The following is a 144179-nucleotide window of genomic DNA, read 5'->3' as shown; positions in this document are numbered from 1 at the left end:
AATGTTGGACTGGTTTTCCCCCGCCTTTACTTTTGCCATGGTGTCTATTGATAAAATACAAGATGCCCTAGGGACTAGATTGTCAAGTATATAATTACTTATATTTAGTTGTTCCGTGTTGTTGATTGGCTCGGTGACAACGCTGTTGTTGTGTATGTCAAAGCTGAGACAAAAAATGATTTCTTTCTGCTTCATGGAATAACAGGTATGTTTAGTTCTGGGTGAGGGTTTGATATGCTCGCTGTAATGACGTCATCTGATACATTATTTAATATCTACCGTGATATCATGTCATCTTTCAGAAAAAGAAACTTTACGAACTTGAAAATTGAAATGACATAACATATAATATGGAAAAAATACTTTTGCTTGATGCGATATAAAAAGTCAAATGTTAATGAAAAGCAGATATAATAATTCGACCATACCGTCTATTTGACCCTGAGCCGATACTACGGTATAGCTTATAATCTTTCCACCGCTATCAAATTAATCGAAGAGGCAAAGCATCCTGTGAACGAGGTTTTTTGTACTCGATTTACTTGTGTTTATACAGGTTCTTGGTCATACAGACAGATCTGTCATCTTTTTGATTACAAGACTGCTTTGCGTGGCCTCCGTGCATTGGTTGCAGGTCTTCTCGCAGTCTATATGACCCAACAAGCTCCAGCATTGTCTCGCTCACCAGAAGAATTTTTTGAAGGTGAAGTTAATCAAGCAAAATGGGACGCGTTCATGAAGGAGTTACTGGAAGATGAAACAAATTATGAAATGCACGCGTTGAAGGTAAGTTTTTGTCTGCCGTGAGAATAACCAACGTTTCCGCAAAAAAATTGTTAACAGTAGATATTACCAAGGTTTAATTTAATATACGTCATAATTTATTCTTTTTTCCTCCATTTTTTCACAACTTTGACAAAAACATCTATAAATACCATATTTCCACAGTTTACATAAAAAACGCATCTAATTTTATCAAAAAACATGAACTTTACTATTTTCTCCTATTTTTTTTGTAGAAAATTTTGCGCATAAAACAATAATCAAAATTAGTACGGATAAGGCCACCTCGTCCGCAGGGATTTTGCCTTTTCATAATGACAGATGAAGACGGTAAATCTAGATATGGTACATCGTCCATTTTTCGAACATGAGTAGGGAGAGTTTTTAAATGAACGAATGTTTGAATTTCGCCACGAAAGTATGAGGATAAGATCTTTAAGATGTTAAATAATTTTCGCGAAGATGAATTTTAAAATCTCGACCTTGTAGGCCAAGAATATTTTATCTCAATGATTTATTTTTGAGAAGAAAAGAAATCCGAAACTTTTTCTGCTTTACGTTTTGTCCCAGCAGCCTCACACATATATATAAATATATATAAAATATTCAAATCAGTTAGGACTCCATTTACGTTTATAGAGGCAAACCAATGCACATAAGCTGCTTGTGTCATATAAAGTTCTAGATACAAAAAGCATTCTAGTTCTAGATAAAAAAAAACATTTGAGTTAAGGAGAGTTTCGAGTTATAAGGGTTCGAGTTATAGAGAGTCTACTGCATTTGTTTTTCAAAAGTCCGCACATAATAATTTCGGAAATTAAGCCATTTCTTGTAATTTCGTGAGGACAAAGTGTCACGAATATGGATAAAATTCGCTAAATTCACGAAAATTAGGATTGCTACTGAAATGAAACTATACTGGAGGATTAAATTATTAGATTATTGTTTACACGTTGATAAGTTTTACGAGTTTTCATGACTTTTAGTTGCGCAAACATAACCTTTCGAAAAAATTTGTAATATTCGCGTATATTTTGACTTTATCACGACTTTTAGTTGCGCAAACATTACCTTTTGTTTTTATTTTTGCGATATTCACGTATATTTAGATGTTTTCATGACTTTTAGTTGCGCGAACATTAACGTTTGACTAAAAATTGCGATATTTTCGTATATTTAGACGTTATCACTCACTTGTTACAGTTATTGCGACTTTTCTCTCTTAGGTGATACAATGTTGTTACGAATTTTGGTTGAAGCGTCCAGAAATGGGGAATTATTACTACGCAGCAGCTGTTATTGCGAAACGTTATTTTTTCTCCTTTGGGGACGAGGTGACATTTCCGAATAATGATTTATCAGCCTAATGTTTCCACCATCACTTTCTGCACCTGCGTAGGAGAGTAAAATGGTTATTGCTCTTTATCATGGTGATTTGGCTACTGGTTATTCTATATGCAGTACATCATCGATGATCGCTCCAACATCTTCGTCTCCGTTTACGGTTTTTCTTTGCGACTTGTAACTCCTTCCTGTTCATGTTTTATACATTTACGTTTTTTGTTATGACTTTTCTATTTTTTGTTAGGTTTTTTACGTTTCCTAATTAGTGGAAATTATCTACATATCTACTTCGACAACTTTTTTGTCTGGAAGATGTAAAAAGTTTTACTTCTGCTACTAAATATATTTTATTTGCCCCTCTAACACGAATTTTTATAAATAAAGTTTTATTTTTTCTGACCTAATTATACTTGCTCTTAAAATTGTGAAAGCGCTGTTGTGTTTTCATGTCAAATCACTTCTATCATTTTAGTTATTATGTCCAGCTTTATGGTCATAGAGCATTTGTTTTGTGCCCAATTTATAGTTGTAGTCAATTTACGATCAACTCTCCTAAGAAATTACTTCGTCATGCGAAAATTAGACAAACCGTGAACAAAATCAAGCAGGTATGAATGTTGCTACTCTTGCACTTCATACCTGGTGGAGTGTCGTTGCGCTCCGCCACAGTGAAATAATCCAAGTCGGGGAATAAGTTGGTCTTGAAATTTGACATAAAAGGTCCCGCTGATACAATCTGCTGTGAATACTGACAAGGAAACAGTGACAAGTTCAAAATGCGCGACTATAATGTAGACATAACCTATGAAACCACTTGTGACGAGAAACTTTGAAATTAACTATCTTTTCTTCAACATATCTTGACCAGGAATGTAGAACGCAAAAATAATTTATAGTGCAAGTAACGCAAGACTTTTTTCTCTTTTTCTATAAAAGACTTTACAGTGAGAAAATAATTTATTTGTGTTCAAATTTGCGCAGGGTTTTTGCCAGCCTAATCCTTGCAATACATCGACTTCATAAGATCATTTATAAACCCTGACGTACACGACGTAGAAACTTCATCATATTTCACACCTCTTGCTTCTGTTACCGTCTTGATTGCATGATTAGCTATCACGACTTTGGCGTTTCCCCCACCTTCTTTATTTGATATTTCTTCCATTCTTGATCACACGATGAACTTGGTGTCACCCAACCTTTTGGCAGCCGCGAACCTCCTACACCAGGCTGGCATAAATACATATCCCATAGCCTTCTACAATAAAAAATGATTTAAAACTGAAAGTATCTCTTACGTTAATGACACTCACAGAATTGTTCTCAACACTGTGTGTAGAAGTGGCTTTTTCAACTTTGACTAAAATCACTGCTGAAAATGCCTTTGTTTGGTTAAACACAACAGAAAAAAAGAATTTTGAGTTAAAAAATGCACCCTCAACTTTGCGCCGTGATAATTTCCCTCAAAAATTTTTTTCTTACCGGAAGAAATGTCAAAATGCTATTAGATCTCCATCTCTTTGCTTTATTTTTTCATAGTAACGCTCCGTTTAAAAAATATGACAGAATCCTTCTCAAGTCTACTAAAACGTTACTGTTATTTTTTTGAATAAAACAAATTGAAGTTACCCCGCCCCATCTATAGCCAGGCGAAGAGGGAATCTAGTTGGTGCTTACTCATTCTTTTCAGTAACCGTTCGATGTAGGATTTTTTAACCATTGAAGATTTCAGCAAAAGCAATCTGACTGCAGCTAAGCCGCCATATTGGTTGATCTCCACAACACAAAACACGTTACAAAGACAACAACGAGCATGTCGATATGAAGAAGGCAACATACCTTATATGTATAAGAGCAGCGATGCTATCCTCTCCTTGCAACCAGTACATACGATATGATGCGAGTGGATCCACAAGATTTAAATGTTGTTGACCTATGAGAAATTAGGTTCAAGTACATATAAATTAGGTTTGTGAATTACATTTATTTTACTGTTACGATACACGTTGTTTTTTTCGAGATTTTGTTTGGCTTAGCGACAGTGTTGTTAGAAATTTGATGATTTCAAATTTTGGTGAGTTGAGAAATTTATGAAGTTTGGTTTTCAATATATTTCGTAAATGTTGCACACTAGTTGCTCTGCACATTCTTTACCATAACATACTTTGTGCAACATCTTTTGCATCGCTTTATTGTGCACATGTTCCATTAAAACCGGAACCGTGACTATCTCGCAACAATTTCAAAGTTATTGAAAAACCGATGACAGAAGAGGGCTAGGAATTAGATTTTCTTTAAAGAGAGATCCACTTTATCCGAAAAGATTTTCCCGCAGCAAAAAAGCTACTTCGCGCGTATTTATTCTCGTGCGAATGCAAATCTTAAATAAAAAGGGAAAAAAAACAAAATATAGAAGCGTTTTTTCAGTGTAGACTGCAGAAATATCCTGTTGTGAAGCGGCATTGTCCTGTCAGATATGGTCCTTCTAAAAAATTATTTATGTAAGTATGTTATCTTTTGAACGAAACCAATTAAAAACGTTCTTCAACTTTTGATATCGTGTGATGTTATATGATTTAAAAGATGCAACAAAAGCTCGATTTCATAAGGATAACGACGATTTTCCAAAATCCACATAGATCAGAAAATAGATACGTATAGCATTGCTCCAACTTGCTTGCTTACCACAAAAACTGCTTAATTGTCAGTAGATGGCACAAGATGGGCTGACAACACTACATTTAAAGTACGCCGGAGTGGAGACTCGAACCTGAAACCATATGACTACAAGCCGAATGCGCAACCACTACACATCGACTACACATTTACCAAGGTTTTCATGATTGACTTTTGTGATTACACAACTTTCACTTAACATTGCGAAACTTTTTCCTGCAAATAAAAACTTTGCGGATCTTAATTTTCCTAAAATTCCCCTAAAAGAAATATCAAATATTCGTGAAATTTGTAGGACTTAGCAGAAGGAATTTCTGATTTCCCTGTAACAACTTTCTAAAAAAAGAAAAAAAAAATCACGTACGATTTTGCTTTTGTTTCTTTCGCTTCTCATCTTCCACTCGTTTCAACTGCTCCGCTTCTTCTTCACGCAAAACTCGCAAAGCTTTTTCCTCTGCTTCGTATGTTTGTTTTTGATCGGATAACAGTTTGATGACCTCAGCAATTTTTGAATTAAACTCTTCGTCATCTTTTTCAATGACTAAAATACCTGTAAAATATAAAAAAGATGAAAGTATAAAAAATGGAAAAATAAAATGAGAGGACTGGAAACTAATGCGGCGTATATTTCCAGAAGTCCTTCTTTTGCAGAACCAACCAACTCAGCTATCAAATAAGTGAATCTTTAACGAGAGAAATGATTCGGAACCAAGTGTATTTCTAGAACTCTTTATCTCGTCAAAAATTAAAAACTTTCAGTCCGAGCAAAGACGTATCAATATCAACGAGAGTAACTGTTTAGAAGTTTAATATTTGCAACATTTTTTCGCAAAAGTTACATTTACGCTAAAGATTCACAAAATACTCATTTGTAAAAATTAGTCTTCGCGAAATTTCTCATTAAGTCTCATTAAGGTAAACAACCACGTGTTTTATACTTAAGTAACAATGATCTCTTGAAAAAAAAATTGAAGATTATTATGCTGCTAAGAAAATGGATTGCTAACAATTGGGAATATGAATTCTCACAAGAATTTAGATTAAGGGAAATAACTTATTTTTGCTAAGTAAGAGTCCTAGTATTCCGGGAGAAATAACGAATTTGACACCTTTTTCTTCATTTATATCGTTTTCAGGGGTGGGAGGGCGGGTTTACTGTAGAAGATTAAAAATAGAGACAACTAAAAATGAAATCTACATCACTTACTACAAGTGCTATGTAAAACGAAAAGAGAAAAAAATATTTTAAACGGTTTTCAAAAAAAAAAAAAAAAAACCTTAAAGTTAGGTCTTTTAGGGTTACATACTGGTTAAGTGTTTAACGGATATAAATTAATCCTACATAAACATTAGCTGGTTCTATTTTATTTATTTATTATGACTCTATTAAACGCTAGGTAAGGAAGTCTGCATTATGATAAAAAAAATTCTGAAAACTTCTATTGTGATCTTATCTCACGAATTTACCGTCAACTTTCTGCGGATTTCTCGACTTAAGGCTACTACTAGTAGCTACGAAAAATCTAAACATGGTAACGCTAGACACACACCGTAACCGCCCCACAGTGGCGGGCGCATGCAAGTGTCAACATACCTTTGTATATGGCGGTTTCTTTCCGTATATCTCGGAGTTTCTGTAAATTCTTTACGACATCAATAAATTCGTTTGCTTCGGTTTGTTTGCGTTTTACTTCAACTAAAGACTCTCCTGCTTCGTTTTTTAATGTCTCCTCCTGTAAGAAAAAGCAGAGGATTCGAAAAAAGGCACTGCGGTGGTGGTACACGATGATATACAAGCCAAATTTGCAAAAAGGCGGGAAATTTAATTCATCAAATAATTCTTTTTTGTCATCCATAAAATCGAATTTACGAAACATCCAAACTACGTTTTGATTCTTTTTATATATACATTTCATATTACGAATATTTAGCAATAAGCATATCCGCAAAATTAAATCCCTGAATAGAAGAGTATTAAAAAAAATCTGTATAAAACACTCCATTATCGGAACAGATTTACTGTTTTCGCGTCTTTTTAACCAAATCGCGGAATTAAATGACGCAAAATATCAGGCTTTTTAAAAAATGCGAATTTTTACCTTTTTTAACACGAACTGTGAGAAGGGAAAGCATAGAACTTCGTCACAAAGTCCACCTCTATTTCAAATGTCTATTTCATGATAAATATTAATAAGAAATTTAAACTGTCTTCAAACATTAACTCCTGTAATATTTATTACCTTTTGTCACACGTAGCGAAAAACGAGAAAATGTCGCGTTTTTTAAACCGTAAACCTATCTGACAACATAGTGGCTGCTTGCAAACATTTTGCGATTGAATACTTTTTTATGGTTTTGCTTAGAAAGTGAAGCCACCTCAAATATAGGTCTTACCATTCTTTCCATCATGATTTTAGTGCGTTCTTTATGTTGCCACTCGTCAATCTGTTCGTTCAATTTGATACGATTACTAAGTGAAGCGATGTAGTCAGCTTTACTCTTCTCTTTTCTCCGTTTGATACGAACCTAAAAAAAGGTTTATAAAGGATTTTTATTTCATTTTAATTTTTTTTTTGTATTGTATGTATATATTTGTACATTGTGTGGCACAGAATAAACGCGACTCTGTGCATTAACGATATTAATTTTCGCGAGGGGATTTTCTCTTCATTAGCGCGAAATAGCGCAGATGCGTAATGCAACAAGTTTTTCGCGGATGTTAATTTTCGCGAATTACATACCACAAGAATAATTGTTGAAAGAACTAATAGTACATACAGTAGTTCGATAGATCAAAAACATTACGCGGGTAGTGAATTATTTTTTCGCAGAATTATTTTTTATCAGGATGTTGCCTCTTGCCATTTCTCGCGAAGATGACGGCGAAAAACAATAGAAATTACCTTTAAACAAATCATGACAACAATAAAACACACAAATCATTTGAATCACAAATACACAGACAATAAAAAACAATACCCTTTTTTTCTTTCTCAGGTTGACAAGTGTGGAGATGTACTTCATTTGTTCATCGTTGAACAATGTCGTCTGCATTTTCAACACATCATTCTGACAAAGAAAGTAAAAATAATATAAAATGAGATCTATGATATTATGACCTCAATGTGGCCTCATTGTATTGAGACATTTAACTTTTTTGGTTGAGGTTTACAAAGATATTCTAGGGCCGTAACGAAACAGAAAAAGCAAGATTTGGAGCTATTTTTAAGCAAGGTATTTTTTTTAAAAAAAAATGAAACATAATGGAGGCACTTTGGGGAGGTTTGATGAAAACAAGAAATGGGCATTTTTAAAGTTAGGGCTGACCTGCAGTTACTAAATTGACAGTTTTTAAACAAGTGTACTCAAGAGACTTTTCATAAGAAAATTTTTCATAAGAGACTAAAGATTTGTCACATAAAAAAAATTCAAATGTTTCTTTGTTGAAAGGATACAACTAAAACCAAATCCTTTCCGTACTTGTCGGTGAACCAAGGATGTATTTAATTGTCAGCTAGAAAGAAGAGACTCAGACGGTCAGTACTAAAAAATCTCAAACTGTCAAATCTCAAAATTTTGAAAAATGTAAGCCATGATTAATTCCAAAATTTTATTAACCCTATTCGGTCCGGGGTTTTTCGAACATACTATGACCGGGGGGGGGGGGGGGGGGGGGGGGGGCGGATTCCGCCCCCCCTCAATAACTTTTCATAGGATTGTTCAAATTGAATCTAACTTGGCACACTTATAGTACGTCATAAAAGGAACAAAATGGCGCCAAAAAACTTTTGCTTGCGTCAGCACATTTTCTGTGACGTCATCAGAAGCTTGAAAATTGTCAAAAATGCCACTATCTGCTTAAAATATAATTACTTTCGTTCTAGAACGAATTTTTACATTCTGTTTGAAGTTTCTGAAAGCTAAATAAAAGTTATTTAACATATCTTCCGGTTTTTACATGGATCGGATAAAAATTTGCCAAAAATTGCCCAAAAATCCATTTTTTTCCGATTTTCGGGTGAAATCCGACAAAATCGGGAAATCGGATTAGTCACGTGTTCAAATTATTCAAAATGATTCTTCTTGATGAAATAAAGCTGTGTTGCAAGTTTCAAGTTCTAAGGATAATCCTAACAGGAGTTATTATATTTTCCCCATTATAAGGATTTCATAGAGATTTTTAGGGGTAGTTTCGAGTAATGGCCAATATCAAAGCCTCTGAAAGGTATGGGACCTAAAAAATTAGCATGCAGGTGTCTAATAGATAAATGTTAAAACTCAGTAAGTGTCATAGCCATATAACAAAGCAATCAGGAGTTATTAAAAAAAAACCGTCAGGGGGGGCGGAATCCGCCCCCCCCGGACCGAATAGGGTTAAAGCACAACTAACTAAAATAAATAAATTAGTCTCATTAAAATCTAAAGGTCTGTTTATGTAATAATGGTGATATTTTTCACCAGATACACAACTCCTAACTTTCCCGACACGCTAATGACAGTTTATCTCATCATTTCTCACTAGCAAGAGTAACAACATAGTGTGCACCTGAAAACTTTATCATTAATAATAAATTCTTTAACCATTTTTATTTGATACCTGTTGGTTACAATATCTTGTGTGTAAAATTGCCATGGCAGGACTCAAAGAGAGCAATAAATGTCCTGTTTTTTCCTAGTCAGAAGTCTGAGGGAAAAAAGCCTTGCGATTCAAAAAAACTAAATTCAAAAAAAGAGTTTGACAAAGCAAAGTGAAAATTGCAGAAATTATTTATTCCGTTGTGTAAAATTCGAGTTTCCATAACTTAATTGAATCCATATTAACATTCGCAGAAATTAATTTCACAATTAATTATATATGGTCAAGATCCTGCCTGAATTTGACAAAAAGTGACTTGTAAATGAGCAAATTATTTGACAGTAAAAGCGCTAGATATTAGAATTGTTATTCCATCAGTTTTGACACACCATTTGGCAAACACATACCATTACAGACATTGTTTTGAATTAAAAATTCACGTACCCTGGTCGTAGCAACATTCTCCATCAGTGATTTCCATCTTTGATCATCTGCTTTCATATGTTCAGCAAGTTGATCGTTTAAACCTCGTAATTTTTCAATAGTTTGCACGTATCTTCGCATTGTTTTTTGATATTCACCGATCTATAAAAAAAGCATAAATTTTTAGCAAGGTCCCTAAAGTTAATTACAGATTTAATTTTCGCGAATCAGTCGGAATATTATGAGAAAAGCATTAGATAAAAAAAGGAAAACGCCCAAAAATTTCGCGAAGAAATATTTTGGCGTGTAAGTCATTTTCCGTAATTTCGCAAAATAACCTTTCTGCGAATTTTTGCAAATTTGCATATAAATTTGCGAAATCCGCAAAAACTAATCTTTGCAAAGTTAATCAACTTAAAGTACTTTTTATGGTATATTTTAAATTGCATGTTAACAGTCCTGAATTTTTTATTAACTTTGTTGGACTTTTTGCCAAATTTTAAAACAAATGTTTTAAATATTTTCAACATTAACGTTAGTGAGTCCAATTACATTCGAATACAAGCAGTGAGACAATTAACCCTTGAGATTTTTCTGCCTTTATAAATAAATTACATTTTAAAGAAAAATAACTTAATTTTCTGCAAATTGCTTTTGACTAATGAACGCAAATAAGACTAAAAGATTATAAAAACTAAAAAATCTGGCATATGATACCATTATTAAATGTTTTATGTTTCAATCATAATATGCACAGAATTTCCGAAATGGTGTAAACAGCTTGTGTATAATAGTAAATATGAAAACGTAAAAATGTGAAAAAGTATATCATAAACCTGTTATTAATAGCATGGCCTCCTTTAAAGCCTCAATTTCAACTCATGAAAGGAGAGTAAGTACGCAAATCACAGATTGCTTAACTCACTTTAGTGTAATAAAAAAAAATATGACATATAGGTAAAACATGAAATTTTTGATGAAAAGTAGTTACATTAGCTAGATATGCTTAAGAGAAACTCCACAGGCTCGTGAATGTCTTTTTGAGAAAACAGAGGCTGGGTATGCTAATAAACGTTGTGCTTATAAAAAAACATCTTTATCAATCACTTTATTATTACACTTTCCACAAACTAAAAATTACCTTCAACAGCGAAGACGACTTATCCTTCGGTTTAAACAAAATACGTTTGTCTTGAATCCACTTGCTTACAAGGCCTTTCATTAACTCTCTATGTTCTTCCCTTTCATCCCTTTCTACGGGTGCAACAATGTTTTGAGTAACAGGCTTCATATTAAATGGTTGCTGTGGAAATCCTGGGTTATTTAGAAAAACAGGTGGACTGATATTGTTTGGGACTGGGGGAAACCGTGGAAAGAAATTCGGTGGAGGGCGTGTGAAATCTGGTACTGGTATATTACTGGGTGGCAACATATTAGGTGAGATATTCGGTTGAAAATTCATTCCTGGCGGGAAATTCAAATTAGGCAGGAACATGGGTGAATTTGGGAAAGCACCCTGCTGGATTGGTGAGAATCTCGAAGGTGCGATATTGGGTGATTGTGGAAAGTTTGGTTTTCCTGGTAGAAGATTAAATTCAAGTCTTGGGGAAGCTTGTTGAAAGTTTTGATGTGTATTTTGTTGATGCTCACCAAACTGTGGAACATTCTGTCGAGGCTGATATTGTGGCTGATTAGGATTATTTCCTTCAGTAGGATAATATGGCGGCTGCGAAAACCTTCTACTCATTTTGATACTATAATACAGCTAAAAAATAAAATGAACTAAACATATAGTTTGCTATACAATGGTATACAATGAAAACTATATCAAAGTATGTAAACAATTCTGCAGCTAATTTAAATACTTCCTATAACCTTCAAAGTGTCCTATGAAAGTTAAAGGAGAGAGATAACAGTAGTCCTACAAAAAGCCAGGGCTTCCTTAAAAATCCAAAGAGAAACTTAAATGGAACACAACCGACAAGCAAAATAATAACTGAGTTTTCATAAGATTTTCCCTGGAAACAAACTAATCTCACAACAAGCAATTACAGAAATTTCCATGTTTCTGGACAACCTGTGTGTAACAGTTTTCAAGGTACCATTACAAAAATACATGTGACAGAATAAACACAAACAAATGAGTCAAAGGAAACCGAACTAAAATTTCTTTTGTTGCAATAAACATAAATCGTTTAAAGTCTTTTACATGTGGATGTTAAACTGAGCAGTATTTTCAATTCAGTCTAATGCAGAGTATACATGCTACAAACAGCAAGCTGTGAGAACAAGTATGAACAAGTCATTATTCCATAATGGATAATAAACCAGCACCATGTTTTTCATTGCTTTAGTATGTTTCTTTGTACATCACCTGTACAAATTCACAAAACTAATGGCACTTAATTCATTGGTGAGATCAATCAGGATTACTTTCCACAAACGCTTCAAACAGTTTCAATAGAAGGTTTGTCTTGAAAAATGAGAGGAATGCTGAATTGTCAATCTCCTTCGTCATCAGAGCTGGAAGGATAATCTGCTAAACAAAGAACAGGCTTTTTATTCTTTATCTCAGCATTGCCTTCTCTTTCCTTTACATCACCTGAGAAACAATAAAAATAAGCTCACATGCTCGTTATAAAGATTTTTTTAAAAAAAAAAATTTAAAATTTTTGCAGGACTTGAAAAAGAACAAAGGTTTACTTTTAACTTTACTTTTAGGTACCTAAGTTCATGAAGATTCATAAAGGAATTTTTATTTTTTTTTGGCCAGATTAATTTTCCTGATTCTTAACAGTAAAATCGATGTTTAAGAAAATTACAGAAAGGAAATTAGTAGGATATCTTAAAAATGTCACCAGGTGAAAAGTTAATTATACTTTTTATTTTAGAGATTTTTTTGTGTGAATGGTGCAATTTGTCATTTTTTCGTAAAGGCTTATTTTTAAAAAATTAAAAAGGTTAATAGATTCACAAGTATTTGTGTAAAGACAGTAAAGACAGGTACTCCACATACTAAAAGCCTTTTCATCCTTTTTCTTTTTATTATCACCTTGATCATCAGGTTGTTGTTTCAATTTATTTGGATCAGTTGGTTCATTGTCCTTTGAAATCTTCCTGTACCATAAATAATATTACAGTTAATATTCATAATAATTAATTTCTTCGGTTTCAAGACTAATCTTAAGACATAGTCAGCACACTTTAAGCGCCTATTAGAGCCAATAATTTTATATATAGACTCGCTGTAATTCATTCCCGTATTTGATAATTTCCAAAGAGAAAATTCACTCCACTTAGCAAAAGATAAAAAATAACACGTGGTAGCAAAATAGCAGCTAACAACATTGCAAAGTAATTGTTAACTAAAATTTTATTTTAATTAAAAAACAAAGCAAATTTTTTTTACACTGAAATAGAAAGCTATATCGTACAGTTCATGAAACAGATATTAGAGACCCCTTCAACTGTGGTAATAAAACATATATCACCTTTTCCTGACAACCAATGAAGAAAGAAGTGAAGCTTGACTTTTCCCTTTAGCAACAAAATCTGCCGAAATTTTTTGTTTCTTTGTATTTGTTGACAGGTTCTTTCCTTCATTTGCAACACTTTCACGTGCAGTATAACAACAAAAACAGTTAAAGATATAAATTTTTAAAAAAGTTCTCAGTGTTTAGGGTTCAAAAATCAGGGATAAGATTTCGTGAAAAATGCATATCATAAAATAGTTCTCAGGCGAACGGTATGCTAATTTTTTTTGCAACACAGGTCATAATTGACAAGCCTACATGATTACATGACTTCTACTGAGAACTACATGTGAAGCATCTTAATTTTACGACTATAAAATTATAACTGTTTTATCTTGTACTAAGGATGCTGTGCAATAGCAAACAATTTAACCTTTTTTTACTATTGTATATCACAAACAATGCATTTAGTTAATACTTATTGGAGGAAAGAGGCATTATAAAGTGGAGATTAAAAGTCCTCTGAATGAATTTAAAAAACTATAGCTCTTTTTGGTTTTGTAAATTTATATTTCAAACGTTATGCAGATGAAATCCAGTTTGAACCAAATAAATATTTTACCTTAAGTTTTTTTTTTGAAATTAAGAAGTAAAAATAGAGCAAACAGTATTCCTGATCAATAAATTACACTCTAAGAATTAAAAAGATACTCTGAATTCCTGTAATTCTTCAGATTCGTTATCGAATCGTTTTGCGTCAAGTTCGGCTTGTTTTTTGGCAACTGTACTTAAGAATGATGCATCTTCTTCATTTAGACCTTTGTAAATCATATTTTCTAAAAAATATCCACAGATATACACACACTAAACATATAGTTGTGAGACAAGAACATAAGTCTTAAACCTTGTTGGAGTACCACATGAGCTACAATTTAGGACACTTTATTTTCCACTTTCTTTGTCACAGCAAAGAAAGTTTTACTTCCAAACCATTGACAAAAGAATAAAATTTCAAACTGGTCTGAAAAAAGTTGTGGTACAACAAAGAGGGTAACAAAGAAAATAACAAACAATTATTTTCCCTCAGAAAACGGCTTTTATACATTACTGAACTAAGCACATACTAAATTTGAGTTGGTCTTCAAATTCCTCTTGTTTTTTATCCTTTTGTTCCTTTAACCGCTCATACAAAGGACGAAAATCTTGAGGTTCTTCATTTGCTACAAAAAAAATCTGGTGTTCATACAAATAACAATTTTAAAATTTGTTTGCTTGAACAGTGGGATCACAAAACAAATTCTACAAAAGAAAATGAATATGGAAGAAGCCTAAAATTGACTTGATTAGTAGAAACAACAAAGTGTGAAATTAAAAGTTTAATATGCACAAACAAATAAGTGACACCAATAAATGGCATCATTAATGATGCAAGGGTTATTTTAAAGCACAAGAAATCAAATTAATCAAAGTTTCAACACAAATGTTTGTGTAGATATCAAAACATGATATTTAATTTTTTACAAGCAACTTTAAATGCTTGTGGTCCTACTAAAGTGGGATTTCCAATGTTGATATACGCCCTCACCATTATGGGAATCAGTTGATCTGCTTGGCAATGTCTTAATTTGATTGTTACAGGAATTATTTTATTGTTGTGAACTAGAAATTATCTACTAAAAACAATTTACAAAGTTTCTTCAATTATATATTTTAATTCTTTTATTGTAAAAAACATTATATATTTGTTATTAAAAATAGTATGACATATGTGTAGGTGTGAGAAATGTTGTGTTCATACATACAGAATTAACAACTTTCTATGTAGAAACTTACGTAGTTCACGACCAGCAGCTCGTGCTTTTTCCCATTCTTCTGCTCTTTTCTTTTTTGTCTCCTCTACCTCAGCTTCAGTTACAAACCTATTCATTTTCACTGAAATCAAACCGACATTAGAATAAAAAATGCTTCATAACTAATAGCCTGTAATTTACAAGTAAATTTCCCTCAAAACACCTATCAATTACAGAGAAACAACAAGACCCAATAAACTTCATATAAATACAGACTGGCAGCTTTGTTGTAGAGTCTTGGGTTAAAAACCCAGGCCGAGCTAGAGATTATAAGTGTGAATCTACTTTTTCTGCTTAGCACTCAGCCTAAGAATAGGATTTATATCTTAGGCGGTTGTCTAGTTGAGCTATTACTGTGCTTGCACGACTTTCGTAGCCTAAATGGGAGCTTTAAATATGCTAGGACCTCTGCAGGACCCTAGTTGATAACAATAGGAACTGAAGAGGCTATCCTGGGTAAAAAAATTCAATAATAATAATAATCATATGATGTAGCAAGATAATGATTGTTTTGGTAAGGGTTTGACGTTAATATCAAGTTAGTTTTAATTTTGACTATGTTTGAAATTTTGTCTTAAAAGAAAATCAACTTAAATAATTACAACTTAAATAATTGAAATTGACAGTAATATCCCATATATTTGTACTGGAAGTACTGGAATCAGGACAGCTAACATTGTGGATCGCATATCAAGCGCGTCACGTACAATTCATAATGTTGTCGCTATAGTAAAATTTTTTTAGCATTGTGAAAGTCGCGTTCCATCATTGGGTCGACTTTCACGATGCATCATGACTTTCGCGATCCATATCGTGATCGTCATGATACATCTTTAACCTTATTCCTTCCAGGGGTTTTTCAAACATACTATGACCGGGGGAGCGGAATCCGCCCCGCTCCCCCCGGACCAAAAAGGGTTAAACAATATAAAAATCACCTAATTAATGTCATGAGAGAATAACGCAATTAAATATGAATAATTGTTCTTTGTTTGTTTTTAGATCAAAAATATTTTCGTTGTCATAAAATTTTTTCTTGTTTAGACTCTAATTTATTTAGGTGTTCTTTGGGCCCACCCGACCCTAACTTTCACAATAAAAAAGGTAATAAAAATATCAACAAACAATCATTTTCCTATCCCATCTCGTAAAAAAAAGATTATGTATGTCGTAACACCCTTCTTCGTTATAATTAATATATGTTTTAAAATTACGCTGCTTGCTAAAATCCTAAATTTCTTGATATCCATTAGGAAAAATAGTTAATATCATTAAATCTTTTTCAATGATATTAGAAAAATAATTAAAACAATGTAAAATACGCATGTCGTAACACCCTCCTCCGGTATGAATAAAAATAATTTTAATGTTACGAAACAACTTTAAATATTGTCAAGTAAACTATTTCCGTGAAACGTTTTTACACTTAAATTTTAATTTTCTTATAAGACTGCGCAAAAAACATTAAAGGGAACCCGAGGTATAAAATGATGTTGGACTTATATTATAGAGCTTAAAAAGTTAGCTAACAAGTCTTTTTAAATTTTTTAAAAAGCTCTTTTTGTTCTAAGATATTCACATTTAAAGAATTTCAGATTTAATTATGCTGGATGAATTATGATGTCATATTTCAGTAATAGCAAATTTGGACATTTCCTTTCATCGGTAAATTTAGACCGGTAAGGGGTGTGCATTCAAACTTTATCAATGCATAGATATTATAAAGGATAATTGATTAACATAATTTTCTTGCCAAAATGACATTCGCTTGCTCGTCCCATGCCTCTTAATTTTTTGCTGACGAACTCATAACTAACTTGGGATCTGTATGTCGGTTTGCAATCAAATTTTGTGAGTAAACATATAGGGCTTATAGCTACAAGCTTTTAATAAGCAAAAAAAACAAGTGCATGAAATTTTTTTAACAACAATAGCTTTATGCACGATTTCTTTTGCGTAATGTTTTGTTGAATAAAACAGCGTAAAATGAAATGTTAGGAATTATATTTTTTAAAAGGTCATTAGTTAGCTAAGCACCTAAATATACACCAGATATATATGCACTTTCAGATATATTTACTGCTTGGCCATTCAGCCTGAAGTTTAAATTCTTTGTAATAATTGGTGGCTTTTTTAAACACACACACAATTCAAGTGTCAAAGTAATATTTTGTTTTCCCAAATATACACTAAACTAGACAGCGAAGCTAAAAATTTCAGGCTAGACTATGAACTAGCTGGCCACGTCAGAATACTTTCAACTTCACCAACCATATTATGATTCACATTCAAAATACTTTCTGAAAACTAGCTATTACTACACCATGCACCATGCACCCATTCCACCATTATTAGCGCCATTATGATTTTAAAGCAGAAATGCTGGCGATCAGCACTTTTTTAAATGTTGTTTTTAGAAGATGGCCTCAATCTGGCGCAACGGGAGTGGAACTTTTTTAAAACCAAGATGGGTCAACAAGCTCAAGTGTGCTTTCTCTTGTTCATATCGCCTAGGCGGACTATCCTGTGACCGTGCGGAATATGTCGTGACGGTCAAAAAAAGGAGCAGGTAATGGTAATCTCCACATGACCAACAAAAAAGCGTCAAATCAAAAAACAGCATCAAAAAGCGAAACAGACATTTGCTTAAGAAAACATTTCATTATAGTTAAAAATGAAAATGAAAGGAAAAATTTGGGTATGGAAATATACGGAGACCAATTAAAAAACGGTGAATTTATAATGTTGCTACGACATATTCAGTTTCACGATTTCAAATACTTCTTTCGTTATTTCCGTATTCATCCGCACGTCTAAAGTGCTTTAGTGTATAAAGTCCTCATATAACTAAAAAACAAAAATGAAGAAACCTATTGTCCACAGGAAAGTAGGGAATTACGTTGCGATGTCTTGTGACTGATGTTTTACAAGCTACTAGCGCCATAAAATGAGCCCAGCAACCGTCAATAACATTATCAATGAAACATGTAGTGTAATTTGGAACCTTTTACCTCAAAAGGAATGTATTAAACCACAGTTAACAGTAAGGGAATAGAAGAAGACGCACTTAAGTTTGAACTAAGTTAAAATTTTCCAAATTTTACTTGACGTAGAAAGCACCGCATTGTTTCTAATATTTTTTTTCAAATTACAAAAAGACTTTTAGTATCGTTTTATTAGTACAAATTAAATAAGCCGCTCAACTTAAAGAGGCTGTAACCGTACGTGTTTGTTGGTGATGATACTTTGGGCGTAAAAACCTACACGATAAAGCCCTTCCCCTTTCTAAAATTTACCACTTGATTGCTTTCATTGCGGAGTAAATGGTTGTTAATACCAAAGCACGAGTTTAGCAAATATATCCATCTCTATATTTATAATAGCCGTGTTCTGCCTCTGCACAAGAAGAAAATCGTGCTGCGAAAACACGAAATGCGACATATAAAATGGCTGTGGATAACATGACTGCATCTTTATCTAGGCCTTACTTACGGTAAGAGTATTCATTTCTTCATGTTGACAGGCGAATGAGGATGCACGAAATATCGATGCGCAAAATATGTACTAGGGCTAACTCTGGTAGGTTTTTCCACAGATTATCGACTAGTTTCTATAATAATACCGATTTTCTGTATCTGTGCGGTTATGATATTATGCTACAATATATAAAGGGCGGGAAAATTCGTCTTATTTTTTTAACCACTTTAGTGTTACAAACACTTTTATACATGTAGGTCCTGTGTTAAGGCACTTGCTAAAGATGTCTGCGCTGTGGATTGAACCATGGAACACGTGATGACAAAGCAAACTCCATAACCACCAAGTCATGATAAACTAAACCGGTGCATGGGTACTACCGATTAGTATCCTTAATAATAGCCGTATTCTGTCTGTTTGTCCCAAAGAAAAAAAACGTTGTGCTTCAGACACACGAAATAGCGTGTAATTTTAAAGAAAAACCGTCGATTTGCCTAAATAATAATAATACGTGGCTTTTAGGCCGTAGGAAACTTATATAGCTGTGAGTACGCAACTAAGTTTCTTGAACTTTTTCAAAATTTATAAAAAATAAATTTGCTTATCTGGCTGGCTCTTTTACCTGGACGGTTTGTCACATTGGTGTTTTTAAAATTTCCTAATAACAAACTTACAAAAAAATAGCCATATAAATTATAGGGTATACTCAATAACACTTTAAGTAGCTTTATTAGGAAATAAAAAATGATGGACTGACCTAGATTTGCTTTTGCAAATTTGGTCAAGTATTTTTACATTGATATTTCATAGCACCCTGTTGACGATGTGCAAATTATCAAGAAAGTTCGGCCATTTTGTCGAAATATATAGTGGTCTACGTTGGTCTACTTTGGTCTTTCTTGGTCTACTTTGGTCTACGTCTAGAAAATACGGGTAAAAGCTGTTGTGATAAAATACTTCCGTAACAATAACGCACTTAATGTCAAAAATTTAAATTTGTAAATTTTGGGAAAATAGTTTCTAGTTTTAGGACTAATTTCATCACTATCCAGTTATCTGAGCATTTTTTTCTACCTTTATGCCAACCATTAACCTTATATTTTAAACCTTTTGAGGGAAACTGGATAACAAAATCCGTTATGAGCTCTTGGAGCGTTACAGATCAGTAGGAAGCAAAATCGTTTCGAACTAAACAACGGCCTAAAGTATCAATCCTATTCTCATACTAAACGCTAAGCAGTAAGGATAGATTCACACTTTTATAGCTTCTGGCATGACTTGGCCGTTGTTTAAACCCAAGACCTCCCGAAGCAAACACTCTACCACTAGGCTACCAGTTGGCTGCTTACCAGTTATTGGAAAGCAATCTTTGAAAATTGTATTGACATTATCACTTTTTTCTAATAGGAATAATGTTGCAAGGAAATATTATAGCTCAACAAGTCCCTTTTTTAACTATTAATAATGACTCTCAAGATATAAACTTTCACAGAAGAGCGAAAATTCCTGTCCTTAAAGCTTCTCTTCTTTATTATACAGCAAAAAATACGCAAATGAAAGCTAGGGAAGTTCGCAAGAGTGCGAAGAATAGACTTGGGTGACTTATGTTGCAATCCCAAGAAGTTTGCGTAGAATCTTCAGTTGCAGCCCCAGTTGTTTGGGTTTGCGTTTATTATGCTACCAAAGTTGTAAGATCGATAAAATTGTTCCCTGCGTTCTACAAATCACGTTTTTAACAATGGTTAAATCCAAAGTGTCAGAGAAAAATCCGGTTTGCGCTACACTATTTTGACATGGCTTTTCGTCACGTGATTGGAGTTTCTTGCTAGCTGGGATTAGCTAAAAACACAATCGTTGCACAGCTCTCTGCCAACTTATCTATAACCTTTGAAATTAAAATTGCATTAAACGTAAGAAAAGAAATGGTACAACTTCATCCCCAGACCTCGATTTAAAAACGTGCATAAGCCAGGTCAAGACGACAGACGATAGTTTGTTTAGGATGTGTTTGAATAATTATTTGCATATTTGATCTGAATAAACTGTTTGAAACAATATGCAAGTGTTATTAGGCAAACAATAATATCTTATTTGTACAAATGTTTAGTCATTTTAGAAAAGAAAACATCTCGAACTTTAAATGTGCGACATCTGCAATTTGTAAACAAATAAATATCACACGTAAAGTTTTGTTTACTAACAACTTCAGTTTCAGCTTTCCTCTGCTTGCTAGGTTAGGGTTTTCTCTAGTAGATTAGGGAGTAAGGTGTTTAAAGATTTCCCTGAAACTCAAGATAGAGTAATTCTTAAAAATTTTCAATCGCGCACAACTTTCAGCCATATAACTCCATAAGAATTACATGCAGCTAAAATAAAAGCTTTTATAGATATTACAATAAATTCGGCCATTTGTTTTAATTTATTCGTTTAATTATTCACTCATTCAATAAGAATAAAAGCAGAAATTTTGTTTGGTCTAGTTTTATTTATTTATTTCTTCTTTAAAATATTTTTTAAGAACAAAATTTCTTTATTATGAACCAGGAACCTAACAAGCCGTTGCCACATAAAATGTGGATCAATTTTTTCTTTTCCTCCAGAACTTTACATTAAGATTTCACATTAAGATTTCTCTTTAGTATGCGACTATCGATTAAGTACTAAAAAAGAAAGAAAGAAGCGTTCAAGGCATTCATTTGGGTTCAAAAGGCATTTCAGTTTTTTAGACACAAATTACCATTCATTTGCGTAGACTATGTCTCTTCTTCGTAGAGGTAAACAGTCCGAAATGCATGTATAGGCTTCTCAAAACAAGCACGAAGAAGTTGTGGATTATTGCCTCCGTCAAAATGTTCCACCATCATGTCTTTCAACATAGCATCCAGGCCTTGAAACGCGTACGAATTTCGTTCTGACTTTACAGTCAGCTTACCCATAATGCAGCATGATCTAAACAGATTGTAGGTAAATCAGGATGAAAACCTTAAAAATATATACCAAATACTGAAAATAAAGAAACAAAACATGAGGAAAATATACGAGGGGAATATTCATACATTGCCGAAATATTCGAGTGCAAACATAAAATTTCGCGTCAACATAAATCAACAATAACAACTTCAATCTTACTAGAAACAGCGTTAACTAAATAGGGATGACAAAAAGCATCTCCCTCGTATTCGGATTGGTAAACTTTTCCCGAGTGCTTGCTTGTGTAAACTCACCCTAAGTGCTTGTATTTAGGATTACAGATTATTCAGCATTAACTCTCACACACGCGCGCGATGTTTAGTATTGAACTAAAAAAGGGAGGGAGCATATGTTTTGATGATTTCATTTCTGAATTGCATTTCCTGTAGCTAGCTTTTTATTTACCGTCATGAAGTATGTCATTACCTCCCAACTGATTTTTGTGGCAAGTTTTATAACTGTTTTGGTTAACGAAGTTGAAAGTGCCACAAACACATCAGGTAAGTTAAACTGTTTAAACAAATAAAATATGTTGATATAACAGAAAATATTTCTTATATTGTTATGTAACATGCTCTTCAAGAGACATCTTTACCCGATAAGTGTATTTCAACAAGTGATTTCTTACCAATATCGACTTTTGGGACTCTTTTTGCTAAACTAATTTCAGCGAACAATGCAGCTCAAACAAGCAGAAAAACCTAATTCACTCGTTTGTAGAATTTAAGGCCATCGTCAAGATACAAAATGTAAATTTTATCTACATGAGTTAACTATAGAGGAAAAGCGTCAGGTTAGTGGTAGCAGCCCATGTGGCAAAAAAAAAAAAAATGTAATTTTTGAAATCCTCACATGAAATTTGATAAAATGTGATATCTTCAGATTCATACAGCAAACAAACAAACTTTAAACAGTTTTTTTAATTTTATACTAATTCACCTCTGCCTGAAACCAAAGCATATTAGTACAAATCGAAAATTAAGAAGATCTTCATAACATTAACACCACCAAACACATTCTCACACGTCAGATAAAGTTAAAAATTTTTACACCCACCAATTCAATGATGATGAATATGATCTTAAAGTCAAAACATCAAAAAATCTCAAATTTTAAGAAACATGCAATTCCAGAAACGAGTATCCTAATGCCGTAGTAGACAACAATCACTCATCCAAGCAATATATTTTGTCGAGTGCAACGCAATGTGGAACTACTGATTAAAAAATAAGAAAATTAAGACCACCGAAAAATTAAGGGGGCTACAAAAGGAAATTTCCCTTAACCCAAAAAAGGAAATAAATCCTTGCAAACATTAATTTAAATTCTAAATATTTTTCGCACAATTTGATCAATAACAGGATTAGTCTTCCATTTTCTAAATAAGTAACCAAATTTCGACAACAGATAAGGGCTCAAGGCATTATTGGTCAAAAAACGTTTGGGCGACAAGACTACCGAAGTTTTTACTAAAATATACAATGCGACAAAAAAAATTTACTTGGCCCGCGCTTCTTGTTTGGATATATATTGTTAAATCAACAAACAGTTATCGAATTAAGTTTGGCTTATAATTATCTATTTTCAACTTTATGTGATTATTTTGTGTGAATCTTTTTACTTTTTATACTAAAATATTATTTTTTTCGGCCGTTTTGTTATTTTGCAAGCATAAAATGTTTTCGAAATTCATCTATAGCAGCAATTTTGTTAGTAGGACTTGTTTACTGTTTATGTTCGGCAAACTAAAACCAAACTGTCGAACTGAAAACTTTAGAAGTCTTTCGAGATTCTATTTTAATGGCTGGCTCTTCCTCCCCTCTCTACTGTGACTTTGTTACTTTACCGCCGGAGATACGTATAGCATTGCTCTAAATTGTTAGATTGCCCCACAAGCCATTAAATGCGGTGACAACACTACACCTAAAGTGTGTTGGAGGACCCGAACATAAAACCTTATGATTACACGCCGAATAGCTATCTCACGAACTAACATTAAGTTGATTCTAATTAGTACAGTTGTAAATCTTTATAGGGTAGAGTTAAGAGAGACATCTAGCCTATTTGTCTTGCTTAACCTGTTTCGGCGCGTTCTTTTTATCAAAAACTGTGGTCAAATGGCTATTAGGGTGTCACGAGTCCACTTGCATTGTATAGCTAGGAGAAACATAGCCTAAAGGGTTGAAAAAATAATCAAAGCACATGTTAGAAATCCTGTAAGCCGTCCTGCCAGGAATTTATTTTTTGTAACATGTAATTACGACTTAGAAGAACCTATCGTCTTTGAGTTAAACGTGAAAGTATACCTGTGTCATGCTCTTTTTTGTTTTGTTTCATCGCCATGTTAGCCCACGTGTAGCAACTATGGGTGATGTTAAATAAATAAATTAGTCAAAAGATAAACATAACAATTATTGTCACGATTTTCTGCCGTGGTGTAACATGGAATCGCAAATATATTTATAGCTGAGTTTACACTAGCAACACTTAGTTCAATGAAACAATAAATACAGTATCCTAAGAATTTTATTTTTAGAATACATCCATGAACTATGGCTTTTGGGACAGGTCATTTTGACGACAAAATTAGGACCTTATATTCGGTTTAATCGATAAATGTTGAAATAAACTTTCAAAGGAACCCAAAATTGTCATTTACCAGAACAGAGAAAACACCTTTATCAGTAGGACACTTTTCTCCGTTAAAGCTCAAAAAAGGAATGTGTGCTGTTTTGAAATAACTCTTTGACTAGGCAAAATTATTCCGATTTAGCCAGTAAGGTTTTCATTGACAAAAAAATGTCAAAATTAATCTGTGTAAAACAGCCCTACAAGAAATTAGCGTTTATTAATGTTACCTTGGCAACCATGTTTGTTATTTAGCCCAATATGTAAACGCTTTTTAATGCGTGTGTAAATTTTTTTTCAGCAAATTAAACAAATTTAACAAAAAACAAATAAAAAAAATAAAATGTAGAAAAAATAATAAACTCATAAAAGAAAAGAGAATATCTGTGAAAAATAGTTTAAATTTTCAAAGTTAACAAAATAAAAAAAGTAGCGGAGTGAATATATTTTAAAGATGGGTTTGAAAGTCATCTTTATAGATTTCATCTTTATTATTTTGCTTCACCATGGATATTCGCAGTTAGGTAAGCTTTAATTTTTACTCACTGGTGCTATTTGCGTCTGTAGTTCTAAAATCCAAGCAACAGAGGTATTTGCGTCACGTTACTGTACTGTCATCGAATCTGAGTAGAAAGCTGTTCAATAAAAACTTTAAATTTAGAATTTTATATCTCTTGACCAATTTTGTATCTTTTGATTTATATATCTTAAGCTGTTTCAATTCGGCTAGTCTTATTCAAATGTCTTTTTAAACAACAATCACAAATTACTTTCGGAGTTAATAACGAACTACGCATTGTTTTCTTTTGTTGCAATGCGCTCTTCATTTAAACAAACATTTAGAAACTAAAATTTCGATCTGATAGATTTATTTTTCACCTAAAGCATATTTCGTGTAAGCCACTAAAATCTAAAAACTTACTTCTTTTAATGAATATAATCCGCCATTGTACTTTACCTGTGTCCTTATTTGTTAATGTTATGTGTTTCTTCAACGACAAATTTTATCTACCTTGAGCAACAAACAAAAAATAGGAAATTTTAAGCATAAAAATAAAAAAACATTCCCCTCTTAATTGCTTGAGATCTTTTTTTCTTAGCTAATTCTAAAATTAATTTAATTGGTGAAAGTTATAATTTAGTGGCTCTAAAAGCTGTACTTAGCACAACTAACATGCACAAAAAGTAACAAAAGTATATTAGTCCTTAGCCCTTAGGAAAAACACAGGTTCTTTCGTCTTACATATTTCGGTCCTCACATTATCACCCGTCGTACATATTCAAGGCAAGATTGTTTCGTGTTTATTTAGCACAAAGTAGTGATTTGTCAAACATTTTGAAATTCAGGTATTATTAAAGGAGACGGTTCTGTTGTTTATACACTTGTCATCATTTCCCCAAAAGGACAACGAAATGATAAAAAAATGGTTTGTAACCATTAAAATTGTACTACAACATCGCCTTGTAGTAATTTAAAACTGAAAATATGTTTATGTAACTAGGTTTATCAACTATATATATTTACTTAAATAAACAATTTCAGTTCTCGTGATGTTTGCACAAGCGAGAGAGCATTTACTTTCTTAGGTATCAACTCGTTCTAAAAAAACTTAAATTAGTGACTGTGGAATCATAGTTTGTATGAGCGAGAAAAGAGAAAACGCGTAGGCAACACCATTTCAGTGACTTTTTATTGGTTCAGGGAGTGGTCTAAGGCGAGTTAAATGGATCCCTAACGCAGTTACAGAATAGTTATTTTCTTAACAAATTTGTGTGTAAATTGTCATTGGTGAGTCACCTCAGTGGCAAGCCTTTCTTGCATGACATTCTTCTTTAATATTTTATACAAACTGTTTGACAATTTATTAGCAACAATATGCCAAAATATTGGCAAATTATTGACAATATTTTATTCACTACAACTTTGAAGAGGCAAAAATTCTAAATAAAACCGGCAAAAAAAAGTTTGAAAGATTATTGTCCGCTAAATTAGAACTGTTCAGAATAATTTTTTTTGTCATGAAAATTATAATCTTTAAAAATCTAAATATTTCATATTAAAAATTATTCAGCATTTTATTATTAACGTATCGGGAATGTTCTGTATAATTCAAAATCCGTGGGAGTCCGTGGGAAGAAATATTCGTACAAATCATTTGGATGATTTCGAAATACTGCGTACAATACAATCAACATGGATGATGTCAATAAAACGTCATTTAAAACATTCAGACGGTAACAATCTTTAATAGTAATAGCTGTATTTAAAAAAAAAAAAAAAAATGATAATGATGATCGACCAACCGTAGATAAGGGTTAGGCTGACACAAGGCTTATTGTATTTTCAATTTGCGAGAGACCAACAAGTACTAATGTATTATCATACGCGCCACCACTGTACTCCGTTTCACTTAACGCATTAGTTAAGCACTTGCATTACGACTTATTAGTGCATCAAAGAATCCACGAGAATTCTCCCGTCGCTTCTTGCAGCTACAATTTTTGGCTTGAGTAGAACAATATAGATTCTTTAAGTCCTAAAACTTAATTTTTATGCATTATGTAAGCATGCAATTTTCCAAATATCGCCTCAATGTACAGCATCAAAGCGTGTTGGGACCAAGGTTGATATGTTATCAAACACAGTGTATTTAATTGTGGCTTTACTCAGTCTTGCCTAAACAGCTCTTTGAGATATTTTCTACCTTGAAAACGAACAACACCCAAGAAACACGCCAAAAATTCGAGTCGGTCCCTCACAACTAATTACGGACACCACTTCTATATAAGGCTTACACATTTTAAACTTTTTAATTTTAATTTGTAAATATTTGCATCGGACATAAGACTTTAAGTTTGTTGGCTAGATCTAAACCATAATATTTATATGAGCCAGACTGGACAGAAAAAAATGAAGCATCTAAACTGTCTCTAAGTATGACACTTTCTTTTAAGTTAAAACAAGACCACTAAAGAATAGCAGCCTTATTTGTGCCAACTTTCGCCCAGCTCAAACAAAACTTTCCCACGTGTGCTAACTTTTGCGTTTGTTTAAATACCCCATGAATAGGAAAGTAAATATACCCGGCCAAAAATATTTAGTCGGTTAAAAATTACGAATTCTTCTCTAGGTGACGAAAGTTATTAACGACGGTTTTACCGACGAAATTAAAGAGTGACGGATTTTTTAATAATAACGTATGTCTGTGAGAACGTTTAACAAACCAAGTTAAAGAAATTAAAAAAGTTTAAAGTTTTTTAATGCAATTTTTGAACCCTAGTATATTTTGGAAGGACATTTTACTCATTCCACTTTAATAGCTTAGAAACCTTCTCAATTTCAGTCCAAACAACATATTATATTTTTAGGACTAGATGTTGTAAATTTGAAGTGATGCTATTTTGTCAAAAATTTTAACAAACCTGTCTGTATTGAAATGCTTTATAAGCTTCTGAAGTCTTCGGAAAGCAGGCAGAATTTTTTATGACTTACCCCCAGTGTTAGAAGGCCACAAAAGACAAGTTAAATAGTCCACCCCACGATGTTTTTAGGAGTCGAAGACCTTGTAGTGTGCTGGTAAAACCCTATTTTCATTTTTTACGTTTATATTAATAAAAATATTATTTAAAATGAAATACATAGTAAATAAACACAACTAGAACATTAGTTCAATAAAAAAGAACTTATTAAACTTATCCAGCACGATTTCAAAATCTATGTTATAATACCTGTATACGTCTGTCTGTCTGTCTGTCACGCAAAATGGTAGCTTAGCTGCGCAATAGCGAGAAGCACGCAATGCTGTATAAAAAGGACGGGCGAACCCGTGGATTTTCCACGGGCTAACGACTAGTGTATTATTAATTCGTCACATGGCAGAAACGTATAAAACGCGTATAAGACGTATTTTACGACACATAGGATGCACAATAAGTAGGATACACACATACTTAGCTAACCTTAGGACCTAAACATTGTTACCAATTCTACAACAAACTTCAACTTCATCCATAATCCTGTCTTGCTGGAATTGAAAAAAAATGAAAAAAAGGTTCACAGTAAAGTCACTTAGATGGGTTATATAGAAGCTATTCAAATTTCTTCGCAAGCAAATTGACGACATACTATACTATACTATACGACTCGCTAAAAAGGTTCTAAAACTGAAGAACTAATTAGCAGAGGCTTAATACTAACCGCAATACAGTAAGTAAATAACGGTTATACCTATTGTACGCTTTAAGGTTTAGATCTATTGTGTTTAAAAAGTTTGCAGACTTTTAAAAAAAGACTAGTTGTTAGCTCAAGTCCACCCGCTCATCTGTTGTACAAATTCCAGTTCCCAGAGTATTGCTTTCCGTACATAATCTGACATCTTCAGCACAAGTAGCGTTTCAGCTACCATTTTTAACGGAAAACAGATATTAAAATAGTAAACTAGTCGCTATTCCTTGGAAGAATTCACAATTCCGTCGGTCCTTGGATTTTCGCTTGTCTTACATTTTACCTGCATTAGTATTTCGGACATCCTTATTGGCCTGTTAGCATGAAGTATATTATAGTGACTATGCTTAAGCGTGAAATGCTAAGTTAAGGTCTAAGTACAGATTAACCTTGCCTGAAATCCGGGTAGAGCGCTCTACAGGTATACTTTACGTTGAACATCTGTTATTTTTAAAAAGAAAACAGTCACAAAGCAACTTTATTTTTTGAAGAATAAGTTTTCATGAAAGTTCAAAATTGACTTCTGTTAAAATAAAATAAAGAGTTTGTGGCAAATTGAGTGGAGCGTTTAAAACAATACAAATTTGTTGTGCTGAATTAGCATTGCATTTCCGCGCCTTCGACCGGAATAAAAGCACATGCTGTTAAGCGAAAACAGCCACCCAGCAATTATGTTTTGGGGAGATGTAAAAGTTGATGTAAAAGTTGATGTAAAAGTTCGAAAACTGATCGTCAGTTTTAATAAAACCTATCGATGAACTTATAAAAATATATCATTGTCCTTTTGTTAATTTAAACAACCACCAGGAAGCGAAAGTTGTTGTGAAATTTCCCAAGTTAAGCCTCAGTTTCAACTTAAACACAACTTAAGCCTGCTGTTTGTTACAAAATCAATTGTAAGCAAAAAAACCCAATAATTTAACACAAAAATAAACAATTGTTAACTGGCATAAAATAAATTATCAAATGGAATAATAACTTCAACAGAAAATCATATTGGTTTCTTTAAATTTTGTACATGTCTTAAACACGTGGTGAATTAATAATTAAAATATTAGTAAACTATCAACATCCACCTGCACTTTTTAAACATGTCTTTGCCGTCGCTATCATACAAAAAGTGTGAGAGACTCGGACAATGAAAACGACGCCCAAAAACGTTGATTTTAAATATATATTTCAGCCTGTTGATTGGTTAATTTACCACACCGTGATTTTTTAACAAAGTTTCGACCAAAATTGGCGATAATCACCATTGTGTTTTAGGCGCTTGATTGGAGTTAGCGTACAAAAAATGCCAGGCTATGAACCTTGTTATGGAGTATAAAGACGCTCGTTTTCGACTTTTTTCTAGTCATTATAGACTTTGAAGCTTCAAACAGACAAAGCACGGGCGTTATTAATATAGATATGCTTTACCAGCAGTAAAATCTTCCTAATCATTAAAGTTAACGCAGACAAATTTTAAATCCCGAAGTTTAAATTTTTATCAGAATACAGAGGCGTACGATTTTTTTTGGACCTTCATGTATGAAGGAGGCGCCAACAATCATGGAAATCTTTAAGCTTATTTTCTGGAAATTCTTATCTTGCTTTTAGATTGCGGTTTAAATAACCAATGTACAGAAAGAATTTGTACAGGGCTAACACGGAAAATAACATGCAAGAGCGGCGGTATGTATGATTAAGTGTTTATCTTCAGCATGTTTAACTTCATCCCTTTATTCAACATAATCAATCAAACAGCTCGGTCATTGCTATTTTCACACTTAGTATTCGTACAGTCCACTTATTTATGACAGTTTGTGTGGTGACGTTTATTAGGAACTTGTAAATGTTTTAAACAACATTCACCAATTGGTATGTAATTTTTGTGGAAAATCATAGAAAATGATGTGATTTATAAAAATATAAGAACAATGCAGAAATGAGAATAATGATCAGCCTGGTTAGAATTTTGGAATTCTTATTAAGGGAAAGATATTTAATTTAAACTTATAACACGAGTTTCCTTCTTAAAAGAATCTGCTACATATACATTTAGGCTGAGATTTGCCCCAAAACTAAGAACACCTTAAAAATATTTCGAACCTCGAATAATTTTTCAATCGCGGAAATTCTACGTAAAGGTAAAAGCTAAGTTTTTTTTTCTTTTTTGAACACAAGGCTCGTAAAACAATAAAATATTTGACAGTTCTTGTAAATTCATTTCATCAACAAATTGTTGGACTTCGAGCACGTCGTACTTTTGTGTTGTTCTTTCGTTTAGAACCACACTTCGCTTTATGTTGAACATTAAATCTAAAATTACACAGGTATCCGAAGAACTCCACAAATTCACGAACAAACAAACAAACACCCAGCGTCAGACAAAAAAGAACTTATTTTAAAAAAACGTGTACGCAACTGCTAAACCATACGTCACATATGAAGTACACTAACCCACAATTTTTCTTTTGTAGGAGTTTTAAGTATAACCGGTGCCTTTTTTGGAAGAACAAGTACAATAGATTGTAAAAACCCGAGTGGTACTATAACTGACTGCGTACCAAATGCAACATTGGCAGAATCTCAATTGGATAATGCAAAAAGACTTTGTGACAACGAAACAGAGTGTACGCTAAAAGCATGTAAGATAATTAATTTTAAGTTGCTGTACCTATATTTTAAACCATATAGCTTGGATATACACTAGGGTATTAGTGCTTTTGAAGCACTTAGGACTGGCTAAATATTTCCGTTGTTTTGATAGAGATGTTACTTGTAGCATGGATGTTTCAAGACATAATTTTTTAGACGATTACAAAAAAAAATAAATTAATGTGCCAAAATTGTTCCATGTCCCCGTGGCTTAAAGGCAGGGATCTTCTTTAAAATAGGGAAAGAATAGGGAATAGAAAATATTTAAAATTGGTGTTTAAAACGTCAGGATGCACGGTGTAATTTTAAAATACAGCTAGCTGTTGCATAAAAATAAAAGTTTATATGCGAAATCTAAATCACTCATACTGATGAGACAATGATTTTTAAATGTACTTTTTTTAAAGAAAGGAAAATTTATAGTATACTTTTGACTTTCCTTGTAAGTCAAGGTCGCTTTCAATCTCAACTACATAGCTCCTCTACACCTAAAATAAGCTGATAAGAAAGGTTCAGGTTTTTCTTTTGAATTTTTTTTTTTTAAAAACTGATCCAAAAATCTCTGGAAATATGGTTTGTATCTTATATTCTAACATTGAGAGGAATAAATTATTGTAATTCGTTTTTTAAGCTGTTATTAGAAAAAATTCCATCTTTTACATTCTTTTCTAGCGTTTAATTTCCAAGATGAATGTAAAGTTGATGTTTGGGGAGATCCATGTCCATCCAAAAGCAAATACATCGTAGTTAATTTCACTTGTATAAGCACAGGTGAGAATTTCCTTTAAAATACAATTAGATTGTTTAGTATCGGCTAGGAGGATGGATCCATCTTCCTGGGTATCAGCGTAAAAAGATCTCTTGCATCTTTACACTTCAATTGCAATTCTGAATTTTTTTAATAAACATATAATGAACTATTTGCAGAACTGATTCAATTGGATTTTTAATATTCATGCCAAGATAGGCTTCAAGAAGTTCAACATACAACTCCATGTTCAAACTGTCCTGAATTTGACTAATGTGGATAAACAGCTGTATAATAAAGCAGACATCCTCCAGTGTGCAAGAATACAACTCTTGGATTCTCTTTTTTATCAGACAAAAATAGATAGTCAGCCAATAATATTCTAATGACTATTCAAGTTAATTTCTTCATTCTTGTTTTTTAGGTGCTCTGAATTTTTGGACAGAATGGTCTAATTGGGGTGCATGCTCTAAATCATGTGATGCAGGAGTTAGGACAAGAACTCGAAATTGTGTGGATCCGCCTAAGAAAAGTTGCACAAAGAGTACATGTAAAGGAAGGTCATACCCTGACGTGGAAACAGCTACACAGTCATGCAACTTAGGTGTTTGTCCAGGTAACATGAATTGTAAACAGTTTATAAACTAAGTGTGAATTGAACATAGTGTACCGAATCAGAGTGGGGGTAATTGCAATTAAAGATGCCAAAATCTACACTATTTGGATTGCTTTCAGAGGCTCGCAGTTATTTTTGTAGTCGTCAAAATCTATATTTTTACGTATGAAGGAAAGTAAAGGATGAATGAAAGAAACTATGTCACTATTTCCGCTATTAAGATATATTAGGACAAGAGACTGTGAATTTATATGGGTATTTTTTATTCCATGTGTGTTTCCAAAATAGCCAAATAAAAAAATTAAAGACAACTTGCAACCAAACATTGTCAAATTATGTTATCAATCTTTCGTTTGTGACTCCATCTCTCTAAAAGTCCAGTTTCTATATTTTTATTTTAGCATCGTCAAGTAAGTCTCCTCCTAGCACTTCAATAGAAACTAGCTCATCAACGTCGAGAATTCCACCTTCAACATCAAGTACTTCATACTCCACATTAACTTCGACATCTACAGCTTCAAGCACCCTATTACCAGCGTCAAGTTCTTTCTCTCCAACACCGGTTATACCGACAACGTCAAGTTATTCGCCTTCAGCATCAAATTCTGCGCCCTCAGAAACAGGTATTTTTTCAGCAACGATTGTTATGTCAAGCATTCCAGCTTCGACGTTAAGCATTTCATCCATTTCATCTCCAAGACAATCAGCAACAGCAAGCCCTCCTTCTCCAACTAGTTTAATAGCAGCAAGTGCATCATTTATGGCATCATCGACTTCAAAAACCTCACTCCCATCAGCGTCATCAGGTATGTCATCTGCAAGCACATCTTCAATAACATTAGAAACATCGGCTGTATCATCTTTAACAATATCAACAACAATAATCACGTCACCTCTGGAAACTCTGGCACCATCCAGTGTTCTGTCAATGTCAACATCAAGAACTCTGCTCATGTCGTTATTAACAACTATAACAAGTTCAAGCGCACAATCCGTAGAAAACACGTTAATATTTCCAAGGTCGTCAGAAAGTACATCATCATCAATTTCATCAACATCAACAGCAACCTTATCTCCACCTTTATCTTTGACATCCGTCATAACTGGATCTGAATCAACCACTTCATTTCAATCGGGTATTAATGACTTATAATATCCGCACATAATTTTTTTTGTCATGCACAACTTAACTGCGAAATATTTTTACCGTATTTAAAATTTTTATCTATCAACGTTTTCAAGAGCTTAAAAATGCATTAACCTCTTCTGAAATCTTAAGAAAGCGAAATGTTTTACAAAAAAATATTTAAAAATTATTTAAATTTACATTCTTCCGTATTTTAATTATTTTTCACATTTCAGATTGAGAATTTTTTTTTCGCACTAATAATCATTTTGAATTTATTTTTGCCACCTAACAATAAAATAATACTTCGTTACTCTAAAATTTATAAGGGGTTTTATTATTGTTAAAAAGGTTACATCCTACTATTTCAGAGTAAGTATCTTCATTACATTTTTACACAAAAACCATACGTCTTTCAATATCACTTGCACAGGCATCCCTTTAGACGCATCTATATAAATAAGAAAAATAATTAGCTGTCAATAACACGTATTTCGTTCTTCACACAGTTTTGGTAAGTAGCAACAGTAAAGTTGGAACAAGATCTACTTCAATGGAACCATCAAGTCCAATTCTTAAAGGAAGCTCCATGGAGACAAAAACAACAGCGCATTCCTCTTTCATTAGTATGTAATCATTTTTTCGCACTGCACGTTTGATTGTCCAGCACAGCAATTTGCTTACACCATAATATATTTTCAGTCAAATGCACAACACACCCAAACCGTACAAAAAGGCAGCATACATGGCAACGAATGTACTAATTGCATCCCATTCTTTTCAGTATCCGCATATTTTTAAATTCATTAGGCCCACAGGTAAAAGTAATAAACCGCAAATTTTTAGATTCTATAGACCTCGCATATTATAACACTATTAATTCCTTTTTAACATAGCAGAATTCTCTTCTAGTTACAACAATCTGTATATGTGGTAATCGATTGTTTAACTTAACAGTACCAGCATACCAGCATAAAGCATGATATCTTTTGTTAAGTGTCAAATAGCACGGATTGAGTTACGTTAATTTAATTGCTACTTGATGAGATGGGTCTGGGTTTTGAATCATCACAACTAATAAGCTTGATTTTCTATGTCTTTATGACAATAAAAAGGCGCGAGATTGGTTGCAGGTCTTGATTTGAATATCTACAAAAATGTTTTGATGACTGAGGTCTACTGAACTGGTTTGGAAATGAATAAAAAACGTTGAAAGAATGGTGGGAGCTATTACTTATCTAACTAACCACGCATCCAGCTACAGATACATCAAATCCAACTGCTACCGTAGTATCATTATAAAATTTAATGTCATATACATAAATTTCATCTGATCCATCAAACCAAACAGCAGTATGCAGTAATTTATTCATACATGTTTCGTTCCCACAAGCACACTCGCTCAACACTAATTTTTTTTTTTTTTTTTCAATTTACTTCGTAGATTCTCTACCAGAAATAAATAAGACTTTTGCATCACTCTTTGCGTTAAGTGGTCACTATCTATTTGCGTGTGCTATGGAACAATTGTTTTTATTATAAAGTCGTCTGTCGTAAACATTCTAGGTATTATTATTTAAATGATCTACCACAGTCTTTACAAAACATTGAATTTATCATTTCCTTGTCTGTGATCATATTTTAGGCTAGTATCTTTCCAAAACGCATCATAAACTATTGACGAAAAGCTCAAAATAGCTACATAATTGATTGCGTAACCTTATTTACTAACTACAGCAACTCAAGTTACCATTGTACTGCAAAATACCTAGAGCTTCTGAAACTGCTAATTACAAGAAGATGACATTCACCAATAAGTAAGAAAAAAGTTGCATTAAAAAAGCAAAAAATAAATGTTTAAAGTACTATTTGTACATTTAGCTATCCATCCAACCACAGACACATTAAACGCAACCCCTTCTTTGATGTCCTTAAAGCTTTCGACATCCTCATCATTAATTTCATCTGATGCACCAAGTCAAACGTCGGCCTACAGTAATGTTATTTCTTTTAACAAACACCACATATAATTTTCCCATTCACACTGACACATTTTTTTGACTTTTCAAGAAAATAGGGTGCCCAAATTGTCACAAATAACCATAAACATCTTCTGTACAGTTTTGTTAGTTTATCTTAAATTTTAGGTACCATAAACCATTTTTGAGTTAAACATTTAAAACCGTTTTTTAAGTTACATCAAATGCCTTAGAATTTCTTCAACAACTGAGCTACTATTCAAATATTGCCTTCATCTTGCACAGTGCATTGTAGTTTTTTCGAGTTTTTGAAATGGCTTCACTGTTTTATAACCTGAGCGCATATAGTATATATATATATTAGCTAGTTACTAGCCCTTTGAAAATTAAGATTTTTTTATATCCTGGGAAAAGCTATTTGGTGCATCATTAGCAGGAGAAATTCTGCTACCATTTTTAACAAAATAAGGGTATCATTAATACAGGAATGCATTTAATGATACCCGTAATTATAGAGATTATTTTTCAAACAGTGAAGGTTAAACAAACTATAGGTGAGATTAAACGCCACTTCCCTTTTTTCTTTTAATAAGCAACAATTTCTCAGAAAAAATCTTTTTTTTTAAATCAGTAACAAATTTGCCAAAAAAAAATACAATCCCAGTATTTATACAAAAAGCGAGTACTATCTTACATTTACCAACATTACAATATTACAAAACATTACCTAATATTTAGCCCTTTCCACAGTTAAAAGTAACAGCAAAGCATTAACAAGCTATATTTCAATGGAAATGTACACCACAGTTATTACAAGAAGCTCCATGGATGCAACATCAACGATGCATTCTGCAAGCTCTAGTACGTAGACATTATATTGGCACTGCACGCTAGATTATCTGCACAGGAAATTGTTATGCAAGACTGCGTAACACCGCACAACACTCTTTGCTACTATATAAACACTATGTAACTGCCGCATAAGACTGCATAACTGCACATAACATACCATACAATTTATGCCCTTTAATACCGTACACTACTCTTAGTCATCAAAATATCTGACAGCACAACACTGTATTACTGCTACACCAGATTGCATAGCTACACATAATATATCATACAATTTACGCGCATAAATTCACAGCACAGTGCAATATTGTATTAGTAACAAATCATTGCATTACACAACCATGCATACGTTGTTCGTTGTTTCATTATCGCCTTTGTATAGGGGTTCCCGCTAAAAATGTTTCAATGTTTTAATTTTTTTAATTTATCGCACGCACTATCGCACTATTTTCTCTGTTCAGTGTTCCATTATCATTCAAAGCTTATCATTTCTTGAACATGATAGCTGACCTACTTGTGCAAATTTGTAAAATGGAGTTAGGGAAAATCTCACACGTGTAATATATGTTAGTGCACCTAGGTCATATGCCGAAGGCTTTTCCAATAAAGTATATATAGAAGAATATTATTTGTGTATTTAGCTACCTATTCATCCACAGATACAAGAATACCATCTGCTACATTACTATCCTTGAAACCTTCAATATCATATTTACCTTCAATTTCATCTGACCTAACAAATCAGACATCAGCATACTGTAATTTACCATTTTAGATACGTGTATTCTCTGTCTTTGTCGCCCATTGCACTCTTAAAATGCACGAATAACTGAAATTATTGCACCCTATCATATTTTGTTAAGCTTTTTGGTCCAGATTTTCTAAACAAAAGGGTTAGTTAACATAGAAATATTCTTCATCAGCTCTCTATTACCACAACATTGAATGTGATAATAGATAATCTATTTTACACTTTAGCAATGAACACAACACGGTAAAAGAAAACGTTATTAAAACGTTAAATTATTTTTGTTAAGTTATTAAAACATTAAAAAAGAAAACGTTAAACGTTAAACGCACACCCTTCTGCAAGAACATTGTTATCACCCTAAGAGAATGTGTTTTTGATATGCAAAATACGCTAGACATCATTGAAAGAAAATACTAATCCGATTCTACCTTTTAGTTTCATCAAGTTCCTCCTTACCAATAATATCTTCACAAGTGGAGGAAAAAGTTTCCACTTCTATAAAAATCGCGCCAACAACAAGACGAGAATCTGTATCAACTAGTGCTACAATTAAGACTAGATTATTCACGCCTTCAATTGAAGTCAGCATGGTTCTTAGTTCTTCTAACAGCCCTCAAAGAAGCATATCAACTTCAAAGATAAAATCGATGTCCCTTATATCCATTAGCGACAGTATGGTAGTTACATCTTCAACTACAGAGCCAATAGCCACCTTACTTCTCTCGTCTACTGAAGTTCAAACATCACCAACAATTGAAGTCACTCTAAGCACATCAAGAAGTACACCAGCACTGAAAAGTTCTTCTTATCAGATAGGATCGTCTGCAAGCACAATCCTTAGTAAGTTTCAAAGATGTTAAGTTTTGTTTTATATTAGTACTGTTATTCAACATATTGTTGAAACAAGTTTTACCCGTATGTGATATCATTTGATCACTTCGAAATGTTAAGTTATGTGTGTAGTACAACAGAAGAACGCGTGTTTATTTAATATCAAATCAAATCTAATCGGATTAAAAGTATTTCAACCAAGTTAGATTCTAATAAATGGTTTTTTAAATACCCTACTTTGAAATTGTTCATTTTTATAGGTGTGACTGAAGTTTTGCCGCCTTTAAGTACGTCACTGTCGGTGACAAGATCATCAACATCGGCGACAAAATCATCAACATCGGCGTCAAAATCATCAACATCGGCGTCAAAGTCATTAACTAGTATTGAAGCAACTCCAACTAAAAGTAGCACCAGCTCGTCCAGTACTAAATCAGAAACTCAGTCATCTACAACGCCAACAAAGTCCATAGAACCGAGTCCTTCAACATCAACTGTAATGTCCTCCTCTGTAGCAGTTCTTCCACCTACCAAAGAACCAACAGAGAAGCCTAAAACTACAACACAATCAAACACTACATCAAAACCAACAGATAGTCCAATAACAAATGCTACAACGGAAGGTCTTAACACAAATGCTACGACAAAGAAACCTACAGATACACCCTTAACAATCACCAGCCTACCGACAACGAAAGAACCGACAATCGCCACTACAGAACGCCTGTACACAACAGATGCTCCTGACAAACCAGATTTCTACGGCAACGTGACGTTTACAATGCTATGGAAAGACTTTTGTAAATATTCCCCAGAATTTAGAGAAGGACTTGCTAAAGTTTTGTCAAAAAATGTGGAGAAAAGTACAGGCGCGGATCAAGTGATTGTAATGAACTTAGGAAATTGTAAAAGCAGCCCTGATGAAGCAGCTGTTGTAAAATTTTACATCAGCTACAAGTCCAGTAAGGAGCCAAATAAAGATTTGACAAATGCTGCAGTAGTAGAACTTTTGAAGTTATTACAAGGAGGTGATACAGCAGAGATAGGAAAACATTTTGGCAACGGAACGGTAAATGTTTCTATAAACCTAGCTTTCACTTAACGCTTTCCATTATTGGAAATAATTAAACAAGCGCCCTTTGCAAAATAAGCAGTCCTGCTGCATAACTCTCTTATTTTAAAAGAAAATACAAACATGCGCTTCAACTGAATAAGCACATCTGCCGTCGGTTATTAGGCGCTTTTCGTAATGTTTTTTTAAAGTATGTTTTTTTTATTTTCCAATTCCTAACTCAAATTAATAAGAACGCCTGAAGCGCCTACAATGAGCATTCAATGATTTACTGTATTCCTATCAAGTAAAAGACGTGCCTCCATGTGATTTTTTAAGGGTTGTGTTACGCGACTTGTTTTATGATGTTTCTTTGACGTTTATACGACTTGTTTTATGCGACGTGTTTTATACGTCGTGTCTCATGACACGTGTTTTATGCGACGTCTTTTATACGACAGCTTTATACGACATGTTTTATCCGACGTGTTTGAACCGACGTGTTTGAACCGACGTGTTTGAACCGACGTGTTTTATACCACGTGTTTTACACGATGTATTTTTATTTAGTTTACTCATGTCGTGTTTGTTGTTCATGACGATCATGATGAAGATGACTGGCCTATTTGGCTGATTATCTTAATTATTGTAGCATCCCTTATATTCTTATTATGGCTGTGCTGTTGTTGCTGGATTGTAAGTTCCTAAGATTTTTATGTAATTAATTGCATTTTTTATGTAATTAATTGTATTTCTTTCTCACAGTGTTGATAAAAATGCCTAAATAATAATACGACTTAACCTATTTAACAACTGTTAGTAGCCAATGTTCTTCATAAGACGAATTTATACTTGTACATCTTTGCACTGAAGACGAACGTAGTTCGAAAAGCTTCTGCTTATTTTATAATAATAATAAAATGGTTTTTTAGCATTTATTCTAATTAAGAATAGATTATCTAGGTATGTGTCTAAATATTTAAAATACTTAATGTTACTATTGTACTAGCGGCTAAAAAAGCCCGCTGCGTAAGTTCTTTTCGCGAAAATTATTTTTACTTGCGCACACGCGACATATAACAGCACAAACGAAACTGTTATAGATAGATGAAGTTAATTGACTTAAGTGTCATTACAAAAAACAACTATTCCAATTGTTACAACCACAAAACTAAAAACAAAACACAAATATTCACTTAAAAAGACATAACAAACTAGTAATTTGCTAATTTGCTGTCCACATAAACACATACACGCACTGCATCATCTGAACAACTACACACCTTACAAACATATGAAACAGAATTCCCTAATGGACAATTAAGCAAACAATTAAAAAGCAACACAATAAAACACTACAGTGTGACATTAGAACATAGAAACTAATGCTCACAAGGACACTTATGTACAAACTTATGGAAAGAAATAGACTATATGGCACAGACATACTTCGAAAAGATCTAAGCATATAACAAATGAATAATTAACACAACGCCTAAAACGATAATGTTGAATATTTATAATTTTCATATCATTGATAAGTATTAAATTATTTTAGTACTTAATTGAAGTAAAACTTACTAGGGAAATATGAAATAAGGAAATATGAGTAAATAGGGAAAATATTATCTGCTAATATACTATAAAAAAAGAAAAAAGGGTAACTGCAGCTTCACATGTCCTGTTGAAACTAAAATACAATACAAGCCCAAAAGTGTATTTCCAGAATTTTGCGATTTTCTTTTCTTAAAAAACGTACAATTGAAATTTAGCCATTCTTTGGTGATAAAACTTAGAATCGTGCAATTTTGCCTCCAAGGGATGTAATGATACGGTTAATTATATTCACTCGCTTCATATTTTTATATTTTTTATAGTTCTGTGGTAAGAAAGAGAAGGAACCAGTGAAGCGCAAGTATACATTCCAACATATAGATCCCCTGGGTATTCCTCATGTAAAAATATCTGACGAAAATGGTAACGCGAAGCCAACGTACACAAGCACTATGACTGTGACTGTTAGACCCAAATCGCCTGCAGCTACCCATTTTGATAATCCAGCTTATGAAATGAATGAATATCCTCCGACACCGTCGTTCGGCTTCCGTCCTGTTAACGTAAAATTAGTAAGAGTAGATCTTTCTTTGTCTTAAATGCAGCAAGATGTAAATAATCTGCACTCTATAGGCTAAACTGACATTAAAAATATTTCACTGCCTACAAAACCAGCATATGAAAAACTCATTTTAAAGTACACGGGAACCAGTTCTTATGGCTTTTATTTGTGCTTTTAGGTAAATTTGAAGAGTGGAGATGACTCCGACATTGAAAAGAAACCAGATTCGGGCAGTGATAGCAGTAGCGATGATGAAAAATCTCCACCATCACCAGAAACAACTAAAGTGGTTAGTAATATTATGTTGAGTTAACTCCTTACTCCATGAAGAAGTTACCCAAGTATTATCCAGTGTAAGGTCCCATGGTCGGAGTTAGCGGGCGTGACTTAGTTAACCCGTCTGGTTTGCAAGTCACGCCCTCCGTATCAGTTCAGCCATATTATGGCCATGATCAACACAAGCTTTGTCTCCGTTTCCTCCTATACAATGTTGTTACAGCCTTCAGTGTTTCATGGCGCAAAAATGCGAATTATAGACAGCTTAGGATTTTTAGATCGAACATATGGTTTTGTTATAAGAACGAACTGAATGCAGATATATGAGACAATACTCGTATTCTATGCGCATTAGTGGGAGGAACACATTATGCTAATACAGCAATTAGAGTCTTATATTGTTCCCCTTCTGCTAATCGTTGTAATATACAATCCAGTTAAAATCATTTTTGTTTTTTGTAGTACTTAGACGGAAAACTGGTACAAGAAATTCCAGTTCTGGAAAAAGCCACCGAGCTGTAAAGTCATAAAAGTTAACAAAACAACGTCGATTTGTACTTTGCAATAAAACCATACGTTGTATGAACAAGTTATGGAAAAAAAAATTGAAAGCGTATTCAAGCATTTCCATTCACTGTAAGATTGCAAAATTATAAAAACTGAATTTGTATATGTTGATACGAATAAGGTTAAAGTTTCTGTAAATTTATTAAAAGTAGGGTGTTTAGTAACTTTGTTGAACAAGAAACCACGACAAAAATTTCCTCAATCTGTTCAAGAATAAACATACACTTTCCTATTGAAATTGTGTTTTTGTAGATAAGAAAAACATTAGAGGTATTGCCATGAAAATGAGTTGAAATGACAAACTACACCGAATATGGAAAAAGTCTTTTCTTTGTTTAGTCAAGATTTTATTAAATTTTTCTAAACTAAATATTTTAACGTAAGCAACCAAAAATTCTTTAAGTAACAAAAATTTGTCTGACAAATTTTTTTTCCAAAAATGGGTTGATTCTACTGCTACAATACACAATATTGTTTAATTAATTGTGCTAACTGGTGTAAAATTATATACAAGAAGGGTATAAATATTTAATATAAAAAAAATTCGCACTTTTGTTTCGATGATGCTAATATGCGTAATCAAACTGATTTAATTTAAAAAAAAACTTGTTGGCTTTGAAGTCACAATATGATGTACGTCCATTACATCTGTACAATATCTCGTACAAGAATGAACAATTGTGTACAATTAATTATGTACAATATATTGTTGCAGTGGAAACTAGCCTTGAGGTATGTAGCTTTTGATAGTGTATGATTTTTATATCCAAACTTTGTAGATTTTGTTATTTAGTTTTGTATGTACGTAGCTGTCTGTGTATACTTTTTAAACGTATCTTTAATACCTAAACGAATTAAATTTCGAGGAATATTTTTAGGTATGTCGGACCATGGAGATAGCACAGCATAAATTCTCTCTGTCAAAGCACAACATTAGCGCAGCATGGTCACACGGTTTGAACACGATTTTGTTTGATCCTTTGTGCTTAATTATTATATCATTCTATGGAAAATCAGCCAGTTACTTCTTTGTAGCTTTTGTCGTAGAAAAGTTATAAATTTAGTTTAATTAGAACTAAATTAACATCAAGAAAAACGTTGTGCAGCGCGGTGTGGTTTTACGGTACATGGTAACTGAAATATGACATCTTCTGGCTTTCGGTTTGCAGCAAAAGGCTGCGACAAATTCAGCATTTTTACATTGAAAATTAGTATTTTTTTCTATTTTATTCAAATAAAACGTTTTTTTCAAAAATTCGATGCGAATGAATAAGCTGTTTTGATTTTCTGGTGAAAATACACTAGTGAGAACCATTCGGCACAAAATCGAACTACAATTGAACTTTACCACAATGGTACAACAAATGCTCTCAGGCAGTCATTGGGCGATCTTTTTTTACGTTATTTTTAAATTACACTCGTAGCTAAACAGGAGACGCCGCTCTTTTCCGCAACCTTTTGTGAATGTTGACGCCATATAAAGCCAGTGCAAAAAGGGTTATTTTGTCTACAACAAATTTTACTGGGACCTTGAACACCTGGTTGATTGTCAACGTATACCATAGCCTTTTACATTTGTCGGGTTTTTTGTAGTAATTTTTTTACCTAAAAAGGTTTTAGCGGAAGTTTAGCTTAGCAGTTTAGTTTAGCTTCTGGAATAATTGTTCTCAGTATGCATTTCGGTGGACGAAGTTTCTTCTATCTGCAAACTTTTTACCTGAGGATCTTTTTTACTTTCTTGTACCAAAAGTAAAAATTCAAGAAAATGGCCCTGGGAAGGAGGAAAAATAGCCACCTTTACTGGTGTGAACCAATCAAGAACCTGTATTTATGCTTTATAACTTATAATCTAAGCGGACAAAACTGTTAGGTCATTTTAATATAAATTCTCCGGTTTTCTCACATGTTTCCCTGACAAATAACAAAGAAAGTTTGTTTATTGTGTACACAAATATTGTTTATTGACAATTTTAATGTTATGTATATGTTGTTTTTCTTGATTGTACAATATTTTATCTGTAAGAAAGCCTTGTTTAAATGCCATAAGTATATATTTCGAGCAGAGCATAAAACTTTTCCAAGAAAGTTAGTTGGAGATTCAAATTGTTTTCATTCCATTTTGTTTCATACGCTTTTTGTTCATTTTGGAGAATTAATCTCTTTAACCGATTTCATACATTAATATAGATGTATTGGAATTGATTGACAGAATGGCTGGGACAGGAAAAAAGACCACTGAGAAAATGTGCCTGCATTGGCACTTGAAAGAAAACATTCTAGTATCTATGACCAACTCAACTGTATTTCAACTTAAATTTCTTCAATAAAGCTTCAGTATTGGCATATTTCAGCTATCATGCAATTGGTATTCTCTACATATCAACTTTGTTAATCCAAAAGGATTCGAGTTTCCTAGTACTAATCGAGTTCCTTTTTTAGCAATAAAAACATCTTACTTATAGTACAAAATATGCCCTCCTCTAAAAATTAAATTAAAGGCGAAATATTAAAACAAGGCGGCTGTGGTGCACAGACGAAAAATCAGGAGTTGAATATTGATATTGCCGCAGCAAAGTGATAGAGAAATGCAAATAGAACGTAGACGCAAAAGATTCTGTGTGCACACAATTTTTTAGGACAGAAAACAGAAATGTGCTTAACACACATTGGTAAAAGAAGCGGTGCTACTTGATCATGATTTTTTTTAAATGTTTTTTATGATTCCGACTAAATTTGAAAATTTGTCGATATTGGTAGGAGCTAAGCTAGAACGTGGTAACACTCAAAACGAAGCCGTAAAACACATCAGAAAGACTTTGTGTGGGACTTTGCAATGTCTTGCTGTTGGGATTCGTCTACATCAATTGGCAGTAGTTAAAGCACGAGTAGCAATTGATTGTGAAAAGAAATGGGATTTTCCGAGTGTTTTAGATAAAAATTTTGCTATTGAATGTCCTCCTAGAAGTGGTTCATTATACTTTAATTATAAAAAAATCGTTGGTTATTGCTTTTGCAGGTATAGTTAACGCTAACAATTTGAGTTTTTTAAGCAACCAAGCTTTTCAATCGTGTGTGAAGACGTTTTAAAAACAACACGGCTGAATAATCCTAAGCAGGTTTACCAAGTTGCGAATGTTCCCTTGTGTAACGTGACAGGAGCTTTGCCTGAATCCCTGTAATGTCGTGTCGCCGTTATCAAAACGTCCCCTTTTACCACTAGATACTAATGGTCTATCCATATGAATGTCTATCAGACGAAATGGTACTTGTCTCTAGCTACCTAATACTATAGTATTAGATAGCTAGACGAGCATCTGCCTACCATTTTTATGTTTGTGTATATGAAGAAAAATAAAAGTGTAGACTTACCTTTATGATATTTCTATTGTTTCCCAAAGAGCTCGGCCTTAGGTGTTTCGGAAAATCTTGAAAAAAATCCGCCGAAAGGATATTTTGAAAAAGGCGCGAACTTTCACGGTACGGGGGTATGAATGTAGAGATGTCAGCAGAAATATTATACACATTCCAAGTAACCCAAAACATAAAGAAGTACAAAAATTTCTTATAATACACCTATTTATTTATTTTGTCATTATAACTAATTCTTTAAAGACTATGATTTAATAATGTAAACTACTATCTGTGCTAACTGTGTTAACTGGTCTTACGGAGACCAAACAAAGACGTCTTTAAGACGTTTCTTTCGAACGAGATTTGACTGGTCTAACGAAGACCAAATAAAGACGTCTTTAACACGTCTTTTTCTGGTCGAAGGACGTCCGAACGAGCTGGAGACGAGAAAAGACGTCTTTAAGACGTCTTTGTGTTTACTGAGTATCAGCTTCTTTAGTGGCTTAAGTTCTTATTGTTTCAGATTGTTCTGATCATTGCTCTGAAACTAAGTTAATATTGCTGCTTGTGGTTTTAATGTTCTCACAAAAGTAACAAAATATTAAAATATTGACATGTTGGCGTCTTTGATGCTCCTACAAAATTACCCGGTTTTTGGATTGGTTCACAGTCAGACAACGAGTATTATAATAAAGAATAGTCAGTGGACCGTGGATAAGTCCACGGGGTCGCCCGTCTTTATTTACCGCATTTCGGATGTTCCTGTACTTGCGGTACCATTTTGCGCAGAGCCAGACGAACAGACGAAGGGTAATATTATAGAGATGGTAAAATGTTGGGTACAGTATTACAATTTAAGGTAACATAATAACAACTTTATAATAACTACAAAGAAGTTGTATTTAAACGCCGTACACAAATAACCTAGCAATAGTTAGAATATTGGATAATATATAAAATTATGATTTTCTATACCAACACCACCCCAATGCAAACTTCTAAAAACGGTACGGTACAGCTCAATATTAATTAAAAAAATTATTAATTAATTAACCCATTCCTTTTAATGTACAATTCAGGACATATATTATAGTTTTTCAGAGCTTTTAACCACAATCCATTAAAAAGACAGTTTCTATGTATATAACTCCCACTCTGCATTTGTCAATGATCACATCACACTTCAAACTTCAAATTATAGGTTATTTGTTTATATATAAAAATTTAAAGAGTAATAAATTTAGCCCACGTCACCAACCCTGGGTGAGCGGATTGTTCCATAATGCTGACTGTGTTGACAGTGCATCCAGTGCGTTTTTAATGCTAGTTACTCGACCTACACTGCCATAAAAGTAAATACCTTTGCAGCCTAGCGAATGCAAATTACTAGCTAATTGATGTCGTTCCGCCATTGTAAGAAATAATCAAAATCAGCAGTTTGTAAAAATATTATGTCTAGAATTAAATAAATATTTATTGAATATTAATGTCTAGTCCAGCATTTTTAAGAGCAAGTTCATGTGTGTTATGTTATTAACATACTTTACAGAACAGAAGAAATAAAATAAAAAAATAAAATTCTGAATCCTTTAATTCTATTAGTACCTTTTATAAAACATGGCCATTTCACGTCGATCCTTAACAGGTTTTTTCTTTAAATGTGACAAAGTTATATATGCAACAAAAACAACAATTAATGTCCAAATTGATCACTAAGACACCTATGCCCATCACTAATCGCATTTACGGAAAACAGTAATCGTCGTTTTCACTGAAATCTGCACCATGTATTTTTGCGACAAATTCTAAGTACGCAATTCGATCGTTCATCAGAGGAGTGTTCTCGTTCATATCTACCCATTTTAAATGCAACTTTTGAGCTTTTTCTTCCTAGAAATGAAACGTAAAAGGTAGCACAAATAGTGCATACAAGGCAGGGGAAAAACTTTAGAAATAACATTGAAAGAAGCAGAATAAAATATTCATAAACAGACTCTATTAATCAAGGAACAATTCTGTTTGTCAAAACATTAAAATTAAAATTTAAAAATAAGAACATACAGGGATAAAAAAAGCAGTAAAAGAATTGCCCCTATCATCACTCATATAGTTGTATACGGATGTTTCTATCCAAGCATTGTCAGTGTTTCTCTGGTCGTCCAAGTAACCACGAAATACCTAAAATAATTTTCTTATATTGTGCAAAATTGGATACAGAAATGGACAAACAAAAAACAAATAATTTGAGCTTATCAAATGCACCTCGATGCGATTTCTAATAACAGCATTCAGAGCTGCCATAGTACTGAAAATTCTTTTGTCGCTAACTTGATGGTCCCTCAATGTCCTTGAGTTAAACAACTCCCGTAGTATACGCGGAAGTTGATCTATAGGTTTGTTACTTTCGGTCACCATATCCTGGAGAAAAAAAAACAGAAAAAAGGTAGAATATATTCAGTTCCAGAAAAACTGATCCTTTTTAATTGTGGGTGCGGAAATAAGGATAATCAGGAAAAAAAGAGGAATTGATGAAATAAAGAGGCTAACCAAAGTTGAGACAGAGAGGAAATAAACGTAGAATGTAATAAAATACAGAGAGAAAAAATGAGTAACAGAGGAAGGATTAATATCTAAGGAAACATAAAATAGAAACAGAAAGCTTGTCAGGAAACCGTGCAAAAAGTATGAAAAAAATAAAGAAAAATAGAAGTGAAGATATGAGTACATAAAAGGACAACTTTTAAAACAGGGGAAAAACAGTTTGAAGAGAATTACGATTTCAATGAATTATTTTTATTGAAATTGTTTACATGGGATAGCCTCTTCAGTTCCTATTGGTGCTGCTAGCAACGAAGACTCTACCACAGAGCGGTCGGTGTATTGTTTAAAGATTTACAGTTAAGAGATGGGAAGGGCAAGTAGACAAATGAAATACTGGATGAGTGAGCAAGTGAAGAACACGGGGTTTAAAAAATTGCGGTATTGGTAAAAAAAAAAGAAAGAGAAAAATAAGGAAAAAAGATAATTGTGGAAATGTTGCAAAAAAGTAATAAATTCTACCGAAGGAAGATAAAATTCTTCTATGTCTCTTTCAATAACTAAAACCTCCATTTGTGGTCTGTCATTTCCTGGATCAACTGAATCTTTAAACCTACACAAAACCATTTATTTATTGTTAAATACATAAATTTGAATAGCTATAAGAAACAATGTCATTCTAAAAAAAAAATCGAATCAAATTTAGCAAATACAAATAAAACGCATATCTCGTGTTCAATCATCATTGAATAATTCGTGTAAAGCATCTCGCTCAAAGCCCACTTAATCAAAGTTGATGAATTTTATTTTATTCACCTAGGGTTTATCCTCGCCTTACTCGGTCCACATAGTTTTCTGGGCAAATTGCGAACAATCATTTGTAGCAATTCTAGTGGAAACTAACCTTGAGAAATTAAACTCACTGAGATTCCTACATTGGAAATGATAATTGATATGTTGTGGAAAATAAGAAGTTGTTTATCAAGTCCCATGAAATTTCGCTTTTAACCCTATTCGGTCCGGGGTTTTTCGAACATATTATGCCCGGGCAGGGGGGGGGGGGGCGGAATCCGCCCCACCTCAATAACTTTTCATAGGCTTGTCCAAATTGAATCAAACTTAGCACACTTATAGTACGTCACAAAAGGAATAAAATGGCAGCAATAAATTTTTGTTTGCGTCAGCAAACTTTGTTGTGACGTCATAAAAAGCTTGAAATATAATAAGGTAATATTATAACCTATATAATAAGGTAATATTATAACCTATATAATAAGATAATATTATAACCTATATAATAAGGTAATATTATAACCTATATAATAAGGTAATATTATAACCTATATAATAAGGTAATATTATAACCTATATAATAAGTTAATATTATAACCTATATAATAAGGTAATATTATAACCTATATAATAAGGTAATATTATAACCTATATAATAAGGTAATATAATAATAATATAATAAGGTGTGAGATGATAAGACTGCATAGTCTTCTACTTACTCCTGCCATTTTATTCTACGTACGTGATACAGTTATGTATATATATATGTATATATATATATCCTAATGTAGAAATTTATGCCTGTACTTATGTGTATGTAGAACTTGTATCTGTAATTTTGAAATAGTTGTATGTAAATTTCTTTTGGCGAAAAAAAAAAAAAAAAAAAAAAAAAAAAAAAAAAAAAAAAAAAAGAAATTTGTTTAAAATGCTACTATCTGCTTAAAATTCAATTACTTTTGTTCTAGATCGAATTTTTACATTCTATTTGAAGTTTCTGAAAGCTACATAAAAGTTATTTAACATATCTCCTGGTTTTTACATAGATCGGATGAAAAATTGCCAAAAATTGTCCGAAAATCCGTTTTATTCCGATTTTCGGGTGAAATCCGAAAAAATCGGACTAATCACGTGTCCAAAAAATGCAAAATGATTCTTCTTGATGAAACAAAGTTGTTTTGTAAGTTTCAAGTTCTACAGATAATCCTAACAAGAGTTATTATATTTCCCCATTACAAGGGTTTCATAGAAATTTTTAGGGGTAGTTTCGAGTAATAGCCAATATCAAAGCTTCTGAAAGGTATGGGACCCAAAAATTTCACATTCAGGTGTCTAATAGATAGTTATTGAAACTCAGTAAGTATTGCAGACATTAGCTACATTCCTACCTGTAATTAAAGCTGAGATCATTTATAAACTACAAAAGTTCACACAAAGAAGTTTTAAAATTATTTGGTATTATGTAAGTTTGCAAGATATTTCAAATCTTAATTTATGCTTAATACCTCATTACATCATCAATGATGATGTCATAAGGGCAAATATTTGAAGCTGAAAAACATATTTAATAAATTCTAAAACACTTTTTATGAAATTTTTATCCTCTTTAACATGCATAAATATCACGTCCAATGCCGGAATTCCTTTAATGGATCATTTACCTGGTAAATATAGCTTCTGTGATGTGATTTGGACCATAGCTTCTAAGCAAGCCACGCCCAGTAAGACCTGTTCTCCCTACAGGATTTCTAAAAAACAATTCTGTACTGCAACGTTCTATGAAGCTCTATAAAGCATTTATATTGACACTTTATGCAGCAATAAAAAATATATATACATGTATAAATGAAAAAAATTAGTTTATTCTAAGATTGCGACTGAAATTAAGTTTAAGCACATGTTTTTGTTTTTAAGAATAAGTTCAATTTACATTGTACATAAACCGAAAAAACATTCTTACAAAGGCAAACCAACTGCATGATCAACTTTGCTAAAAAATAAACCGGAATAATGCATTTGTTTCATAGCACAGTTATTTCAACAAAAATTTGATTTGTTGTAAATGTTTAGAAATTGGATATATCAATTAAAACTTCCAATACAATTTTTCATATCACAGACGCAAAATAACAAAACAGATTTTGCTATTTTGCGTCTTACTTACGCTTTCCTTACGATTTTTATACGGGAGCTTTTCCGTATAAAAACAAAGTTTATGTTCTTGTTTGATATATTAATAAAAATAGATATAACATCACAAACGTTACAGCGCAAATTCAAGTGGACCCATACTCAAACTCTCCGTCAACCTCTGGTAGACCGGGCAAAACGTTAGGTGCAATATACCATTGTGGTTCATAATCAAGAAGTGGTACCTAAAACATAATAAAATCATTCATCTTGTAGGTTATTAGTACACAGAATTCCCACTTTTATTGGCAACGGTTTTTATGTCGTTGTCGTTAAAAGGCCTATTGTTAGAGTTATATTTATAACATCTATTTATAAAGTTTACCCGTTAAGATAAACTATTTTGTCCAACCTTAGTAAATTAGCAAATCAGCAGCCATTTTAAACAAAATACGGGTATTATAAGAAGAGACTAGTCGTTTACCCGTAGAAAAATCCACGGGGCCATCCGTCAGCAAATTATCAACTCTGAGGAGGATGCCAAATGAAGCGGCAAGCAGCCATTTTGAATTCACAGAATACGGCTAATAATAAATAGACATACTAATGCCATCAAAGGACAAGAGAAGAAGTTACTTTAACTATTATTAACAGCATAGAAGGTTCAGCTGTATCCTAATAAAATTTATTTCAAATGGCCAAGAAAGTTGCGCAACTGCAGATACCTTCCAGCTAACGAAACGATCATCAACAGTGACACGTTTAATTTCAGAGCATGGATAACGAGAGCATCTTGACAAAACATGACATCTCTCGTTACTTTCTTCTTCATTCAAACTAGTTAGAGATTGTCGAGTAAAAATATTGTGAGAAGATTCTTCTTTTGGTGCAGACGGCGTACAAGGTGAATTCTAAAAAATCAGTGAAATATCATCGCATGCGTCAAGATATAATTGAGAAGCAAGGTTGATACGATACGATACGATACGAAACGAAACGAAATAACGATGTACATCACTTACTGGTTTATTTACGCGTTCTCCATCTGTTTGATCCATTGCCTTGGTTAGCAGTTTTTGCATTTGTTTCGTCAGCATGGCATTCGAGTTTGTTCTATCTCGATTTGAGGATAACCGCGTTACAACTTTTTTTGCAGCTAAAGGCTTGTTTTCAATGCGTTTTAAACATATATTTATAAGTTTTGTGCTGTGGATCAAGGTTTCCTTTATTGCTACAAGTTCATCTTCTGTCTTTTTAAGACGTTCTTTTCCCTTTTCAACCCTATGTATTGTTTAGGAAAATACAATACATTTATTTTACTTGCATATAACGATTCAGAAAGTAGGGATGGATTTTTGCTAGCATCCGATTTGATTATGCTAACGTGGACTTACTAATAGAACTTTACTAATTAAAGGTACCCTTCGGACAGAAAAGAAATTTATGACAGAAAGCAGGAAGAATTAAGGAGAAACTATTTTCTAAAAATAGAATCAGTTTTTTGTTGCAAAAGACGTAAATCAACGTGTTATCTCTTGACTGAGCGAAACAAAAATGCGGTTTAAAGTGAAGAAAACAGGTCATCACTCCACACTCAATGTACAATTATCTCGTTTGCCCAACATTGAAATAAAGAATAAAAGAGCCTGAGGATAACTAAATTCTCGATGTCTTTAGGGTTATTTCAGGATTTTCACCCTAAATGATTTTAATTTAAATACTAAAATTCAAATTTAAAAACTCCTCTTTTTTCTACAAATATTAAACACATTGAAATGTTACCTGGTTCTGATGTAATCAAGTTTTTCGTCTGGATTTTTAAGAATTCGTTTCTCTCTTTTCTCTAGGCAGCAAAACCTGCTCTTTGTTTCCAGTCTTAATAGTTCATAGACGCCTAAAAAGAGATTTGCAGATAGATAGGACCTTCTCTATTTGTAACTTGCAAGGGAACCGAGAAATTTGTTGGTGGAAAATTACAAGGAGCAAAAAAAGTAAAGAGGTCTATTAGGCATATTTCTATGCGAACAACACAATGGCAAACACGTTATAAACATAGAAATGTATGTTACTTTCATCTTTTCCCCCATTTTTGTATGTGTTTGATTTATTTCTATCTTTGCATTTTGATATGAGCCACATAATGAGCATTTCAAAGTGATTGATTAGGATTAATGGAATTGGAAAAGCAGGTTTCCCGTAATACTCGTCAACAAGGTAGTAACGCTGGAATCTCCAAATGCGCTCAGAATTTGTTTGAACAGTGTTGTAGGTGTTACTATGTCGAAAAAAATGGCAACAATAAAAACAAATAAGAAATAATTGTAAAAAAAGGTTATGTAACAGGCTTAATTATGTAAGCCTATTGCAAACAGGATAAGGTCTTTTGGTTCTAATTTACTTTTATTGCATTTCCTGTACCTTTATACACGTTTCCCGAATTAAATAATTTTGATGTTTTGAGGTTTTGACTTGAAAATCATATTCAGCATCATTGAATTGGTATGTGTATTATTTTCCAACTCAATCTGATATGTGAAAATGCTGTTTTGGTGGTATTAATGTTGTGGTCAAAGTCTTCTTAATTTTTGACTTGTACTCATAAGCCTCAGTTTTCAGCAAAGGTCAATTAGAACAAAAGTAGAAAACCTTTTTCAATAAGTTGTTTGTATGCTGTATAAATATAAAGATTTCACATTTCATCAAGTTTGAGGCAGGGTTTTTAAAAATCGCATTCATTTTGGTTGTCAAAGTTGAGAAATATCAGCGGTACATCAAGAGAAAACTAATTCGGGAAAGATGTAGTCTGTCGTTCTATAGTAACTTTGATGCTATAAAACTGCAAACTTACTTGAATATCGCAATCAATAGATTAAACAGCAGAATGTTCGTTAAAATTAAATAAACAGCCAAGATGAAGAGCACGATCGGTTGCGAATAAGAACTGTCCTCTCCGTAGCGTGTACCAAATAATGTCTCATTCTCTAAGGAGAAACGAAACTTTTTGAAATTGTATAATTTATTGGTTTTGTATTTGTTTTCCCACTCTTGCCCTTTTGTTTTAGTGATTTTCGGGGTATTCCCCATTGTACAGAGAATATGTATTTTTTAATCGTAAGTCTTATGTGAATTCAAACAACGATAAAACCTACGCTTTGCGGTAGTCTCGAAGAACACTTCGCTATACATTTCGAAGTATGGAATTGTGATCATATGTCGAAATGAACTCCATGAAAAATCATCTTGAGGGAGTAAAATGGCATATCGTGCAATTCCATAAGATAACAAGAATACGGAGAGTATTATCAAGAAATTCATAACATCCACAGTCTGAAATAAAAGCAAAGTGACATAAAGGGTACTTTAAGAAGTATTTTTTCAGGGAAAAACAAAAGTAGCAAAATACATTACCATTTTTTGCACCATTAAAACATATGGGCCCAATATTTTGCTGATAGCACAGATATCCAACAGGCGTACAATCCAAACCATGATGTCAAATGCGTAAACAATGTGTGCTATTTTTTTTAATGTCAAAGAAGGGGCAAAACGAAGTGCAAATGCCAAAAAGAACACGACGACTCCTACTAAGTCTGACTTGTTCCAATGCATTGACCACCATACCTTCACTTTATGCTTATAATTTATACAATTAGGAACTTGACACACCTATATATATAATACGTATATAAATCTCTATAAATTTACAAACCTTAAAAGAAAATAATAATTTAGAAAGATAAAATGTAGTGTATTTTTTGTGGAAAAAATATTTGTATGTATTAAACTATACTCTGAAATACTAAGAACTGTAAAGGCGGGAATACACGGTGAAATATTTCATTAGAAACAATAGAAATTTTCTTTCTAATTTTCTCTGTCGTAATCTTTCCCATATTCAGAAATAATTTAAATGCAAGAAAAGTTGATTTCACGTGTTGCAAAAGTTTACGATTTTTACCAACTGAACGGTTAAATATTTCTTGTCTGAAAAGAAAGATCAATGGAAACTGACGGCTGGTAAAAATTTAAGTCGCAACTAGTTCATTTCTAGGTTTTTGAGAAGGAAAATATACGAAGATGTAACGTGAAAAGAGATTTTTTACTTTTTGATAGTTTTTTAGTTTATTACCTAACATAATACTCCTTTCCTTTTTTTCACATTTTTCTGCTTGTTTAAAATTTCAATAATTATTAACAAGCAGCTACCTTGCGCTTTGACTTCATTTTTTACTTATCTCAAGCAACAGTTCTTTTTTAAAATACACACATGCAATACAAGATAAAAAATTCGAAAGAAAAATTTTAAAATATTCAAGGGAAATATTTCATCGCGTATTTCCGCATTAAAGTCTGCAAGAAAACACCAATTTATTTTCCAGCGGAACAGGTACAAAAATATAGATTCCAATTTTTATCTTACAGTCATATGTAGATTTCATTCTAGAAAAACAAAGATACAGTTGACCCACGTTTTAGCAAACATCGTTTTTAGCGAATTCCTCATTATATCGAACAAAATGTCTCGGTCCCTTGATTTTCGCTAACAAATCTCTCTTAAAGTACCTCTATTTAACGAACTCGGGTTCCTCAATATATCGAACAAAAATATCTTAACACAACGCCTGATTTACCCTCGAAATAGCAAATAGTACCACATTTTAGAAACTGAATGCTTCGAATCACCAAAATCGAATCAGCGGCATTTGAAATTCAATCTTTCATTGTTTGTTTACATATATTTTGTTTAAATCTAGTATACGATAATGTCAAGATTTGAAAAAGACAAAAAACCATTGAAAATTTCTTTCATAGACTTTGATTCTTTATGTAACTGTTCATGTAACTCTTTAAACTAAGCAGTACTAACAAATCGTGAATTTATCAGGTTTTAACCCATTTTTGAAAAGTTCGCTTTTAACGAATCCCTCATTATAGCAAACTAAATTGCTCGGTCCCCTCAGGATTCGCTAAAGCGAGGGTCAACTGTATCAACAACAATATTGCTACCTGGCGAATTTCTTCAGTTCCAAGAGATACCAAAAACACTAGCACAATCCATTCCACAGTAGATGGCCGATCTTGTAATTTTTTTGTTACAAAGTTACAAAATAGCAACAAAAAAATCAAATAACAGATCTATAAAAAATTAAAATATTGCCTGGTCACTAAACATAGGCTTTCAACCATACCACATTTTCTCTATTAAACGCCCTGATTAAAAAAACGCCCTCCCCAATAAAATAATGTCCAATGAAATAAAAGCTCCTTACATCTTTAAATAAACACTCCATGCGTTCAAAGGAAATGCGGTAGACAGAATTCACCTCATAGCGACAATTGCATGAAGGTTTCAGTCGTAACAATAATTCTAACCGAGCATAACACAGCTGAACACTTAAGTAGAATTTAAACCACAGATCCACTTTAGTAATTCACTAATGTGATGTTTTTATTTTCGTCACTTCAAAACTTTGTCAGTAAGGGCATCTTTAAATTTTGGTTATTGATTTAAAAAATGTCACAAAAGTTTATAGAATTGATGTTGATGACATTTTCAAATTGCCATACAGTCCATTCGCCTCCCCAGAGCTCTTTGAGGTGAAAACCTCGAAAGTAGCTCCGGACCTGTCTGGTCACGCCATGACAAATACCCCTCTATATGTGGGTTATATTTCTTGAATCGATTACCTGATGTTGTGCTTGTACACTAGCCGTTTTTAATTTAAATTATACTTTGTGGGCACCTAATTGGGTTTGTGATTTAGCAAAACCTAAGAAAGCGCATTTGACATAGTGGAAAATCCTGAAAAGAAATTTAATTCGATGATGTACATGTTAATCTGAAACTTACTTATCTAGCTAGTCTTTGTTTTGTAGCTTAGGTGCTAGTTTTAGCAATAGCTAGCTAGCTAAAACTAGCACTCAAAGTCTCAAACAGAAAGTCTGACTATACGCAAAAATGTAGCACACTAACCAGCTAATTATTTATCCATTATATTGATGTTTTTGTTTTCAATTATGAGCTTATATTTTTAATCATGGCCTTGACTAGGGTGGCTGATATTTTTCCAGAAATATACTTTTTGGAAAAAGACTTCTAAAAAGTTGCCATCTTTCTATCTCTGGCTATTGACATAGCTAGATATTTTTGTGATAACTGTTTTGTTGAACCTGATTATATAAAGTGGATTGACTAATTTGTGGCTTCCTACATGCTCAGCATGTTCAAATTAATCAGCTTCCATAATGGTAGATCACTGTTAAAAATTTCTTTGACATTATATAAAGGGAGTCAACTTTCTGGCTCCAGCTGTCTCGTTTTCCAACTTCGATGAGTTGATTCAGTAATCCACCAAATAAACTAATGAGTTGATACAGTGGGTGGACTCGATTTATATACAATCAATTTGGCCAGCAAATGTCAGGTTGAAAAAGGAAAAGCAAAGGCATTTGCAAGCAAAACAAAAGAGAAATAGCCATGTCATTTTTCAATTTCTTATCAGTTGTATTTTGTCAAAAAATATGTCAGTATTTTCTGTGTTAACCCTATTCGGTCCGGGTTTTTTCGAACATATTATGACCGGGGGGGGGGACGCTGATTTGCCCCCCCCCCCTCAATAACTTTTCAAAAGCTTGTTCAAATTGAAATAAACTTAGCACACTTATAGTACGTCACAAAAGGAACAAAATCGTGGCAAAAATTTTTTGCTTGCGTCTGCACATTTTCTGGGACGTCATCAAAAGCTTGAAATTTGATCAAAATCCCACCATCTGTTTAAAATTCAATTACTTTAGTTCTAGAGCGAATTTTTACATTCTGTTTGAAGTTTCTGAAAGCTACATAAAAGTTTTTAATATATCTCCCTGTTTTTAATTAGGTCGCAAGAAAAATTGCCAAAAATTACCCGAAAATCCGGCTTTTTCCGATTTTCGGGTAATATCCGAGAATTAGGGAAATCGGATAAATCACGTGTCCAAAACGATTCTTCGTGATGAAACAAAGTTGTGTTGTATGTTTTAAGTTTTGAGGATAATACTAACAGGAGTTATTATATTTTCCCCATTATAAGGGTTTCATAGAGATGTTTAGGGGTAGTTTCGAGTAATAGCCAATATCAAAGCCTCTGAAAGGCATCGGACCTAAAAATTTGGCATGCAGGTGGCTAATAGATAAATATTGAAACTCAGTAAGTACCATTGCCATACAGTATAGCGTTAGGGAGTTATTAAAAAAAATCCGTCAGGTGGGGCGGAATCCGCCCCCCAGACCAAATAGGGTTAAGTGAATTTTGCTAAAGAAAAGACAAAAACAGGAAACCTTAGATTTGAATTGCAAACCATTGGTAAACCAAATACGTTTACGTTTATTTTATTGGTTTGTTTACACCTTTGATCTGCTATTTTTTTAAAAACAAGTACATTTTTTTAACCCGAGAACAGATATATAGACCATGTCTTGGGTTGACTTTCCTCATAAAAAATTTTGTTTTTAAAACAGGTTGACCTGCCAACTGAGCCAACACTGCCTCATATAATCATACAAAATATCTGCTTTAAATTCAGTCACGACATAATCAAAGGGAGCATACTTCGTTCCTTCGTCTCTAACATCGCCAAGTTTGTTTACATTTAAATGCTAAATACAATCTTTCGCGAAAACATAGATCTCTAATAATAGGCCAATGAGAATCCATCACGTGAACAGACGTGTCCAGAACTATCTTCGAAGTTTATCTCAAAGAGCTGGGGGGTCGAGAATGCATACAGTGAATTATTAATAGAACATCAAAAACCCGTTATGTGACGTCATAATATTCTTGCCACCTTCTAAAGTACAATAACGGTGAAATTTCTTTTGAAATTATCAAAATGTTACAAATTATTCGTTAGCCAATATTTTTCAGGGCCACCTTTCTCAAAATGTTATCTATTAGGACTAAAAAAGTTTGGGTCAATTAGGTACCTAGAATTGCGCAAAAAAAGTAAATATGCATCTACTTACGAAATTAAGCCAAAATCTTGTGACAGGGGCAGCATAAAATTTCGACAGTTTAAGTTTACTTTTGTGCCACCATCTTTTTATTGCCATCATTTTATTGCCATCATTGTATTGACTAAAATGAGAAAATACGATATAATAAAGAGCGCTGAACCATTATTGCCTTTAAACTTATATGCGAGGATTACACATTATTACGCAACTACGTAAGATGTAACGAGAACGTGTTGTTGCACAAACAAATGAACAAGTGACCCATGTTCTCTCTAAAATTACTTTGCTGAAAAGAAAAATTGAGATAAAGTTTAAACTGAAAATTAAAATTTGTTTGTTCTTGGAGGAAGAAAATCAGAAAAAGAAACAACCCTTCAGATTCTATTGAAACAAAGTGTAAGGCTCTGGCAGGTGTCTGTATGGAAACTTAATTTAAACTTTGGAATAAATTATTCGTAAATTGATATTTGCAATTATGATTGATTTTGAGTAAACAGTTGCAGTATTCCTTTATTTTTTTAACGAATGTTTATACAGGATAAGCAATTCAGAAATATGTACAATCAATGTAAAAAACCTGTTATCAATATGCGTCCTGTTAAAGGAAGACTTAAACCAAAACAACAGCTGCAAGAAAGCTACCTTTTGCAAATACATAGGCCAAGTAAACAGCCTTTTAAATTGCGCTTTCATTGTATAGTTCGCAAAGCTAAAACAATGCCTAATTATCACTATTTGGGTGGTGAGATAAAGCAGCAGGACTACATCGGAAGATATCCTTGTGGCCCATGTTTTTAAAGGTATGCTCCTACTAAAACGTACCTTTTTGCTTCATTGATTTCAACATAATAAAGTATCAAAGGAAATAAGATTATTCCAAGCCATACCTATATGTGTAAAGAAATTATATAACGCGTTATCTTTCCACTTTATGAATTTTTTAAAGATATATTTACACATGCAGTGTTGCTTACTTGGAGTGTTTCATTGCTTTTAAAAAATGAAATTCCACCTCTCCATCTTTCTGACAAGACCTTTTGACATGCATAGTGAGCAATAAATTCTTCTAGTTGAGAAGCTGCTGCAAGGCTCATACAATCTTGATTCCCCCATCGTTTTAACGGATACTTTAAAAGTTTCATCGTCTTAAGTTCATCTTTCAATGCACATTCTTCAAGCAATTGAAGCGCTAGTTGACCAAAATCTCTAAAGTGAAGGCATAAATTGCAAGCAATTAATTTGATGATTCGAACTAGCTTTTGTGCAAAATTTATTTCTCGTGTAATAAAATTCGTGCAATTGCAATAATAACAACAATAAAATAAATGTGGAGCTTTGTTTGTGTAAACTGTAATATCCTGTGAAACGTTTGGCGTAATTTCTGTGCTAAAATTCAGGCAACATGACTTTTTTTGCGCGAACGTGCGAAAGTCAGTGCGTGCGTAAATTATAATGAATAAGGCTGTATCATTGTTTTAGATTCTGTTAAAATTTTGCTTTCCTTGTTTGGCTCCCCCCATTTGATTTATTGGAAAACTGGAGTACCTCAAAGTTTTTGAAATAAATTTTTTTTTCTCTTCATTTTAACTTCTTGTAGATTGTATATTTTACTTATCTCAGGTATTAACGTTTACTAAATTAAAAAAAAGATTAAAGAAAAGGCTTACTCGGCATTAGATATAAAACAATTGGCAACCTCTTCTTTCTGGTATTGGTTATACTTTGAAGCCAGACAGATAGACAACTTTCTTGCAACAAGTGCCTTTGCTAATGATTCATCATCCTGACTCCATAAATATAAAGCCAATTCGTGGAAGTTGGAACACACGGCCCATATAAATAATTCATTAAAGACCTAATATAAGACAGTATTTCTTTAAGTTCTTCATGGTTTATATCTTAATGTAACCTGGATAGAATTAAATGTATCATTATCATTATTATTTTTAATTATTATTATTACTTCCGATTAGTGGGGCAAATAAAAGTGTTAAAAATGGACTGCTGAAGAAATTCTTTTTTCTTGATTCACAAGATTATGAACCATAAAACAATAGGCTGGAAAAAATGCAAGGAAATAAAGCTGAAGCACATCATTCTAAGGTTTATTTGGGTGAAGGTACATCGTAAGCAATATTATGACAAAAAATTAACACTGCATTAGAAAAATTTCTTGAAAGATTTAAGCTGACTGTATTAAAGACGTTACCTCAAGCTCACCATTTTTTTCGTAATGCGGAACAACATCCATTTCTAATAGCTTTCGCAACCCATAATGTATATCTTTTAGTTCTAATCCTTTATCGCACTAAAAATTGAACGATGTTTTTATATAAACTAGCTTCCACGATATATAAACAGTGTTTATTAACTAATGGAAATATTGACGGTAATTTGACAGGCGTACATATTTTTACATTGTTATGTTGCGCACTGTGTTGTTTGGTGAGGGAGGAAGGTGTGGATCTAAAATAAATCTGTGGAGCAACCATTTTGAACACATAAAATACGCCTATTTTTTATAGCGTTTGTTCGTCGTTGGGCTATAAAACTCCATGGATTGCGGGTCTCCAAATTTGCACCTTCCCTACAAATTTACTACAGTTTTGCAGTATTTTGTGAAATTGTCCGCCTGTTATCATAAAGTAAATAAATTACTCTGTAAGACGTCCGAAATGAAGCTGCGCAAACTAATTTTTAGCAGATAGACGACAGGTATTATTAATACACAGAAATAGTCTTGTTATTTATTCTGTCCCAAAAAAAAGATTCTTTAAAAGCAAAATCTTTCGAGATGAAACAAGGTGGCTCCTTTTGACTTTCCCTTTCCTTTATCTCCCGATAACGTTGAGCCTTAGATGGACATTCAAAGAATGGAGAAACAATTTTTTGAATTCTAGTAAAGCAAACCACAAGGTTCTGGCAGTTGCCCGTATAAAAACCTTTGAGAAAACATTATTCTTAAATATGAACCTAATCAATTATGATTGATTTTAAAAAAACAAAAGTGTTCTCTAGTTAACTTATTTTTGAATGAACCTTTTTATTAAAGTAATTACTGTTCAAAATGAAAAAATAAATAAATAAAAATACACGAAAAAAAAAATTAAACGAGTTATTTACTATTAATTTTATTTTCTCAAAACCATTTTTTTAAAAATTTCTGCTTTATGAAGATGGTTTTGAAAAAAAAACATGTGTATACTGCAGCAAAACATCGCTTCATCGTGGGCATGTTTCTTTAAAACCAAGCATTAATATTTTGAAATTCAATTAATATTATCGTGTTTTTTCTTGACACACTTAAACACTCTAAGCACCTATCATACATTTGAAATTCTACTTTTGTGTTTAGTAGCAACGAAAGCACGTGTTCTGCAGTTTTAAAACAAAAAAAAAAAGTTTATATCTTGTTTCAAAACGACTTTATAGAAACAAAATCTTATTAATTTTGTTAAACATAGACATTAATTTTCCATGTATTATTTCGGTCTTTGGCTTGCCCTTCTTGACTTTTCACATACGTTAGGCATACTCTATCTTATTACTCGACAGTAACGAGTTAGAGTCAGATTTTTATGAAAAAAGTAAGCAATTTGGAACTTCATCAAATTTTCACAATAAACACTTGTTCGACCAAATCGCACTCTGGCCTTGTGGTTATGGCGTTATGGCGTTCGTTTTGTAATCTCAGGGTCCGTGCGGGCATGTTTAGCAAGTGTCTTTATCATAGCTACGGGTCAATCCATGCCACGCGAGGAAAATTGGGAAGGCAATGCCGAGGTATACCTAATGTATGCATTCAGAACACAGGACCCACATTGAACACAGTGTTTCCAACACTGAAGTGGCTATATCCTGTATAAATATTCGGGATCTTATCCATATTATAATACCCGTGTGCGTCTGTCTGTCACGCAAAATGGTACCGTAAGTAGCGAGACGCGCTTAAGTGATATAAAAAGGATGGGCGGACCCGTGGATTCTTCCACGGGCCATCGACTAGTATAATAAAAATAAATGTATTAAATTTTGTAAGGTTTTTATTTTCAATAGAATCAGAGCGCGAGGTGCTCGCCCGATTCTTTTTAGCGAAAAATTGATCAAGTTTTAAAAGCTTTTTTAATACGGACTTTCTTTATTCTGTAGGAATCCGGCTCTAACACATCGCTGTCGAGTTCAGTTTGTAGGGAAAATATACTGAATATATTGTGGTAAACACACAGAAAAAGTTAGCAAAGAATAAGCTTTTTTACAAACTAGAGTTTACTTTGCTAATCATATGAAAAAGTACTGATGAAAAGGGGCCAGCCAAAAGTCGAAAAAGTGTGTGGAATATTAAAGTTTATTTTATCTAAAAAAATAAGTTCCGATTGCAAAAATTGGTTTAAAAGAAAACTTTTTCTTTTTTTGCTAACAAAAGTGTGGAGCACCTGCTCAAATTGGGTATATATACTTACAACTGAACACAAATGTATAATTTCAAATGTAAAATGCATGTTTCTAGAGTAAAGTGTTTCAATAAAAGAATCCGTAACTTCAAAAAAGTAATGTTTGTTTTGGAAGAAACATGCCTTACAGTGCGGATATACGTTGCTACAGCATGCACACGTTTTTATCTGTGAAAAATTAAACTTGCGCAACAAAAAACAATAAAGTTTAAAAAAAGTAAGAAAATCACTTCATTGATAAGTTCCGTTTTTGAGAAGACGGTTTTAAGAAAGTAAGTGAAACTAAGTAGCTCCTTTAATATTTCCTATTGTATATTATTTTAATTTTTGAAAGTAATTACCTTAACAACAAACTTTTCATTCAGAAAATAATCAATCAGAGAATATTGTAATTGTTTACTCAAAATCAATCATAATTGCAGAATTCAATTTACAAATAATTTAAAATTATGGTTCTATACAAACACCTGTTTGGCCTTTAAGGTCATAAACTATCTTGTAATATTTTTAAAATTAAACGAATTCTAAGGTAGAACAATAACAATAAAAAGATACAATGAAATAATAACATTACTTACAGCATCGCTTTTCCAGTCCTTGGGATAAAATAGCTTTTTTGTAATGGTCTCTAATTTCGGAAAGGTCTAAAAGTGAATTGTTCCCAACTTCATATTAAACAAGGAAAAACAGAGAAGAACCCGTTTGCGAATAAAACAGAGAAAAAAACATACCCGGAACTATCGCGCAAGATAGATAGATATATAAAAAAGAAAATATACGTAATTTATGTGGTTTTTCATAAGAATAGTATTTTTTATTTTCAGCGACGTATTTTTAACCTTCGGCAAATATGAGCCTCACACTTTTTTTAGTACTACTTTATTATCTTTAGCATAATATAAAGTATTTAGTATTATTAAGTACTAGACTTTAGCTTGACTATGTTTTATCAGTATTCCAAAACAAGTACCATAAATTTTCTCTCTAGTTAGAGAAGACCCTTTTGCGCGCAAATAGAATTTACGAAACATCTTTGAAATGTTTGCACACTTTTTGTCATTGACTGTTCTGACAACACGTTAAACGTTTTACTTTTACCATGCAATGGTTTGCTTGCATGAGGAATGAAGAACACCTAAGTCGTAAGAGGAGTATATATGCAGTATAATAATACAGTAGACTCCCGGTTATTCAAACCTGCACTTATTCGAAATTCTACGTTATTTGAAGCGATTTTCATTCCCCTTGAATTTTCTAACTCGTTTTAGAGTAAATCTCTCTTAGTTATTCAAACTTCAGTTATTCGAAAATTCGTTTATTCGAAGTGGTTTTCTAACCCCCTTGGCTCAATATTTTCTCAGTTATTCAAAATTCTTGATTTCAAAGCCTCTGAAGGATGGCTTGATCGCTGGAAAAATAGAAATAACGTTGTACATCGTGCCATATCAGGAGAAGAATAGTCGTGCACACCTGAAATGACAGCAAGATGGGAGTAAACACATTTACCACAATCCTATCCAGGATATGAATTAAAAGATATCTACAATGCTGACGAACTTGGTTTATTCTACCAGCAGCTTCCAACAAGTACCATCCATCTTAAAGGCCAACGATGTGCAGGTGGAAAGTTCAGTAAAATTCGTTTGACGGGCCTTGCAGCGGGAAATGCCATAGGCGAAAAATTACCAATGTTATTCATCGGCAAGTCAAAAATACCAAGATGTTTTAAAGGTGTAAAAAGCTTTCCATGCCAATACAAAGCCCAGAAAAAGTCTTGGATGGACTCTGAAATCTTTACTGATTACGTACGAAAGCTTGATGGTATGTTTCATAAAGTTGTTCTCATTATTGATGACTATCCTGCACACCCAGAAGTGGAAAACCTCAAAGCTATAGAGTTGGTGTTTTTGCCACCCAACACAACGTCCAAGACTCAACCTATAGACCAAGGTGTGATTAGGACATTGAAAGCATTTTATCGCTCCAATGTTGTTAAGCGTCAGCTCAAATACATCGATGCCGGTAAGGAAGTTCCTGTTATCAACATTCTTGAAGCAATGCGAGTTTTGGTCAAATCTTGGGAAGCTGTATCCATAAATACCGTAATTAATTGCTTTAAGAAAGCAGGTAACCCTAACAAACTGCAAGTATTAATGATAAGGATGACCCATTTAAATCATTTGCACAAAACATCAACGAGCTGAAAAAGCGTGGTTAAGTAGACAGATAGATTTGATGCTGATGAATTCATCGACATAGATTTTGAGATTTCTACAAACAATAAAACAATTTTGAACGATGAAGAAATAGTTGAATCCATTGTTAATTATACTGACGGCAAGAGCGTAGAGGAGGAAGACGGAAATGATGAAGAAATCGCAGTAAACGATGTGCCTCCACAAAATCCAACATTATTGGAGATAGAGGATGCCCTGGAGTTGATCGATCGCTAGTCGCTTTTGGATAAAGATGGTGATGAAATAAGGAAAAAACTACACGCGATAACCAAAAAATGTAACCAGCACTTTACCGATTGCAAAAAGCAAACTTTTATTAAAAACTATTTCACAAACACTTCATAAGAATATAGATATGAAGAATGGTTATTGTTGATATTTGTTTTAATAAACATTATAATTGTATATTTTAACGTTTGAAACACTCGTTGCGTTTAAAACTGTAGAGTAGACACTTGATATGACTACTTTTTTATTCAAATCCCTCCAAAAAATCCGTCAGAGTGAAAATTGGACCAAAATAAGAAAATTTTCAGTTATTCGAAATTTCGGTTATTCGAAGTAAATTTCTATCCCCCGTGGAGCTTCGAATAACCAGGAGTCTACTGTATTTGCAGTAGCTTTGTGTAATTAAATTTTCTGCATCGTACAAACTGTCATATCTAGGATAAATAATTGAGCCTAAGATATTCTTTATCCTATTTTTTGACTTAATTATTATATGAATTTTAATTATAAGTTAATAAAAATGATAAACCCAGAATAAATTGCAAATTTGCATGCTGTTTATTTCATGTTACCTTATCATACAGTTCTGATAGTATTCCAGGTGTAAGGAACATTTCCATATTAAAACAGTTATCAACAAGGAGCTTTACAAACTCATGTTTGCCTTCAGTCAAGGCATCCATCATCATATCTTCAACAAATAGGTTCTAATAAAAAGATGATCATTCTGCAGTCAAACTTTTTTAAAAATGGCAATACTTCACACAACAACTACCTATTACAGTCCAACAAGCGCATTGAAGAAGCCTTCATTTGAGGAAAACGACTGAAAACTTCATGTACTTTTAGGACCTCGATGTACAGCCCTATAGAGCCACCTTGAACGCTTCTTAGGGCTGCATTAGAAACAATGACATGGTTCAGATCAATGTGTTCATCAACACATTGATTCCAAAACAGGTGTTTGCCCAGCTTCCCTAAAATAAGGCTAATTTTGGTCTCAGGTTGTTCTTAGTTTCCCATGCGGGAGATGACGTCAGTATTTTGCACCCGATTTCAAGTTATTTGGCCTCAAAGTTTTAAATGCATTACAAAGGGTTCTCGTTTGACGCAATGTACCGTTAAATAAATAAAATAATAATAATAATAATAAAAAAATGTTGTCAATAGATTGGCGATAAACAGAAAGGCAGACACAATAAAATAGCGCTTTATTAGAAATTAGTCGGTGGCCCGTGGAAAAATCCGCGGTTTCGCGCGTCCTTTGTATACCACATTGTGTGCGTCTCGCTACTTGCGGAACCATTTTGCGTTAAGACAAACAGACGTATACGGATATTATAATATAGATAATACTTACTTGACTTATTTTAATATTGTCAGCAAAGATGTATTTTTGAGCAATGTGGGCTCGATTCCAAGACATTGCTAGTTTTAGCTGAGGAATGGAAAATAAATGCTTATCTAAATATCAAAAAAGGAAGTAAGTGCCGGAATGCTTATTTTATTTTCAAACGTAAGACTAATAGCGGTAAATAGTGTGCAGTAATTTAAAAAATAAATAAATCATATTATAGTAATTTAAGTAACAATATAAAATAAAGACAATACCAAAATATGAAACCGTTGAGAATTTGTCATGTAACTCTGAATTTTTTAAAAACAATAACTTAACTAAAAAGAGTAACTGAAAGCTCTTACGTACAAGCTAGTCTACTTAATCTTTAACGTCTACTTTAAAATAAACCGGGAAATGTTATGACACGAAAGAAATTTACCTTCTTTGTGATTATTAACTTTCATCAACGCTAGCAATACAGCTTCATCAAAATCACCATCTTTATTGGGATCATATATTGTTATCTATAATTAATGCATCGAGTAGTAATATACGAATACTTTCACACTGCAACATCAGGACTGGTTAGTTACTGTTTTATTATCTGACTGCATGGGATCTAGAAATATACTCCCTTATACAAGTTAAACAACAAAAAATTTAAAATTAGGAAACAAACAAAAAATTTCAGTTGTGCTAATATTTAAAATAATTTTAAATTTTTATCTTTTGATTTGATTTGATTTTTCACCCTAAGCACGTGAGTCTAAAGAAATGACGGTACAATCAGTCCTAGATGGTAACTACTGCGTCATTTGTGCCTACGTATGGTTTTAATGTTGGGCAGGGTCGTTACTCCCAAAGCATATCCATAAGTACTCGTTATTTCAAATCGACACCGTCACCCAGGCAAATGCTAATTTGAGCATGTTATCCCATATGGCTTCATGCAAGGCTCTGATAAGGAAAGCCGTACAGCATTAAAGTAATCGGGGTTTTCATCTTAGCCTTCTTTTTGTAACACAGTCAGGTAATAAATTGTAATAAGTATTATCATATACTTTGAGTTATTCTCGCAACTGGATTGGCTAATCTGCACGAAATATATGCTGTATTTTGTTTTTCAACCGAGAAACGAGTGCAATTTTTACTTATAAAGAGTGCAAAAAGCTTATATTCTTCCTTTGATTGGTTGATTTAGCGTGCAAAATGCTTATATTTTTTCCTTGATTGGTTGAAAATTCGTACGAAAAGCCTATTATGTTCTTAAAAACGAAAACTTGTCGGTGAATTTATTTTCACAAATATACATTCTATGATTCGAAAATTTTCTTTTGTTTCAACAGTCATTAAATAGTCATTAAGCATAGAGCACGCGCTCTCCAGCGGGTATGAAAAACAATTGAATTTTATCAGTCAACTCAAAAGAATAATATAATAGCACGACGATGGAGTTCTGTGTTATTTGGCTTCACAATGATAATTGATTCTTTTAAAAATTTTAGTTTTTATTTCTATTCAAATTATTTCAAGCGTGACATGAACATAATTTGTTAAAATGATCTAAATCGCACGTGACTTCATAAATTCAAATAATTTATAAGTTCATAAATATAAATGAAATAAATTGCCTTGCAGTGATTTTATTGGCCCCCATAACAATGCTTGTTAATATCGTGAACATAATTAAGCACTGTGCAACCGATTATGTGAAATTAACATGATAAAAGACCGAGTATATGATAAACAAGTTATCGCACATGCTCTCGAAAAATATCGGCTGATATTTTTTTCGTTTTTTATGTTCTCGTATATTTCACTTACCTAAAGGCTCGTGAAATATGTAACAAGAACATAAAAACACTCAAAAATATTGCCGATATTTTTCTCGGTAGCTACTGTGCGATATCAAACATGATAATTAAAAACAAGTTAACAACTTTCTCGCAGAAACTTAAAATATCAATGATTTTACACGGACAATCTTTTGTCATTAAAATCGTATTGCAAGAAAAAAATAACTTTCTTTCATATGGGCCTAGCTATGACCTTTTTCTGCTGTGGATTTATATATATATATATATATATATATATATATATATATATATATATATATATATATATATATATATATATATATATATATATATATATATATATATATATATATATATATATATATATATATATATATATATATATATATATATATAAGAATATTTATACGCCTTTAGGGGTGTAATTAGGTAGAATTTTATAAAAGGCCTAATTTAACATAGTAAATCTATGCCTGAAGCAGTACTTACATAATCCTTCATATGCATGCACATTTTGGTGTCAGAAATTACCCTGCGTTGTTCCGAATCAGACATTCCTGGCATAAGCGTTTGTGTATATGTTTTTAAAGTTTTATCCTCTTTAGCACCTGCTCCCGTCTGTGTATCCCATTCACTCAAGTTCAGTGTGTATGCATGTGCTAAGATGTCTGCTGCTCTACCGCTCTCCTTTACAACAACGACTGGCATAATCAGGTTACTTGGATTATCTTTATGTGAATTTAAAGCTAACAGGACTTGTTTAATAGTGTTGTGGCCTCCTCCAATTACAATTTGAATAGCGGGTGCAACTAAAAAATAAGGATTAAACGACTTTCACGGAAAGAAACTTTTACGTTTAAGCTTTAGCGCAAAAGTTTTGCATTTTGCAAGAAAAAAAGCGCTTGTACAAAATAAAGGTCTTTGTGACAAAAAGCTTTTGCTCTTTTTTTCCAATTCTCCAAAATTCGCAATAGCTTCCTCTGGAAATAATTTCTTTCCTTAAATTTCTTTTCTTATTCTCCTAAAGTTTTTCTAAAAATTGAAATTCTGACTGACCAAATGAAGCTGTTCTAATTTCTTATTACATATATTGAACAAAAGTAATAAGATATACTCTCACAGTGCTTGTCACCGGTCGTTGGGCTATCTCCAGCATATACATTTGCATTTCCTTTGGTAGCTAGAATGCACGTGTTAATAATTACTAAATAAATTCTTGGTAACTTTTGTTTTATATAATTAAAAGCAATGTGATACTTAAGGTAATTTACCTGAGTCAATCTGCCATTTCATTATTTTCTGTTCCAACATAGAACGAAAAAACAATTCCTGCCTAAATTGTCTAACCTTTCCCCCATCAACAAGTATAAAATGAGTGTGGTTTTTTTCTAGTGCAATGTCTTCTGTTACAAGTTTGTGTCCTTCTGGGGGGTAGGAAGCACGACCTCCTTTGTTCACCAAGACTTCTCGACCACTTATCACTCCCCAAGTGCAGATACCTAAAAGCCTGACGTTTTCATCACTTTCATCTTTTAAAGCTGTCCCAACAAATTTCATAACACCTGCATCCGTGCCACCAGTTATAATCCATGAGCGTGTTTTTGTAGCAATCTGAATAAGAAAGAATGTAAAAAATTCAGTATTTGGTGGGGTGGGTTGTAATAGAGGTTCATAATAACATATCCTTTGTAAACATTATAATACTTTTTAATTAAAGTTGCTTTCTCGTCTCTCTATATACCTGGCCTTAGCAAAAATAAAGTTTTCCGTGGGTATATAATACATATAGGACATTATTGTAATGCAGTATTTCTTGGTTTCTTTATTTTGAAGAAAAATTGAGTGCACAGGTAACAGGCACGTGTTAGCGATGGCGGATAAGAAGCTGAGTGTTCTCCATGCATACTCCTTAGTCCTGTAGCGATGTAACATATTAGGATATTCCCTTTTCACATAACGCAATGCAATGCAAATTTCACAAGGTTGGAAACGCAAAAAAAATTTGTTTTTTTTGTTCCAACTTATCTATTGAGTTTAGCTAGCTACAGCTATGTACAAGCTGTTAAATTGGAAATATTTACCAAATTTCCAGACTGTATTATGTTTTTGTTGTTTGAAATTAACCAGTCTGTTAAACCTGCTAATATAATTTAAACAAAGGATAAAAGTTTAAAATTTAAAATGTTAATGTTGATGATGCAGAAAGACTTTAAATTACCGTTTTTAAGTTTCGGTTTCTTCGTACTATTTGCAAGGACTACCATCTTAAAGGTTTTTAATTTTTTACTTCCGTGTGTATAGGCAAAAGAGATAAAGATATTAGGCAATTTAATCTATAAACAATAAAACAAAAAAGATACACTTTTAACGGTCAGAAGTACCTTTCTCAATCCTTGTTCTAGCTCTGCATGCAAATTTGTATTTATTTGAAAAGAATTACCACCACCGATTATTGATACAATGAGATTAGGAACTTCTTGTAATTCCCAATCTGTTTTCATCATATGTAATACTTTAGAAGTATCTGTGAAGTCTCCAACACGAATATACTATAAGAATATTTTGATTAATTATATAATACAATAGTGGTTGTGTTCAAAAATAACACAGCCTTTCCTTACTTAAGTTTTACGTCTTGTTAGGTCAATCTTCAGACGAATAATCATTTACAAATAAGACTTTAATTATGCAACTGATAATTAAGTAGGTGAGATATCTTTGTAGTTTATCAAGATTTATTCGCACTTTGAAATTAGCTCAGATCTTTTTGTTCAAAAAAGATTTTTAAGAAGTGATAAAATAGCTTTTTTAGTGATTTTGAAAAAGAACATGCATGATCTAAGATTGACCAATTGGTGACCAATTGGTGACCAATTGGGGACCAATTGGTGATTAATTGGTGACAAATTGGTGACAAATTGATGACAAATTGGTGACAAATTGTGACAGTTTTGAAACATAACAACCAACAACAAGCTCTGTTAATTTATTGAGCACTCTTTATATTGTTTTAATTATACTCACACATATATAGTTTTAATATAAATCTAACTAGTCGATAAGGCCCGTGGAAAAATCCACTTAGGCAGGATAACAGAGAAAAACAACCGTCATTTAAATTTTGATGACGTCAGCAGAGACATGTCAGAACACAAAATGTTTTTTTTCAGAAATGTGTATGCCTGTTGCCTTCATCGTATAGATCTTGAAACGCTGAGCAAGAAAATGTATAGGATCATGTACTTTTGACAAACGGTTGCAGAGATATTAGGGTTTAAAGGTTTTTAATGACGTCATCAACCCGTCCATTCCGAAACGGATTCGGGGACCCAGGTTTGGGAAAATTACCCAAATTGGTCCTAGGTGGTCCCTAGTTACCCACGCGGTGAAAAATCATTGACGTCACCACCTCGTTTCCAAGTTATTTGGCCTCGAAGTTTTAGGTGCACTGTAATGGCTTCATTAATTTAATATAGGATATTGACGTTAAAGTAGTGTTATTTTCGTCGCGTCGTAACGTCAGAAAATTTAACATATTAGACATGCATTTTTCGGCAACATCAAAGGAAAATGGAGACATCCACTTTGCCTGTTACAGACACACAAACAGACACACTCTCCGTATTATTATAAGAGATACATATATATATATATAACACAATACAATAGCATGCAAAATTAAGCTATAGCATTATTAGACTGATTGCATGCTAAGCAAAAAAACAGAATTTAACCTTAAATATCGCTTTGTGGAAAATCCAATTTGTCGTCTAAATTTTTTCCTAATTTGTTAATAAGTTCTATCTGCGATTAAACTTACTTTTGGTCTACGTTGTGAGCGATTTCCAAGTTCTATGTCGCCAAAGGCATTAGTACGCATATGTCCTCTTGGAGACGTCGAGAAAGGATGCTGATGTTCATATTCCCGCAAATTACAGTTGTTGCAAAGTCTAAAAAAAAATACTTTGATGTCATAGTTATATAAATCTTGGTTCTAAAAATATAAGTGCGGTATAACTATCATGCAACTACTTTCCTGTGTACTGTCATTGTTACACATAATTCTAAGAATCTTTTTTTTAAATAAAAATAAAAACGAGAAATTCATCGTCACATTCTTCATTCAAAACCTTCGGTAGAACATCTTGTTCTCTTGATGATGCACGGAATAATTTCTTTTCTTTAATTAAAAGAACGTTTAATGATATATAGAGACAAAACTGTTCTTAACAAGAACATATCATGATCCCCTTTGTAAGTTTCAATGATCGTCTCTCTGGGAATATTGCGCACGAGCGTATGCGGATTCTGATCATTGAATCTTTTCGTGCTTTCACCATATTTGGTCAAAAGAACTTTTTTGATTTCATTACTTGATTGTAACCTTCGTATAAAATCTGTTGTAATTTATACGACTGTACATCGAAAATGGTGGAAGTTCTACCGAAAGCTTTAAATAAAGAATGTGACGATGCGTGCCGTTTTTATTTTCATTTAAAATATCTTTGCGTTTTACTTTACTTTTGTTTCTTACCTTTCTTCTCCAAACACATAATATTCACAAGATGATATCTACATAGAAAATGTCATCATTGTTATCAAAAATCAAAAAATGATGCGGTAAAAATGTCAATTTTTTTTTAAACGTTGTTGCATGAAGCTTTTCAAAATCTAATACATACATTTAAAATCCATAAGCTTGTCGAGGGGTTCAAGGGGATTCAATTCACCTACCACCTTTAGCCCACAGACAGAAATTTGAATATTACAATACTAGTCGATAAAGCCCGTGGAAAAATCCACTAAAGCAGGATAAAAATTTTGATGTTAATGAGATATTAGAATTTAAAGATTTTGCTGATGTCAGCAATGGCCCCGTCAAAACCGATAAATTTTTTTTAGAAATTTGTATACCTGTTGCCTCTATCGTATAGATATTGAAACGCTGATTAAGAAAATGTATAGGATTATGTACTTTTGACAAACGGTTGCAGAGATATTAGGGTTTAAAGGTTTTTTGATGACGTCATCAACCCACCCATTCCGAAACGGATTTGGGGACCCAGGTTTAGGAAACTTACCCAAATTGGTCCTAGGTGGTCCCTAGTTACCCACGCAGGAGATGACGTCAGTTATTTCCACCCGTTTCCAAGTTATTAAGCCTTAAATTTAAAAGTGCAATGCAATGGCTTCACTAATCTTAATATACTTTCCTTTGACGTCAATATTGCTTTAACGTCAAAGTTTGCTAATTTACAGAACAAATTTATAGGCGATGTTTTATAGACTTTATCAAAGTAATTTTATCCACTTTGCAAAAGTCACAGACAGAAGCTCCGTATTATTATAAGAGACTAGTCGATAAGGCCCGTGGAGAAATCCACTTAGGCAGATGGGCAATAGAAAAATAGGTTGTTTTGGATGTTTTGCTGACGTCAGCAGTGAAGATCCCAAAAAAGTTAAAGAAATTTATTTTATTATTTTATTGTAATGTGTAGAGGTTGAATCACGCTGATCAAAATAATGTGTAGGATGATATGTTTTCGAGGAACGCAAAAAGAGATATAAGTGTTTAAAAATTGTGCTGACGTCAGCAAAGGCCCGTGAAAACACAAAACATTTTTTTTCAGAAATTCATGTACCTGTTGCCTCCCTCGTATAGATCTTGAAACGCTGATCAAGAAAATGTATAGGATCATGTACTTTTGACCAACGGTTACGGAAATATTGTGGTTTAAAGGTTTTTTGATGACGTCATAAACCTGTTCATTCCGAAACGGATTTGGGGACCCAGGTTTGGAAAATTACCCAAATTGGTCCCAGGTGGTCCCTAGTTACCCACACGGTTAAAAAACATTGACGTCACCAACTCGTTTCCAAGTTATTTGGCCTCAAAGTTTTTGGTGCACTGTAATGACTTCACTAATCTTAATTAACTTTCCTTTGACGTCAATACTATTTTAGCGTTAAAGTTTGGTAAATTACAGAACAATTTTATAGGCGATGTTTTATAGAATTTGTTAAAGAAAATTGTGAAGAATATAATCCACTTTGCAAAAGTCACAGACAGACAGAACTGGCGTATTATTATTAGACTAGTCGATAAGGCCCGTGGAAAAATCCACTTAGGCAGGATAACAGAGAAAAACAACCATCATTTAAATTTTGCAGACATCAGCAGAGACCTGTAAAAACCCAAAAAAATTTTTTCAGAAATATGTATACCTGTTGCCTTCATCGTATAGATTTTGAAATGCTGATCAAGAAAATGTATATGATCATGTATCTTTGACAAACAGTTGCAGAGATATCAAGGTTTAAAGGTTTTTTGATGACGTCATCAAACCGTCCATTCCGAAACGGATTTGGGGACCCAGGTTTGGAAAACTTACCCAAATTGGTCCCAGGTTGTCCCTAGTTACCCACGCGGTGAAAAAACATTGACGTCACCACCTCGTTTCCAAGTTATTTGGCCTCAAAGTTTTAAGTGCATTGTAATGGCTTCAATAATTTAATATAGGATATTGACGTTAAAGTAATATTATTGACGTCGCGCCGTAACGTCAGAAAATTTAACATATTGGATATGCATTTTTCGGCAACATCAAAGGAAAATGACGATATCCACTTTGCCTGTTACAGACACACGGAACTGGCTTATTAATATATAGATAGACGACACTTTTTTATAAGAAAATCTGAATTCTAACCAGGCTGGTCGTTATTATTTCCCTTTTGTTTTAAACAATGGACCTATTGTTTTTATTCTTTAATGCCAGCCTAATATTCGTATAAAGAATATTCTTATAAAAAAAATCGGGTAGTCGTTAACCCGTGAAAATATCCACGAGGTTTGCCCATTAACAAATTAGTTACTTTGCCCTGCATTGAAAGTAAATTTGCGATGAAACTGTTTCGATGGGATTGATGGGATTAGAGATTTATGAAATTGTTAGGGTTTTTATGGAAAAAATAAAATCCTTGGAAAATCTGTAGAATAGCGTACTGTACATCTATAATTAATTTTGTATAATAAATTTGCAATTTTTAAGGCGATGTATTCTAAAAATAACTTTGACGCAAAATATTAGGAGAATCGAAATTTTGTTTTGACGCGGTAGCAACAGCAAGAAGTAGAGCTGTATCTATATCTTATAAAATGTTATATATACTGGCTTGCAGGAGGTAAAAGGTACCTGCAAACAGGATTTTTAAGTACATTGTTATTTCGACTGGCTTTATGTGCAATATTGTTGTATGCTTGTACACAAATTCGGAAAATATAGCTGGCTGTTAAACACGGACAAAAGGGTGAATTGGCCATTGCAGCATGGTAGCTACATCGCTATTTATGCGGACACGTAATTCACGAAGAAAGCGTGTAAAATTCGCTAGTGGGTTTTTTTAGCGTGCCCTCGCAACGAAAAAATGCACGACGCGACTCACAAAGGTTGCGAAATTTGGGAAATATGATAGTCCTGAGTTCATCAACAATTAGCATTGTTTTCAGAGTTTTTAATCTTAAGTTCAAACCACTACAAGCATTACAAAGTAAATTTTGCCAATTTCAAATTGCGTGAATCTAATATAAAAACAACAGAACTTACTACCTGTGTCTACGGAACTTCAAAATTACGGTTTTGTGCCAATTTCATTTGCACTAATAGCAGCTTGTTAGATAAAATTGATAATATATGCTAGCTAAATAAGCTACTTCTCGTTAACCTAGCTCATAAATTTGTATATCTTTACGTTATACTTTGTAGATTCATGTGTTTGGATTTAAATGGTACATAATATATCTTTGAAGGAAAGTACCTATTCCTAACAATTTTTTGCACGTTTTGTGATTTTATTTCTATTTATAACTACCTATTCTGCTTTCAATATGTCAAAGGCAATTACAATTCGATCAGAAGTGACGTATGCGATACACATCTATGTTAGAGTGGTAAAATGAGAAATAAAATAATGTTAAATTTCAACATTTTCTCAACCATTTCCAACGAAAATCAACTTTTGTTTTAGTACCGAAAATTAAATTATGTTAAGCTAAATAAAGTCAAATAAAATTTGTAGTCTATACCCTATTTCAGAACAAAAGGTATTGAAATTAACCTCTATGACGGTGGTACCCCGCCCACCAATTACCGCCCACCACACCCTCATACCCCTACAACCCTACACCCCGCATCCCAAATCCCACATCCGACACCACACAACACACACCCCCTCCACACCCGACACCCCCTCTACACACCCCCTCCACACACCCAAACCCACACCCGCTTCACAACCCAACACCCCCACACCCCACACCTCCACACCCCCACACCTCCCCCTCACACACCACATCCCACATCCCCACAACCCCCACAACCCCCCACCACCACACCCTTCCACATCAAATCAATTTTTGGCCACATAGGTTAGTAACTCTCAACCAAGTGGAATCCCATTTCAGAAATTAATTTATTAACTAAAAAAAATTGATTCCGACCTTTCTTTGGTGACTGGACGGAAGTTTGTTGTTATATTCAACAATGATGTCTTGTGGCACAGGATGAAGTCTTTCGATCACATTGCAGTTTTCACAAAGTCTAGAAAAAAATGTCATAAAAAAGACGAAGCTTAGTCGCAGGTAATTCTTCTAATGTTACCACCCTAGGTCGAAAGTATTTGACCTCAAAAGTATAACTTCAATGCAGTGGCTTCTTCACCTCATGACGTAACAAATTAGAATGGTAACAAATTAGACATAACGTTTTTGGATAGTTCAAAGAATAATTAACACATCCACCATCCGATACGGACAGACGCAGTTATCTTATTACTATGATAGACTAGTCGTTTACTATGATAGACTAGCTCCCTTGCGAAAAATTATTTGATGAAAGAAGGTACTCAAAAATTATCTCTGTCAAGTCAATATTTATGAGCAATGTTGAGCTTGGTGAGACAGAATTTTTTGACTTGCGAGGTATTAAACTAACAACAGACATCCCTATAACTGTGGAACTGGATAAACAGAAGGTACACAAAAAGAAAATGATGAATCATTTATAGACCCTATGTATACAAACATAAAGTTAGAAAACTCGTAAACTGAAATTATCCACGACCTTTATAAGTACATAAATAAAGCAGTTACGAGCACTAAATCTTTTCGTGGATGTCAATACTCAGAAATGTTTTGAAATTCCTTAAATCGCGAAAGTCGCATTACTTTTTTTTCGCTATAGTAAAATGTCGGACATTTTCGTGGGAAGAAATTTTCGCTATATTGAAAACCGCAGGAATTTAAAAGTTTTGAACTGATTTTATTCCGCCTAAATATAGAAAGTTTTAGCTGCAAAAATGTATTCCGCGATGTTTTGCAGGGTTTTTTTAACGTCTAATAGCAGAAAGTATTAGAATTCTTTAAGGGAAGTCGCGAAATTAAGGGAAGAGGATTGTTTAAAGTCGCAAAATCCATTGAAATTGGTGAAATTGTGGAAATTAACTTGTTTTTTTTTTACTTTCCATTATGAAAAACACAAGTATCCATATTTTTTTTATTCGAAGCAAAAGACGAAGCTTAAAAGGGCTGTTGGTTTTAGTGACTTACACGTGTTGTCTCTGTTTCCTTATCAAGAAAATATTTCGATATACTGATATTAAATATATTTTACAGAGCGTAACTTATTTTACTGGCAAAAGGAATACTAAAGATTTTTTTTTCTTTTTTTAGTTTTTTAAATGTAGCAAATGCAAATTCATCATAAAAAAATAATTATTCACAAACAGGTTGTCTAGACGTTTGGTGTAATAAAAGTGTGTATAATTTTTGCACATTGACCTTTTGAATGGTCTGTTTATTACACATCATTATTCTGAAATTGCGGGGATTAAGCTTATTGAATTGTTTCGTTGCCCTTTAAAGCCGAATTTGATAAACCGAAATTTTTGTTCATGACTTGATTTTTCACGTTTCTTAAAAGCTAATTTAAGGTTGCGTTTTATAGCTCATTTAGATTTCGATAGATTTTTATATCAGCGTTTCTACAGCCGTTGCATCTGTCAATAGCAAATATGTTTATTCGGACACCTCTATGCAATGACTAACACCCAGAACGCACCAGTAGTGCTTGTTTCCTACAAATTTGCGAAAAAAAGGTTTAAAAATATGTATATATCACCTTTCCTCACTAGGAATGTAGTTGTGACAATCTTCATAAATATCGAAGGGTGCTTGCAGAAGGTTGATCGGTTCTAGGTTTGTCTATAAACGAGTTTCTGTAAGTTAAAACCAACACAAGACATTGTTAAGTATATTGTTTTACCAAGATACCTATCATATTAACTATCCAATAAACAAACCTGATAGTACTTGCGCGAAATTCAACGACAAAACTAGGCAAAGTTTCATGCCATACCGTATTTTTTATTACATACATAAGAATTTTCACACGATTTAGTGAGCTAATATGCAAGCAACAATATAATATTGCGCCGATTGGCTGTTGAAGTTATTGCTTTTGTTCCTGAATATTTTAGTCTCTGAACTTCGTATTTTAAAGATAATGGACATTTATGTATTCTATGTTTTAGAGTAAATATTTCATTAAGTTCTTTCTAAAACGATATAAATCTTTTTGGCTCGAACAAACTACAAAAAAATATTGTACGAACAATTTGATTATTCAATTTGCGATGGAAAAACGAGATCGTATAAGACACCGGCATTTGTATATTTTTGGAATTAGACTTTCGTCTACAAACGCATATCTCTAAATGATGGAACACTAGCCAAGCCTGACTAGCATTTTTTTTTTCACTTTTTCTTCCATAGCAATAACATTACTTATTAAATAAACAAGTAACCGCAACACTTTCTGATAAGTTGTGTATAATAATAACTTATCGTGGCTGTAATTGACAACTACTTTCTTCCTCAAGACTAATGTGGAACTTTCACAGAAACTTTCCGCAAAATAAATAATATTTTAGCTTTATGATTTAACGATAGCTGTATAATCCTGACACTTAAAGACGGTAAAAACAATAAATTATAAAATACGTAATATAAACAGATGTATTTACCCCATATATTCTCGCCTCAGGTTCAACAACCAGAGGCAACCTTTCTTCATTCTTGGTACGCATTGCATCTAGCCATATACTGACAACGATGATTTAAGTGAAAGTTAAGATTTTTCTATTACAAAAAAAATGTAACAATATTATTGTTGACTGAAATTTTTTTCGTGCCCATCCACGTACTACTTGTCTTTTTATCTTTCAAATATATTTTTTATGTTTTAAGCTAGCACACTGTTAAAAAATGAAAACAAAAGCAGATATGAAGATTCATCTAAAAGAAAAACAAAACAATACAAGCGAAAAAAAAATTCAAAACCATCACATAACAGAAGGAACAAAACAAGAATTTTTTAATCACATATATATACCAGTTGTTGCAGAAGCCCTGGTTGAAAATTCAGTGAAACAGTGCATCAATGAAGAAACGGGCAAAATAATTTGGCAAGGCTCTTTGGAGTGTCTAATTAAGTAAGTTGACAACAATCTTTACAACAATCTTTATGTCAAAATATTCATCGTCATTAAATATCAGCATAAATTTAACCCTGAAAAGAACATTTTAGAGACATTACGCATTACTTGTACTAGCAAATCATTTACCAACATTTGTCTGTTTTGCACCGCTTAATAATTCTACAACTGTACATGCCTTAAGTCTTTTTATAGCGTCTGATTTACTCGCGTTGATAGACTGTCATTTAGGCAGGAAGAGCAAAAATAGTTCGTGAAAATAGTCACATGATTGGTGTCTTTATAACCAATATTGCGTCACATTCCAATTGTCTAACCACATACTCCTCTTTCACTATGTTCGATCATAAATATATCATATTGTTTTGGTTTTCAAAATTGACATTTTTTGTTATTAATGGTATCATTGTTTGAAGATTTTAATTTGTTTATCAATTTTGTTAACAATAAAACGAAAGCAAGATGTATTTAAAAATAATTAAAATGTTGCTGTAATCTAACTAATGGCATCATATGAAACAATAAATTCAAGTTTCTGATCATTTATATTTGCCTTATTTACCTGACAATGAAATTGCATAATTTGGAATATCTAGGTAGTGTGTAGCTTAATAACGAAGAGTTTATATTATCAAAAAAATGCATTTTTTCTTCTCCTAAAACAGAATGCACTTTACTAGATCAATTCTACTGTCACTATAATTTCATGCATTTGAAATAAGAATCAACAGAGCACCACAAAATGTTTAAATATTATAAAAAGCTGCACTGTCCGAAAAAAACATGACCTCCTGTTTTTTTGTAAAACTTGGCAAGCACTGAAAAATGACGTTTCAGCTTAATTAATTTTAACCACAAATATGTTTTGCAAATGCAAATGCGGATGAGAACGGCACAATAGGTTGAATACTCACTTCATGTGAATCTATAAGAATATTTATTTTCGGTTTGTTTTCACATGTTAATATGAATATATCATCATGTTTCTAACCATGTATAAATCTTCAAAAAAAATGAAAATAAATAAGATTTTCGCTACAAACATAGAATTTGAGGAAGCATGCGGCTGAAGCGAGATTGTTTGTTATAGCTACCCTAATTTATTCACATTCCTTCACAGTTTTTATTTAGTTCGGTATGAGAGCTTTTTATCCTAGCCGACATTATTTATTCTTGTGTTGGAATTGTGACTATCTAGCTAGCTTTTTAGATACCTCTGCATAAAATGTGAGTTGGTGAGCAGTTGGTGAGCAAAAATTTTTTTAATCGCCAGTGCTTTTATTTACACCGACGTTGTGATAAAGTCAGCTAGTAGAGTGCGACGTTTAAAAGTATTTACCATCGTCATCAGTATTTACCAGATGATGATGTAATATGTGGTGCTAATACAAATGTTGATGGTGTTGTGGCACAGATAATTTATTTTATTATCGTTGAATTTAAGGTACAGTTAAAACTTAAAAATTTGAGTGCATTTCGACTACACCAATTACAACAACCATAGCACACTCCATAATCCATTGAGAGGTTTCATATCACTTCGTCATAACGTTTTTGTTTTCGGGAATAGTTTTCACCCATGTTGGTTTCGAAGACCACAGAATTCAAGTATTATTAATAACGGTAGGCGGTGAGCCTATTAACAATTTACGAAAAATTCAAAACCGATTAGTCTCGGAGGCAATTTTGATGTCGATGGCATAAAAAACATACTTTTCACTGAATTAAAAGTCCTAGAACTAAGACCTATAAAAATTGAATTAACGACTTAACCTTAGTGTGGTATGGTTTTAGACCGGTTTGATAAAATGGCGCTAAAATCAATTTGACCAATTGCCATAGTTTCTGAGTTTTTGAATGTAGGCATTTTCGGTGGCACCGATAAGCCATACCAATTTTTACGAAAATTCAAGTGCACAAATCATTAAAAACATTTCTCGTAATTGAAATAAGGCAGACAGCATCTGAATCAAATATGTTCTAGGTTTGAAGCCAAATGTTTCGCCCCGTCTAGGGATATAAGATGTGCGCTTGTACTGCGCAGTGCAGAATATTAAACTTTAAAATATATAGCTAAAAATAGGGTTAATCATTACAGCTTAGTTTAACTGATGCATTTTTTAGATATTACGGTTCGCAAAAAGAGCTATCCCGTAGGGCTACATCCGGCGTGTGAGGAAAGGCTCAAGCTAGTTTGTACAATTTCTTGGATTATACTTTATTACCGTAAAATAACGAATCAGGGAAATAACAACTCAGAAGACTAACGTACATTAACGTACTAAGTATTTATTAATAAACCCCAAATAGAAAAAATATTTCAAATATAAAAATATTCTGCACAAAGATTAGAAAAAGTAACAAACTATCAAGGTGTAACTATTAACACATAAAATGTTATGAAAAACCAGCACGAATAGTTAAATTAATCTAATTAGTCATTGGTTGCTACGTGTAATGTTTTTAAAAAAAGTGGATATGTGCGTACTAGGCGAGGGCGTAAGTTTACAACAAAAAAAATTTAGGTAAAAAAAAGTAAATTATTTTAATGTTACTATCTGATTCGTTAATGAAATGCATTTTCAGAATTGAGAAATTGTAGTTTGTGCCTTAAAAAAATTGTAAATTCGAGTTTAAACAATACTTTTAGACACCTTCTGTTCTACTGTACATTTGCTGTACATTAGCAGGTTGATTACAATGAAAATAGGAATGAACCATGTTAAAATGGAAAAAAATCTTGCAGTTATTTCTTGCACTAATTTAGTGAGCTCCTAATGTAAACTCCTATTTCAAATTTAGTCATCACTATACTGCTGTTAATTCCACGTTGCCTTCTAGAATAACTTCGTGTTGTATAACATCTCCATTTTTTGTTTTAATAGCAATTGAGTGAAATGATGGCCGCTTTGAAGGAGCAGTGCAAGTACATACTGACGATGGATTGCTCACACTGTCGTTCAGTGTTCCCTGAAATTTTCAATATTGAATAAGCGAATTATAAATAAATTACACTGTCAAATCAACCTATTAAACGCACCCATTGTATGAATTATTTTAAAGTGTAACACAAAATTACCTTATCACAATCTCCTTCGCTGCATTCTTTGTGTTCTTTGGACTCCATTTTTTTACATGTTGCTTTCATTCTGTTCAGCAAGTGATTCAATTTTGCGAGTAGCTCTTTTGATTCAATTGGTTTCTTTCCGCCTGAAAGTCTTGTAACTAAACTCATTAAGTTCTTAGGTATCCTGTATCCGGCATCTTGTGCAGCCACAAGAAAAGACGGCATAAGGGTTATGGCTTTGTCGTAACTGGTCAAGTATAAAGGAATAAATGTAGAACCCATGTTTTGATGATATGCCATTCTAGCTATGAATTTCAAAAAAAATTCATATAGTCTGTGCTTTAATGAAGTGTGTTCTAAACATAGTAAAAAAGGAAAAGTTATTTTACTACGGAAATAATCAGCCTAAAACAAATTTTTTTTGTTACGCATCGTTATATGCTTGGTTTTAAACTATGACTTAAAGGATAAAAGTGTCTCACTTTACAGTGAACATTTAAAAAAAGTAATCCGCATTGAATATTTTTTAGTAGTACTACGCACATACTCGTAATAAAAAAAAAGCGAGTTAACACATTGCCATTTAAATAGTGTGTTTTTATACAAAATGAAGGAAAAATGATGTATTTTTACCTTTGTTATGTTCTGCAAAGAAAATTAGCACATAATCGCACGAGTCTATATTTTTTTCTATGTAAGACGACATTTCTTTTCCAACGTCTATTTGACCTTGTTCAAGTAGTGATAATTTTACATCTATGCCATAGGCTTTTAAAACCAACGCTAAATCTCTCAATAAGGTGTCTAGAAGCTTGCACCCGGGACGATTAAGGATCATAACTCTAGTGGCAGTATCTATAAGGAGGGTATGAGTATGAGAATAACTGAATATGGTACAAAAAACTGTTCTTACCTGCTCGTCGAGCAGAAATAATATTTTGATCGAATGCTATCATAGTTTCTTATCTTAGTGTAACAACAGTATTTAAAAGGAGAGGCGAATTGCGTTTCGGCACGACCGCTAAACAAAAGTTCACGATGTCAGTGTTCATTTTATACACCAAATCGACTGGCTGGGTATGCTTCATTAAAAAGACTTTCCTATTATTTAATTTTACATATAACAGATATCATGACAAACCCAAATTGACACCGTAATGCTTCTTTAATTTAGGAGTTCTAGCTTATATTTCGGCTATTTGCTATCCTTGCTAACTTAAAGGTAAACTTAAAGTGCACTAGACCTCGTTATGAAGACCCTCGTTTAAAGCAGTAGCAAAAGGAACTGTAGAGGCGTTGGTAAATAGTAGTAACAAAATGAAAATATTTTTTTCGCATGTTAACCTCAAAGAACTGGATTTGCATTAGCAAAAATATTTGTCATCAACTGCCTGCTTATCGCCTTCTCTAAATTCGACTAAAATTGGTACATATTTTCGTTGCCATAAGTTTCCTCCTGCCTAAATCTAAATTTTTCTTCTCTCGAACTAAGAAAAAAACTAGATATAAGGAACTCAAGGTACAAAATGTAACAGAAACTTGGTAATATTTTCAAAGTTTTATCGGTATCAATATTATGTTTTACTAACAAAACAGTTCAATGTCATCCCAATCAATAAATTCGAATCATAGAAACATTATTAGAGTATGCAGTAGAACAAACACAAATAAATTTTTGAATTTTCAGATATCATCTTGTCAATAACATTTTAATGAGCCAAATTTTATTATGGGAAACCACTGATCTCTGAGAGATAATATGCTAGGTTTATGAAGACGTTGCCCATTGTGTAATGGAATCAATAACACAAAAATGCTGCTTTGATTCAAATTTGTTGTGATTTTTGATTGTATTTGAACAGAGTTAGTTGTGGTTGAACACTTTAGGGGTTTATGGTGTTGAAATCAACACTATAAATTTTTGCAGGTTTAAAAAATACAGAATTTCAATAAATTGATTAATTAATTTTTTAAAAATATTTTTCTGTATAACAAACTCTCGATATAACGAACTTATTTTCGGTTCTCTTAACGGTTCGTTATACAGAGAGTCTATTGTACTTGTGTTTTATTTTAGCATTCAACACATACGGAACAAATGTTTAGTTACTGCAAAAAAGTTATTGACCTACTTTGTAAAACTTCGTCATACTTTCCTTCTTTCCCAAAGGCACAATCTCCTTTTTGTGATTTTCGGAGCCATTTATTTGCACTGGTGGATTTCTGTTTTAACATCCTAATTGTCTTAAAGATAACCAGAATTAGGAATATGGACAAGCCTCCTATTGCAACAAAAATGATAGATGTTTTTATTTGAGATTTCTTTGTCAACTTTTCTTCCACAGGAAAATCAAACGGCACAAGTCTACAATGCCTTTGCGTCAATTCAGATTGTTTTAAGTATCGAGTAACTTTTATGACGTCATTTGAAAAATACTTGCATACTTTTGACATGATAGATAATATTTCGGAGAAACCTAGAAATAAAATTCAGATTATTATTAATGACTAGTTGCATGGGAGTCACAAAGTGATTTAAATCGAAACAAAAGGGAATACTTAAAACACTCTGTTTGATACAGCATTAAAATTCAAATTTTAATTTTAAAATTGTCAATTGACTTTAACAGGTTCTGAAATAAAATAATCTGCTAAAAATATTCAGAAATATAAAGAAGCTCGTTCAGCAAATTAAGGTAGCTTGATTTCTGAAGCAACATCTCTTCGGAAACAGAACCTTTATCAAAATGTTACCTGGAGGGTTGCGACAATTGGAAAATGCCTTCACTGCACCTAGAATGTTTACCAACAAGGCGTCAACAAGGATTTAATATGCATGGAAATTCAAAACACGTGTGACATAGCGGCCAAAAAGAATCGACATCCAAGTAGTTTTGCCTCCTTTTGGGTAGATATGCATAGTACAGCGATTTAGTATACACATTATCGACAACAATTTAACATGTGACACAGTTGCAAACAATTATCCTCCAAGGTATGCCTCAACTGCATCCAGCTACCATCGTAGATAAAATTGTTCAGACAAGAGCCGTTCGTCGCCCTTTTCAACGCATGAAACGGATTTAAAGGTAGCCTTACTTAATGATCAAACTCCAAAATTGCAGTCGTCTTCAATACTGGAGACTAATACTGGAGGTATCAAGGAAAATATTCTGTAGAGTAACCATTACACTTATAATTAACCATGCATCTAGTATTTTAGTACTTACCAGCGAAACTAAAGGCAGCTATCTCGCATGTTGCTACAAGTTATAGAATAAAAAGAAAATGAAATTATGAATTATGATACAATTGTTTAACGATATATTAGGAGCGGTTACAAAAGTGAAATTAAATCGGCTAAGTCATTTTGGTGTACATTGCGTGTTTTCAAACATATGGCATGGCATACACATCAGATTCAGTCCACTCAAGTTAATTTCAATTAAAACTGGAATTCTTCCTCAACCAGGATAAAACCTAAAATTAGTATTATATATCCATCCACTATTTTTTACATTAAATAGACTTGCTTCTTCCATAGGAATGCACAATATCGCATATTGAAGTGCAGTACAACCACCCTGCTTAAATAAGATAGTCCAAATGCGACAATCATCTGCACAGGGAACAAAAAAAAGAACCAGTTAACTAATTAAGAAAGAAATTTTGATAGGCCGGTACTTCGAATATAAGATTTACCGCCTGTGTTAAAAAAAGTACCACTTGACTGTGCAAAGTATGATATTGTTTTACTTCTAAGGAATAAACCCTGATGTTCGGAGAATGAACCTGTCATGTCTTCTTAATAAAGCCATGTGAAATATTTCTATCAGCCTTGCCTATTTAGCCTTGAAAGAGTTGGAGTGTTTACACATTTACACCTTTTTAAGCCGTGTAGTTTTACTCAAAATTGTAATCTTGGCAGAAAGCATTTAGACGCAGAAGTTTATAAAACCAACTTTTTGAGTTAAAATAGATATTTCATTTTATAAAAACTACTAATTCTCCCTCTAAAAGAGTAACAACTTACATGGAGTTTTCTTTATGCTCAGGGATTTTGTTTTCCCAGATGGGATTTGTGTGACATTTAAAATGTATGATACTTCGTTAATCAACTTATCTTGTGCAATAAGAAAATCAGCACTGTTTATCTAAAAAATTCAAACCATTTGCTTGTATTAAGGTGGCAGTAACCTATTTAAAATGGCTTTTTTTACATAATCAGTTACGAACGGTTATTTTCATTAGGCTACACTGCACGAGCTTTAACTTTCAATAGCATTTTCGTTTTACTTTAAAATTTCAGACATGATTGGTGAACCATGCAGCCATGATATGGTGTGCGGAATTTTTTATTCGGAATATTTTTCTTTTAACACCGTCCGATGCAGCAGGGGATGCTAACAAAGAATCTTTTTTAAGAAAAAAGGCTATTGTTAAAAAAATGTCAATAAACAACACAACTCCACACAACCTTTTAACACAATAATCCAAGGTTCATTTAAAAACAGAAGCTGATGAAAAATAAAGATATTGTAAAAAGTTGAAGCTCGTGGAAGCAGATTTTTTTTCTTGTTCATAAAACATTTTTAAAGAGAAATTTTTGTTGACTCAGCAATTTTGGTGTTAAGTTGAAATCATTTTATTATGTATTAAGACCTATATGGTTAGGCAATATTAACAAAATGGTATAAACACAAAAATGACTAAATAATTCAGATATTTGGACAACTAAAAAGGGTTACTGTATAATTTATGCGAATAACATGAATGTAATTTTACGGATGGGACTAATAAGTGCTATGTCGTTCACTGAACAACCTCTATAGAAATGGCAGAACACTTAAGGGAATCACGAGGTAATTTTGCAAGTAGGACTCTGAGAGATTTGCATGGTAAATTGTAAATGATATTTTCATGTAACTCCAGATATAGCTTTTTAAATATTTATTTTCTTCTCGCTGGACCTGTTTATATTCGACCTTCTTCTTCGTTAAAAAAAATTATTCTAGTTCCAGTCTTTGTTTAGTGGCACGTGACCCTGTAACGTAATATTTATGCAGCGCTTCAAACATTACTGACTGTTATAGCTAGGCAAACGGATGCCTTCTCTCGGCAAAACAAATGTTCTCTACGAACGATTGTTTTCTTATTAAAAAAATTAAAATAATTTTGCATAAAGTTCTTTAGGAACAATTATGTTTTTTTTAGAAAAAGAAAATAATTCTGCAAATGTTCTCACATAGCTGAGCAACCAAACGAAAAATAAAATGTGCATGATTTTTATTTCAAAGGGTTTTTATTTGAGACCCAGGTTGTGAAAGTTGGTGATAATTCAACATGCCATACATTTGAGTATGATTTTTATTTCAAAAGGATATATCTTGGAAGACAAATAAAAGTTAGCCAAAGTATGTGTAACATCATAAAAAGTTATTGAATAGGGGAGGGAAAGGCGGCTGCATCAGCTCCTCCGCCCTTAATCATATTCGTGCTGAAGGTCCAGCACGAATATAATTAAGGGCAGTTACAATCTTCGTAATTTGAGACGGCACTCGGCATTTGCCTACGTGATTGGCAACATATTTTTAAAGGTATACCTTAACGTCGGCATTTATTTGTCGTGGTGAAATCACGCAGAAGAAGTCCTAGGACTTGTGCGATCAGACGTGTGAAAAAAGCTAAACATATCAACCTCGTCCCTAGGGCATCTTGTATCTTTTCTAACTTTTAAAAGGTCTTATTATGGAGGAGCAGTGTAGTTTAGAACTAAAAGGCCTGAGGACAAGGTTAGTATACTCTAGATTTAAAACTGATTACCTTACATTTTCTTATCTAAACGTCCTTAGAACGAAACCAGGAGCGTTAATATTTGCGCTACATAGTGAAAAAATATCATTTGATACAAACTTTAATTAGACAGTAATCTCTGTGTTTTCCTGTATCGTGGGATGAATTAAAAAAGTGTTCTTTTCCACTGATTTTTTATTAAAACGTATATCCATCTACTGAATAACTTAGGCAACCTCATTTGAGCATTGTACCCCGCCCAGGCCGACAGGTTATAGACGGCTAGTAAGTATATTATGTTGAATTATTGTTTTTAAAAAATTAAAAATCATTAGTACAGAGATCGATTTGGAATTTTTTTTTTAACTTTGTTGGTAAGGCGAATTAATTGTTTTTTGCCATGAAATTCATTAATTTTAGCGAATAAAAGTCATTAATTTGAGTCGTGCATAAATATGACGCAAGGGTTGCGTGCCACAAAAAAAGACTGGAACTAGTCTGAAATTTTAGCGAAGATCGAAGCGGCCGTCAAGGTGGCAAGAAAAACAAAGATTTGAAAACGATATTTGGTGTTACATGAACTTTTAACAAAAAGTAAATATGTCATTGGGAATTTCTTATGAAAATCTATCAGGTAGTCCAACTTGTAAAAGTACTTTGGGATACCTTTAATAAATACGACACTTTTCGTTTTTCATCTTTTAGAATGGTGCCCGTAAAATCGTCACAGAACTCGATTTCCAGCAAGGATTTGCTAATACTGCTTGAAAGCAATCTAGCTCTTCCTATTAACGCCACATTCCAAAATAACTTACAGCTACTCAATAAATAAATTCAGATTAACAAAAGTATTACCTCTTCTTGTGATATGTACTTGGAAAGGTGTAATCGCACACCATTGTAATGTATGTTTACTAAGTATCCCCAACAACCTACATGAAAATTGAGAAGTGCTTCAGAGGATTTACGCAGAATCCTGTAATACTTAGCTACCGTACAAGCAGTTCTTAGTGTCGTTACAAAATGTTAATGTGCTTATTTTGGAAGAGAAATACTTTAAGGCGTTTCTTTAATGACTTAATTATTCCACGTATTACATGCTGAAAAACCATATCTTAACAAAATCGTTTCTTCCAACCTGCTTCAACAGTGTACAACGTCGCGAGAAGGTACAGCTGTTCTTTGGCATTAATTGCAGATGCGACTCGTATGGAAAAACGAACATTTTGACATTTCGGGTACATGGATGCACACTCATCATGTATCGATGTTGCATCCACCAATTTAGCTAAGATGTAAGAAAACATAAAATGTGATGTTATATAACATATGAAATATTAGATATAATAGATAGATATATATAGATATATAAAGTTTTGCATAACATCTTCTGTCGCTGCAAGTTGTAATGTTGCACAAAATACCAAAGTGTGTATTAAAAGTATGGAAAAAGATTGCTTAAGACTAAGACTTATAACGTTTTTTTATTGAATCAAATAAATTTTCATCATGCAGACTAACGATCTCTTCAGTTCAAGCGAATTTGACGCTAGCAACGGAAATGGTGAGTAACATTTACCTACTTTACAACATTTGATACTCCTAGCTAATAGAGAATGCTTGCTAAAGCATGGCCCGCTATTACGAGGAATTATTGATTAGTCCATACCCGGACGGGGCTGAAAATTCTGATGACGGTAGTAATCAACTGACGATCTCGCAATTTAGCTAGTATCTACAACTTAACACCAATATCACCAATGTTATTGGATTATTAACAAAAAACCGAACATATGATAACCACAAAGTCACATGTTCAAAAAACGGAAACATGTAAGGGATTACCACGAGAATAGCGCCTTTGCTAATTTTTTTTACATTATATACAAATTGTAACCTGGTTTCGTTTCTTTAGTGACCAACAACCTTTGCATATTAATAAAGTAGACTAGCTGACTAACAAGTTGAAAAATCCAAAATATTTTACGGATCCTGAATATGATCCGTTAATATGCCAAAAAAATTCTAGATATTTAATTAGTCTTTTTTATACAAACCTTAAAATATTTATTAAAAAAAGTCATAGGATATGTTCTTTTGCTTTGACAACTTTAGGAATGCCATTGGTATCTTATGAAAAAAAAAATGCGGTCGCAAATGTTGCAACATGTTGCCTAACAAATCGTCAATAAATCAGGCCAACATGTTAGTACGGTTTGCTATACCATAATTCATAACAAGCGGCAAACATTTATATATGTTCGTTCATTTGCTGCTTTACTGTCCTTCGAGTAGAACGTGTAAAGAAGAGCCTGTTTTCAATTGGTCCCTTAATATATGACAATGCCGAAAAAAGAGGGGGTCCTACAAGAAATTAGATGCGCAAAAGAATAAGCCGAAATGGGAGCTCAATCAATAATCTCACTGGCTGAAAAATTAGTGTTTGCTATCCAATTTCCTGCTAAATGTGAAACGTATTGCTTTATTAACTTGACAATTCAGGTTTCCTGAAAAAGCAATATATCTTACATTAATGATGAGGTTACTAAAGCTACAGCAGAGTATATTAGAAAAAGTAGATCAAGTTATCATCAAGTTATCATCAAGTTTAGATAATTGGTTAAAAATAGCTGAGGCTTTCCAATCAAGATGAAACTTTCCTAATTGTTTAGGGGAAATTGATGGGAAGTATATTCAAATAAGACCCCCACCTGGCACCGGTTTTGAAAATTTTAACTGCAAAAAACCTTTTTAATAACCTTATTGGTCATAGCATGTCTCAGATTTTGGTAGCAATTGACGGATGAATTACTCTGGTGTTTGAATTAACTTAGATTTATGCAGAAAACTAAAAAAACCTGCTTGAAAATCCTAGATGCTACCTATTTACCTTATGAATATATCAACATACAGCATACTATTGTTAGGGATTAAAGCTAATCTAACATCCTAAACATGTATCCTAAAAAAGCGTCTACAACTACCGTCATAGCTGATCAAGATGAATATGAGGGAACATGTTTTGCATTTGGCAAATAGATTGCCTTCAACAAAAGGAAACGACTATGCTCCCTCTGGGTTTATCGATTCCGCGAATTCCCAAAGCAAAGTTGTGCAAGGGAGTTGGAGGTCAGTAAAAGGAAATCTCTTATGGTTTTCTCTTTATTTATTGTGTCTTAAGCAGGAAGAAAGCCTCTAAAGTGACTTTAGAAATATTCAGTAAATGTTTCATGAATGATGGAAATGTCGAATGGCAGTGGGACACTGCATAGACAAAAAAGAAGCAACCAAACATGTATTTTCGCAATTTTAAACAACTTTTTTTAGTAGAAGTACTATTATTGTTTATTTCTTATCAAATACAAGCTTTATTATTCACTTAACATTACAGTATATGTTCCTTGCTGTAGTTGTTGCTGTTGTGGAACTTGATTTTCACATTTATGGCGTGTCTGAAAAAGCTGCAAGTTAGCAAAACGATACAGATTTTGAACACTATTGTTGGAACGCATTCCTTCACCGGGTGCCCTTAAATAACCATAAGTGCCTAAAGCAAACCGCACCAAAATGCTGGCCAACATGTTGGTCCGGGAGTGTTAATTGCAATGTTAGGTACGACATAGTATAGAAACGGGTAGCGCTGAAACTTTGAAAGCGACACAACTAAACATTGCGGCTGACTAAAAAATCATAACGTCAAAGTTTGGGCATCGCAATAAATTAGCATCCAATTGATTAGGTGAACTCCCAATAATAAAAAAGCTCTGCTAAAACAGCCTACCTCCACGTAAGTTACCATGATGATACTTAGCTGGAGGGGGTTTGAAGACATAGCATATCCCAGCAATAATGTTTTAATGTTTAAGAGCACTATGATCAACACTTTGGAAAATAAAAAGGATTTTTAGAAACCTAGAATTTTCAAAAAAGAGAAGCTCTTAAAAGAAAAATAATCACCAGGATAGTTAAATATCTACATCTACCAGGAATAATCTAATTCTTAGTTCTAAAGCTTTTTAATGGCTGTATTAACTTTTCTTTAAATTTCATCACAAAACAGAAAACGGAGGAAACCTATTTGCTCTCAAATTTTGCACAGGCTGCTTCATCTTAGTATTTTAGCACTTAATGCGTACTGTTGCTCTTGAGTTTTTCTTCAAATGCTTGTTTGTTGCAAGTCTTGTTCGCACCTAAAAAGTTAGTTACTGAATTCAATATCATTGTCTATAAATAACTTAAAATTAGATTCGTTGCTTTAAATTGAATTAAAGAAATTGTTTACATTTAAGGACTACCTAGTATTGTATGATTCTTAATAACATTCCATATGAATAAAAAGCTTACCCTTTTTGCCGTTAATGGCCTAAAAACAAGAAAAACAAGATAAAATACACTTCTATAACACTATTAGCTAATTTTGGTGACCTTTTAAGTCCTTCTTACGTTAACATTTCTTTTTATCATTCTTTCAATTTTTCACCCCGACCCTATTTTGTCCTAGATATTTCGAACATAATATGACAAAAGGTGCTGATCCCGTTCACAACATTTCATAGGTTTTCCCAAACGGAACCAAACTTGGAAAACAGACAGTACTTCTTAAAAGCAACAAAATAGCAGCATTAAATTTCTCCTTATGTCAAAACAAAGTAAAGAGCAGTAAAGCATTAGAAAATAAACAAGCGATATTTTATATTTGGGAGAGCAATAGCAACATGTTAAACAACTTAATTACATAATCCAGTTATATAAACCTGTTGAAGAATTTACTCAAATTTATTGTGCATTTTATCACAACACGGTTGGTTGATAATTTCATAAAAAAGGCTAAGAAAAAATGTTTTAGATGACAACCTGTAGAGGAATCAACTCAAAAACATTTAAAATTTATGTTATGTTTCAAGATTATTCCCTTGTAACAATTTTTGAATGGTCTTGTTTTGGCAACATAACATCCAGTGTACATAATATATGTATACTCTCTACTGCATATACTAAATTATATTTAGAATATCAGAACTTGTCCGTTAACGTATCCTTAATAGGAACATTGAATTTATTCATCTGTATAAATTTGGTCATTTCAGTTCATGACGTTGACGTAGTCATAAAAGTTGTATATATACGGCTAAAATTCAACTTTGCCCTTAGAAATTTTAGAAGCTATACTAAATATTGTTAAAGTAATTTTTTAAAGTTTAAAGATTTTACCTGGATATCCACAACAGCATTTGTTAATATTAGGAGAATAATCCAAAGATACTTTACAAATACCATTCTTAAGCTCTCTGTATGCTGAAGTCATGAAGTCAATTTGCTTTTAGTTATGTCTTTTTCTCAAATTTTTTAAAAATTTTAGCACAGAAAATAATAAGATAGAAGCTATGGTGACAGCTGATTTCAATGCATGTAATTAACCTTACAGAGATTATAATTAACCTACGATTCTTCTTAAAACCGCATTGACCTGTGAGGTCATTCTTATAATACATCGTTTATTTCATCCAAATTGCTTTTTCGAATTATAGGTACATGTGTATATATATACAATTAGAAGGACTAAAAACATCACCTTAGAATGATAAAGTCATGCATACAGTGGCTCTTACTTTAAGAATTTTTATTGTCATGGCAGTATAGATAGCATTGCAGCTATGGCAGTTAAATCTATATACCACATTTGAATGTAGATTCTGTATTAATTGAAAGTGATAGATATATAGTCGTTTAAATCGAAGGAATGACAAATCTTTAAATTTGAAGAAAAATGCCTTTAACCATAAAAATGAGAAATGCATAATACTTTTTTTCCAAGTGAATCCGAATGAATCATTCGGAAACATTCCGAGAAACTTTTTAAATTAAGTTGTTGATGCAGCGATCGCTTAATGTAAAATGGCAGCCGTTTCTTTACAATATTTTTTTATGTTCTTTTTCGACATGGAATGTTGGAAAATCAGCCAGAATCCTAAAAATTCTTTAAAACAGGCCCTGATTTATATTTGACAGGCAGAACATCATTAAAAGTTTAAATATTGTTATGTCAACGTTTAACATTGATATAAATAAATGGTAAGCAATTGTTTTTTAACATTGTGTCATATGGCACATATTGGCATATTTGTTGCTAAAGAGAGGCGGTTGTTTAGGTGATAGAAAGAGGACAAAAACATCATTAATAAATATTTCATATTACAGTGGCTTAAATTATGTAGGACAGTTATCTAGTTTGATTTGATAAAATCAGACAAAAAGAGATACAAAAGGCACACACAATGCTGGTGTTTATTCCCATATTCAAATAATAGACTCCTTGTTCTCAACTTTAAAGTCCAGCCAGGATTTCTAAATCATATCCTTATAAAAAAGACAAGTAATTTAACACATATTTTCAGGATGGCAAACCCTTAGCATTATTGTTTATTTTCCTCAGTACCAATTTTAGAATTAGGATACCATTTTTAAATTTTTATCTCGGTGGGGCAAATGGGATTTTGAACCCCCATTTTCAGTAGCGAAGTCTACATGGATTATTAAAAAAAAGACGTTCATATGAGAGTTTTGCAGATTTTCTTGAGATTTTTTTACTTTTGTATGTGTCAACATCTTACTTTAAGGCTTTCTGGCCTTGAAAACCTTTAGATTAACGAAAGAAGATCGTTAAAGATCGAATGACTCTTATAAATTTGAATAACAATGTGTAAAATGTAATTATATGAAAACTCTCGTGTTTGTTGCACTTAACCTGTATTCTTAAGGGTATTAATAGACTACCGTATTGATTATAATCCGTTATATGTGTGCATTAATAGCTTTTTTTAAATACATTGTGGTCATATTTACTGTATGCCACATCTTGGTTTAATGTATTGTACTTCAAATCACATAGGTTGTGTCTCCACTGCCTAAACCGACTAGGCAATACTCACATAAACTTTCTGTCTCTAAATCTTTTCTAAGCCTGTTTTCGAAAATTGTGATATTGAAATCGTTTTCGGTTGTTGTCGTATTGTCGTATTATTGCTGTTGTTTTTGTTGTTGACTCTGGTGTTGCTGTTGTTGCTATTGTTGTGGTTTTTTGTGAATGGAGAAGTAGGCTAAATCGATTTTTACTGTGCTGGTGTATTAAAAAATGCGTATATATTAACAAGATACAAAAAATAAAAATAAAAATATTTTGAGAGTAAATGTATTTTGAACATGGGTTTTTTAATCGAAAGATATAGTCAATTTTCACTGCAGGTTTTGCTCTCTGGTGTCGTTTTTAATCATATACATCTTTCAGTCTTTCAGCACGCAAAACTCAGCGAATTCGATTTGTTGAATACCTATTTTTCTTTACTTTAACTTCACTTAATCCTATTGGGTCCGGGTGGAAGAGGGGGGGTGGGGTGCAGATTTCGCCCTCCCTGACGTTTTTTTTAATAACTCCTGCTATGGGACATGGCTACAACACTTACTGAGTTTTAATAATTATCTATTAGACAACTGCATGTCAAATTTTCAGGTTCCATACCTTTTAGGGGCTTTGATATTGGCTATTCCTCGAAACTCCCCTTAAAAATCTCTATGAAACTCTTATAATAAGGAAAATATAATAACTCTTGTTAAAACTATCTTTAGAACTTGATAACACAACTTTGTTTAATCAAGAAGAATTATTTTGCAATTTTTGAAGATGTGATTTGTCCGATTTCCCGATTTTTTCGTATTATTTCACCAGAAAATCGAAAAAAAAACGGATTTTCGGGCAATTTTTGATAATGTTTCATTCGAGCTATGTAAAAACCGAAAAATATGTTAAATAACATATCTAGCTTTCAGAAACTTCAAACATAATGTAAGAATTCGTTTTATAACTAAAGTGATTGAATTTTAAGCAGATTGTGGCATTTTTAAGAAATTTCAAGAAAGTCATAGAAAATGTTTTGACGCAAACAAGCATTAATTGGTGCCATTTTGTTTCTTTTGTGACACACAGTGTTAATAGGTTCAAATCTTCTCAATCTAGGAAAATTTTTCATCGACAGTCCAGAACAGAACGACAATAAAATCATTTTTGTTATAATGTTTTATATTCGCGTTGAACATCTAGGGGTGATATATTTGATAAAGGAGGATTAGTTTGACGAGAATCTCTACTCCTTGGATTCATTATATTGTTCTGACGCTTAAACCTATGCGTAAAAATACTAAAATTAGAAAAAATAATGCTTTGGCATTTTGATTCTTGTTTTTTTTATTTTGAACTTTAAAGTTGTACGTAAATTTTTTATTGTCGTAGTAATAGGAACTCAAAATCGTTGGCAATTTTTTTTGATTTTAAAGGTTATATTGAATTTCAAGTACAATTGAAAATCAAAATTATTATCTATTTTTTAGTTTTAATTTTCAAATTGATTTTAAAGTCAAATGACTCTACAGACTACACGGATTAAAATTTTTATATTTCACGACAATCCCCCAAAAGAGGGACTAGTTACCATAATAAAGGATACTGTATTGGGGTTTGTTGTTGTAAGAACTTTATGAGTTTATGGAACAAATCGAAGAGCACAAAAGCAAATGTAAGTATGTTAAATCATTTAAAATTAAGAAGAATTTAGGTGATGTTCCTTGATATACAAAATATGATAGAAAAAAAACAATCGATGTTGGTATCTAGGTAGACTTATGACGACCCAGAAGGGAATTAGGTATCGGTGACGAAACAGGTTATTCTGATATTTGTAAAGCAAAACTTGACAAAAGAATTGTTAAACAAAAAAATATACATAGATTCATGACGCGGCACTTCATGGTAATGAGACTTGTGAAGGCTGATTGAGTAAGGTACCGTGGCTTCGCGTTAAAAAATCAAGGCGGGAAAAAATATATGTAGTTAGAGAGTAAAATGAAACAACTTCGTAACTAGTGACAGGAGAATTGATGCAATGATGAGTGCCTACTTACTACACATTTCAGACAATAGAGGTTAAAGCTATGTGCATGAAAAGCACGAATTTACTCAACAAATCTCTACTAATTTTTACAGAACGAAAACCACAGAAATTTTAAACAAAAATTGTATTTTAAACCTCAAATGTTTGTTCATTAACATTTTTAGAATTTATTAACATGACGAATGAAGTGAAAATGTATTTACGAAGCATTATTTTCACTCCTTGTTTTAACCATTTCATCAAGAGTTTTCTTCATGGATTAAGTAACCACCAACAGATAACAATCAAACCCGTGAATGAGTGGTATGCTAAATAGAAATTAACACTTCCAATAATGGAATCTCTCTTGTTGATGTAAATCACTTAAAATCATCAATTACTGATGTTCAGCCTTTCCCACTCATTTTTAAATATTGATTTCTATCAACAGGTTTTCAATCGTGCATAGTGTGTTATATATTGTTAAGGTAATATGAATAATAAAGGCAGTACGGATACCTTGAATTATACATTCTGTTTTGTATATTGTGTATAGCGGTTTCTATCATTTGTATTTTCATATGTTATATAAAAAACCTTTTTTATAAAGTTTTGAGGAGAATTGTCAGAATCATCAAAATCAGAACCTATAATGTTCATATAACGTTGGATTTTATCAAGTACATTGATATGTTTTCTTTCACAAAAAATTGGGATTTTTCGGTAATTTTTGAACTTGTTTTCTCGAAGAAGCAATTCTGATAATACCCGGGAAAACCCAAATTGGAAAACACAAATGGGAAAATTCTATCTATCTGTTATAACCAGAAGTAAATAGTGTGTTCTTTTTTGCCTAGCAACAGGAATAATGGCTAGGTTCCAGAAAAACATAGATCTATTTTATCTCCCAATGTGTAAACCGCAGATTTACGTTACTCATGGTCTAAAGGACAAAGACATTTTAACTGACTTTAATATAAATGATACAGTGTCTAAAGAAAATCCAGTTTGACGTTGTTGGATTCATTGGAACGTTTAAAGAAGGAACAGGAAATGTTATTAACAAGAAGGTACCAGCAGTTTACTTTAAGAATTTTTTTTTCCAGTTGATGTTGTGGTGCTAATGAAAGTGTCAATCTTGTGTCATGACAAACAGAAATGTTGATTTGAAGCAATAGGCAGGGTAATCTGGTACCGCATAAACATTAGGTACTTCCCAGTGCGTTCATCATATAGAAAATCACAGAAAGAAATTTGCATTTTTTATAAAAAATAAAGATTTAGAGGATTTATATTCGACTCTAAAGATTGTTTTCAAAGATGAGCAAACGATTATTTAGCACAATGTCAATAAACCGGATAAAAGTGTACATGAAGTGTTAAACTTGCTTTTTATCTTATAAATGTTACTCCTTGCCAACAAATAAAAACATGTAATAGTTGTACAGTTGCCACATAGTGAAGTAATGCAGAAGCGTCGATATATTCTTCAGTGTTCAAACAAGATTTATAAATGAGCAAACTTCCCAATTTGCTTTAGGAGAACCAAATGAGAAGAGTTGTATAACAATGCATTGTCAAGAGGGAGAAAAGTTGTATCACTATTTGAATCTTTTCTTTCTACAGAACAAGAGAAACAATGTATTGATTATTTTAAAATGTTCACAAAAAAGTTGAAACAATCTGAATTAAAAAAAAGAATGATAACAAGTTCTGACGTGGCTACTGTTGAAAAAATGTTATTTTCTTAACTGATTTAAGTTTATTGACCGACGCCTTTCAAACAGGTTGACCCCGTTGAATTACGGAATATCCATACCTGTTAGAACTACCTGTCAACAGAATTTTTAATTGTTTAAGTTAAAAAGGCTTATTTTTCATTCGAAATAATTTAGCATGGTAGCATAGTAGCTTCTTAATATCTATTACTTTAGTGTTTTTTTTTTCAATCAAAGTTTAATTTTCTCTTAATATTTTAGTTTGATATTGTATAAAGCTTGAACTAACAGTCTTCAATTTTTTTTGGGGGGGGGATAAAATAACGACTTATTGCAACATATTTTCTTCCTTAACTTAGTCCAACTTTTTTCTGGACATGTTTCGTTCTAACTTTTTGAACAATTTGATGCTTCTTTTATACTGTTCAAATCTGAAACCATACATTTTTTTCTTTTGAGCCATTTAGCTGTTAAAAGATAACACCTAGATCCGGAAGCTCTCTATATTAATTCCTAAGGATTTGTGTCTCAAGTACATTTCGTTTATAAGAGAACGAGAAATGCTGATTTTGATTCTTTACTAGATGAACAAAATCGCGCTCTGTGTTGAATGTCAGGCTGAACGCTTAAGTTCAGGCATGGAGGTAGAAAAAAAGTAGGAGATTGAGCCCTTTTGCTTTTATTGAAATCATCTATGATGCATTTAGTTGCAAACCTATTCATATTGTATTTTTAAATTCTGGCGCGTATCAGTTTCAGCAAATTTTATCGGTCGAAAAAACAATCGATTTGGTAATAAGTCATAACATTAAGTAATTGCTTAGCGTGTAACACAACTTTTTATTTCAAAATGGCTGATATGCCAGCCTTTTGTTTGACAATGAAAAAAATGCTGGAAATTGGCTGAAAGAAAATTTTCATAACTTTTGCACAGCTCCAGAATTTTCGCGCCTTGTCTATAATGACGTTTTGTTACAAGCAAGCAAGCAATTATTTAAATTATTTAATTTATTATTTTAAACACATGCTTCAAACATGTTTTTAATTAAACAATTATAACCACAATACAGGGCTCTGTTGTGAATTTGATCTACTAGTTAGGGGTATAATAATCTTAATACAGTATTTACGTCAAAGAGCTGATTTGTTGTTTACTATAAATGACACAGATACAAGTAGACGCATTATTATAGAAGACTAGATGTCAGATATATTGCAGTCCACTGCGAAATCATTCGACATCAACGTGATAAGTGCACCACAATTGTAGCACATTCAGACGGTTGTAGAATTTTGCAAAATAAGTAGATTTAACATATCTAAACTTGCAAGTGTGCAAGTTTATCCCCATTTATACATACAAGCACCATAGCTATTAGTTGCAGAATTTTGAAACTTCAGTCGTTCCAACGTATTCAAATTTGCCATTGTCCTTTCAGATGAATTTTGAACATTATAAACATAGTATAAATATATAAAAAGGTACGGTAATCTACCGTACCTATCTGTTTTATACAGTGGCATACTATTTTATAGCTTTAGTTTGAGTTCAAGTGCTAGACAGAGATATTATCTACAATTCTATATAATGCTTACGCAGGAAATTTAAAAAAATCTCAATCAGTACATTTGTTGATAACATACTGGTAGTATCGTATATGCATATGACATCTTCTTAATGACCACCACCTTCCAGGTCTTCAAATGATGGTCAGCGACGGGACAAAGTTCAACTTAAAAATACATTAAAATTTAATCCTTCCAAAAAGCGAATTATTTACTTCTAGGAACAACCACCTAATAAAACCCTTTAAATATGATAATGTTAATGGCATTTACCAAAATGACATTTACCAAATTCTGTCCTTTACACGTCTAAAAAACCCAACACTGCCACAATTGAAAAAACACACACACAAAATCGTACGAAAAAAAATCCGCTGCAAAATTTTCTCTCCTTGAGATTTAGGTTTGATTTTGTGACTTCTCTGCGATATATATTCCTATTTTATATTCTTTACTTATTCCGAAGTTATTGTATAGGCTTAAAAGCTTGTTAGATCCATCAAAGGACAGTTTTAATACAATAAAAAACAGCACAAATACCTTCAATTGAAATATTAATCAATCAAAGAAAGTGGAATCTTATACCTTTGCTGATGAACAACAAACATGCTCGATAACTTCTTCTGGTATCATCAAGTTTTATTACCGATGTAAAATTTATATGTGGTAGTCACGCAATGAACATTACCGAAGTTTTACTTCTACAAAAAAGAGACTTCGCTTCGAAACTGATACCTAACTAAAATGATCGTTATTTTATTTATCAAAAAGCTTTAAAAAACAAATAAATATAAAAAACGTTATAGCGAAGCACATTTCTACACAACTGTAACATATGTATATACACTAAACCTTAATTTATGCCTTAACATCATTGTTAAGAAGATACAGTAACGTATGCAGAGAAGAGATGTTGCGTGGGTAAGGGATGACCTAAGAAACAAGGGTTTCATCAGACGCCTTTTTGCAACTTTTTTTCCGGGTAGTGAAATTGATTCACGATAGAATCAAATCTTCAGGCCCTGCAGATTCCCTTTTGTACAAAATCATAATCTCTAAGAACATACCCATAATTTATTTATCCTCCCAATCAACACGCAAGATTTGTCATACATAAAACGTACACCCTTATAAAATTTGGAGATCCAACACTGAGCTTATATGCAACAAAAACATGTTAGCATTAATAGATCATATATTACAACCTCTGATAAAGTCATTACTTTCTTACATAAAGGGAACCCAAAGGCTTTCTTAGAAATTGTCCTCTCCTCCTCTTCCTCCAAATACTATTTATTAACTGTTGATGTAGTATACGAACAACACCATGGCACAGGAATGGACTGTAAATGAGCACCCTCTTACTCGTGCATTTACTAAGACTACTAAAATACCGTCCGTACCAGGTCTGTAACGCTGTGGGAATGCTTCATCGATGACCCTTTCTTTATATACACGAACAAAATGTTTACTGTCAAAAACGTAAACCGAATTCTAGAACTTTAAGCAGATAGTGATTTTTTGGACAAATTCCAAGTTTCTGATAACCCCACAGAAGAATTGGTGACATAAGCATGACTTTCTTGCTGTCATTTTGTTTTTTAATGGCGTTCGTGATTGTGCTAAGTATGACAACAGAAATTCAAGTCAATACAAAGTATTTAAAATCGCCAATGCCTTTTAAAAATAAATTTTCGCATATCTTGCCATACATTGGTTGTAGACTTGTAAATGTTGATGAAAAAGCGTTTTATAGAAAATGCCGTTGTTTGTCTTACCATAAACGACATGAAAAAATTTTAGTTTTGTCTTGCCATCCTTTTTTTCTTTGCGACACATCAAATGTAAATGATTACATCAAAAGTATATTTTTGCGACGTTACAAATTGTTATTACATACAAAGGTGGCGTTTGCAACATTCAGGGTATGATGCAAAAGGATGCAAAACGTAGCTAGAGAATAGTAACAAATAAATGTAACATTAAGAGACTATTTGGGAGCAATTCTTTTAATTCCCTCATATTAGTTAGACCACATAATGAGTGATAGATAAGTAACAGATAATCTAAATGGCCCTTACTTTTGATCTCCTAATTTAAATAGCATGCCCGTTTTCCATCAAGTTCTTGATTTTCTGGTTCAGAACTACGGTAAATCATCGCCTTATAAACTCTAAGTAAACAGAAACCGGTGGAAAGTAAGATTAAGTGGTCGTGTTTTTAAGGGATGTGAAAATGCACTCCTTTGACACTTCCCATAGAATTTACCCTAAAAAACGTATACCTACAGGTATTAATTAACACTAATTAGCAGGAAATAACATTGAGATTACTTTCTTTCTAATAGAGACGTTTTTGCTTTTTATTTTGGCGCTAGTTAGAGCTAGTTACCGCAAGTTCCAAAGATTAATTTTTTTATATTTAGCTCTGGTTATCGCCATATATCAACCGGTAATTATTTTAATTGGAAATGCTTTTAGGATATAAACGGTGCAATATTTTTTAAATTCTTATAATACCTATGGTTTATAAAAAAAATTGTGGTAAAAATAAAATGACTCTTTATTAAGCAATTTATATAATTTTGTTATTGTTTTCAAAAGTGCAACAAACAAAAAAAAAGTATTTGTCGCCAAGTAATAATTTAATTCCGAATTTCTGAATAAACATGCTGCTGACACTTACAGACACAGCAAAGTAAGGCGATTTTATTTTTTGATTCAACTTTGCAAGTGAGTAATTTAGTAGCGCTAGTTTTATACTAAGTAGTGTAAATGCTCAAAATTATTTCAGCCCTAGTTATCATTATTTGTTCATTTACTAACTTAATGCTGATTAGCGCCTAGTGGGTACCGTTTGCAACTGTAACGAAATTTGAAACACGCAATGTTTTTCTATCCTAAAATTACTTGAAAGGATTATGATATGAATGACGTTAGAGAAAATTGTAGCATTGAAAAGATTCCTAGGATAATTAAAACCTTAATCACCTATATTGGTATAAGCTGTTGCTATAGTTACCGCCTTATAGTTTCTAACTTAAAAATATTAAAAAATAGAAAAGAGAGACATAAGTAAAGACTGTGCGTGATTAAAGGCTGTAGGATACAGAGAGCTTACAATGGTACTTGCAAAGTATATGTTGATTAGTTTTCTAATGTTGACCAATGCTGCGTTGGATCTCCAGGTAAAATCCTTAAATTTTTGATTTTTTTCTCTGCAATGTTTGATATAACTTTATTTCTAAGGAATAAATGAATTAAAACCTCGCTTAGAAGATGCAAACAGGAAACTTTATCTTTGTTTTACCTGAAGCAAATGTGACTTTGTGCATCGCCAACACACTGTACAGTGGTGAGAGGTGTTCGATTCATAGTCACGGGCACTTGATCTGCAAGCTGACCCACTTCACTGTGTGCAGCAAACAGGTTAACGCTCACGCAGATGCTGAAATAAATGTGTCGACGTAAATTTCAAAAGACCTAATAAAGTTTATGCCTTTCAACTTCTGGAACTTCTAAACGCTTTTAACATAACAGTAGCATAAACTTTAGGAAGTAATATATCTTAGAAGATGCGATGAATGCTAGACATTTGGTGCTGTCTGGAAATTTAACGTCCAATTTGGTGGACGAAAGTCGATTAGATGTTGTAAAGGTTAAGTATTAATAATTAAGCAAACGATATATTGAGCAGATGCGACATCTTTTTGTTATTCTTAAAAGAATGCCATCCAAAAACATTGCTTTTCATTCAACAGTTTCTACACACAAATTATCTTAGTAGCGGATGCAACTAATTTCAACAGCATTTTGTCAAATGTAATTACGTGAAGTTTATTCCGCATTCAATTATAGCATTTAATATGACAATTTGAATCAATGCTATGCTATGTTTTTAATTTGCTAAGTTTTTTGTGATTGCTTTTCTGGTTACTTTTTTGCTTATTTTTTGTTGTCGTTGTCGTTGTTGCTGTCATTGTCGTCGTTGTTCTCGTTTTGTTGTCGTAGTTATAGTCGTTGTTGTCTTAGTGACTGTCGTGGTTATTATCATTGCTTTGTCGTTGTTGTTGAATGCTTATTTATCAGGGATTAAGGTGAAAGTTTTAAATGATGCAAAGAGCAGTTGACGTAGGAAGTTTGATAAACATATATTTTATCTCATTTGTATTAGCGTGTTCCTTTATTCTTTAGGCCATTGACGTCGAGAAAGGTAAGCTCTTTGATCATATTGAAAGTTTATAAGGAACAGTAAAAAGTTAAATATCACTCAGACGTAATTGAAACATACACAATCCCTCACAAAATATTTTATTTCCTCCCAACAAATAATCATTTCTCCAAAGCTCTATCATTTAGACCTTTTTAATATTTTTACGGAGGGCTTTAGCTTACTTGGCTATATACAAACCTTGTTTAAATTGTTGTTAATATCAGCTTTAAATCTCCAGGACCTGTATCAGTACCGGTGCAATTATTCTGTAATTCCATATGCTATAAACCGGCATGTGTGAATAGCGTTTTATCGGAACTACACATCTGTAATCAATGTTTTGTCAGTTATAATGTGGTCTTAAAAGTTTTTTTTCTTCACATCCTAATACAGCACAGTAGCAAATTAAAACTACAATTTCTTTTAATACATTGTAGTAACCAATCCAATTGTTAATTCGTTACTTTGATATTGAATTCAGTATTTAATTTTTAGGTGGCAACAGAACTTGCAACAAACAAGCAATTGAAGAAATACTTAAGAACAACAGTATGTATCTTTATGATTTAAACCTTGAATATTAAAATTAAACAGCTTTTGTTACATTTGACAGCAAATACGTGTTTTCTGCTTGTTGTTTTTTGCTTGGCCGAAATTTAGCCAATTTTTCGCAGCCATTCCAACGCTTTCGAACAAAGAACTACATTTACTTTTCTGGTGATAAATTTTTTATTCGTCTGAAAGGAATTTCTAGTCACAATTTCGCCGTATTTAACAATTATCTGGTCACAAATTTTACAGTGTGTGTGGATCAGATATTGATTAGATAGTTCCAAATCCAGACTTGCTAATTTTTAGTTCTTGTAACCATGTCATTGTTGGTATATGTCATGTCTTCAAAGAAATATCACTATAAACAAACTCAAGATGCCTTTAGTCTTTCCCTATCTCCGAGATTAGAAAATTGAATAGGTGATTTTCGCTTAAGCCCAGCAAATTGGAAAATAGTGTATCCAAATTCGTGTACAAAAATTGTTGCACATTATTTGTTGGTACGCTTGGTCACATGTGTTTTGATTGTGGTCGTTGTACAACTGACGTACGAAAGTTTTCTAAAAGAATGTAATTTTAGACAACGCGTACCTTTTTTTAAAAATTTTATTTTATCATGGCGATATTTTCCACTTCTTTTGAATGGTCAGGCCAATATCGAATAAGCCTTTCTCCACCGGAGAGTTAATTGTTAAAAATGATTATAATTTCGGACGTCTACTAAAATTGGGGTCTTGTTGAAAGGGAGGTATAATGACAAGGGCTAAAATGAATACTAAAGGAAAATGTTTTTTTCAAGACTGCAACTGCAAATTATTCATAAATAAGTCCAAAGCTTTGAGGTGTGCATAATTTCTAGCATTTGATCTTTTGAGTGGTCTATTCATTACACACCGTCATTTGAAAGTGTGAGGATGGAAGGGACGTATATGACGGAGAGTGCACTTATCGATTTGTAGCTCCTTCAAGGCTACTATTTACAAGACAAAATTAATAACAGAGGAAATTAAATGTTAAAATTTTTAAAACATTATTGCATTACTGTACCAAATGGCTGTAAATAGTTATCGGCAAACCGTAATTGTAGAATATATTATTTATGTAAAACAAGTACTATAATGCAGTTAAGCATAGAATCATTTTATTTCGGAGGAAAGGGCTGTTTTGGCAGAAATGGGAGATAAATTGAGTAGGACTGTAGAATCCGGAGAAGTTAAAAATAATTTTTTTTAATTCATATGTCGTCTGTGCTGGAAACACAATAAAGCATAATCATTTAGCGGGGGAAAACCTTTCCTGACAACCTTTTTTATTTCGCGGGAAAAAAACTTTTGCGGTTCACCCAAATTGAAATATTTTGCCGAAAAAAACTATCCTGAATGAGCTTTTTTTTAAAACTTTGGGGGAAACATCTTTTGCGAAAGGGGCCAAAAACGCTAAACCAGGAACGTTTACATTAGCGGAAGTAAAGTCACCTTGAGGTTCCTAAAACAATTTTAACCGCTTGATTTCACGATGGATTATACCAACTGTATAGGTATAAAGGCTTAACACCGAATGTTTTAACTAGAAGAAAATTAAAAACCTAACAGGTAGGGTGTTTTTCCTTGGAGAATTTTTAGAATAGAGCGAATAGTGACCAAATTAAAGCAGACTCTGCAGTCTCAGTCTGTTCTCATGATGTTCACTCTGCCATTTTAACCCTATTCGGTCCGGGGTTTTTCGAACATATTATAACCGGGGGGGGGGGGGGGGGATGGATTCCGCCCGCCCGCAATAACTTTTCATAGGCTTGTTTAAATTGAATCAAACTTGACACACTAATTTTTTCCCTAGCATACGGGTTTCATAGAGATTTTTAGGCGTAGTTTCGAGTAATAGTCAATATCAAAGCCTCTGAAAGGGATGACTCAGTAAGTATCATAGCCATGCATCATAGCATTAAGGAGTTATTAAAAAAACGTCCGTGCCTCAGGACCGAATAGGGTTAAAGTACAACTTTCAACCGCCTGTGATAAAAAGACGTTCATGCAAAAATTCTGCCGCAGCAGGATTGGGACATAATTTAGCACTGTTTTGTTATCTCGAAAAGTTAAAAGATTTCACAAATAACTATACTTTTTTCTAATCTAATTTACATTATTTTTTTTCATGTGTTCCTTACATTTTAGCTAAATTGGTAGATGTAGCATCAATACGTGAAGAGTGCTTATCTATATATCAGAAATGCTTTAGGATTCCTTTTTCGATAGACGCTGTGTATGCTAATCGCCGAGTCACGAGACAAACACACCTCCTCGTAACATTGCAAAATGTTAAAACAGGTTAGGATAATCAAATTGTTTAGATGTGATTTGTCACCGTGAAATATGTTAAAGAAATGCTTGTCTAAGTATTTGACTTGGAAAAAAAAAGTGTACTTTTCTGTAACAACAGAGTAGTGTCCTTGGACGGTCACTAAGTATCACAGCAACTGTTCATTGTATTTTTCTCAGAAGTCTCTAGCACCAAATGTCGTGGAAGTCTTTGGAACTAGAACATTTTACTAGAACATTTTACTAGACCATAGGCTGATTTTAATTTTAAAACCAAACAAAACCTTATTCATTTGATCGATAATTTTACGCATACATTGTCGAAAAAAAATTTAGAGTTTACCAGATATATTTTTCTCTCGATTGTAATTTAGGTTGTTGGGGATATTTAGTAAACATATACATCAATGATGCTGAATTATACCTTTCCAAGTACAAATCACAAGAAGAGGTAATTCATTCGTATACTTCGTTGTTAAGTAACGCATAGTTGTTTTGGAACGCTGCATTATACAATTGAATTGGCCTATTTGTGCAATATTTCTTCCATTTGTGTTGGTGGGTGGAAGGGTCATCTTTTTTTCCAAACTGTTTATGTTCCTGCACTCATACCTTTTGTGACTTTTCCAACTTTAACTTAGCTTTAATTTTCTGGAAAAATTATTTGGGAAAATTCACCAAAGTGTTGCCCAAACAACCATTTCTCGATTTGAGTGAAATCTTGCAGGATTATTTTTTGAGAAAAGTACTTACAAGTTTTTATTAAGTTAGTACACAAAATTTTTAGTATATATCGCTACATTATTTTTCGTTTGCAATATTGGTGTCATTAAATGCCAACCATTTATACAAATATTTTACGAATCTCAATTTTAAGCTAATTTTATTCATTTCCGCAAAATTGATGCCATTACTAGAAAAAATGCTTACATCAGCAAATTTTGACCAAGTCGTTACTTAAGACATGGGGAACAGCTGTGGTAAGTTTTATGTCTAATGTATAACAACTTTAAAAATTACGGAGGGAAGGCTGAATATCAGCTCCCTCACCCCCCCCCCCCCCCCACCCAAGCATTAAAGAGCCCAAAAAAGACCAGCAGGAGTAGTATTGAGAGTTGTGTCATTTTCATAAGAGTGATCAGGGGCAAAAATAGCACTTATTATAAGATAAGGCAACTTTTATTAAAGCTAATCATTTTATAGGACTTTTTTATTTCCTAAAAGGTTATTTTTCAGTTTCCAATATTTTAGTTTTTGTAAGATCGGTTCAGTTTCTCTTGAGGAGAGAGGTACAATCGCTGTTCGCACAATTTTTTGCTAGTAAAATCATTTTGATACTATAATATTATTACTAATACTAGCTCTTTCCCGTGGAAGAATCCACTAATTTCTCATTTAATTCGTGTAACAGATAAAACGTCCATAAAAAGCAATACAGCAGGTGCGAAGCTTACAATTTGCCGTATTATATAAATGACTAAAAATTGAAGGTATCCAACAACTGTGTGTCATTTAAAAAGTAAATCTACTAAAATTACTTGTACTGACCTTCTAAAAATGCAAAAATTATCTGGAAAAAAGTTTACCAAAGCATTTTAAAGGGCATTTCATTCATAAAATCTAAATCAATCACAATGTCACATACAAAAAAAGCTGATCAATGTAAAAAAACTCTTTGTCAATGTATATGTTAAGATCAGCTAAGTTATTACAAATCCTGCGAAATGTTGACACAAAATGTGAAAATAAACAATAAATTGTGCCTTTGGCAGAAATTATTAATTATGTTTAAAGAAATTGATTGCAAGGATAAATTATAATGTAACAAAACTTTTTGTTATATATTGCATATATTACAATATATCTTTAGTAAACCTTAGACAAACTGTTAAAAAAAATTAAAAAAAAGGTGTTTAAACCCAAAGCTAATAAAAATCAGTCCTTTTAGCAACTAGAATGCTGTTTTACGATAAATAAACCTTGCACAAAATTTCAAATCTCACATAGTTCTCTGTCACAAATGTTCACATAGAATATATATATATATATAAGATAACAGAGTATAAAACCAAATTTTTTAGGCTAATTAATCGAATTAGAAATGCAAAAACAAAATTTGTGTCATAATTCATGTTAAAACAACAACAATCAATTTAACAGTTCATTTTATGTCAATTTTTGCACTAAATTTGCAACACAAAATACAAATTCTAAATAATTCCTATGGTTTTCCTCAAAAGTTTAATCAAAATATAAAAGGTGAGAGGTGAACGACAAATTCAAAGTTTGCAGAATTTAATTATTTTTGTATATATATATATGCCTATTGATATATGCCCTCTAAAACAATATTTCAATCCAAAATGTGAAAAAGAAAAACTGTTTGCAACAAAATCAGTTATTTTGATGATATTGCATACGCTTTTTCTCCACAAAAGTGTAAAAAAAGAATGATTGTATAGAAAATACTTCTGATTCAACTAAAATCAGTATTTTTGATATTTTGCATTTTGTACTGTAAATTTCAAAAAACTGCAATTTGGAAGGCATTAAATTTATAAATAGAGGGGGATCAGTCATTTCGGTGTTTTGTGCAGAGTCCTGCACAGTAAGAATTTATACAAAATATAAAAAAAACCTTGCAATATGCAAAATCTAATTCTCCTTCTGTATGTCTTCTGTAATATGTTAAAAGAAGTTCAAGTTATAACGTCTAAAACAACAAAAATAAGTTCTGTCAGTATATGTTATGCCATTGTCTGACAAAATGTTAACCTTAAAGTTTCATACGGCACAGCCTGTAAATTAAAAACAACCAATATCATATATGTTAGTCTATTTCGTACCATCCTGTCCCAAAGAATATACGTATATAAAATGTATAATATTGAGTAGTAAAATTGAACTTTGCAAAATTCCATTTTTTTTAAATACAATATTCTGCAACAATATTTATATAATCCAAAATGTAAAAAAGAAGAAAAAAATATTACAAAGAGTATATATAAAACCGAAATCAACAAAGTAGCCCTTTTGGTGTATTGAATATGGCCATATGCACTAAAGTTTATGTAAAAAACAGTTGTGTTTAATTATTCTAAATCGACAACATCAGCCTTTTCCCACAAACTATATATTACATGAAAATATCAAAACCATAAATTAGAAGAAATTAAATTTACGCATCTTAAAAATAAGTAATTTCTGTACTTTATTCTTAGAACTTTTTGCAGGAAAAGAACTTCGCAAACCAAAAATAGAACCAGGAAAATGTTTAAAAATTGCAGGGTTAATAACATTTTATGAACTTTGTGGCAATTTTACGCTTTGTATATATTGTCAGTTGAATTTCTCATTTGAATATAAAAACAGAAATTGCTTACAAGTTGCAAAGTCAAATTCTACAAAAATTAGTTCTTTCGCTATATTGCATGATCCTAACACATAATATTTCAAACATCACACAACAGCTTGTATATATTATATACATTATGTATATAAATGAAAGGTTACACCAGCCTTTCATGTACATTTTTTACATTTAGGGTAAAAAATGTAAAAGCTACGTAAAGTTTCCCCATGATGTCAAAAACCTCTGTCAAATAAGAATTATATAAAAAAAACAAGTTTTTTCAAAAATCTCTACACTTAAGGTACCAGAATTACCACATGTTAAATAAAAATCGTTTCGTCATATTACATGTAACCGATGTATATAAGTTTAGTTACACAAAATGTTAAAAAAAAACATTTGCTTACACAAAATGTGAAAAATACATTATTTGCTTAAAAACAGTCCTTAAACTATTCTTAAATATTATGTAAAACTTTTTTAAAAGTTATTGTGGCTTGTTAATTTAAGCTTAAAATGTCAAGTGAAATAAGCCAAATTCTTAGCAAAGACCACTAAGATAACTACGGTAGCTAGCTTACATGTAAAAAGCAACATAAAACTCACAAGTTAGCTAGGTACTTTGAGTCTTAAGTTTGAAGCTAACATAAGCTAGCTACAGCAGCTAATAGCTGGTCAGTTGAATATAACTGGAGACTTAGCGAGGAATAAAGAACATATTTTTAACATCCGAGCTAGCTAGCTATTAAATTGTTGTTGCTGTGGTTGGCTTTATGATGCTAGCTAACAAACATGTCTCACATCAATAATATCATTAAAACTAAAAAAAACATAAACAAACCTTTGAAACCTTGCTGTACTTCATTACATACCATGCCCTTTTTCAAATGTTTTTGTAAATTTATTTTGAAAATCCACTTAGCCAGAAGGAAGATGGAAAATTACGTTGTTTTACAATTTCCGCTGACGTCAGCAGAGCAGATACAGAATAAATAAATTGAGAAACTTATTTTCATGTTTTCTTCGTTGTGTAGAGCTTACACTGCTGATCAAGAAAATGTATATGATCGCGGGTTTTGATGAGCAGTTAATGAAATATAAGGGTTTAAAATTTTGCTGACCCGTCAAAACAGAATTTTTTTTTTTAGAAATTTGTATACCTATTGCCTTCATCGTGTAGATCTTAAAACGTTGATGAAGAAAATGTATAGGATCATGTACTTTTGACAAACGGTTGCATAGATATTACCGTTTTAAGGTTTTTTGATGACGTCATCAGCCCGTCCATTCCGAAACGGATTTGGGGACCTAGGTTTGGGAAACTTACCCAAATTGGTCCCAGGCGGTCCCTAGTTACACACGTTGTGAAAAATCATTGACGTCACCACCTCGTTTCCAAGTTATTTGGCCTCAAAATTTAAGTGCACTGTACTGGCTTCATTAATTTAATATAAGATATTGACGTTAAAAGATATTGACAAAAAAACTCGAAAAACTCGCGCATTTGGGTGGTAAAAAATATGGCATTTGCAAAAGTCACAAACAGAAAGACATATAGAAGCTTAGTATTTTATAGAGATTCACTTAACGAATTGTTTGATTCATATTTTCTAGATTATGGGACGTTATTTGATAGCTGATCATAAATTAGTTTACGATGTACCATACGTCATAAATGTCACACAAATTCCATCTGGCCAAACGCAAACTCTTATCATACAGAAAACCCCATGTAAGTATTTCATATCAGCATCAGATATTTATTTTTATTTAAAATGTCGCTTGCTTTTATAGAATTGTGCATTTTAATGTTTTCCATCAAGATTAAAGTTTTGTTTCGTGCAATAAAGCAACAAGCAGTATAAAGAAGTCTCCTTTTGGCCTTTTAGATAATATAGACAAGGTTGAAATAATAAAACAACATGCTATGTAGCGGGTAATTCTGGCCCATTCTTTGAACTTCAAGGTTTACCTGTTAAAGGTACAGCAAAATTATTCATCCAAGAACTGTAGACCTTATATTCGAAGTGTCGACATTCCAAATGTTTCTTATTATATAGGCAAGTAATTCTTTTTTTTTTCTTCTCAAAAACACAATTTACTTGCACGTTATATAAGTAGACTAGTTGCATTACAATACCCAACATGCGACATGCACGTGGCACACTCATAAGTAATATGCAGATTTTTCAATCACAAATCACAAATCATTAATAAATGCGCAAAAGATCCGTTTTACATTTGATTCTTTTTTATCTAGAAAAGAATGATTGTGCCCGTCGTACAAATAATTATAACTTCGTAATTTCGATTTTGTACTTTTTTTACTTGTAGCAAAATGCGAGATTGCTGCCGTAACATTCAGCAGAACTAGTAAGTCCTATAACAGTAAATCATGATTGCTCTACAGAATATTCTTCTTTATGTCTACAATTTGTGGTCAAAACAAGTCGAAGAAAGGTTGCATTATAAAGTTCATCTTTATGCGTAGTTGTATATATTATTCTTATTTGAGTCGACTCTTTTTTGTAGCTATGTGACATGTTCTTTGAATTATCGTGCATATTAAATCTTTGTTAATGCATTGTCGGTAAACATTATTCTAGATGCAGAAAAGGCATTTTCCAATTGTCTCAAGCCTCCAGGTAATATTTTGATAAAACTTAAAATTAAAAAAACTTTGATAGGTATTACTTCGGGAATCAACCTACATTAATTAGCTGAACGAGTTTTTTTTAACCTTCTGAATATCATTACCAGATTTATTTATTTCAGAACCTGTTAAAAGCTATGTCAATTTCAATATTTAAACTTTTTTTTGCTGCATCAAACGGATTGCTTTGATTTTTCCGGTTTGTTTCGATTTAAATCATTTTGTGATTGCCGTGCAATGAGTCATTGATAATAATCTTGATTTTAATTCTAGGTTTCTCCGAAATAAAAAATAGCATGTCAAAAGTATGCAAGCATTTTTCAAATGACATCATTAAAGTTACTCGATACTTAAACCAATCTAAATTGACACAAAATCATTGTAGACTTGTGCCGTTCAATTTTTCTGCTGAAGGAAAGTTGACAAAGAAATCACAAATCAAAACACACATCATCGTTGTTTCCATAGGAGGCTTATTGATAATCTTAATTCTGGTTGTCTTTAACATAGTTAGGAAGATAAAACAGAATTTCATCGGTTCACACAAATGGTCCCGAGAATCACGAAAAAAAGATTTTGGCTTTAAGGAAGAAGAAAAGCATGGTAATAGTTAATAACTTAATTATAGTTAATGAATTTCAGGCCAAATAGCTTAGGGAAGGATGAAAATAACTTACGCCCCTGTATAGTTAAATAGGAACCACGTATGTCTAAAATTAGGCTAATTTCCTAAAGCTGGGTCAACCCACCTGTTCCGAAACAAGCTAAGTAAATTTCTCACAAATATTTTTCACATGTATATGGGTCATTGCTGACGTCAGAATCGATAGATTTTTCCATCGTTCTTGTACAAGGATCGGTCCACAATCTCATATTCATTTAGTCTAATTTTCATACTTTTATTATAGACACAATTACAAGGGTAATGATCTTAAATCGTCCTGGATGCGAGCTTCTGGACACCTTAATGAGAGATTTGGCGTTAGTTTTGAAAGCCTATGGTATAGATGTAAAATTGTCACTGCTGGAACAAAGTCAAATAGATGCTGAAGGAGGAATATCGTCGTACATACAAAGAAATATCGACTCATGCGATTATGTTCTAATACTCTTTACGGAACACAACAAAGGTAAAAATGATACATTTCTTCCTTTCTTTTGTAACAAATTTTGCTTCGTAACCTTTTGCGTACTATCCATAAAAATTGTTCAGAACGTTCACACTATAATATTATCTATCGAACACTTGCTATCCCCTCCCTCGGTTGGAAAGGAATATAGCGACATTCGAAAATTCTTTTTTAAACTGATTATTTGATTATAATATAACTAGTCGTTAGCCTGTGGGAGAATCCACCTCAGAGTTTCGCCAATCGTACATATTTCCTGCAGAAAAAAATTGTGTATTTTTGGATGCCTGGTAGCACGAAGTCATTGAAATACGTTAAACGCTAAGTTGAACACTTATTGTTGGTAAACTCTTTCACAAATCCAGACTGAGCGCTTAGTACAGGTATATTTTACATTGCAAATCTGTTTAATAATTAAACAAAAGCGTTCCTGCAACATCATTTAAATAGATACTTTAACGCTGTCCTAGATCTGTCACCAGACATTCTCTTTATTTTGCGGAATAAGTTCTTTCTAGAATCAAACTTCGGTTTAAATAAAAACAAAGAATTTCACCTGGCATTACTGTAGGTCTCTCCAGGGTTTAGATTGGGTTGTTTGTAGTAAAGAAATGGTTTGATTGGTATTGATTAAGTTAAGTTACTTAATTTAACCTAAAAAAGAAATATATACAAGTTTTAGCTTTGAAAAATTTGACCAAAAATGTTTAAATATAAGTATATTAGATAATATTCTTACCAGATTGCCAAGTACCAAACTGGATGAAATTGCCAAAGTAAATTATTATTCGATAATTGATGTTGAAACGCTTAGATTGATTTTGTGTGTTACTCAGTTTTATTATATAATGTAATTACATAAATAATAGATGAACGAAAATAGTTTTAACTGAAATCCCTAATGACATTAAAAATTAACAATAGACAATTTAATAATACACAGGGGAAGATGCAACATAATAATACAGGTAGGACTTATATTATGAGACAAATAAAACATAGAAGACCGAACAAGTGTGAAAACAGAATGAATACACAATACATGACAAAAAATAGTAACATTACACATAAAATGATACATTTTAATGAATGACTTAACCATCGAATGTATGATATCAAGTTATTAACACAAGCTTCATCCAATTCAGCTAAAACACTTTTAATTTTGCGAATAAGCTTAAATAAAATTTCCGAAACTAATAATTAAAAGCATAATTTAACGAGTCGACAGGTCGCAGTTTTTCGCCTCTCATTGTATCAATAAATTTCAGACTTTCAGCAAGTTTAGAACACGGTTTGTGGTGCAACTAGATAACCTTCCGCAGCCAAACTACCTGCTTTTGTCTATTAGTGCCAACTCAGCTAAAGTAACCCAAACTTCAATGCCCCCTTAGTGATAACCAGATTGTTCAGTAAAACACAAAAACATTTATGTCAGCTAAAGATAAAACCACTTAATAATATACTGAATGAATCGTAGCTAATAAAATAGCATTAACACTGCTAATCTACGTTCGTGGCGAAAATCTTAAAATTCTTTTCTTTAAGATTTGTAAATGGCTAACATGTCAAATATTAAAGAAATAAAAAAAACTTCCAGAAGGCAAAAAAATAAAAACACAAATAGGCCTCCGAACCTCAACACCACAACATTTAAAACGACTATCATAAATAGCTTGGATCATTTCATGTTGCTTATTAATTATCCGTAAAAGTCGGACTTCGTGATTGATTTACTACGTGTGCGCAATGAGAACAAAGACGGCAATAATATATCGGATTTGTTATTCCGTGCAAACATAAACATTCTGCGTGTCCATCGCACAGCTTTTTTCTTTCCTAACGAGCAGGTACTTTAAATACCGACATAACATTCCATTTCTTACCATTTAGAACACACTTCATCAAAGCACAGACCATACGAATTCGCTTTGAAACTCATAACTGCAATGGCATATCATCAAAACAGCAGTTTTCAATTTATTCCTTTATACCTTACCAGTTACGACAAAGCAATAACCCTTATACCCTCTTTTCTATTGGCAACACAAGATGCCGGATACAGGATACCTAAGAACATAATGAGTTTAGTTACACGACTTTCAGGCGGAAAGAAACCAATTAAATCAAAAGAGATGCTACCCAAATTAAATTTCTTGTTAAACAGAATGAGAGCAACATGTAAAAAAGTGGAGTCCAAAAAACATAAAGAATGTAGCGAAGGAGATTGTGATAAGGTAATTTTGTGTTACACTTTAAAAGGATTCTAACAATGGGTGAGGTTTATAGGTTGCTTTAACATTGCAATTTATTTATAATTCATTTATCCAATCTTTTAATTTTCAGGGAACACTGTACGACAGTGTGAGCAATTTATCGTCAGTATTCGCTTCCACTGCACCTTCGAAATGGCCATCATTTCACTCAATTGCTAATTACGCAGAAGATGGAGTTTTTCTACAACATGAAGTCTTTTCGAAAAGCAACCTTGAACCAATACCAGTATAATGGTAATGATGATTCAATGTGAAACCAAGAGTAAGCAGGAAATCATAAATAATAATTTGTTGCCTGGTTGTTATTACCCTTGTGATATGACACATAAATTTTGTAATATGTACATAAGTTCTGTGATATGGCCCTTGTTTATTTGAGGGCTATCTTTAGCATGTATAAATATTTTTGAGAAAACTAATGTAGATTATTTGTAACCTAGATTTTGAAACGTATTTTTTCCGTCTTATTTTCTTAAAAAGCTTAAGGAAGAGGAGGATGCGCAGGGTCTATATCTATAAAAGGAGTTTAATAAATTGTCGAATTGTCAAATTACTCGTACGCTAACTAAAAACTACAGCGAAAAATGCAACCAAGTAAAAGCGAGACCTGGGAGCAGAATATCCAAAGCTCAGTAAAACAATTTGTATTTATGTGGATAGGGTGTAGCTGCAGCGTATTCGGCTAATAATCGTTATAGGTTCTATGTTCTACTTTGATACACTTTTTATAGTTTTATCAGCATATTTGGAGCCATAACGATTAGATCAGTGACCTGGCTTATAACGCCAGTTTAAGCGGATAAGTACATGTAAAGAGCACATAAGTCATCCAGCATATCCGGGAGAACACTTACAGCCAGTGAACCTTTTCTACCTAATATCCTCTTAAGAATTATTTTCCTTCAGCTTCTCTCTCTAAAAAAACACCTTGTCGTTACTTCTCCAGCTAACACAGCAATTTCTCTTTCTAAAATAAGTTTTTGTGAAACTTGCAAAATCGATGCGTCTGATTGCTGCCATACGTTTTAGCTACAACGCTTTTTCATCCATTTTTCAAATTTGGCAAAAAACATCAACTCTCGCAAGTCGATGGTGAGCGCAAGGGCTCTTTTTACAAAAATGTTGCTTAGGTCAGCAGCGTTTAAATTGCGCTAGTCTGCCTTATGAAATAATTCAAAAGGAACTTGAAATTTGAGAAAAAAGGCCACGACTTCAGCAATAATCAACACATTTAGAGACTTGGGATTTAACCAAATAATTTAAGATCCTAAATAATTGACTGTACCTACTACAGAAACGTCCTACATAATTACTTTTAGGATCAAACGTCGAAATTTGCCGCCTTGTCTCAATATTTTTTGCGAATGGTTGTAGCCAAAACTGTAAGTGTGATAAAATTCGAATTTATGCAGAAAAGTTGAGTAGGACAAAATGCATTATACAAAACTAAACAAAAAACTTCAGCTAGACATAGCCGGCTAGTTTCTGCATCCTTACCTCGTTCGTAGCTAAAATCTTAAAATTGTTTTTTTTTTTTTAAGATTTATTCATGAGAAAAAAATGTAGTAATACATCTATCTGCAAATGCAAAAATGCATTATGCCGTTCTAAACATAAACATACGAAACTTTAGAACGCAAAAGGTTACAAAGGGACCATGTCCAAAAATCTTCAACTTAACAAAATAACATGTCTAATGGTAGTTTACAGAACAACTTGATCATTTTAAGGAAATCCGCCAAACCGCTAAGTACTGTTAATTGATTATTTTATAAAAGCGAGCTTTGAGATTGGTTACTACGCGCGAGTGTTCAGAACATGGTCTAGCTTAAAGATTTCGTGCGTGCTTTAGCACGGCATTGAATGATGTGACAGTTACACAACATGTATTAATAATATAAAGATAACAACATCAATTGTTTTTGGTTTCTTAATCTTAAAACCATTAAATTCAATATTAACTGCTTGCTAATTATGTAAACATAAAGGATAGGATTTCAATTATTTATGTCATATTAGAACTAAAGGTATTTTCTGAACGTAACCTTATTCATACTAGGCTTTTTGAGGGTTGTAAAGAACAAAGTTGGCGGAGCTAACCGCCCTCGCCCCTACACCTCCCTCTAAAAGTGATGAAGCATGGCACAAAACTTGGCAGAACTATTCGTGAGCACTTCGAATAAGTTAGACAGAGAAAAATTTGATGACGTTACTCCAGTCAAAAATAAAGTCATCATGTATTACCAAACCCGAAAAAAAGCAGAAATAGTACCACGTATACTTTGGAATAAGAAACACTGTTTGAAATGTCTTGAACGTATCAAATTAGTTGATAAAAGCATAAAAAAGAAAAAATATGACTAATCATGTCACGAAAAAAGGCCAGTTTTTTATCGATCAGCTATAAGCCGAGGAATTATCATGGGAACAGACGTGATGTCACAATCAAAAATTTTCAATTATTCCGAAGTTGACTGAAAATGATAAAAATTACCAAACTGTAACCCCTAAAACTGTATGCTTTGGTAGCTCCCTGTCCGAATAGGGTTTAATTACTCATACTAGGAAACGTTTAAAAGACATTATTTAAAAATCTACATTTGATTTAAAATTAAGGAAAGTGAATGAAGGAAAACCCGCTCCGATTGAATATAACAACAACCAACAGAGGAAACCATTGTAACTTCCTGTCTCTTTCACACTGGTAACTTGAAAATAAAAGTAGAAATTGATTCGTAATTGCTACCATGGAAACTAGTACTTTTTGCAGTACTGAGGATTTTTTCAATATTTATTTTTAACTTTTAATTTCCATATAATTAACAGGCGTCAGGCAGTCATTTTGTAATCACTTTCAGAATCCTTGTCATAATGTCTTTTGCTTTTGAAAATGTCTGTTTTTGTTGCTTTCCATACATTACGTTTTAAATGCTGAGTCAGTTGTTATTACTAGTGTACGTTTTATCCCCTTTCCGTGAAAACATAAATTTTTGTGAACTACCAAACTCTTCTAACCGAGATATACATCATTTACTTGCTAATAATGCTTTTAAAATCATTTGTAATTAAACTTAAAACTTGAAAGTGAGTAGAAGCCTTACGTCGCATAGAACCTAAAAGCGTTTTTGAAGTTGCTCTTATATAGCTTCAAAATGGACGCACAGTTTTTTTTTTGAAATATTCAAGCGGCTGACAACCCACACCCATGTCAAAGACAGTAATTTATTTGTCGAAAAATATTGCTGAAATAGTGCTTTTGTGCACCGAAATTCTTTAATTATACTTTACATCCTTTCATGCTAACTCTGGTTTGCGTCTAGGTGTGTACAACTTTCATCGTATTCAACTTTCATCGTATTTAATTTTGGCACTCTGTGAAACTGCCAAATAACATTGAATGAAACTTCTCTGCAGCAGAAATCCTCGATACCTCAAGAAAGTGATCGTATTTTATGATTTGACTGATTCCATTCCTAAGAATAGGAAAACGAAGCGTTGCTGTAGATATGTGTACGTTTTTAAGGATGTCTACATATGGAGGCTTCATTGTGCAAAAAATATAAAAAGTCCATCGAGGCGTATTATAATTGTACTTTTTGTGTCTAGTCAAGTTGAGTTGGCGTAAATAGATAGAATATCATTCAAAATATCACAATTATTATGTCTAAGTAACTTGTCATGCGAAATAGAAAAAAAAAACAATAACAAATATATAAAGACCGAAAAGAAGAAAGATGGTTACATGCAAATAAACTGTACTTATGCATTAAAATGTCTTTATAATCACAAAAAAACATGCATCACAAATTACATTCTTAGGCTTTTAAAATGAAAAGGTATAACGATACTAAGAAGGGCAATAGCACTGCGTCAACGAAACAATGAAACATTGTTGTCAGATGGAAAATTGCACACTGCTTCCTAAATTGGAGCAATAATCAGATCTTTTTTTGTGATTGGATACGTGCTTGTCTTAAAACACTTAATCAACATGGTAAAGTTATGTTAAATGTATTTTTAATAGTTCACGGATGCGTGTTAATTAAATGCACTAAGAGTTGATATAAAATTCGGTATAAATTCTACAATCACATGAAGGGAAACAGTAAACAATAACATTTAGTGAAAGATGAAAAAACCACGTGAAACACAAACATGCAGAATGACATTAATCTTAGTTCGATTGCAGAGAACTTATTACGTTTTTTTGATGAAAAAGAGTCTTCCGCAATTTATTTTTAAACATTGTTTTTAATAACAAACTTGTTGATCTATGGATAAAATACATATTTGCACGTATAACAGCATATGGTCTTGTAAGTTTGAAAATGTCGATACTAAACCCAAAAAGACTCAACTAGACTTTGCGTACTTCACTACTTAAGAATCGAAAGCAGAAAGTTGCCAAGTTTTTTGAAGTTTTACTTAACTAACATTTACCTTTAGGCGGAGATGGTGTAGTGGTAGCGCATTCAACTTGTAATCATAAGGTTTCAGGTTCATGTCCCCACTCCGGCGCACTTTATATGTGGTGTTGTCAGCCCATTTGGTGCCATCTACTAACCGCTAATCGGTTTGTGTGGCAGGCAAGCATATTAGAGCAATGCTATACGTAAGCGGTAATGTAACATTGTAACATAGGGGCAGTCGGAGGGGAGGGCCCTTAGGACGGAATCCCCAAGGACGTTAAAACTTCCCGTTATTTACTTACTTACTTTTTACTGACTTACTTACTCACCTTTAAATTCTGACAACTGCCTACAAAATGTGTTGTAACAGTTTCCAACATTATACTTTTTTGGACTAGTGACAATTTTTACAAATGTTTACATAGATAGTGTTAACCTAGCGCATGTTGTCTCTTTTTTCTATTGGGCGGCGAGATGAACATGGCCCTGGAGAAGGCCTCGTCACGTGACCCTCAAATGCATAGTTTTTCTGGATTTATTGTTTAATGAGATTGGTCTCAATGAATCAAGTTCTGTATATCACTTTCTAGAGCTAAGGGAGCCCAGCGTTTTAAGTCACAGATTTGTGTGGTGCGCTTTTTTTCACTCCTTACACGCAGCCGTTGTCAAACTTTTATTGTACGTTTTTCTTGATTGTTGTCCAAATGTTTAAATCAATCATTTTATTTATGCTTTTGCTTACCTGAGATTTATGTAGTTTAGTGATGTGTATTTTATTGGATTGATTGGTAGCAAGCAGTCATTTCTTTGAGCTGCAACGTGTAGTTAGCTAGCTCTAATATAGAAACTTGTCGTTGGAAATTGGTACATGATTTGTCAAGTTGACTATTACACGTCATTGGGTTTCTCAGGTGCCAACTGGCTATATAATTTTCAAATTATCATGTAATTCCAGGTACCTGATTGAAGCTAGCTATGCAAAAAATTGACTTCAGACGGTCCTGCACAAGTTGTTTAATCGATTGTTTTATCCATTTTAAACGTTAGATTATGCATAAAAAAATCTAACATACGTATACGGCCAAATAATTTGATTAAAACGCTTATAAACCGTTTAGCTTGTCTATGTGGGAAAATTTGAACCGAGGTTATGAGGTAGGAACCCACCGTAGTGACTTTAGGCAAGTAATAGGCAAAAGTCTATATTTTCCGTATGCTTTTCCGTATACCTTATTACACGAAAACAACGAAGCAAGTAATTAACGGGTTCACAATTAATACGATCTAAAATTACCGCAAATTTCGAATTTTGTGGTAATTAACACAAAACAACGAATTTCAAATAATGAGATGGTACTTCATTACGCGAATTCGCGGGTAGACACTTTTTTACAGGTTCAAGCTAAGAGAATAAAAAAGAAATAATAAAATGTCATCGCACGTATTTTATCTTTTTGTCTAAAATGCTCAAAAAAAATTACTGAAAGGGTTATCTTTGATAGTGTTTTTATCGTTGTAACTGGCATTTTTCAAGTTTACCGTATACCTGCTGCTTTCCATCCTGCTTTGATTATCTTCTTCCCTTTTTGAGATTAACAGTGCCTAAAAATTTCTATTTTTATTGAGCACATCTATATATCCACGAGTTATGTTGAAGTCGTTGAAAAATTATTTTTGACAATTAAGGTTAACGGACTTTTTTTCTGCGCAACACATTAATTAACGGAGGAGATATTTACGCGATGAATAAATTAACAAAGTTTTAATTAACGCGAAGTTTCAAAATTCGCGTTATTTACTTGCTTCGTTATTTTCGTGTAATAATGTAGAAAGGTAATTATCCACGTTAATAAGCAATATATTACCCGTAAAAGTAACAAAAAAAAACATGAATGACGGGTATATGTCGCACATTCGATACCCATATAGATGCATTATCAAAAACAGTGTCAGTGTCCTAAACTAAAATTATCATTTTGTTGAAAACACTTGATATATATGTTGATGACCCTTACATTAGCCGGGCGGATTTTAAAACAAGCTATGTTTTCAATTAAACCGGTCGGACCATATGAAGCAGATAAAAAATGCGGTACTGCACGTGGAATCCGATTAACCAATTAATGGAATATCCGGAATGCAAGCAGATAATGCGACACTTCCAGCGGAATTTGATCAAAACGCAATAAGGCATATACAATGAAACACAATATTGATTAATTATTTCAACGCAATTATAAGAAGGAAAACATCTACTACTACTACTACTATAAGTTTTATAACTTGGCTGCAGCGATTCATTGCAAGTCAATAACATTCCGTCAATTCATACAATAATCTTTCGTAAGCTAATATATTATTTACTAGTGTTTTTGTATTTTTTGTATTATTTTGCAGTAAAGATACATTCTCTTGCAAATTTTGTCTTACTAGAACTATAAGATCGCCAGTAAGTTACAGTAGTATGTCTAGCAGAAAAATATTACACACAAAAAACATTGATTCATACCTCTTTCACATTGGCGAATTTTTAAAATTATATCAAATACGATGGATGTGCACAAATTAGCAGTTAATATACCAAAGGTATATTTTAAGAGGACACGAGCTTTGTTGCTACGCAACACAAGGTTTTAAGGGGAATACTATTATAAAATACTATTAGTCGATTGCTCCGTGAAGATACCGACTTTGGCGGAAGCAAAATAAAAAAATAGTAAAAATATAGCTTGTTTTAAAATGTTGATACTTTATAGTGTATCACTTTATAATCCCGTCACACTTTGTAATCCCATCGCACTTTGTTACCCATTTTGTCGCACTTTGTAATCCCGAATCTATCGCAGTTTGTTATCCTTTCATGTCGCACTTTGTAATCCCACCTTGTCACACTTTATAATTCCGTAAAAAGTGTAAGATTTTCTTTGATCGATAAATACACATTTTTAGCTTTTTTTCTAAGTTAATAAAACTTGTTAATAGCGGGTATTTCGTGCATATAAAGGGGAAATTTCTAGTCTGTTGATACGCATGTATTTTTGTGTTTCAGGTAAGAGTGATATTCTTTTTAAGTCACCGCTTTTTATTTTCAATTGTTATAAAAATTAATATGTATTACACATTACATAAACGTAGAAGTTTGTTTAGAAGAGATAATAAAGTAAAATCAGCTATGAACAAAACGAACGCAGCGTTGGTGATTTCTTGTGAACAAACTGGAGTATGCATGGTTTCTTCCTGTTAACGTTGTGTATCCATCTATATCTTCTTGTGATAAAACTTACGGAACTTACTTAGTACTAGCGACTACTAGTACGCGTTATATTATCATTAATTTGACATAATTATATAGTTGGAGAGAATAAAGAGACAGGTGTTGGGATGTATTTGACCCAATGATTTTAAGCCATCGGTTAGTTTACTTTATTTACTTAAATTAAACTTAAATTTGACAGGTCTGGAGGTTTAAAGTGCGTCATGAAAGGATTACAATTTGCAATAGATTTGGGATAACGAAGTGCTACAAAATGGGTTACAAATCGCCATGGATTACAAATTGCGACAAAATTAGATTATAAAGTGTGATGGGATTATAAAGTGCGACGGGATTAAAAATTAATGCACTACAATTCATCTCATTTTATAATAATAATAATTATTATTATTATTATTTCTATTTAAATGTGCTTATACAGGATAATTACTTCTGTTTAAAAAACTGCTATAAATGTTTGTTTTATGCCAATGTATGTGTATGGCAATAAATTGGTAAAATCTTATAAAAATTATCAACAAAATTGAAATTAAGTAGGCTATGAGACTGTGAAATTGTAAAAGAAATAATCCTTTTAAAAGTAATGAATGTAAAAATACAATTATATAAAACATTTTAAACGATGGCTACATACATGACCCAAATTCGTTTCAAACACCTCAGGAAACAAATGACATTGTATACCAGCGTGAGTGTCACTAGACGAAAAAAAGCGCTCACTTCACAAAATACGAGGCAGACGAAAAAACCAACGATCATTTAACAAGCTCCTAAATCGTTGAAAATTTTCTTTACTTTTGTGGATATGGAGTGTGAACTCATTATATAACTTTGCTCCAGTGAAATAAAAGAACTTTTTTGCTGTCGTAAGTTTCACTTTTGGTAGTTTCACAGAGTTGTCTGAGTTCTAAGTATTGATTTGATGACTCATTTTTCAAAGTAGTTTAAATAAACTTCTTTATCCGAACACTTTCTACCGGATGCATATAACTGGTTCAACATTTCCTTATGAATATTTAGGATGTTTATACCATCATCACGACTAGCACGATGAGTTAATAAATATGAATTACTAAGGTGACCATTGGTAAGGTCCAAATGAACCATTAAGCAATAGGTAAAAACAGACACAATCATTAACTGGTAGATTAATCGAGCTGCTGCTAAACTAAGGTTAAGTCAAACTCACTCTAATAGCCTAATTCTGCTGCTTATTACAACTCTGAAATATTTATGGCAATCAACATGATTAATTTGGGTGCCACTGTAATTCACAATGAAGTCAGTAACGTTCTGTTGTTTTGATATTCTTTTCGGTATTACTTCGGTTTTACCTTTTACTGTTGAAAGGTAATTGCAAGACGTATTTGCAATATTTCTTCTTTACTACAAATTGTTGTGGTGAAATACGCCTCACTCTTCGTTGGAAACAAGTTATTAAAAATATTCCAAAATTTCTCGGACTCAAATTATTCTCTTGTAGTAATTTTTTATTATATTATTCTCTGCTACGTTTGATGTTGTTGTTGTATTTGTTCCGGGAAGTTTTATACATCCTCCAATCGTACCCTTTGTTGTGTTTCCTAGCATTTCGGAGAACTTGATCTCTACGGTTCATTATATTTTTGTTTGTCGTAAGTTAACCAAGGACACAGTTTTCCTTTTAACATTTTAGTAAACTGTGGTGTGTGTTTATTTAATATCATCTATCACCGATTGTTAAGTTTTTGTAGAGGATGTTTAATAGGATTTAGAGTAATATACATTTGTTTATGAAATTTGGATAGAAATATAGAGAGATGAGTACCATAGTGTTGAGCCCAGTCGTCGTAGGTAGGATTATTGGCTAAGCTAGTGATCTTCTACTGCCTACTGAATTTCTAAATTCTACTGAAATTACTACAATATTATTCACAAAAATTATTGGAAACCATAATAACTCGCACTGACTTCAGCATGTGCTACTCTCGCGGTTTTTGGCACTTACGGTGGCTGTCACGTAATTTTTCTATAACTTGCAAAAACTGCAACTAGCGCATTTTCAATGTTCCTCCCCCCTCTTATACATTTGAGTTAAGGTTTTGCATCCTATTGGCGGCAGAGCATTTATCAGTCGATGATGTTTAGCTATTTTAAGGAATAACCGAGAAATTGCCATTTTCCAAAAAAAATAATGTGGCAAAAAAAGCTTTATTTATTATTATAGCGAACTTTCTATAAAAATTTATGTTTCACATTCATAGCGAAAGCAGTTTTAAAGTCGCAAAACACAAACAATCAAGTTCGATCAAAATTTTAAATGAAATGCAAGTTAACTTTACGCTGACGCGTTTCAACCAGAGTATTAAAAATAGAATTTAGGAATTTGTTACTTCCATTTTTTGTAACGAAAGTCAAAAATTACTATCATATTCGTTACGGACATTGTTCAAAATTGAATAGTTATGTTTGTTATAAACTAGTTCTTAAGTTGAACAAGAAAGTCTTCCTCAATCCTTCCCCACATGGATTCTTAGAACGTTGGTTCATTTTGTGCGAACGTGGAGGCTGGGGGTTGTGGTTACGCATTACTGACCGCCGTCCGTATATTCTAACACACTAGATTCTGGCGCGGTTACAAAATCTGATGTTCTAGAATAAACATGGCAGCCTCATATAGCCTCGCATTAAAATATCCAATACAATCAAGCCAACTAATGCAGTTTGGAATTGATGTGACATGATGCAATGAACGCTTAAACTGATCACTGATATTTCAGAATTGTCGCTGCTTCGAAATACATTTGTTTTTATTTACTAACGCAACATTATTGGGAGTATTGCTCGAACATCTTTATTCCATCTGGCTGACAACTAACGAAAACGCTAAACATGTTTTGGGTATCAGAAGTCCAAGCTTTACTTTAAAACCACCTACACAATTACAAACAGCCTCCAACATACAAACCAAACTATCTACAAAACACATGACTATGAATTAAAAGCAATAGTGGAAGTTTCAGGCTCTTAAAGGGATTCCAGTAGAATGTATGAGTTCACCTATTAACAGGATTTCGAAGATTAGGGATAGTTTTAATTAATTGCTTATGTTTAAAGAATGAGAGGTATGGAAACAAAAAAATATTAGGTAAGGCGGTGTCTGAAAAATTAGTACCAAATGTTGGTTAAAAACGACAAGGAGGTAGAATAGCACCCACGCCAAGGTTGCATATCATTAAAAGAAACTTAGGGAACATTACATTTCATTTTATTATAATAGTAAAAACCAATTTAATTTTCAAAACTATACCAATTAGACAACCTTATTGGAAGATAATTAAGAGCTGTCTGTTTCGTTATTGAATATGTTTGAATATACATATGAAAATATGTTTACCTCATAGCTAAACAGCTAGAGGAATAAAGAGTTGAATAACTTCAAATTTAAAAGCTAAACCATATCAAAATGTCAATTAAATTGTTTTTACATTTAACTTTAGCTGTAATGGTTTGCAACATGATTGGTGAGTGATTTATTAGTATTCATATTAGCAAGAGACTTTCTTTTTGACCAGAGTACATTGTTTTTTGCTCATGTTTAAAATTTGTTATATGCTTTATTTTGGGTTTCTTCCTTTATGTTAAGACTGATACATTTCAAGAGTGCTCAAAATTACTTTAAATTGTTATTTGCGCATTACTGTAGGCTCAAAAGAATTTGTGGTGTTCCAGGGAATGTTTTATCCCAATTGTATAAAATAAAATTCTTTTAATTTCGGTTAAATAGCATTTAGCAAAAATTTCAACTTTAGTGATCCGTATAGCATTTTTTGAGGGCCACATTTAACTGTCGTCATGGCAACTTTCCAAATGCTGTTTCCATAGAATTTGATAAAAAGTTGTTAATTAAAACAATGTTAATATTCACCAAGTTTTTGTCCTACTAGTGCAGTACAGTACTTATTGTTTATTTGTTTATTTCTTTCTTTCTTTGTTTATTTGTTCGTTTGTTTTTTCATTTGGAACAATATGTCCACACCTCTGAATGAATAGGTTTAATAGGGTATTTAAAGAAAGATAACCCAGAAATAATTTTTGATATTTAATCTGACTAATTACTATTTCGCCTCAAAAATTTTTCTTCTAATTGAACGCATATTGTCACGATGTTATGGTACCGATTAACAATAATGATGTAAAAGTGTGTCAAAAACAAAATTTTGGAGCTCGTGTATAGGTTTGTTTAACCTCCCACTAATGGATTATTTTGATGACGACATCAACGGTTTGTTATTTCGCATTATGTTTTTGTTTGTTAACCGCTTTTGGATTAGATAGAGCTTTTAAAATTGATCAAAATGGCACCATAACCTGGAGATGTAAAATTCAGTAAAATTCTTGATTTTTAGTGTTGTCACTTATAACCCGACTCTGTCATGACCATTAACAATATTTTTTTTCATATTTTGAGTCCCTTTACGTTGATACTGCCAGCTCTCAACGATGAAGATTGTCATTATAAAAAGGCGCCAAATTTGAATAAATATACATGCCCGAAACATTGATCAACAAACCGACCGCGCGATATGGTGGCTTCATCTTTATTAATGAGTCTTTACTTTCTTTATCTTTACTCGCTTATTTCTCTTTAAGTTCAGTAGTATAAAATAATAAAAAAGGTTTATCACATTTTGTTCAACATTTTTTCTATTTTGATCATTAACTTTTTCTTGTTTAATTATTTTGTGTATATTGACCCGTGACCATCACAGTAAAGAAAAATATATTCCATTGTTTTTTAATTTAGCCACCTGTTTAGTAAATGTGTAAAAAATACTCAATTATAAATAATTCAGCACTCACAAAGACGTAAACAAAATTCATTTATAGTGGGGATTCGTTACTGAGTAACAAATCCCCACAAACAACCAAGCCAGTTGGTCTGGTCTTTAAAGTCAACACTCATCATGATTTTATTCAGCCACCGTGCCGCAGCGCAGTTTCTCTCTTTTTTAAAGCAGTTGTAAACCAACAAATTTTTTTCCATTTATGGTCAAATTATAAAAATACAAATAAAAAGTCATCTCCGCAAAGATTATAGACGCGTAGTCAGAATAATTATATTATTTAAATAGAAAAATGATTTAATCGCTAAAATGTCCACCAAATTGGGATAGGCTTTCCTAAGGTTCTACTGCATCTCAATTTTTTTACTTGAGGCATTCAATATTGCTAATTCCCAAACAAAATGAACATAGGAGAACAAGTCTTGAAGTTTTTCCGACCGCAACGTAGCCTTAATATCGAATAATTCTACATCAAAGATCAATGATTATGTTCCTTTATACAAAAGTTCTTTTGTTTTTAGGTACTTCGGATGTGTACGTTTCCAAGCGCAATGGTGAAGATAATAAATTTTGTGGCACGTATCTAAACCCATGTAATACATTTGAATTTGCTGTAAAGAAGAATCCTCTTTTACCAACTACTGTGCAATTGGACGGGGGTACAGAGAAAACATATGTATATTACGTAAGTAGTTCAATAATCCTTAAATCAAGCATTACAATCACTTCCTACGGGGGTAAAAAAATTCGTCCTGTCATCAAGACGGTACACCAAGGCAAATATCAAGAGTATTTATTCCGTACATACAGTAATAAGCATATCTATTTAAAAATTGAGCACATTCATTTTATTAAAACTCCACTTCTGGATTGCAACTCATCTTTTAGTGCAATAATCGCCAACTGCAGCTTTAACAATTTAACTGAATTCATTTTTAATACTAGAAGAAACCATGTAGAATCTGTTGAAATACGTATACATCATAGTTTAATAAAACGCTCAAATCTTATTAGAAGTGTTTATGTTGGAAACTTGCTGATTGTTATAGACTCCTGCACTTTTTATGGTAACGGAGAGAAGAATAATGCATTGGTGGACAGTTGGGCAAAAAAAACAATTAAAATCAAGGTCACAAAAAGCATATTTAAATGTTCTCTTGGGATTTTAATACACTGTAATCGCCAAAATTCTGCCATCAAAATAGAAGCGTCTACGTTTCAAGCAGATAATGATCCGTATCAAAGATACATGTTTGGAGTTAAGACAGTTAAATGTTTCACAATCGTATTGAATAAACTCAAGTTTTCAGGTTTTCAAACTTCAGCTGTACGAGTATATTCAGCCTTTAGGTTGACAATTTATAATTCTTCATTTGAAAGGAATGAAGGTATTCGAGGTGGTGCCGTGTTTATTTACAATACCGACTTTTCGAATGTTCACAACTCGTTCTTTTCTTTTAATACTGCCGGCACTGGTGGCGCTATATATGTCTATAAAGGAAAAGGTGCTAGTGTTGTTAATTCATCTACATTTTTTTACAACTCAGCTAATATTACCGGCGGCAGTATTTACATCAAAACGCAAGTTACTCGTTACGATAGGGCTTTCTATTTAAATTCCGTACGCTTTATTGGCACAACTCATAGTCCTTTAACGACCGGAATAATCATTAATACTGGTGCGCAAATAAGCAACACAGATGTATCAATAATTATAGACAAGACAGTTCTAGATGCTCCAGTACTAGATGGGATACGTTTGGACGACAAATTTAGATATGGGGAAGATAATTTTGATAACCTTTCTCTGTTTTGTCCCCACAATTTTGGTATCGCTTACTTTAAGCCTACAATTGCATTCCAATGTCGCAGATGTGAAAGAAAAATGTATAGTCTGAAAGGCGATAGTGTTACATTGTCAATGGTAAACAGGACGATGTCAGAAAACAAACTTGTCGTAAAAAAGTCAGATTTCAGGTGCTTTAGATGTCCTCCTGGAGGGAAGTGTGAGTATGGGATACAGAGTAAAGGGAATTTTTGGGGATATATTGGAAAAAGCAAAGAAATAGAATTCTTACCTTGTCCCACTGCATATTGCTGCTCTGAAAAGACAAAAAAATGTGTTTCATACAACACTTGTAACAAAAAACGAACAGGAATACTTTGTGGAGCTTGTGAAAACGGACACACGTTGAATTATTTTAGTAATAGTTGTGTAAGAAAGAACAGATGCAATCAGTGGTTGTTTTGGATATTGTACGTAGCATATGCCGTATTCTACGTGGTTTTTTTAATGTACTTTAAGATTATATTTAAGACTTTGTACGAGAACTTACGCAAGCTGAAGTGTGGGAGAAAAAAGGCGGGAATTATCAATGATTTATATCAATACACGCGTTTTCAAGATAGCATGGATGAGAACATGAAAGAAACTAACATTTATGAAGAGGAAGATTGTCACTTCAGCAATGCTGCTGTATTAGAGACTGAAGGAAGACAAACAAACGTTTGCATTTTGGGGTTAAAAAATATCACATTTTTCTTTTATCAAATGCAAGCTTTGATAGAAATAAATGCACCGGAAGAAAAGGGGCATAGTTACATAATACATATTAAACACACTATATCAAATTTTTTTAATTTCCAATCAAGCCAACTTAACATATCAAATTTGTGTCCAATGAAAGATCTTGATGCGCTGTCAAAAGCATCGATAAAGCTTGGTAATGTATTTATTATCTTTCTAATTCTCCTTGCATTAGTTGCAATCATAAAAATATTTCTGCGTTATAAAAACAGAAGAAATCTTGATGTAGTGCCTTCTGGAACGACGATACACAAAATCATGAAAAACATATGCATTTGCTCAATCCAAGTTGGTTTGCTTGGCTGTACTGCAGTGAATGTATTTTGCTTTCACATGTTAAACTGTGTGTCAATAAACGATAAAAATTACTTATACATGCAGGGAGATATCGCATGCTACAACTGGTGGCAATATTGCATTTTGGTTGTAACTATATTATGGATAATACCTTTTACAATTTCTGTGCATGTTTCTGTTAATATGTTACGAAGAAATTAAATTACTCTTAACCAATTTTACCTATCTTTCGCTATTTCACCAATATCATTATATTATTACTTACGTTCTTTATGTACCAATAATACATTGGACGTCATGACTAACACGGAAGATATCGACAAGGTAACAGAGATTTTTATTGGTCCTTATATTTCCAACAAAAATGGTCAATTGAATTGGGAAGCTGTGTTGATTGGTCGACGAATAATTATAGCTGCCTTGTGTGCGTTTGTCGTGAACCCAATATCAAAATTGTTTTTTACATTGCTGGTGTTCCATGTATGTCTTCTACATCATCTGTATGTTTTACCATACCGCACGCGAATCTTGAACCACTTGGAAACAGGATCACTTTCATGTTTAATATTTCTTAATGTAGAAAATCTATTCTTTGCCTTTCTTTACATGAACGACCAATCCAGTGTACCAGCTATTAACACTATGGCAATGGTTTTTGTCTGGGTAGAGCATATAGTACTGCTATTACCATTGCTGATAATTATTTTTATAACACTACTTGCACTGTGCAAGAAACCTCATGCAAATTAAAGAATTGTTTTGATTATGTGAGTGAGTACGACGCAATATGCCTGAATTCCCTCTACCACACTACATCAAGTCTACCACTCTCCTTAACAACTACATAAATGCTGATCAGAACGCCAGCAATTAGTTTAACGTATATTGTACGTATTTTTTTATTTCTTAATTCATTTTTGCAGTATGCACGACGTATAACTTTTCCTAGTTATTAATATCCTGTTAATGAAAGTAGAGTGTTAACCCTATTTGGTATGGGCTTTTTTGACCCTTGTAAGTATGGGGCTGTACCTTTTTTTTCTGTTTGGTTTTAAGTGACGAAACTTGGCACAAAGAAGCATCAATATGTTGTAACTTAATTGGTGACAAAATATTTGGGTTGACATGTGATCACAGGAAGTGATGACGTCATAATAAGACATTGGTCAAAGAAAACATGTCTTTTTTTGAACTTCCCGTGTTTTTATCTTTTTCAACACTATTCACAGTACTAGTTATTAAAGAAAACTAATAAAAGAATGTAAGATATTATTAGAAAGATTTACAGGTATTATGAAGCATTTCTCTAGGGAGAAAATGTAAATCGATCAGAATTTAAATTTTAAAGAAATAATTTTTTTGAAAAATCGATATTTCAGAACCTTGGTGTTAGTATCTGTCATGGAATAAAAAAGTGACATTAACAGGACATGTTAAAAAAAAAAATTCCCGAAAGTGCAATAAAAGTTAGGAAAAGTCAAAAAATTTCAAGGAATTTCATCCAGTAATTAAAAAGTTATGAGACTTTGAAAATGCCCCGGGCACTTTATCTCCCTCCCCCCCCCATACCAAATAGGGTTAACTTAAAGGTTGTCAATCAACTACATTAATAACAAGAAATGGCAAAACTACAGCGAAGAAAACATAGTGTTATGCAAATATATCAGTTATTTCGGTGCTTAAAACACGCCCAGTTAATTTTCTCTGTCTCATTTTATTAGAATAAATGTATCTCAAGTTATTTTATTTGCTATTTTAATTCAAAGTACCTATATATGGCTAGGATAAAGAAATAATTATAGCTCAGAACGTAAAATTTGTAAATTTTAATTTTCTGACCTTGTATTAAATATTCTAATAGCTAGTATGTGGTATGTTTAACTTTTGAAGAACATGTAAAAGTGATTTTGCAGTTTGCATGGAATTAGAAAAAGCCTTTCCTGTAACACCAGCATGCGGAACATTTGATCCCATACTTTCCGTGTGTTCTACAATACTACTGGAAACTACCCCTTCAAATTTTATGATGTGTTTTGACAATTGATAAGAAATAATATCCTATGCTAGGGTTATAATTAGAAGATAAAACAAATTTATAACTTTCCTTGGAATGTTTTTACTTACTCCGATGTGGCAGAATTGTATTTTACGCATGTTTAGTTTTGTAGCAAATATATATATAAAGTGTCAAAACATGTCAATTCTAAAGTAAATTGACATGTTCGCGAATAGTAATACTATACGAGGTCGTGGGGTCTAGAATATAATAAGAAACATGCCAGGACAGGCGAAAATCCTTCAAAAAAAACTTCTAGACGTTAGCTAGACTTCACTTCCGAGAATGGGAACTGAAAGTTCAACTTGCCTCACTGAGATTAAAAAACCAAGATAATATTAATTTCGCGTTAACACAAAACAAATAACTTTGAGTTAAAATTTGCTAACTGCAGGTTTTCTTTTAACCTGCAAATAAAACTGTTGTATATAGGTGTTTATATGTGGACAATATACAATTGTCCACCAACTTCTGCTCTTTTCATCCATTGCCAAAAGGGAAAATACCTCGAAATAAAAAATTGGCTTCATAAACCTTACCAAAATATCTACATAGGCTAGGAAATATGCTACAATATGTAGCCGGTTAAATCAGAGATTGCCTTTGGTTTGATCATAGAGCATAGGATTTTTCTCAAATCAAGTGCAATGAAAAACCTTTTTTTTACAGAATAAATAAATAAATAAAAGTAAGTCAGTGGAAACGAAAAGTGAAAGACCAAACAAAACAAATTGCCTGGTCATTTTAATTTTAAATTATCTTGATAGACAATACTTAAAAAAATGTTATTGATCATTATATTGATTCATTATAAACCACATAAAACTTTCATTTCTATTTTTACGGAAAAAAAGTTTTCACGACGAACACGCTTTTTCTCTTATAACAGTATGCGGATGTGGATCCACTTAAACAAAAGAACAGTGGGAAAACGTGTCATTTAAATTTTGATGACGCCAATGGTCCGTCGAATCACAAGAACATGTGATTTTTTAAAAAAATTGTTTAACCGTTGCGTCTATCGTGTAGAGCTCAAAATGAAAGAAGATGTTACGGTTTCGAAATTTTTCCTCCTCCTGCAAATATTCACCAATATTCAGAAAAATATATTCTTAAATTTGTTTATCCGTTAGGAACTGTACTTTTAACGAAAGTTTAAAGAGATGTTCGTTTTTAAATATTTATTGATGACGTCATAATCCCGGATCTTTCGAAACAGGTGGGTTGACCCAGCTTCAGGAACTTGGTCCAATTTTGGACCAAGGTGGTTCTAGTTATTGCACAATAATATAAGTTTTAAAATAAGTTTTGTTTAAAAGATATCTAGCCTAAAATTATAAGTGCATTATAAGGTTCGTTTATATTAATAAGCTATTGACGCCAAGGTAATGTATTGACGTTGTGCCCTAACGTAAGGAAAGGTGAAAAAGATATAGAAGTTTTACGGCCACATCAAATGAAACATATTCACTTTACCTGGTGCAAACAGACAGAGGGATACACAAAATTAGCCTATCAATATTAAAAATCTACTGGAAATCCATGGAAAAATTCACTTAGACAAAAAACAATAAAAACTAATCACCATTTTAATTTCAATGACGTCAGAAATGGACCCATCAATAACTAAAACATTTTCTTTCAAAAATTTGTTTTACAGTTACTTCTATTGGATAGAGCATGAAACTATAATCTAAATAATGTGTGGAACCACGTGTGTTTTCGATGAACGGTTTAGGAGATATTGGGTTTAAAAACTTTATTTGATTTAAAGTTATTTCCATTTTATTAATCATAGAATTTATTGATATTATATTTCTAGCTGGTAAGTGAGCTAGGTACAAAACAGGAATATGTCTACGATCATAGCTAGCTACACTTATGGACAAAGTATGATAAAACAGGACGGCTAATTTCTAATTTTGCTGCCGTTACACACAAGTCATATTAGATTTCATTTTAAAGAGCGGAAAGGCAATGCACTAAACTTCTTTAAAGGTAGTGTCTGCTACAAAATAAAAACTTTTATATTAACTGATATAGATATACAAATAAAGAAATGACATACCTTTTTTTATTAATCTCTGGAAATACATATAAACAAAACTTTTTTACTTGGCCATGTCGAAGCACAGCTAGAGACGTTCTGAATAACATGCGCGAAAAAAGGCCTGGTAAAAATAATTATTATGCGTAATTATGCATTTGACGTCAGTGGTTGGTTGATTTGAAAGACCGAACATGCGAAAACGCGACAAACGCGACAAGCCCCCCTGAAAATAAAAACTTTTCCTTTTTTTTTTTTCTTTCAGGCGGGAGAAGGTTATAAAAATATTCTTCAAATCATTTATAGGTCTTTAAAACTAGGCGGTTTTAATTTTAAATAATGGCGCAATCTAGACTATCCAATAAACCGAACGTTATAGGGTTTCAGTATGAGCCCCAGAGAGCGCCTGGCGCAAATGAAATGCCCGAATTTAATGACTCATCTGACGAGGATGAAGAAAGTGCGAAACCTCCAAGAAGTACCTTGAATAAGGACAAGTGGTGCTTATGTAAAAACTGCAAGGTTATGCCATCGCAGCAAGAATGCATTTGTTGTCATGAAATTGACGAGATAAAGTACGCCCATCTGAACGGTAAGAACAGTTACCTATATCTCGTTTCCAGCCTACTTTTTTGTCTCTAAGGAGGGGGCGGCAGAGACACTGTAAACGCATGACTAGTATAAATGTTTTTATAATAATCGACGTTCCTATATTTTATTATAGACAAACATTGCATACTTGACCATCCTGACTTTGTACCAGTCGTGCTCTTGAAAAACAACCTTTGGACGGCGTTAGTGGGCTTGCACGATAGAGAAAGTCGTGGTTTATCAAGCAGGAATAATGTTTCCAACAGGTATTAATATTACAACATGTATTTATGCAATGGCCGTAACTGGAGTAGATGACTATTTGCTGTTATGTTTAGATCTTATAGATACGCTGCTTATCGGCAGTTTTGTTGGTTTATCCACACCAGATTAGGAAGAAGTGTACGTCGAGTGATCCCAGCTTGTGTAGTAACGAGGATTCGTCAAGAATACCCGAGCCCTGATGGAAAGTACGTGGGTTTTTGTGAAGAGACAGGAGTCTCAGAGGTGGACTTTTCTTGGAGTGGAGACAATTAAATTTTGTTTTTAAATATAACCGTTAAGTGTAACATATATAAAAGAGAAGATGGACTATAAAATATTTGTTGCTCAGAATTAATATCTTATTGCGGCCTTTTACGTTCTAAAAAAAACGTTTGTATTCTGTTTTTGTACTAACTATTTACAACTTTATACGCTTGTATTTTATCGAATTTGATATAATTTCTTCTCTATCTGGTCGTGCGACAGGAGCAATTTTCTTGTCGTATTGACGTTTCTTTCTCTTCGATGCGCTGGCTTTACTTCCAGATGATGCACGCAAAATTTTTTTTTGAATTATGTAAAATAGATATCCTATTTCTTTTTCCTCTTTAACTGGTTTAGCCACAAATCGTTTGGTTGGTTTAGAGTACGCAATTTGAAACAGCGGTGTTGCTGTACCTTCATCATCCACCTGATATTTCTGTGAACGAAACATAAAATTTAACACTCTATTAACATATCTTGTAGAGAAGATTTAAGTATTTTTTTACCTGTTCCCTTCTACAATTATTATGGTCGAGGATTGCTAATTGTGTTCCAGCGATCATTTTTTCCATTCCGAAGATCGAACTTTTTGGAAGATATCTAATCTTCAAGGAATGAAAAACTTCGAGCATGGTCGTGTGAATTTGTTCGTTCATTTGCTCTAGATCTTTGACGAGTGTTTTTTGCGTAACAATATGGATCAATACATTGTGCGCAGGGGATCCCATTTGAAACCATTCTTTTTGCCGCTTATCCTCGTCCGTTAACTTCTGGTGTTCGCATTCTTTATAAATTGAATTTTGTGGAAATGTGTGTTTATTTGCAGTATGATGGACGACTGACACAAATCTTTCAGCCAATTCTTTCCCGTCCCCTTTACACGTAGCGATGGACCAATATAAGTGGTTAACCACTGCTGGAGCCCATCGTGCAAGAAGCTGAAAATCTGAAACAACAACAAAAACATTAAAATATTCCAGTTCGCAGCTTGATGTGAATATAGGCAAGTGGTGTTACGTTTGTTACCTTTCTTTTTGGATGCCTTTATCATTTTTTTCAAAATTCCTTTACCAATGTGCCAAGGGTCAAACTGGTGGATGATGTGTTTAAACCTTGGATCAGTTTGCATCAATTTTTTAATGGAAACATGGCGGTCTGTCGATATAACGCGGATCTTAACATCCAGATCGCTTTGGATGGTATTTATGCAACGCAGAAACCCTTCTTTTTCCATCGCTTGGGAACTGTGTTCATACTAGCATAATCTTCAACGTTTCGCATTGTTTAAAACCCACAGCATTCAAAAATGTTTAAGAAAAAATAAAAATAAAATTATTCTATTGCTTGTTTATGTACATACTTTGACAGATAAATTTACTTATTTCCGTTAAATAAATTTAAGGATTCATGTTATTAATTTGTGATTTCTATTTTTGCAGTCTGTCAATAGCCTTTCATGATCCAAAAATACTTATCGCAGACGATACATTTTTTATTCGAAAGCGTCTGGCTCGTAGCCGGGGGTTAATTTTTAAATCTTCGGCATTACAAATTAAATTTGTTCTTCATACATTCCCCATGTTTTCGGTCCCGATTTTGAACCTGGACACTGACGTAAGCGGGGACATATTAGATAAGCCTCGCATTCATGCGCAGTCGTGTTTACAATATGGCGAACTAATGTAGCTACACGAGGAGGAAACTCTCAAATTTAAAAGAACAACATTACACTGGTACTTTGTATTTATTAAATTTTAACCGTTAATAATAACATGTTTTCTTTATGTAAACTAACTTTAAGTTTTGTAGCAGACACTACCTTTAAAATAATGCACTAATTCTGAGTGTAAATTCTGAGTGTTTTTTACGCCTTATCGTTACTGTTTGGTAGTTCTCTATTTATTTCTTTAACAATTCAACGCTTCGTCACAATAAATGATAAAGTGGCATCATGCGATTAAACACAGTCTACGCAATGTGTTTTTTTATCAACGCTTGATGAGAATGGTTAACATTTAATAACAAAATGTAGAGAGATACATTTTTAATTGATGATAATTCACGATCATTGCTAGCTTAAATTACATTATTAGAAAAAAGCAAAATTAAAAATGTTTATTTTCTAAAATTTCTTAATTTTAGTCATCTCAAGAACTGCAATTACAGATTTTGATTATAGTCTCACAAATCGTGAGATTTAATTTATTCTAAAGTCTCAGCAATTTCGTCGACGGCTTACCAAATGCATGCAAGATATCGATTGATTTATTCTATGTCTGTATGTACAAAAGAAAAATCCCTAATTGGAATCACTAATTAGCGTCTTCAATATTTCAGCTTAAGCAAAATAACAGCTCATAGTCATTCTAAGTGCTGTGGGGATATGTTGTTTTGCTACGACTCGGTCATTGTTTAAACCCACCAATGAAGTTAACGTATTCATTTGTATTCTCTTAGTAACGGAAGGTTTCTAATAATTTAAAAATGATTTTAATATAGAAAGTAAATTTAAAAGATTGTAAACATAAACCGTTGTTCAGACATTTCAATATTTTCTTAATAGCATTTTCATCTATGTTTTACCTTTTTTTATTTAGTACTAGCCTAAAATCACACAATAAGTTAACAAAAATGAGTGAGAGTTTTTTGTTTATGCTCAAAATGTTGATATGTGTGAACAATCACATACAATTGCATTCTGATTTAGATATGTAACTATTAATCGACTTTCCCTTCAAAAATAATGAAAATACGTTAAATTGAAGCCATATGACTTTAGAAATTTTAGAACGAAGAAGTAGCTAAGAAATATTATGTGTGTCGAGACTGGATTCCAATAAACGCATTAATTGAAATTACTACAAATTGTCATTACGTAAGAAGGCTACAAGCTTTTTATCAGTTGATTTTTCAGTGGTCGTTGCGTACATTTGTGTTTCAAACATTTGCTTTATATGTAGCTGTTTGCATTATTTCATAAGTTTTTAATGATTAATATGTTAACTAGTCGATAAGGCCCGTGGAAAAATCCGCTCAGGCAGAAAAACAGATTGTTTAGGGTGCTTTGCTAACGTCAGCATTGCATATACAAAAAAATTTTTAGACCTTAAAACTCTCATCAGAATAATGTATAGGATTATATGTTTTCGACGAATGGCTAATGAGATATAAGGGTTTCGAAATTTGGCTGACATCAGACAGACCCGGAAAAACACCATTAATTTTTCTTTTGAAATTTGTATACCAGTTGCCTTCATCCTATAGATCTTGAAACGCTGATCGGGAAAATGTATAGGATCATTTATCTTCGAGAAACGGCTGCAGAGATGTTCAGGGTTTAAAAGTTTTTTGATGACGTCATCAACCCATGCATTACGAAACGGATTCGGGGACCCAGGTTGGGAAACTTACCTATTTGGTCCCAAGTGGTCCCTAGTTAATCACGCGGTAAAAAATCATTAACGTCACCACCTCGTTTTCAAGTTATTTAACCTCAAAGTTTTAAGTGCACTGTAATGTCTTTATTAGTTTAATATAGGATATTGACGTTAAATTAGTGTTATAGACGTCGTGCCGTAACGTCAGAAAATTTAACATATTAGACATAACTTTTCGGCTACATCAAAGGAAAATAAACACATTTACTTTGCCTGTCACAAACCGACATACACTCTGCATTATCACAAAAGAGTAGTCGATAAAGCCCGTGGAAAGAACCACTAAGGCGTTTGAATTTTGAAATGTGTTGACTTCAACAACTCATCAACAAGAAAGGAGAACCTTGTTTTCATGTTGCCTCTAGTCTAAAGAGTCAAAAATCCCTTGGGCTGAGGCTGGATTTAATTTTAGCTTATTCCTATTTCTCCACGTTTTATCGTTATTGTTATTTTAATCAGGAATGACTCTCAAGGATTTTATAGAAAGTAATGTTTTCTTTCATGCGTGACAATTATTGATGAAGATTTTAAATTATGCCTATCAACTAATATAAAGGCTTATATGATTAATAAGTGGCTTTTCTCAGAAGCATGTAGTGTAACGTTTCTTTTAACAGCTGTTCAGCTAGTAACTGCAAAGCAATATTTATTGTGTTATTCTTAAGGACGCCGTTGATGATATCCGTCCTACAAACAACTTTCTTTCTAAACAAATATCATTATTTATTTTTATTTGTTAGAGAATTTTAAATAAAGAAGTATGGTATATTCAGTCCTCGGTGTTTATAGTAATAACATTCAGCTGTTCAAATTTTCCATAAAATGTGGCAACATCTATATTATAATACCCGTATACGTCTGTCTGTCTGTGTGTCTGTCAGGCAAAACGGTAGCTTAGGTGTGCAAACAGCGAGACGCACGTGATGCGGTATAAAAAGGACGGGCGAACCCGTTGATTTTTCCACGGTCCAACGACTAGTTTACTATATTACCTATCTGTTATCTTACCTTACCGGAAAAGAGTAAAATAACTGATGTTTTCTACGCTTTTTTTACCAATCAACCACTGCTCAAGGGTTTTTTACCGATTCTTGACTTATTTTTTCGCATAATAAGAATCAAAATGTCTCAAAATAAAAGGATGCAAAGGATACATTTTTTTTACGTTTAGAAATGTTTATTATCCACTCTTGTTTCACACAGTGTCTCTTTTTTAAGAGTTCTTCTAAACTTTGTCAGCAAAAAGTAGTGTTAAAAACTAGTCGATAAAAAATAACTAAGTATTTAGCAAGTGAGTAATACTTTTGTCAAAAAAATGTTGCAAGTCACATTATTATGAGGACTGTTGACACAGTTTATATGAAATCTGCTACATTTTTTTCTGTTTTGATAAAAGTGTTTTATACAATCCTTGTTCAATTTTGGAGGCGGGAGGAAAAATAAGTAAATGAAACAGAGCTAAAGAAAATTTCCGATTGAGTAGGCTTCAATGTCATTTTATTCTGTTTACACCGTAACGAATATACTCCCGCGATAACCAGAACAGTATATATAAATACTGACTTTTTCCTGAATTATTGACCCTTCTACTTCTCTTAATTAGAATTATTAATCGACCATCTTATTAACAAATTAGTCATTAGGAGTTATGAGTCACTTTACCCGCACATGATTTCAACGTTTTTGCTTCAATCAAAACATTTGAATTGGACATTTACCTAAAATTGTTTAAGATTTACATTTTTTGAATACGTATTACATGCACATATTTATGGCCATTTGTATTGATAATGATCGTATGTATGATCGTGCGTGCCGGTTCTAGTTTAACTAGTTTATAATACATATAATACAGCATTAGCACCGTACATATACCTCAAAAGAGAACTAACCAGTGACAGCAAGTAGTGCTCGAAATGTGCATTATACTGTGAATATGAACTGTGTAATTTTTTTCTGGTTTTTGTGAGTTTTCGTTCTCGGTATATTTAATGTCGAAGTAGCACTATGGTTGCCGCTATGACAGTATCGATAAGGCCTTTCTCCTCAGTAAATTACTAGTATGACGCAATTTTGCAGGAATGTAAACAAACGCATTTAATCTTTACCCATCGTCTGGCAAATCTTATCGAGCTAATGTACGCCGTGTGAGGTCCCAAATCAA

The 144179-nt window shown here is 32.8% G+C and overlaps 8 protein-coding genes across 22 annotated transcripts in view; 3 read left to right on the top strand and 5 right to left on the bottom strand.

The window, feature by feature from the left end:
* LOC130636435 (uncharacterized) overlaps nucleotides 1-2526 on the top strand; it is a 7313-nt gene extending 4787 nt beyond the window's left edge. Inside the window, exons 7-9 of the mRNA XM_057446164.1 lie at nucleotides 109-205; nucleotides 557-786; nucleotides 2010-2526. Coding sequence (XP_057302147.1) covers nucleotides 109-205; nucleotides 557-786; nucleotides 2010-2150 — 468 coding nt within the window. The 3' untranslated portion in view covers nucleotides 2151-2526. The remainder of the gene's footprint in view (nucleotides 1-108; nucleotides 206-556; nucleotides 787-2009) is intronic.
* Nucleotides 2527-3013: 487 nt separating this feature from the next.
* Nucleotides 3014-11812, bottom strand: LOC130636427 (programmed cell death protein 7-like). Its single transcript, XM_057446152.1, has 8 exons — nucleotides 10944-11812; nucleotides 9824-9964; nucleotides 7783-7872; nucleotides 7198-7329; nucleotides 6398-6536; nucleotides 5168-5353; nucleotides 3967-4060; nucleotides 3014-3385 (listed from the first exon to the last, which is right to left on the bottom strand). The coding sequence occupies exons 1-8, from the start codon at nucleotides 11547-11549 to the stop codon at nucleotides 3244-3246; spliced, it is 1530 nt and encodes a 509-aa protein (XP_057302135.1). The 5' UTR covers nucleotides 11550-11812; the 3' UTR covers nucleotides 3014-3243.
* A 142-nt stretch (nucleotides 11813-11954) lies between these two features.
* Nucleotides 11955-15343, bottom strand: LOC130636442 (PSME3-interacting protein-like). The gene is made up of 6 exons (XM_057446177.1): nucleotides 15109-15343; nucleotides 14400-14495; nucleotides 13987-14111; nucleotides 13294-13427; nucleotides 12819-12919; nucleotides 11955-12404 (listed from the first exon to the last, which is right to left on the bottom strand). Exons 1-6 carry the CDS (start codon nucleotides 15200-15202, stop codon nucleotides 12304-12306), a joined length of 651 nt encoding a protein of 216 aa, XP_057302160.1. The 5' UTR covers nucleotides 15203-15343; the 3' UTR covers nucleotides 11955-12303.
* A 9199-nt stretch (nucleotides 15344-24542) lies between these two features.
* Nucleotides 24543-42873, top strand: LOC130636345 (serine-rich adhesin for platelets-like). Of its 14 annotated transcripts, none has more exons than XM_057446100.1 (16): nucleotides 24543-24724; nucleotides 30025-30099; nucleotides 30888-31055; nucleotides 31738-31836; nucleotides 32238-32429; nucleotides 32831-33052; nucleotides 34065-34181; nucleotides 35437-35550; nucleotides 36273-36395; nucleotides 37028-37144; nucleotides 37573-37977; nucleotides 38229-39037; nucleotides 39590-39715; nucleotides 40897-41145; nucleotides 41314-41424; nucleotides 41874-42873. In XM_057446100.1, the coding sequence occupies exons 1-16, from the start codon at nucleotides 24655-24657 to the stop codon at nucleotides 41931-41933; spliced, it is 3057 nt and encodes a 1018-aa protein (XP_057302083.1). In that variant the 5' UTR covers nucleotides 24543-24654; the 3' UTR covers nucleotides 41934-42873. The 14 variants fall into 14 exon arrangements, with proteins under 14 accessions (XP_057302083.1, XP_057302019.1, XP_057302067.1 ...); XM_057446036.1 differs by having other exon boundaries at nucleotides 32831-33565; XM_057446084.1 differs by having other exon boundaries at nucleotides 24544-24724; nucleotides 32831-33235.
* A 2514-nt stretch (nucleotides 42874-45387) lies between these two features.
* LOC130636338 (transient receptor potential cation channel subfamily M member 1-like) lies at nucleotides 45388-80067 on the bottom strand. Its single transcript, XM_057446023.1, has 33 exons — nucleotides 79938-80067; nucleotides 79034-79116; nucleotides 77356-77455; nucleotides 73390-73427; nucleotides 72676-72805; nucleotides 71237-71404; nucleotides 70127-70466; nucleotides 69976-70035; nucleotides 69345-69664; nucleotides 67478-67562; nucleotides 67060-67163; nucleotides 66272-66406; nucleotides 63813-63878; nucleotides 60993-61091; nucleotides 60451-60638; nucleotides 59758-59989; nucleotides 59606-59670; nucleotides 58793-58904; nucleotides 55798-55926; nucleotides 54199-54456; nucleotides 53940-54117; nucleotides 53639-53771; nucleotides 52860-53065; nucleotides 52573-52684; nucleotides 51813-52071; nucleotides 51516-51701; nucleotides 50953-51035; nucleotides 50621-50650; nucleotides 50322-50408; nucleotides 48390-48480; nucleotides 47592-47747; nucleotides 47391-47507; nucleotides 45388-47219 (listed from the first exon to the last, which is right to left on the bottom strand). Exons 1-33 carry the CDS (start codon nucleotides 79998-80000, stop codon nucleotides 47073-47075), a joined length of 4560 nt encoding a protein of 1519 aa, XP_057302006.1. The 5' UTR covers nucleotides 80001-80067; the 3' UTR covers nucleotides 45388-47072.
* A 2899-nt stretch (nucleotides 80068-82966) lies between these two features.
* Nucleotides 82967-94592, bottom strand: LOC130636328 (uncharacterized). Its single transcript, XM_057446011.1, has 12 exons — nucleotides 94480-94592; nucleotides 93613-93631; nucleotides 93405-93458; nucleotides 90407-90556; nucleotides 90124-90200; nucleotides 87509-87629; nucleotides 86706-86738; nucleotides 86230-86268; nucleotides 85608-85952; nucleotides 84109-84330; nucleotides 83488-83831; nucleotides 82967-83378 (listed from the first exon to the last, which is right to left on the bottom strand). The coding sequence occupies exons 1-12, from the start codon at nucleotides 94543-94545 to the stop codon at nucleotides 83217-83219; spliced, it is 1632 nt and encodes a 543-aa protein (XP_057301994.1). The 5' UTR covers nucleotides 94546-94592; the 3' UTR covers nucleotides 82967-83216.
* Nucleotides 94593-104521: 9929 nt separating this feature from the next.
* On the top strand, nucleotides 104522-118398 carry LOC130636315 (uncharacterized). 2 transcript variants are annotated; one of them, XM_057446000.1, is made up of 12 exons: nucleotides 104522-104660; nucleotides 105667-105685; nucleotides 106181-106234; nucleotides 108409-108561; nucleotides 108927-109003; nucleotides 113519-113636; nucleotides 114239-114277; nucleotides 114511-114549; nucleotides 115068-115160; nucleotides 115466-115687; nucleotides 117581-117924; nucleotides 118034-118398. In XM_057446000.1, the coding sequence occupies exons 1-12, from the start codon at nucleotides 104595-104597 to the stop codon at nucleotides 118193-118195; spliced, it is 1386 nt and encodes a 461-aa protein (XP_057301983.1). In that variant the 5' UTR covers nucleotides 104522-104594; the 3' UTR covers nucleotides 118196-118398. The 2 variants fall into 2 exon arrangements, with proteins under 2 accessions (XP_057301983.1, XP_057301976.1); XM_057445993.1 differs by having other exon boundaries at nucleotides 114831-115160.
* A 20357-nt stretch (nucleotides 118399-138755) lies between these two features.
* LOC130646995 (uncharacterized) lies at nucleotides 138756-139812 on the bottom strand. Its single transcript, XM_057452731.1, has 4 exons — nucleotides 139605-139812; nucleotides 139085-139524; nucleotides 138855-139014; nucleotides 138756-138781 (listed from the first exon to the last, which is right to left on the bottom strand). Exons 1-4 carry the CDS (start codon nucleotides 139810-139812, stop codon nucleotides 138756-138758), a joined length of 834 nt encoding a protein of 277 aa, XP_057308714.1.
* Between the last annotated feature and the right edge of the window lie 4367 nt (nucleotides 139813-144179).

Source organism: Hydractinia symbiolongicarpus, chromosome 1, assembly GCF_029227915.1.
Source record: "Hydractinia symbiolongicarpus strain clone_291-10 chromosome 1, HSymV2.1, whole genome shotgun sequence".
Classification (NCBI taxonomy): Eukaryota; Metazoa; Cnidaria; class Hydrozoa; order Anthoathecata; family Hydractiniidae; genus Hydractinia; species Hydractinia symbiolongicarpus.
This window is presented reverse-complemented; position numbering and strand designations above follow the sequence as displayed.

Coding starts and splice junctions, on each gene's coding strand:
- LOC130636328 (XM_057446011.1), bottom strand. CDS start 94,545: ATGGTATTTGTAAAGTATCTTTGGATTATTCTCCTAATATTAACAAAT. Junction 90,201..90,406: donor GTTGTACACTGTTGAAGCAG/GTTGGAAGAAAC, acceptor ATTTTCATGTAG/GTTGTTGGGGATACTTAGTA. Junction 86,269..86,705: donor AGCTGCCTTTAGTTTCGCTG/GTAAGTACTAAA, acceptor TAAACATTCTAG/GTGCAGTGAAGGCATTTTCC.
- LOC130636427 (XM_057446152.1), bottom strand. CDS start 11,549: ATGAGTAGAAGGTTTTCGCAGCCGCCATATTATCCTACTGAAGGAAAT. Junction 7,330..7,782: donor ACCTGAGAAAGAAAAAAAGG/GTATTGTTTTTT, acceptor ACCTTTTTTTAG/GTTCGTATCAAACGGAGAAA. Junction 6,537..7,197: donor AAATCATGATGGAAAGAATG/GTAAGACCTATA, acceptor TTTTTCTTACAG/GAGGAGACATTAAAAAACGA.
- LOC130636315 (XM_057445993.1), top strand. CDS start 104,595: ATGGTACTTGCAAAGTATATGTTGATTAGTTTTCTAATGTTGACCAAT. Junction 109,004..113,518: donor AGTACAAATCACAAGAAGAG/GTAATTCATTCG, acceptor CATATTTTCTAG/ATTATGGGACGTTATTTGAT. Junction 113,637..114,238: donor TATCATACAGAAAACCCCAT/GTAAGTATTTCA, acceptor TTTTACTTGTAG/CAAAATGCGAGATTGCTGCC.
- LOC130646995 (XM_057452731.1), bottom strand. CDS start 139,812: ATGGAAAAAGAAGGGTTTCTGCGTTGCATAAATACCATCCAAAGCGAT. Junction 139,525..139,604: donor AAAGGCATCCAAAAAGAAAG/GTAACAAACGTA, acceptor TTGTTGTTTCAG/ATTTTCAGCTTCTTGCACGA. Junction 138,782..138,854: donor TTTGCGTGCATCATCTGGAA/GTAAAGCCAGCG, acceptor ACGACCAGATAG/AGAAGAAATTATATCAAATT.
- LOC130636338 (XM_057446023.1), bottom strand. CDS start 80,000: ATGCGTACCAAGAATGAAGAAAGGTTGCCTCTGGTTGTTGAACCTGAG. Junction 67,563..69,344: donor GCATGCATATGAAGGATTAT/GTAAGTACTGCT, acceptor CATTAATTATAG/ATAACAATATATGATCCCAA. Junction 58,905..59,605: donor GAAATCAATGAAGCAAAAAG/GTACGTTTTAGT, acceptor TTCTCATTTTAG/TCAATACAATGATGGCAATA.
- LOC130636345 (XM_057446036.1), top strand. CDS start 24,655: ATGGGTTTGAAAGTCATCTTTATAGATTTCATCTTTATTATTTTGCTT. Junction 35,551..36,272: donor AAGTCAAACGTCGGCCTACA/GTAATGTTATTT, acceptor CCTAATATTTAG/CCCTTTCCACAGTTAAAAGT. Junction 39,716..40,896: donor TGTGCTGTTGTTGCTGGATT/GTAAGTTCCTAA, acceptor TATTTTTTATAG/TTCTGTGGTAAGAAAGAGAA.
- LOC130636442 (XM_057446177.1), bottom strand. CDS start 15,202: ATGAATAGGTTTGTAACTGAAGCTGAGGTAGAGGAGACAAAAAAGAAA. Junction 14,496..15,108: donor AGCTGCTGGTCGTGAACTAC/GTAAGTTTCTAC, acceptor TTTTTTTTGTAG/CAAATGAAGAACCTCAAGAT. Junction 13,428..13,986: donor AAGAATTACAGGAATTCAGA/GTATCTTTTTAA, acceptor TTTTGTTGTTAT/ACTGCACGTGAAAGTGTTGC.